At 41.9% G+C, this 139,955-nt stretch overlaps 8 protein-coding genes across 24 annotated transcripts in view; 2 read left to right on the top strand and 6 right to left on the bottom strand.

Moving 5' to 3' along the window:
* The window catches only part of nrbp2a (nuclear receptor binding protein 2a), a 108,640-nt gene extending 97,453 nt beyond the window's left edge, over positions 1-11,187 (bottom strand). The window contains exon 1 of one of the 3 annotated variants that reach the window (XM_051066838.1): positions 10,401-11,187. In XM_051066838.1, the coding sequence (XP_050922795.1) occupies positions 10,401-10,520 (120 nt within the window). In that variant the 5' untranslated portion in view covers positions 10,521-11,187. The remainder of the gene's footprint in view (positions 1-10,400) is intronic. The other 2 variants (XM_051066833.1, XM_051066840.1) reach the window with 2 other exon arrangements.
* A 5,466-nt stretch (positions 11,188-16,653) lies between these two features.
* On the bottom strand, positions 16,654-21,512 carry LOC108899979 (uncharacterized). Of its 3 annotated transcripts, none has more exons than XM_051066849.1 (3): positions 21,349-21,487; positions 17,196-17,289; positions 16,654-17,054 (listed from the first exon to the last, which is right to left on the bottom strand). In XM_051066849.1, exons 2-3 carry the CDS (start codon positions 17,283-17,285, stop codon positions 16,794-16,796), a joined length of 351 nt encoding a protein of 116 aa, XP_050922806.1. In that variant the 5' UTR covers positions 17,286-17,289; positions 21,349-21,487; the 3' UTR covers positions 16,654-16,793. The 3 variants fall into 3 exon arrangements, with proteins under 3 accessions (XP_050922806.1, XP_018556250.1, XP_018556253.1); XM_018700734.2 differs by lacking the exon at positions 21,349-21,487 and adding an exon at positions 17,443-17,581; XM_018700737.2 differs by lacking the exons at positions 16,654-17,054; positions 17,196-17,289 and adding exons at positions 20,560-20,960; positions 21,102-21,195 and having other exon boundaries at positions 21,349-21,512.
* A 4,793-nt stretch (positions 21,513-26,305) lies between these two features.
* slc4a2b (solute carrier family 4 member 2b) lies at positions 26,306-64,015 on the bottom strand. 4 transcript variants are annotated; one of them, XM_051066828.1, is made up of 24 exons: positions 63,977-64,015; positions 56,748-56,826; positions 51,837-52,009; positions 40,907-41,075; positions 40,582-40,808; positions 39,318-39,442; positions 38,153-38,373; positions 36,127-36,263; positions 34,375-34,555; positions 34,136-34,271; positions 33,415-33,616; positions 33,208-33,316; positions 32,895-33,079; positions 32,513-32,729; positions 32,228-32,434; positions 31,924-32,072; positions 31,541-31,735; positions 30,904-31,125; positions 30,670-30,759; positions 30,387-30,553; positions 29,659-29,912; positions 29,387-29,556; positions 28,696-28,869; positions 26,306-28,600 (listed from the first exon to the last, which is right to left on the bottom strand). In XM_051066828.1, the coding sequence occupies exons 3-24, from the start codon at positions 51,894-51,896 to the stop codon at positions 28,520-28,522; spliced, it is 3,678 nt and encodes a 1,225-aa protein (XP_050922785.1). In that variant the 5' UTR covers positions 51,897-52,009; positions 56,748-56,826; positions 63,977-64,015; the 3' UTR covers positions 26,306-28,519. The 4 variants fall into 4 exon arrangements, with proteins under 4 accessions (XP_050922785.1, XP_050922786.1, XP_018556248.1 ...); XM_051066829.1 differs by lacking the exon at positions 63,977-64,015 and adding an exon at positions 63,717-63,858; XM_018700732.2 differs by lacking the exon at positions 63,977-64,015 and having other exon boundaries at positions 56,748-57,004.
* Positions 64,016-66,305: 2,290 nt separating this feature from the next.
* Positions 66,306-74,572, top strand: si:ch73-173p19.1 (uncharacterized). The gene is made up of 17 exons (XM_018693681.2): positions 66,306-66,473; positions 67,357-67,463; positions 67,580-67,716; positions 67,930-68,090; positions 68,249-68,404; positions 68,493-68,943; positions 69,312-69,413; positions 70,112-70,202; positions 70,680-70,912; positions 71,014-71,256; positions 71,373-71,471; positions 71,700-71,893; positions 71,984-72,158; positions 72,240-72,396; positions 72,507-72,660; positions 72,803-72,914; positions 73,013-74,572. The coding sequence occupies exons 1-17, from the start codon at positions 66,453-66,455 to the stop codon at positions 73,174-73,176; spliced, it is 2,757 nt and encodes a 918-aa protein (XP_018549197.1). The 5' UTR covers positions 66,306-66,452; the 3' UTR covers positions 73,177-74,572.
* Positions 74,573-74,574: 2 nt separating this feature from the next.
* Positions 74,575-79,918, bottom strand: abcf2b (ATP-binding cassette, sub-family F (GCN20), member 2b). 2 transcript variants are annotated; one of them, XM_018693683.2, is made up of 15 exons: positions 79,793-79,918; positions 78,766-78,922; positions 78,373-78,585; positions 78,048-78,230; positions 77,759-77,930; positions 77,402-77,497; positions 77,214-77,316; positions 76,883-76,978; positions 76,411-76,530; positions 76,207-76,296; positions 76,003-76,113; positions 75,857-75,919; positions 75,610-75,738; positions 75,288-75,491; positions 74,575-75,188 (listed from the first exon to the last, which is right to left on the bottom strand). In XM_018693683.2, the coding sequence occupies exons 2-15, from the start codon at positions 78,908-78,910 to the stop codon at positions 75,069-75,071; spliced, it is 1,845 nt and encodes a 614-aa protein (XP_018549199.1). In that variant the 5' UTR covers positions 78,911-78,922; positions 79,793-79,918; the 3' UTR covers positions 74,575-75,068. The 2 variants fall into 2 exon arrangements, with proteins under 2 accessions (XP_018549199.1, XP_018549200.1); XM_018693684.2 differs by having other exon boundaries at positions 79,749-79,848.
* A 1,060-nt stretch (positions 79,919-80,978) lies between these two features.
* Positions 80,979-85,860, top strand: chpf2 (chondroitin polymerizing factor 2). Its single transcript, XM_018693682.2, has 4 exons — positions 80,979-82,291; positions 82,667-83,231; positions 83,373-83,555; positions 83,979-85,860. The coding sequence occupies exons 1-4, from the start codon at positions 82,026-82,028 to the stop codon at positions 85,251-85,253; spliced, it is 2,289 nt and encodes a 762-aa protein (XP_018549198.1). The 5' UTR covers positions 80,979-82,025; the 3' UTR covers positions 85,254-85,860.
* A 2,055-nt stretch (positions 85,861-87,915) lies between these two features.
* smarcd3b (SWI/SNF related, matrix associated, actin dependent regulator of chromatin, subfamily d, member 3b) lies at positions 87,916-125,332 on the bottom strand. 9 transcript variants are annotated; one of them, XM_018693694.2, is made up of 14 exons: positions 124,782-125,332; positions 106,636-106,856; positions 102,642-102,731; positions 100,466-100,508; positions 98,538-98,660; positions 98,111-98,236; positions 97,253-97,348; positions 93,777-93,878; positions 93,324-93,485; positions 92,955-93,052; positions 92,120-92,255; positions 91,135-91,257; positions 90,802-90,903; positions 87,916-90,692 (listed from the first exon to the last, which is right to left on the bottom strand). In XM_018693694.2, exons 1-14 carry the CDS (start codon positions 124,791-124,793, stop codon positions 90,639-90,641), a joined length of 1,488 nt encoding a protein of 495 aa, XP_018549210.1. In that variant the 5' UTR covers positions 124,794-125,332; the 3' UTR covers positions 87,916-90,638. The 9 variants fall into 9 exon arrangements, with proteins under 9 accessions (XP_018549210.1, XP_018549211.1, XP_018549207.1 ...); XM_018693695.2 differs by lacking the exon at positions 124,782-125,332 and adding an exon at positions 123,471-123,907; XM_018693691.2 differs by lacking the exon at positions 124,782-125,332 and adding an exon at positions 113,787-114,111.
* Positions 125,333-126,976: 1,644 nt separating this feature from the next.
* Positions 126,977-138,128, bottom strand: nfx1 (nuclear transcription factor, X-box binding 1). Its single transcript, XM_018693698.2, has 23 exons — positions 137,846-138,128; positions 135,986-136,888; positions 135,542-135,703; positions 135,192-135,269; positions 134,888-134,993; positions 134,629-134,700; positions 134,405-134,544; positions 134,156-134,255; positions 133,826-134,043; positions 133,459-133,556; positions 132,994-133,024; positions 132,814-132,896; positions 132,020-132,128; positions 131,681-131,800; positions 131,521-131,600; positions 131,201-131,431; positions 130,589-130,662; positions 130,406-130,507; positions 130,031-130,168; positions 129,819-129,885; positions 127,658-127,803; positions 127,443-127,547; positions 126,977-127,211 (listed from the first exon to the last, which is right to left on the bottom strand). The coding sequence occupies exons 1-23, from the start codon at positions 137,862-137,864 to the stop codon at positions 127,136-127,138; spliced, it is 3,258 nt and encodes a 1,085-aa protein (XP_018549214.1). The 5' UTR covers positions 137,865-138,128; the 3' UTR covers positions 126,977-127,135.
* Between the last annotated feature and the right edge of the window lie 1,827 nt (positions 138,129-139,955).

Here is a 139,955-nt window from a genome sequence, read left to right as displayed (position 1 = left end):
GCTGGCCCTTCAGCACGTGTTCAAACAAAAGCCCGCTGGCAGACATGCATGGAGACAGCAAGCAGCCTTTTTTGTGCCTGTTACTGTTATGTAAGACTACAGACAAAGCTCAATAGGAGCGTCTGTGAAAGCAGCTACGTGGGGGTTAACGTCTGTTTACCAGCACTGACCTACCTGTCCAGTTTCTGCACAAGACATAAAGGGCTACAATACGTGTTGTCATTACCAGGGCTGTAGGCTGTATAAGTTGCCTTCAGGTATTGGTGAGACTACAAAATAGGATCCAGGAAGTCCAGTTTGAGTAAACAGATGAAGGAGTTTAAAGGTTTATTAGAAGCCAAAACACTGCACAGCTGCTTATGATATCAAGGAGAAAGGATTTTACAACCCTGGAATGGCATCATGGCGGCAATCATTTTATCTTTCATCATAACAATCATGAGGTAAACTGTAGAAATAGGGCATTCATGTTACAAAGTAATCTACCAGGAACACATGCTTGCAGATATTTGGTTGCCTGATGACACTGCCTTGTGTTTCTACAAAAGTTGAACCAGGTTCAATCAGACCGTGTTTACTTTATGCAGCCACTGTCTGTCTCAACATGGCCTAAGTCCAGGATCAGTAAGATTTCTAAACTTTGCATGTTCCGTCATATCTAACTTATTCAACTGTCACATATGATAAAAGCTGAATTCTGATAGCTTCCTTGCAGCGAATAAGTCAAGTAAGTCAAAATAAGTCAAGACAAACCAAACCAGTCAGAGTTGAAGCTTGGAGAAAGACTTTTGTACCAGAGCTGCAAAAAAACAAAACTGATGACAAGCATTGGATAAGATTGTTTGAAGTCAACTCACAGAAATAAACTCTTAAAAACAGCATATTTCTTCAAACAACATGATAAAATATCAACTGCTCCTACCAAGACAAAAGAAAGACACTTTATTCCTGGAAAGAAACACAGAGGACACATCCTTTGTGCAAGGTACAGCCCTGATCATCACTGTGTAGCACAGGGTGGGGCTATTATTCACTGGCTCCATATTTAATTCATCAGCCATCTCCCTGATTGACGGCTGCTGAGACGCAATTCTAATTTATCTGTGGCTCCTGCATCAGAGTAACCTGCTTTGCTTTCAGCCGTCTGCGCTGCACAAACAACTCAGACACATTCAAATTCCAAATGCAAATGAGGTCGCCTGCATCTGCCAAACAGGAAACGGCAGATTTATGAGAGGGGATGGAAGTCTTATTTCAGGTTGAGAGGCACAAGTTAGATGTTATTTCAGCTCAAGAGAGAAGGGCTGCAGGTAAATGATGAAACCTTAAGCAACAAAGCTGCAAGACTGCGAGTGCATGCAGCATTTTCATTTTCACAACCTCACAGAGAAATGGTTTTGCATCAATTGACAGATTACACCCTGAGCTGTGAGCACCAGATTCTGTTACCAAGTGTTGAAACAAGTGTAGAAACTTCCAGTTTTCCTATTCTCCTCATCCCATTACTGAGACAGAGGCAGCAACATTATTTGTCTTAAGTGCACATCCAAACAAACTTTTATGGTTAAATAAATGTCAAGTTCTTGCCAGTGCTTCCCTTCATATCACAGCCTTCAATGTGTGTGCACTGTTTCTCCTTTGTCCTTCTTTTCAATGCATATTTGACATACACACAAAATATCCATAATTGGTTTCAAAGGTTGCGGTACAGCCTTTTGATGTTAAAGTGCAAAGGCATGAATCAACACTGAAACCAGCACTCATATCAGCCCTGGTCAACAGAGTGAAGAAAGCCTCCTTTGAAGCTGTAAAAACATGTGTTTGTGAAACGTCATGTAGTATCCCTCCTTTATTGATAGTTAAAACACAGGAGTTCTTTACAGGGATGGTCGTGTTTACAGAGGCTTTGCCACAACCCTATTCTCACCTGGAGCAGGGTTTGTGTAACGTTTTTAGGGCTGATATTCACACACGTTCTGCGATCAAAGTAACATACAATATAACAGCAGGGCACCTGAGAGGAGGTAGAGGACCTTGGCCTTTGCCTTAAAGCAGGTGGGAGGTGCGAAAACACTGACATTCAGTAGCAATAACAACCTGACCATAGCTGCACCTTCAATGATTTTATAGTCTGCACTCCGACAACAGCCCTTTTAAATCAGCAGGCCTCAGACGTTGTGGGAATCATCAGGACTTAGTGCAGACAGTGAGAGGCTAAAACATTTATCAAAGGCTTCATATTACAACACATGACAGGAAGTAAACTTTGTCTGAGACTATTGTTATAACCCAGTATGTGTGTGCATAGTCACAAGACTATATTTGTCAAACTCTGAATGCGTACAGGGAAAATCCTCATTTGGAAATTTTTCTACTGTTATATTGGCCTGTGTGTATGTAAATGTAGCCTATGGGTTGAAACATGCATAGAAATGTACATAACTTTATACAGTGCTGGTCACATCACAGTCACTGTCTGTCACTGTCTGTCCACAATGGAACTGTTAAGACGTCTGTTTCAGTGCGATAAAGGCCAGGAGCCTCCCTGCTCATGAATTCAGCGATGTAAAAAATATGAAAAATGAAGTTTGTTCTACAAATATGTCTACATTTAAACACCCGTTTTCACACAACAGCACCACAAGATGACTCTAGGAAACTTAAGTCTTTAAAAGATCTTGCCGACTGTGTGTAAAGGACGCTTGAGTAGGCACAGGGCATTCTTCAGAGGCATGGATGTCATATGATGTGAACTGCTGTGACAGCTCCGTGAAAGCCTGCAGACATGTCTGCCATTCCTAGAGGATTCCTTTTCATGCCAGCTTTCCCATCCAACTGGCGGAGGATCCGGGTAGCTCTATTTCACACAGCTGGAGTGGAAAACGGCTGACAGCCACACCTCGCTATACATCCCAACAGATCTGATGACCCCTCAGAGCCATGACGTGGGAGGCAAGCTCATATTTCACAACCATGTGATATGATACCTCCAGATCACATGACACAGCAACTTCATGATGTTCTGAGGCCAAAGAAATACAGGTATAGTGTCAGAAGCACATGTGAGGCCTTTTAATGATTGGGCCTGATAGGCTGAACACCGTCTGTTCTGTTTTCCACTGTAGCGCAGCTCACAGCTCAAAGGGATGTGAGTTCATAATGTGTCACAATGGACCTGACACATTAGTGACCTGACACATAGCGGACTTATTCTTAGCCAGTGGAGGGTTTTTTATAGAGCCATAGAAACAGCAGCTAGTGAAAACAAACTCACTCTGGATCAGACTAATTGTTTGTTATTGGTAATTTTCAACTGTCTAAACATGACATTTTTACAATTATGCATTCATTGTTTATGTCCACGTTTACTTTCTAGCAGTCGTCTTCATTCCTTGCCCTTCGTTGCTGCATCGCTGTGACTATTGCTCGACGGCGGCTACAAGTGGCCACAAACTTAACATGCTACCTTTAATTAGCTATTTTGAATTTCATCAAATATTTGCAGCAGTACATTAACAAGATAAGCCAAACACAGTGTGGGTTTACATCTCCATTTGTTATGGGTGTGGGTGTAAGGGAACAAGGGAAGTATTTCAAGGACACAAATAACTAAATTAAAGGGAATGCAGAAAGTACATGATGCACATAAATTAGTCATTCAAGCCATAAACTAATAATCTGTGGGGACGATTGATCTACTTTGGCTGTGTACAGTGCCAACAGAGGACATGGTGAATGGTTTAATGACACTGTGAGCCATTAAACCATTGGAAAAAAGAGGAACATGGCAGGTCTTCTCACCTGAATAACCATACCTGTGGAAGATTCTCCTGGGAAAACCTCACTCCTTCCTCCTCCTCCTCTGTCCACCTGTAATAATATCTGGAGCTACAGCTACCACACCTACTCTCGAATGACCTGCTGGAATACCACAAGCTGATGATAACATATATCTGAGAGTGGACGTTTCCCTAAAGCTATTAGTGAGCTGCAGTTTAGTAACACCTTCCTTGTCTGTATGCTGACCGATGAGTAAACCGACCCTCAAGCCGTCATGCAGGTGCTAATTAAGTGCTGCTAACTGCTGTTTTAGATAGACAGGTCTCCATACACTGCCTGTGAAACAGCAGCATGTAAACACCAGGAAGTATTCAGCTCTTCCCGTCTCTACCGGCCGATATCTCCGCTCTTTGTGTGTTCAAAAGCACAGAATACAATAATTAGCTCATGTGAACAACACTGTGACACCATTAATTTAGCAATTTCATTTTAAACACCCCCCACAGCTGTAAAATGCACAGATGAAAAGCACATGTCATCTCTAATGTAATCTGGTAGGGGTGGGTCAAAGACACCCAAGCTGTAAAATGCAGTATGTCATTACACAATAAGTTATATCACACCATTCATAAATCTGTTGTGTCCAGAGGTGGTGCTGCGGGTCTCTGTTATTCCCACAAAGAGACAGGTTCAACTGGAATTACCTTTATTCAACAGTCGCAGAGATTATATAATACCTCCCTCTCAGAGACACACCTATACTGCTACAACTGTGCATTTGTGTCCAGTTCTGCAGCATGGACAATTCACGTTTTGATAATCAAATTCAATAGGATTCACCCTCTGGGAATCACTGTTATCTGTATTCAATTTCATGAAAATCTGTCCACTAACTGTTGAGATGGAAAGACAGGGGGTCTCCAAAGTCATTAGGAATCACCTCTGGTGACGATCAATGTCTGTACAATGTCAACCCATCAAACAGTTGCTAAGACATTTCAGTCTGAACCAAAGTGGTGGACCAACCACCTGACAGACAGACTGGAAGTTCCCACATTCAAACTGCTAACGTGGCTAAAAACAGCTGCGAGTCAACGAAGTCATCTATACAAGTCATTACTTTTGCATTCTAGGAATTAAAGGGTGTGAGTGGGTTTCTTAGTAAACCCATAAGCCCTAAGTGACGGGCTGTTGGCAGAGCGACCATCAAAGCTGACTGTCCCCATTCCTTGTTTCCCCTCCAGAGAAATCTGAGTGGATGTCATTCCTCATAGGCCAGCTGTCAAACCAGCAAGCATGCCTACGCTGCTGGATTATCATGGAGTGTAAGTCATTAGGAGGATCCCCTCAGGACAGGCAGCGTTTACTGCAAGCCACAGCTCAACACAGGCTTATGAGGGACAATGCTCTTCGCTCCGGGTTCATTTGTGTAGTTTAATGGCTTATCTTTACAGCCGCAGACATGGAAAACATCCTAAAGCTTCTGGAGGTTTACAGCGCTACACACATCGTGGCAACTGTAGGGTGATGACATTTAGTTGGCTTTCATTTGACTGTCATAAAATTATCCCACCATATGTCACTGGCCTCTGATACTCAACTCACAGCATTATACAGGACTCTCAGGACTCCTGAGGCTAGTTAAAAGGCCATCACCTGTATGATATCAGGGTATGAATAGGATATGCGGTAAATGAATTGTGTTTGAATTAGTGCAAACAAATTACGTCAGTTTGAATTTGTTTAAACTTGACTTTTACTTACTTACACCTGTGTTTTTCCTACTGCGGCATGTCAAAAAAGCTTTTGCAATATCATTTTTTCCCATATTGCTCACCTCCACTTGGTAAATCTGTGTCATCGCCTTCAGTTTCTCAAGCCTGACAATTGCATGCGAGCACTGACACATGCATGGGATTTTTGGTTAACACACAAATGCAGAAACAGCATCTGCCCGTCACATTCAACCTCACGTATTCATCTGTGAATTAACGCCACAGCGAATGAATGCAGTCTTGCCCGAGCCAGGCTGCCTCATTTTCATCTCTCTGTGAGCAGATGGAGACAGATCCTGGAAATAGAAGATGGAGCAATTACTGGAATAGCAGCTCTGGTGCACCACAGAGCGAGTCTGGGTGTGGATTCACTTCAGGAGGTTTACCCTGCTGCAAGATCACAAGGGGGGCAGTGATAATCTTCTGTCCAAGCTGGACTGTAATAAAACAGGCTCAGTGTGACAGGTCAGGGTGGACCGTGTCTCTGGTGGACCAGACTCCCACTGCTCTGTTATTACTGTCAGACAATCACTCTTTAGAGAAGTCTAATACTGTGAGCACCTGTGTTTTAGCCTATATTTGTGTACACTTTGGCAAACTGGCAGCACGAAAATATGCCGAATTAGCTAACAGCACTTCCTTTTTACAATTAAATCATGAGTGTGCAGACAGTTATCACTGGATTACTCTGATATTGAAGAAAACTTAAAAATGTGATTATTCAGTCAGTGTGTTCAGATTTGACTGAGGTATAACACGGAGAACGAGGTAAGTTTTTATGTAAATTGCAGAAATCGTAGTTTTTAAAGTACCTTAATTGCCTCCATGAGCTGGTGTGTCACAGCCACTACTGCTGCAGCTGTCCCTTTCACCTCACATCGGCTCTTTGCAACACACCTTCCCTCAATGTCTGGAAACTTCTTCTTTTGAGCATCCACTGTCCGTCCCTAGACGTTTTGTGCAATATTTCTTTTCAGAAAGATTACAAAAATCTAACACAGACTGAAAAGAAAAGGGCAGTTTTGACATATTCAAGCCTCAACAGCAATATTCTGTGAGTCACTACCTTACCTTTGCAAAATGTCCTGTGTTAAAATGACTGTCCCCATTTTAGGAAGTGAATCATGACTGGAATCATGTTGCTGCTGACGTGCAGATTTCCTCGTGAAGTCGCATTAATAAAAAGAGCAGCGAGGTTATTGTGCAACAAATGTCCACCCATTTTAATTCATTTGTTCCTGGGAAGGAAATGTGTTGACCCACCAACTTCTGTTTGATTCATTTCTTGTGTCTTCTTGTGGCATTACAGCAAGGAACATTTTCTCACAAGCATCAAGACTTTCACCAACAGTTGTTATGCTACAGCTCACATAGTTTTGCTTTCCAATCACAACAGCAGTGCTCAGTCCCTAAGAAAAATCAATGCCCGGCGTGTTGAGTCAAGGGGGATAAACTGACTTTAAAAGGCAAAACATTCATCCAGTTTAAAAATCTAAAACCCATCCTGCCTGTGCATCTGCTGAGAAAACAGCCATGCAAGGCAACAATACCATGTGCTAACCATGTGACACTGGCCTGTGTTTATTTTAATGGCTGAGCTGAATAACAGATATGGCAGCGTGTATTCTGAACTTTCACCCACTGACTTATTTACTGAGTATTCATGTGCATTTCAAGCCTGCCGCTCAGACACACCCACGCCTGCTGGACGAGGAGAGAGAGAGCAGAAAAGCAGGAGACATCCACACTTGTGCATCATAGTAGACGAGCCTGCATTTACAGTAGCCACGCTCTTTGACTGGTTACTTTACAAGATTCAGTATGAGTGCACAGATCCATCAACACACACAGGGCGAGTTCAGAGGTTAACACCGCTACAGTTCTAACCTGCTGGAGCAGCTTTATAAATGGCTGGCAGCAGTTACTGGCTCACTTTCAAAGGTATTACCACATGGGTTCATTTTGTTTATGATCAAGCATGTATTAACAGTGAAGCTTGGAAAATGCTTCATCGTTAAAAAAAAAAAAAAAAACACCTTTTCATGGATATATTTGAGTTATGTCAAAGTGAGCATGAGGCATTACGCTGGCAAATTACCCCTCTCTAATTTGGTTTTTAACTGATGAGCGCAGTTCCAGCAACAGTGACAGATACAAAAGCTGACTGCAGGCTGTGAGATAATTCAATATTTCTATTCAGAAACTTTCAAATGGCATCATTCCAGGATGATAAGACCATACTGCTGTGATTAACCAATCAAATTATTTGTCAATCAACATAAAATTCATCTACAAGAATGTTGACAGTGATTTCATCAAGCAAAAACTCCACAAATTTGCTGTTTCCAGGTTCTCAAATGTGAGAATTTGCTGCTTTAGAGATGAAATGATTGATTGATTGACTGATTAGTTGGAACAACAGAAAAATAATCAACAATTTTTGATAACTGGTGAAATAACTACGTTTAACTTATTTTTCAAGTAAAAATGCCAAACATTTCCTAATTTTTTTTAGCATCTTTGCTTTCTTTCTTTGTTTTATGTGTTTAGTAAACTTTGTATTTGTGGGTTGTGGAAGCAATTTGATGACTTCACCTTGGACTTCAGGAAACGGTGACGGACATTTTTCTCTGTTATTTTCTGTACTTTTTGTTCAGTTAAACAAGAAGACAGTCAACAATCAACAGACCTTAGTTGCAGCTTTAGTGGACCTTAGAAAGAGCCATATAATGCAATAGTGCTGGAATGATTAGTCAAATAATCTATATGTTAGTCAACAGATAATGTAACTATAAAACAATATGTCACCTTGGGGTGTAAAGTCTCATGATGGTTATCATTGTCTATAGACAAACAATTACCCTGACTGACAGAAAATCTGCAGATTGATAATAATTTAAAAAAACCTTTGTTATTTGGAGCATTAATACCAAGCAAACTGTAATTAAAATAAACCAAATGAGTTTTCAAAGTCATGGCTGTGAACAGATATTGATTTATTTTGTGTTTTTAGCACACCGTTTTATTTTACAAGACGTGCTATTATTCTGGTATGGATTTGTACTATAGCAACCAGCTCTGACTGACTGACGCTCTCAGTTGGGGGGCCAGGGTTAATGAAAACGTGACAGTGGCAGTGGCAGCCGAGAAAACACACAGATGGGTAATCAATGGGTGGAAAAACACCAGGGTGGGGGAGTGACCGTCTGTGTGTGTGCAACAAATACTCAGTGGTACAGAAAGTGCATCGAGGTCAGGTGGTTGCAGCATGGCGACGCCACTGTGTGTGCAGTGGAGATAACCTTCAACTTAAATTCTCTGCCTTATCTGGAGCCGTTAGAGGAGGCCACACCCGCTGCTTCACAATACTGAGACATTTAGACGTGTGGTTCTTCTGTCTGATAATAACCAAACTCTTTGGAGGTGCTTCTGCAAACAACTTGAATCAAATGAGGTGTGTGGACAGGTTTCAGTCGTGCTGAGGCCGCTGATGGCTGTGAACACACCAGCTGGGAGTGTGACAGATACTGTGCTGCATTTTCTGTCTTTGATGTTGACATGAAACAAACACAGAATTATTTATGGGAGAGGAAGCTTCCAACAAGGCCACTGGGTTATTTTCCTCAGATGGAAAGATGAAGTTGTTAGAGTCATGCTGCAGCTCATTCAGTAACTCCATCCTAAGTCTGAGATAGACAGGAATGTGTACTAGGGCTGCAACTAACACTTCCCACTGTCTTTTCATAGATTTTTTGGATTAATAGATTAATTGATCAGTATGTAAAGTGAAAAATGTCCATCACAATCTCTATATGCCCCAAAGCAGCCTCTTCAAATAACTGTTTTGTCCAACCAACAGCTCAAAGCCCAAAAACATTTGACTTAGAATCATATAAAGCTGAGCTCATATTTAAGAGTGGAACCAGCTAATTAGATTCAGAATAGAAACACACAGTGCCCTACAGTAACATGTTTTTCTGCTCAAGTTGTTTGAATCTGCTCTGAACGCCTTTAAAGTTATGCAACAAGAAATCTGCAGAAACAGGAGAGCGAGTCGCATGTTGTTCAGATTATTAAGACCTCTGACACACACGTCTGTGCTGCATAAAACTAAAGCTGAACGGGAAAGTACAGCTAACTATTTTGATAATCAATTAATCATTGAAGTCAAAAAACAACAAACAATCTCTAGTTTCAGCTTCTGAATTGATATATTTCTTCGTCTTGTTTGATAGTAAACTCAACATTTTTTTGTTTGGACGTCTGGTAACACACAATTAATGGATTACCAACCAAAACAAATGTCAATTCAATTTCTGCTGACTGACTAATCAATTAATTGACCAATCATTTCAGCTGTTCCCGAAATAAATCTGACTCCACTTGACATTTCTATTTTACATTGCCAAATAAATCAGACTCTCTCTCAAACATTTAAGTGTTTTACACGCCCACAGTATGTTGGTGTGATCTACCCTGAGTTTAGAGTCAGGGTGTATAAACTACAGGTCCCAGGTTCAGGTTCATCCAGACACAGCAGTGCTAGGGCGAAAACTGGACTGTTTCTCTGTGCCTTAACATGAAATAACCAAACTATTCCTGTCACCTACTGAATTAGACTTGATGTGGGCTAAGCAGATCAGCGGGAATGTCCGTGACACTGGGTGAGGTTTACTGTGGGATGGTGCAAAACACAATTAGACATTAATACGTCGGCCTGGCTCGAGCATTGCATAACGGGGGGGGGGGGGGGGGTCCTGTGATCGATTTATTCGCTGATCAGAGAGCAGCAGATTGATGCACACACACACACAAACACACGCGCATGCAGACACGCCGACCAACCTGCTCTTTCCGTTTCTGCCAGCGGCCGCACGGGCTCTCCTCCAAGATCTCACTCTCATCCTCGCTCTCCTCCTCCTTCCCCTCCGATCCTGATTTCCTCTCCGGGACGGACATCGTCATTTTAGCGACGTATATTTCCAGATTTCCAAACCTCACTCACCCCCCCAAAAAAATTCCCTGTCAAGACCCTCTCCACCTCCCTCCCCCTCCTCCCCCTCCTCCTGTCCTGTCCGTGTGTGTTGTTGTTGTGGAAGAGACGAGACGAGCGGTAGCGCAGAGACGCTCCGCCGCTTGTCTGCGCAGTGAAGAAGAAGAAGGAGCCCCCCCCACCTCCGACAACACCAGCCGCTCTCAGCCCCCTTGGCGCTCAAAACATCTTGCAGAGAAAAAAAAGAATATTTCTCAAAACGGCCCCCTCAGACAGCGAGAACACCCCACCACCTCTTCACATGAAAAACTAGAGGTGTACGCGCTGCAAGGTCGCTGGAGGAACTGGACAGGGTGGAAATTTATATCCCAGACTTCAAGCGCCCTGTAGGCTGCATGCAAAATAGATTGCGAAATGCTTTTCTGCTTATCTTCCCATTCACACTGAAGCGACGAGGGGGTAGCAGCTCGCTCGGCGGAGTAAAACGATCCCCAGTGAGTCCGGCGCTGCTCATTTGCTCGCCTGTTTTACGCGGAGGAGAGTTGAGGTTTTTTCGACCATCTTCCACACGCGTCGTTGTCGGCGTCGCTGCTGGATCTGAAGCCGTGGGCTCCTGCCAGGCACGGTGCGCAGAGAGATGGAGCAAAAATACCGTAAAGCCTCCGCTACGCGCGCACGATATATTTCAGTGCCGTATGTAGGCGTTGAAACCGACTCTTGTCTGGGAGCTGGAGCACAAAGCTTGCGAGGAAGACTGCCATCTCAGTCTGAGGCGAGTCAAATTCACGGCTAGAGGCAGGTTGAGGAACTTTTGAATGGAGGAGATGAGACTGGGGGCAGAGTGTTAATTAGGGGAGTCGCATTTAAGAGTAAAATGCGGTAAGACTCAGATTTAAAACCCAGGTTCCTGTACAGCAATAATAGTTGAGTGGTTTACTCAGTTTAGCAAGTGAACGCCAAGTATCCATACTCTAATATAAAATAATATTAATTTATAGTTGCTGTTTGTACCTTCAAATAACTCACAGATCCCAAATCTCCGGTAGAGATGTCAGAGGCCCCTCCACCACTCCTACATAAGAGCAAAACACCCAAACTTAAAGAGACGCAAAAAGACTACAAACTGTCATTTGCTGTCTCCCTGTGGTCATTTTGCATCTCTGTGTGCTGTTTTGTGTGCCCCTGTGATCATTTTATACTTCTTTGTGGTTGCTATGTGTCTTCTTGTGGTAATTATTGAGGTCAGTTTTCATCTCTGTGGTTGTTCTGCATCTCGCTGTAGTGATTTTCCATCTCTTTGTTGTCATTTTCTTTCTCCCTCAGGTGATTTTCCATCATTGTGGTTGCATTAGGTGTCTTGGCAGTGACTTGGGGCCTCTTTGTGGTCATTTTCCATCTATTTGTGGTAGTTTTGTGTCTTTTTGTAGCCGTGATTGACTTTCCAACAAGAAAAGTTAACAGTGCTTTATACTGAGGCTCTGGTCTCAGGTCCCTTGGCCTGTGCCTGATAGGCCTGTTCAGTACTGTTAACAAATCAACCATCTACGACCTTATGACCTTGTTTTTTGTCTTGGCATATCCAGGTCCCTTGTTGATTTGAAATTCTATCTTTTGCTCTGTTTTTTGTTTTTTGTATTTCAACAGGCGTGTTAAGCACAGATTAGTTTTTACAGCATAAACCCAAGCCAGACCAACGAGATCTGGATTCAGACCCAGAACACTGCAACAGTCACTACCCTAAGACCAGAACCTAAACCAGAGCAGGGCACCAGAGGGGCCTGGCTGTTTTATATGTTAATAAAAAAGAGAGAAAAGGGCCTTTTGTACATTAATAAGGAGGGCCTGTGGTCTAATGTGGTTCTGTTTGGAGGATCATTGAGAGTTTCAGTGGTGGAAACATCCTTTAATAAAGAAGTAGAAGCATCAGAAAGTGACCAGTGATTACTGTGTTGGCAAAGTCTTGTCCACTGAAGTTCCACTAGCTTCTATATGATTTGTAATGAAACAAGCTCTGAATGCCTCAGGTTTTGTCCCAACAGATCAGCAGAAGGCAGTAGAGGAAGGCTACACTTACAACTTCCAGATTCATCAGCCACCATGATAACTGTACAGTTTGGCAGCGAGCCACAGGGAATAAAAACCAACACCTGGTTGATGCACAAGTTAACAGAGAAAAGTAAGGGAGTAAAAGTATATTCTGTGTTACTGCTGTGCAGAGCTTTGATGAAAAAAATCAACCCTAGATTATCAAAAATAAAATCCACATTTACTTGTCTCATATTCCCAAGTAAAGTTATGTTTAATCAAATTAAACAAAGTAATTCAAACACTGAAAAGTTAGGGCTTAGGTAGTAATAATCCAGGAACTTGGACACTGCCTGGCCAGACAGAAAATATGAATCAAACTATAATTTCTACACATTATTGCTACCATTTTAAAAGAAAAAGAATGAAAAAATAAACCACATGTGGCAATAAAAAGTGAAAAACAGAGAAGGTAAAATCTCCCATAATGTCCGTCCTCCTCTCTGAATACCTGAAAAAGTTGCTGGTGTTCTCTCCATTTCATGTAGTGAACACTAAATCCAGTGTGGCCCTGCTCTCTTGATTGTGCATGTGTCTCTGTTTTAAGTTCTGACTAGATTTATAGTCATTTCTAATCAAAACCATGCCAACTTTAAACCATTTCCTGAAGTCTTAAGAGTTATAGTCACTGACAGTTAGACTGCTGCTGACAGACTGACAAACCCTTTACCCAGTGGGACAAATTAAAGCTGACAATACTGATTTACAGATGCATCTCTAAAACAAAAATCACTACTCAGCCCTCAAAGCAAAAACCTGCAACAGCACTGTAGCTCTACAGCTTGTATCTGTTTGAGCCCAGTCAACAGAGAATACGGTACTCCTTCTGTACTTCTAAATATCAAGTAGAGGTTTTCATTGCTTCATAAGAACTGTGTTTTTAGTGCAAACCTAGTTTGCCATCTAGTGGTTCTTTTTTAAAACACATCTGGAGGAAAAGCTGTGTTACTAACCACTAGGAATATAATTTGCAGCATGAAGTGTGTTTACTTCATAGTTTTGGCATCTAATGGCTCATTCAATATGAGGAAATAATCTGTTCTATACACAGGAATCCATGGGTCTTCTCTATGACCAGTGCACATTAACTTATCTTTTATGCTGCATCAGATTTGCACTGATTCAGCTCAGTTCAGTTGTAATCACAGATCTATACAGTGATCACAATCTTTCTCTATTTTTAGCGCACAGTGCTCACACAGCGCCTGTGAGTGAGTCCGTGTTCTGCCAATCCCTCTCACTGTTAATGAGATTTACTCTTGGCACAAGGAGCAGAGCAGAGCAGACAATGGCGCTGTCTAGACGTCTAGGGCACAAAATGGTTGTTTCAGAAACGGCAGCAATAACAAGGGGAGGGACAGTGCCTCCATCATAATGACTAGTTAATATCAAAACAACCAGGCTCCCTCTACGACCACATCTTTGGCACAAAATGTGAAAATCTGCTCCAAACATATTGCCTCTAAGAAACGATACTGTGTTTTGTTTTCTCTGAGCTTTAAGATTTTGAAATTCTTTGTTTTATTAATCAGACTATAACTATTTTTGTCTCTGTGCACTGGAAAGGACAAATTACTGTGTTTCATTCACAGAGAAAGATGCTGAGACTATGGCAGTGAAAATGGTAAGAAGGAACAAGCACAAGCAGGGAGTCATACACTTAATGCAGCTGAATAACCAGTAAAACTACCACAATGTTTACTATCTGAAGGTTTTCATCTGAGCAAGTACCTGCAGATCATAATCATTTTAACTCACCACCAGACATGATTTCACAGATTCAAATGCACGTTTCAAACCCAGTGAGTTACCACCCATTGTTCACCATCATCCCTCAAGATGACTAGAGATTAATTACCAAGTAAAAATGTATAAGAGTGAAGATTCAAAGTCAACATTGACTTCTGGGTAAATCTATTTCAAGTTTACATGATGGCAGCCATGTTAAGGGATGATTTTTGATCCAACACAACAGAATTTAGATTTTGTTCTGCAAGATGTGGAACAAAAACACTGATGTTAGTGTTTAAAATCAAAAACTCCAACTTGAGATTCACAGTTGAAAGCATTTACTATGTTTTTGTATGCACCTGATAAACATAAGTTGATACGTGCGATGGCCAAGACACATGGTGATGCACAGGGTACAGAAGGATTAGTGTGACATCTTGTGGTCCATAGTTGCATTTGCAATAATTTAATCTTCATTCTAACTGACTGACATCCTCCTGCAGGCTGACACAGAGACATTTGATTGTTATCAGAACGTGCATTTCCAAACAAAAGGTGTGGATTTCAATGAACTTTTAGAATGCAAGACATCTTATTTACTCACCTGAAAGACAGCATTTCACTCCCCGTTGTTGGAGATCAGGTTATCTCCCCTGCACAGCTCCCATTCTCTGCTAATGATTCTGAAAAAAACAACAACAAATGTTGACTTAACGACCCTGGTTGTTTTATAATGTAGCACAGACAAAAACTTGAGTGCCATCACTTCATGCCCTTGGAGTCAGCCGAGCTCCAGATTGCTTCATGTTCCCCGTTCCATTTATTTCTTTAACTTTTATTTATTATTTAACTTTTGCTGCTCACAGGTTAAATAGCCGAACATTTTGGGAGCTGTTTAAAGTTAAAATGAAGTTTCTAGCTGAAAGTATGCCACAGTAGTCAAAGCTCATGTGAAAGTCTTTTTTGTTGTTGTTGTTTGTTTGTTTGTTTTGCATAAAAAGTTGAATATTTTAAATATCTAGATAATTATATAAATAATAAATAATAGTAATAGAAAAAAATTCAATAGAAGCACACATATCCTATCTCAACCAAACAAAAGTGGCTCCGTATCTAACCGGAGATCATCAAGTGTGGTTTCTTTAAGCCACACACAGCGGGTATTGACAGACTCGAACAGTACAGTGGAGCAAACTGGCGGCCGCTAGGGACCGATCACAGTCTAAAGTCACCAAGATAGACCGCTCACTTCAAATCACAACCGCCATGACTGACGGCTTCACCCGGGTTTTATAGTGCTGACGTCATTACGCCGGCCGTCTGGAATGGTGCGTACGAGGAGACGCCTGGCCAATCCGGAGCAGGGGCGGTCCAGCGGAGGCGGGCCAATAAAGGCTCCCACCAATCCTAGGCAAGAGTTCACACAGCAAAATTTGCATAAAGAAAAAATAGAGGTTAGCCACAAAGAGAGGGGAACCAGGACTAGTTAGTGAGTCCTGATACAGTATTCACACTAAGAAGGGATAACAAATGGGTGTTTTAGAGGAAAAGACAAACAAGTGATAGTTTTCTGATCATTTTGTAAATACTGGGTACCTGCGGGGTGCACAACTGTGAAATAAACTAACATTTGGAGAAAAAAGTATTTACAGACTTAACCCTTTATCGGGCATTCATTGAAATACTTGGAAATTCAAAATTTCAACCCTAGAGTGTCATAGCAGGGCACAACAAGACTTTTTTACTTTTGTGACATTTTTGAAAATATTCAATTTTCATGTAGAAAATCAAGATCATTGAAGTTACCATATGTGGTTCCTTGCCCGTCTAGGTTAAAAAATTCTAAAAGGTGTATATATAAAGAAAATAGAAAAACACATATAAAGTTAAAAGAACATTATTTTTAACATGTTCCATTGAACATAAATAACACACATATATCTATAAATAACATAAATAACAAATTATATATAAATATAACTAGAACTAGCAGCTGTGGCTCAGGCATATATATAATATTGATTCTCACTGGGCCACGTAGCGACGCCATTTGGATGTCTGCGAAGTTACCATATATAGTCACTTGCCCGGTAAAGGGTTAAGTCAAATTGTGTATCTTCACAGGAAGTGAGATTGAGGTGTAACGTATTTAAACTTAATGTCTTTTTTTTTTTTTTTTAATCACTTTTCAAATACTTTTTTAACTGTTGTTTTATAATGTAGCACAAACCAATACTTGAATGACAAAGTATCGATGAGACAGTTCACTGCAAAGAGAGGGAAAACACATTTATGGAGTGTGAAAAATAGCTTTTATTTGAGGCCACATTGCATTACAGGCAGGTTTACTCATAACTTGTAACATTCAAAGATGACTTTCACTTGCAGCGTACTTGAATTCAAAAGCTTTCTGATGTCATGTTAAGCCATCACTTCATGCCCTCGGAGTCAGCCGAGCTCCAGACTGCTTCCTGCTCTCTGCTCAACACCAGTTTGCCGTCATCTGTCAGCTGAAGACGACACATGTTGCAGCTGGGTTTGGAGGAGTTTGTGTGCCACCTGGGTTCATCCTTATTGTTGTACATGACCAGGTTGCAGTCAGCCTGCATGCACAGGCGGGAAGCATCTGATCCTGAAGTGTTTGAAGCCCACAGAGGCTGCCAGCCATAGATGACAAAGTTACCGTCATCCTGCAGACAGGAAAAGACATTTGATTGTGGTCAGAATGTGCATTTACAAACACTTGTTCAATTATTTTTGTATTTAATTTTGCACATGTATCATATGTCCTGATAAGTGTCTTAAATCCACAAATATTCTGAGTTCCTCACCTGGAAGATAGCCTTGAACTCCCTGTTGTTAGAGATCAGGTAGTCTCCCCTGCGGAGCTCATCATTCTTGGACAGGAAGTTCCTGCTCATGATTCTGCAACAAAGAGAAAGTTCATTTTATTTGTGCACCAGCAGTGAAAACTTAGAAAATACTAGTTCTTTTTCTGCTGATAATAGTCAACATGATTATAAACCTCAGTTCAACATCACAGATTTGACAGGCTGTATAAAAATGTAAAGTACTTACAGGCTTGAATGTTCCACTGGAGTCAGACTGCACGAAGAGGTAAAGTGAAAGTGAAGTGAAACAATTCACTCAGTACTTATATAGCTGAGGTTGGAGTGGAGAGAGGAGGAGGGACAGAGGGGAGGACCACGTCCCTCCTTCTTATGTTAACTGAACATTGTTTGTAGCAGGCAGACTGGTTGGGTTTATATGAATCCCTCAAAACATGAAAACACCAATTACAGGCTGCATTAGGCAGGATGTAGAGGGACAAATATGAAAACTGTCACTCATTTTACCAAACCTCCTGAAAACTGAGCAGTTCATGCGTGGCCTGTATTTGTGCTGCTGCTTGTTCAGATGCTCACATCATGTTGCGTAAGGAAACTCACGCTGCCTGCAGCAGGTTTTGTAGAGGAAAGTAACAACGAGATCAGATTTCAAACTCTGCACTAAATGATGCTTTAAATCAAAAATAGATTACAGTTGTAGGAGTGGAGCTTAGAGTCACAATATTATTACAATAATGACGACAATCATAACCAACTAAAGTAACATCTGTGTGCGATTTTGTGATTTCATGATGCTCATTGCATCGGCTGCCACCACGCCCACTTATCCTGTGGAGAACTCAAACATAGTGTGAGATCCTTAAAAGAAGGTGTGTCTCTATAACAAGTCTACACACAACACATATAAATATCACTGCTTTTCTTGCCAATGAATGTACTGCACGCAATTGTGATGTTGCAGATAAGGCTGAATTACAGTAAATGAAATCAGTGTTTTCTTATTTTTTTTATTACAGTGTTACAGCTGGAACACGGTGACTTTACAAGCAAAGAAGACACTGGTTTATCACAGCAGAAAGGAGCCTTAGGGGAGATTGAATAACCCTCATTTGATGCAAACATTTTTGTGGGAAAATATAACAAAATACAGCAAACAGACACTTTGAGTTTGGAGATTTCAGCATGTCAGATTTGTTACACTGTAAAATAAGCATGCAGCAGCTTAACTAGGCTATAGATTCTTGAGTGCTTTGTCAAATATACTATGTTACGAAGCAAGTTTTTATTTTATGCATGCTACTTTTTGTCTTGTTTTAGCCAGTAGACACAGCCAAAAGTGTAGGAGCTCCACTGTTGTAACTCATTTTTTTGCAGTGATCCATCCTGGTTGTCCTCATTTCCTGAAAGGAGAGAGTAAAGACATTAAGGTGTATCATCAGAATAGTTTGAGATATTTTATAACCACATAAAGACCTACATATCTGGGCTTTGAAACAATATAAGAAAAGGCTAAAAGCTGAAAAGGTCCAGGCTTTTATGGAGAAACCACAGCAAACAGATGGGACATATAGTCAAGAGTAATACCTCTGTGAGTCTCGGCCTCTGGATACAGTGGACGTACGGCTTGGGGTCGGCTTCTATCTGGTCTGCTGCTGTTTTGTAGCAAACTGCACAGTCCATCAGTGGCTGTGGAGGTATTGAAAACATATAAAGAGCATAAAGATGCTGCTGATGTTTTAATATGTGTAAAATGAAGGCTTCTCTCTGACATTCGCTCACCCTGTCATTCCTGAAGGGGCATCTCTGAGGGTTGGACTCTGTTGTCCCTTTGGGACACCTGGTGGGTTTCAGGTAAAAGTGGTGGTAAAGGTATTTCACACCAAATCCACTCTGCAAGAGAGAAGAGGTTCGTTTTAAGGAAACTTTCTTTCAAGTCAGTATGAATTCATTTCATCTCAAAACAAAAAAGTATGAAAGTATGCCACAGTAGTCAAAGCTCATGTAAAAGTCTTTTTTTTGTTGTTGTTGTTGTTTGTTTGTTTGTTTTGCATAAAAAGTTGAATATTTTAAATATCTAGATAATTATATAAATAATAAATAATAGTAATAGAAAAAAATTCAATAGAAGCACACATATCCTATCTCAACCAAACAAAAGTGGCTCCGTATCTAACCGGAGATCATCAAGTGTGGTTTCTTTAAGCCACACACAGCGGGTATTGACAGACTCGAACAGTACAGTGGAGCAAACTGGCGGCCGCTAGGGACCGATCACAGTCTAAAGTCACCAAGATAGACCGCTCACTTCAAATCACAACCGCCATGACTGACGGCTTCACCCGGGTTTTATAGTGCTGACGTCATTACGCCGGCCGTCTGGAATGGTGCGTACGAGGAGACGCCTGGCCAATCCGGAGTAGGGGCGGTCCAGCGGAGGCGGGCCAATAAAGGCTCCCACCAATCCTAGGCAAGAGTTCACACAGCAAAATTTGCATAAAGAAAAAATAGAGGTTAGCCACAAAGAGAGGGGAACCAGGACTAGTTAGTGAGTCCTGATACAGTATTCACACTAAGAAGGGAGTAACAAATGGGTGTTTTAGAGGAAAAGACAAACAAGTGATAGTTTTCTGATCATTTTGTAAATACTGGGTACCTGCAGGGTGCACAACTGTGAAATAAACTAACAATTGGAGAAAAAAGTATTTACAGACTTAACCCTTTATCGGGCATTCATTGAAATACTTGGAAATTCAAAATTTCAACCCTAGAGTGTCATAGCAGGGCACAACAAGACTTTTTTTACTTTTGTGACATTTTTGAAAATATTCAATTTTCATGTAGAAAATCAAGATCATTGAAGTTACCATATGTGGTTCCTTGCCCGTCTAGGTTAAAAAAATTCTAAAAGGTGTATATATAAAGAAAATAGAAAAACACATATAAAGTTAAAGGAACATTATTTTTAACATGTTCCATTGAACATAAATAACACACATATATCTAGAAATAACATAAATAACAAATTATATATAAATATAACTAGAACTAGCAGCTGTGGCTCAGGTATATATATAATATTGATTCTCACTGGGCCACGTAGCGACGCCATTTGGATGTCTACGAAGTTACCATATATAGTCACTTGCCCGGTAAAGGGTTAAGTCAAATTGTGTATCTTCACAGGAAGTGAGATTGAGGTGTAACGTATTTAAACTTAATGTCTTTTTTTTTTTTTTAATCACTTTTCAAATACTTTTTTAACTGTTGTTTTATAATGTAGCACAAACCAATACTTGAATGACAAAGTATCGATGAGACAGTTCACTGCAAAGAGAGGGAAAACACATTTATGGAGTGTGAAAAATAGCTTTTATTTGAGGCCACATTGCATTACAGGCAGGTTTACTCATAACTTGTAACATTCAAAGATGACTTTCACTTGCAGCGTACTTGAATTCAAAAGCTTTCTGATGTCATGTTAAGCCATCACTTCATGCCCTCGGAGTCAGCCGAGCTCCAGACTGCTTCCTGCTCTCTGCTCAACACCAGTTTGCCGTCATCTGTCAGCTGAAGACGACACATGTTGCAGCTGGGTTTGGAGGAGTTTGTGTGCCACCTGGGTTCATCTTTATTGTTGTACATGACCAGGTTGCAGTCAGCCTGCATGCACAGGCGGGAAGCATCTGATCCTGAAGTGTTTGAAGCCCACAGAGGCTGCCAGCCATAGATGACAAAGTTACCGTCATCCTGCAGACAGGAAAAGACATTTGATTGTGGTCAGAATGTGCATTTACAAACACTTGTTCAATTATTTTTGTATTTAATTTTGCACATGTATCATATGTCCTGATAAGTGTCTTAAATCCACAAATATTCTGAGTTCCTCACCTGGAAGATAGCCTTGAACTCCCTGTTGTTAGAGATCAGGTAGTCTCCCCTGCGGAGCTCATCATTCTTGGACAGGAAGTTCCTGCTCATGATTCTGCAACAAAGAGAAAGTTCATTTTATTTGTGCACCAGCAGTGAAAACTTAGAAAATACTAGTTCTTTTTCTGCTGATAATAGTCAACATGATTATAAACCTCAGTTCAACATCACAGATTTGACAGGCTGTATAAAAATGTAAAGTACTTACAGGCTTGAATGTTCCACTGGAGTCAGACTGCACGAAGAGGTAAAGTGAAAGTGAAGTGAAACAATTCACTCAGTACTTATATAGCTGAGGTTGGAGTGGAGAGAGGAGGAGGGACAGAGGGGAGGACCACGTCCCTCCTTCTTATGTTAACTGAACATTGTTTGTAGCAGGCAGACTGGTTGGGTTTATATGAATCCCTCAAAACATGAAAACACCAATTACAGGCTGCATTAGGCAGGATGTAGAGGGACAAATATGAAAACTGTCACTCATTTTACCAAACCTCCTGAAAACTGAGCAGTCCATGCGTGGCCTGTATTTGTGCTGCTGCTTGTTCAGATGCTCACATCATGTTGCGTAAGGAAACTCACGCTGCCTGCAGCAGGTTTTGTAGAGGAAAGTAACAACGAGATCAGATTTCAAACTCTGCACTAAATGATGCTTTAAATCAAAAATAGATTACAGTTGTAGGAGTGGAGCTTAGAGTCACAATATTATTACAATAATGACGACAATCATAACCAACTAAAGTAACATCTGTGTGCGATTTTGTGATTTCATGATGCTCATTGCATCGGCTGCCACCACGCCCACTTATCCTGTGGAGAACTCAAACATAGTGTGAGATCCTTAAAAGAAGGTGTGTCTCTATAACAAGTCTACACACAACACATATAAATATCACTGCTTTTCTTGCCAATGAATGTACTGCACGCAATTGTGATGTTGCAGATAAGGCTGAATTACAGTAAATGAAATCAGTGTTTTCTTATTTTTTTATTACAGTGTTACAGCTGGAACACGGTGACTTTACAAGCAAAGAAGACACTGGTTTATCACAGCAGAAAGGAGCCTTAGGGGAGATTGAATAACCCTCATTTGATGCAAACATTTTTGTGGGAAAATATAACAAAATACAGCAAACAGACACTTTGAGTTTGGAGATTTCAGCATGTCAGATTTGTTACACTGTAAAATAAGCATGCAGCAGCTTAACTAGGCTATAGATTCTTGAGTGCTTTGTCAAATATACTATGTTACGAAGCAAGTTTTTATTTTATGCATGCTACTTTTTGTCTTGTTTTAGCCAGTAGACACAGCCAAAAGTGTAGGAGCTCCACTGTTGTAACTCATTTTTTTGCAGTGATCCATCCTGGTTGTCCTCATTTCCTGAAAGGAGAGAGTAAAGACATTAAGGTGTATCATCAGAATAGTTTGAGATATTTTATAACCACATAAAGACCTACATATCTGGGCTTTGAAACAATATAAGAAAAGGCTAAAAGCTGAAAAGGTCCAGGCTTTTATGGAGAAACCACAGCAAACAGATGGGACATATAGTCAAGAGTAATACCTCTGTGAGTCTCGGCCTCTGGATACAGTGGACGTACGGCTTGGGGTCGGCTTCTATCTGGTCTGCTGCTGTTTTGTAGCAAACTGCACAGTCCATCAGTGGCTGTGGAGGTATTGAAAACATATAAAGAGCATAAAGATGCTGCTGATGTTTTAATATGTGTAAAATGAAGGCTTCTCTCTGACATTCGCTCACCCTGTCATTCCTGAAGGGGCATCTCTGAGGGTTGGATTCTGTTGTCCCTTTGGGACACCTGGTGGGTTTCAGGTAAAAGTGGTGGTAAAGGTATTTCACACCAAATCCACTCTGCAAGAGAGAAGAGGTTCGTTTTAAGGAAACTTTCTTTCAAGTCAGTATGAATTCATTTCATCTCAAAACAAACTGATTAAAACTGCACCAAGAAAAAAATTATGTAAATATGCTTTACTCATATCAGGCTATATGTAAAGAAGGAACAAGGTAAAGAGGAGCATTAATTCCCTAACTATTTTGTTAGTATTCACCAACTACAACTCCCATGACTCAGCTTCTGTGCAGTGCAGCTCCCTCTCAGCTGCATAAAGCAGCTGAATAAAGCAAACAATTTCATATCAACACCAGAGTATCAGAGGAGTGGTGGGAATGTGGTCTCTTCTTTTAATATGAACATATTTTCACAGACACACCTTATCAGTTTTTTTTTTTATTTTTTACACAGCTAAACCCCTGTTGAAAACACATTGACATTTGATGATTCAAAGTTCACTTAATATGAAGCAGATGTGAAAACAAGTATGAACCAATATTCCCCCGAGGGGAGAGTGAGAGTGCCAAACCCGTCACGCAGATCCAGAGAGCGAAGGAAACTGACACCAAGATGAGTCTGAACCAGAAGTTCAGTCATTTTTCTCACTTCTCAGGATTACAATTAAATATTTGGCTGTTTAGTTTTAACAAAATGCTTACACTGATTCTTAAAGACTTACAGGACTTTTGCTATTTCATCCCACAGTGTCCAGTGAACTGCTACAAATGTTTTTTTTTAATACTGTCATTATGAAACAAATAATCCTAATACTGATGTTTTAACACAAAGTTAAACATATAACATGATATAAACACTTTAATTCTTAATGTTAGGAACTGATATACTGATTATATTATCATGAACACAGACTTTACCTCGATTTCTGACTTCTCCACACTTTTCAAGAAGCGAAAATGGTGTTGGACCCCAGTATGGGAGTTGAGCTGCTCAAATGCCAGATCCACTCCCATCTTAAAGTTATCAGGGAGCTCATTATAAGGCTCCTGGGCCTCGGCAGAGTACAACGCAGCTCCGGCGCAAACCAGCAACAGCAACCCAGCAGCCATCTTCCTCTGAGTGTGTGAAGGCAGCAGCTTGGCTCAGCGAGTGAACTCCCTCCTCTCTGTGAGAGATCAATAGCCAGATTCAAAACATGCCCTATTATAGCCGTAGAAACAACAAGTGAAACTACACAGTGACCATCAGGAGGCTGGCTGGTCTGGCTGTTTACTTTACATCCCCCACTTCCCGTAATACCCCAGGACACACAGATTAAAGCTTGTCTTGACAAAACACACTCTCAGAGGGGAGTTCCTGCAGAAAAGGCTGCTTGCCAGAAGCGGCATTACATTCGTATCCCTAAATATTATTACAATGAATACTTGGATTAGTAATCTAAGTCCTGGAAACAAGCCCAACATGCAGTGAAAAGTCTTTAGCCCCAGGAGGAACATAAAGGTCAGAGATAGTAAGTAGATGAATGAACTCTTGGTTTTGCTTCATCAGCTCTCTTGTTTTTGCATTCTCAGGAAAGTGGGTCACTTAAGGGAAATGTCGTTTTTCTTTGAATTTAGCTGACACACACACACACACACACACACACACACACACAGTCTTGGCCCAATGACTTCAGGGGACATAACATTGACTTACATTCATTACCTGGAGACTGACTTTAACCATAACTACTTATTGCCGTTAACCTTAATCTAAACCTAACCTTAAAACATGTCTTCATTTACATTTTTTAATGATTTAAATTAATATAAATTAAGTCCCCATAATGCCCTGTAAAAAGACTTGGGTCCCTGCAACATGAGTGATACTGACACAAACAAATTCAGGAGTTAAACTTTATTATTATTTTGTGTAACCAAGTCAAACAGATTAACAACGAAGTAAACAACAAGTTGTTGAAGATGTGACACACAATTCTCAGTCAAATGTAAAAAGAGACCATATTACAGACAGAATAGTGAGGATGACATTAACAAGAATGCAGTTAACAGTTTTTAGGTAAAACAAATGTTGAAAAAGAAAGAAGACCTGAAAGGAAACACAATAGATAATAACTGATTCACAGACATGTTCAGACACAGTGTTACTCAGTTCCTAATGATGCCAGTAGAGTTGGAGCTCCACTGCTGTAAGCCATTCTGTTACAGTGCTCGACTCTGTCGGCCTTCATCTCCTGTTGATCAGAAATAAGAGACATAGTCAGAAACATGTTTATTCTTGCAGTGAGGTTTTGTTATTTATAATAGAAGAGAGTTAAATCATGTAAGAGAGTGGAAATAGGGCAAAAGTAGATGAGACTAACCTCTGTTAGAGCTGGTTTGTGGATACAGTGAACGTATGGTTTGGGGTCAGCTTCAATCTCTCCTTGAAATGTTTTGTAACAGACTGCACAATCGATCAGCGGCTGCACGAGTGGACACAAACAAAGAAGCAGGGACAAGTTAGAACAGGCAGTCTCCCTCACAGTCAGACATTTTTTAGTTCAGTAACGCCGCTCGAAATCAGGCAAAACTTACTCTGTCGTTTCTGAACTGACACGATGTGGAGTCGACTGTTCCTTTCTGGCACTTGGTGGCTTTAAGGTAGAAGTGGTGGTAGATGTAGCTCACATCAAACCCAGGCTGAGAGAGAGAAAGAGGGTTAAATCTGAGCTACTAACAAAAATCCCCATGAGGAGCTTTCTCTGATAAAATCACCTCATTCTTTGATGATTAAAGCTTTTTCCTGAGGATATTACTCACAGTTAATCACAGGAACCCCCCCACCCCCCACCCCTCCTCAAGTGATGAGCCAAAACAGCACAGCAAATGGTAAACAATGACTCTGAAAAGGAACACATGCTGTACAATACCTCAATGTCGGACTTTGTGATACTTCTGAAGTAGAGAAAATGGTGCTGGATTCCTGTGTGAGAGTTGAGCCTCTCCAGAGCCAGATCCACTCCTTTCCTGAAGGTTTCAGGAAGGCTGTTGTAACTTTCCTGTGAATTAGAGGAGATAAACAAAGCTCCAACGCTCAACAGCAGCAGCAACAGAGCAGCCATCTTTTCCCCTGTGTCTGTTACAATGGGAGGGGGGTGGTGTGATGGTGCAAGGAACCACCCACTCTGTGCTGTTTTCCAGGACAGAACATCCAGCCCTGTTTTTACTGGAACCTATATGTCAGCTAGCATATTAACATTTAGCCTGTGCAGCCTCAGAGCCACTAGCGTGTTCACATGTTCTCATGTTTAGTCTTTTAAAGTTTGTTTAAAGCCTATCATGAGTATGAATTTATCAAACATAACAGAACAGCCAGGATAAATAGAAAATAACTTTTATTTGTCATCAATATTTGAACCATTAATGTACAAGGGAACATCAGCAACAGCCTCTCAGACTTTGTATTGCTTCTGAAATGGATCAGCATATCATATCAGCATTTCACGACAAATACTTTGACGCACACAGACGACCTTCACTCCATCCACAGGCACAAAAAGCAGACATAAAACTGACATTGTACTTCACTGCCTACGTCGCATAAATATCCCCTTCATTGTCATGGCCATGATGCAGCCAAATGTGTGTGTACATTAGAAAAAAAAAAGGTTCCGTGACATACTCCAAATAAATCTTCAAAAACAGCAGTAATGCCTCATATTGCAACAGATAAATAATGGAGAGATGATTGATTTATGAGCGTCTCCAAAGTGCAAACTATTGTAACGTGTGTTGCCCTTACAGATGCAACAGACACTTGTAGCTGATCACTTCCTGGTCCCACAGGCACTTGAGATTTTGTGCAACTTTGTGACACCAAACAGGCACAAGACCACAGAGTCAAGCTGAGATGGGACAGTTCAGAGGGAAAAGTAGTGTCTGAAATACAAACTAGAGAGTAACAGAGGCCCGAAAATTTAAGTTACTTTTAACCAATCCATGTCACACTGATACAACATGACATAAAAGAATAAAAAACTATATATATATATATATATATATATATATATATATATATATATATATATATATATATATTTTTTTTTTTTTTTTTTTTTTTTTTTAAAGCCTTCCCTCTCAGTAATGCATGAATATTGAGATTGTCTACACAGCTTGTGTGGAAATTTGGTCAACCAAGTTCACGAGTGTGAACAAAGTATTTAAACAATTAGCCGATGCCCAAAAGAAAAACAGAAAAACTGTGATGAGCCAAGGAATGTTATACTACAAAAAACTGAGATGACTGAACTGCAGCTTATTGTTCTGACCACAAAACTATTTACACGAGACACAATTTGGCACTTGGAAAAAGAAACCAATAAGTTACAGCGATTCCCATTAACCAACCACACCAAGTGAGACCTCAAAACAAACTCTACATCAGTACATTAGTGCCCTAAACATGTGTGGAGACATTTAGAGTGTATTTATTATGCCACTGTGTTACCCTACTACTGCAAAAATGTGTCACGATGAGAAACATGATGTCATGGCATTAGTGTAATAAGAAATTTCATATATTGGGGTTTTTTTTTTTTTTGGTACATCGTCATCACAGTTCTGAAAGATCTCCCTCTGCTGGTGATCCTAATCGACTACAGGTACAGAAGTTGACATTAAAGCCCAGCTGTTGTATAAACTGCTGCATTTGAGTACAAATAAAAAATACATAGTTAAGGAAAGACAGGCTAAAAATCAGTCAAATGTAGTCATTTAAGAAGCAAACTAAAGCAACACTGATATTTAGGGGATTTAAGAGGACGCTAAGGAGATAAAATGATTACATAAAATACAGTCATTGTTCAGATTTGGTGTTTTTAAAAAGTGCTACGAGCTTCAGGCGGCGGGTAAAGTGATCGGCTGTCTAAAATAAGACAGAATGAGGAAAAAAATACCTCTCAGTATACCTTCTTGTTTCCTTCATAAGGCGCTTAGTGAGCTTAAAACATGAAAAAAGCAACAAACTAGAGAAGCAATAACTATACGCATGACAATATAAAGGAATGTATCCCATATATCCTCCACATATTCAATGTGAATCAGAGCAACCTTTCAGGGCTAAAAATGAATCAGTCTTGCAAATCTATCTACGGTTATCGCATTTAATTTTGAGCTTGAGATCACATCATTTGATTTGGAATCTCTTGTCCCCTGAAATATATGTTTTAAAAAGTATATTATGAGTGAACGCACGCTAACGACAGTTTGACCTCCTCAGTAGGATTTCATTGTTTGTGCCACAAAGTGCTGTTAACCACCAGAAAAGCCTCCAACAATCTAATAAAAAGCTACATAAATAGTGAAAAGTTTGACCCAAGTAACAACCAACCCCACCTCTGACGTACTGTGCGTTCATGTTCTGATGGTGAAGAGGGGCAGTGGTGCACAGTGATGTGGCATTAAAATTTTTTTGTGAGTGTTTCAAGTTGGAGGGACTCCATCGCTGCATCCCAGATGTCAGTGGTTGTGATTGACTAGATTTTTGGTGTCCACTAAGAGGAGTTAAGTGGTAATACAAAGGCTTGTTGTGGGTTACACAGGCATGTGCATCTCAGAGTACTCATCGTGACACTCGCGCTCGTCAAACTTTGGCTCCGCATCGTCCGCATCCAACTGGAAAAAGCACACAGATATGTTATAATGCTGTTCTCTTGTCTAACCACAGTAACCCAGCTGTATAAGGTAGTATATTTTTGTGGTTAACTTACACATGCCATCTCTCTGGCAGTGAAGATGCGGCGCAGCACACACATCTTGACAGGAATTGTGAGTATGAGGACGAAGGGGAAGGCCAGAGACGCCTGTGTCGACATGACAGCCCAGAGAACCGCCAAACACACCAGCTGGATGCAGGTGAACAGATGCATGCGCAGTGTACGGACCTGCAGGAAACAAGAGATCACTTTAAAAAAAACTAACATAAGCATTAAAGTGAGACCATTTCACCCTGTTGAATCTTCTCTGAACATTTGTGTCCTTTTAAGACTCTTTCTAGAGTCTGAAACGATTCATCTTTGGTTTATCATTTAAATCATTTATCAAGCAAAAACATTCACTGGTTCAAGGATTCTCATATCTGAGGACCCGCTATTTCTCTATCTCACAATTTGAAGACATTACTTTGGGCTCTAGGAAGTTGTGGTGGGCATTTAATAAACTTTTTCACAACATTTTATCAACTAAACCATTAAACACTTTATTGATAGAGCAAAAAATAATTTAAAAAATCGTACAAATGGTTGTTGTTGCCAGAAAAGAGCAATTGTAATCCTGTAATATCTCATAATTTATCTAGGGAAAAGGAACAAATACACAATGAATTGTGTGTGATTTTATCAACATTCAGTTATTTGACTATTTTATTATTTCACACATCTAAAAATCTTTGTTACGTCTCACCTTGCGTACGTAGGTGTGGTCAGGGTGATACTTTGGTGGCATGAGCAGCAGCATCATCCGCTCTGTGAGCTGGATGCCGTTGAGAGACATCACACCCATGTAGAGGAAGATGCCAAACAGCACAGCCAGGGGGATCTGACGCAGCAGGTCGCCGATTACAATGGACAGGCCTGCAGAGAGGAGAGCAGAGGGGGAAACAAAGTTAATCTAAAATGCAGGACACAGGTGATAAAGGAAAGAGCAGTGATGTGATTTCAGCGTCTGTCACTCACCAACCATGATGGCGACCAGGAGCCCAGTGACCCTCTGCTCCTTCACTTCCTGGATGCGAGGCTTGTCTCCGGGGGCAACAGCCTTGCTCATGACAGTGAGGGCGTTGACATGGGTCACTGAGCGGACGGTTGCGGCGGCCATCCACGGCAGGCCAAACAGAGCCGAGGTGCCGCCCAGCACCACGATCAGCAGCAGGTCCAGATGGAAACCAGAACCCTTCACCAGCATCCGCTCCTTCTTACTCACTATCAGGCTGCAGGAAGTCAAGGGTGGGGGGGGCACAGACGTAAACAACAGTCAGCCACAAGTGTGTTTTCTTTGATAAGTAGATCATCACACACAATCCTTTGACCAGTTAGGTTGAATTTGCTGAGGTGTTCAGAGACATCTGTGTAGCCAATTCTGGTTTATTTTATTTTCTAAAATTATTAAATGTTTACTGATTTCTATTGATTAAATTTCTAGTAATGCCTTCTTTAAAACCCCTGTTTTCCATGATATAGACAAATGTTGAGAAATTGTGTGACTTTGCTCTAAATCCAGACATTATCATGTGGAAGAAAACTAAAAGTCCAACTTTAAAGTCCCGTTACATTCAGTTTATGGTTGTAAAGTCAGGTTTGGTTCAGCATGAATCAACACAACCCACATTAATTTTTGTGGCATGTGATTTTTAAGTTTATGACTTAATGTGTTGTTCTGATGAGATCCCTACAGGGCCACTCACGTGGTGATCTGCGTCTCCATGAAGATGAGGATGAAAACCAGCAGAGCGGGCAAACAGCAGGCGAACATCATCCAGATGGGGAATTCACCGTACGTACCCAGAGGGTTGATGATCCAGCCGCGTTTGTCGGGACTCGTCACGGAGAAACCTCTGGGAACACTCAGTTTCTGGACAGAGGATGACGACACAACTAATAAACGTCTGTATTCTGAATCATTGCCTCTACAGCAAACTCAAAATCAAAGGTATGTATAAAGACTCAGTGGTGGTATTTGAGTCTTACTTGGGTGTACGTGTCCTCTATGCTGTAATCCACCAGGACCATGATGAGGATGGCAATTGGCACCCCAAAATCTCCAATAATCCTGCGAAACTAACCACAAGATGGCACAGTTTGAGCAGAAGTAGTTTATATCAAACAACGTCAGAATGATTAAAAAATCTGAACCACACATGACGGCACTGATTGTAAAAACATACATGTATCTTTATCTTTAAGGTGATTTTAGCTTCTTACCCTTCCAGGGAAGAAGGCACTGTTCTTGAACTTGCGCAGGTAGAAGGCGATGAAAAACGTTCCGGCCATGAGGACCAGAGAGAGCAGCGCTGTGTTGGGCTCGCCTTGGACCGTCACAGGCAGGGAGCTGTTGCTCAGCACGAGGGTGACATTTTCTGTTGAGATGCTGCCCTCTGTGCTGTTGTCAAGGGAGCAGCGTTTCAGTGGGTGCTCCTTGAAAATCTGCCCGATGACACAGAGAGTTCAAATTAATGCACAATATTTTAAAATATGTTACCTATGTGTGTGAAGGAAAATTAACACTTTTAAGTACCACACCCACACTTTCTGGAAAATAAAATCAGCCTGTAGCCAATCAGCTTTCAAATCTGTGCCATAATATTTTAAAAATAGCTCCGCCTTCCAAAGCCATGAGCGTGGATAATAGTTCAACTCTCAATCCATTTAACTTTCAAGGCCAATCAATCACAGAAGATTTCAGGTGCACTTGTTAGAAAAACACACTCATTTCGACCCCGAGTTTTGAATATCGTCCAAAGATCAGTATGTTCGGTTCAGTGTCAGCGACGTAAGCCCCCAGCGTGCCAACAAAAAGTTTTGGTAATCAGAAGTTGTTATTTCAAGTCTCAAGGTGTACCCTGCCAAGCTTGATGAAGGTCTCGCAGATGAAGATGAGGGAGATGAGAAAGGAGAAGATCTCTTGGGTGAAGCGGGAGACGAAGCGGACCAGGAAGCTGCCTTCGAACGCCACTGTGACGATCACGATGATGATGAGCCAGAACCCGATCCAGACGCGACCTGTTAGGTACTCGATATCATTCGCTTTGCAGAACTGGAAAAACACAATCATTGAACATTACTTATGCATTATTTGAGTTTTCTCCCAGTCTTAATGCTAAGCTAAGCTAACCGTATTTAGCATATAGTGATGAGAATATTTTTCCTGTTTAAGAAAAATAACCATCAGTTGTAACCAAGTTTTCAGAGGCTTTAAAAGAACATTACTATTTATCAACTTACACTGTAAAAGGCTTCTTCAAAAACTAGCAGAGGTCCGGAGAAGCCCACAACCAGCAGCGGCTGAGCTCCGAGCAAGCAGAAGATCACACCCTGCACCGCCGTCGACACAATCAGCTCAGAAACACCAATCAGCCCGTCCGTCTTCTCGCCTAACAGCGGACACACACAGCTCATTACTAGGGCTTAAAGGTTCATCAAAAGACTGTAATCTGAACCATCATTACAAAAACATGAAAGGGATTTGACACATGAGACAATATACTTAAGGTTTACACAGTGGTTTAACTTCCCGTGTGCGACTCACCCAGCAGGCCTCCGAATGTTATGGCAGGAGAGAGGGCAGCAAAGTAGATGAAGATGACAGCAGCCATGCACTGACTGTTCAGGGCGTCCTTGAAGTCGCTGATGTACTTTGGGTAACGTCGCCGCACGTCTCGTATCAGCCCGCCGAAGGGGCGTCCTGTGCGCTCTAAAGGGTCGTCTGACTTTTTCAAAGGTGTGAGGAGGGCCTCTGGGTGACGGGAAAGAGGAGATTATTAATTAAACAACATAAAGTCATGTAACAAAAATTAAATGAGGAGATGCTTACCCTTGTCTTCAAGGCTTTTAGGCTCTTTGGCCAACAGTTTGACCTCCTGCTCCTCCCTCTTACGCAGCATCTCCCTCTGGAAGCGAGCCACAGAGCGCAGCAGCTCGTCGCCTCCCATCTCCGACGGCGGCAGCACGATGCTGCAGTCCAGGAAGCTGTTGATGGCGTTCAGCAGGTCCTGCCTGTCGTCCGCCAGGTAGGCTGCCTCGTGGAATTGCTGGATGGAAATTCAGCCACAAATATAAGCAACACACAGGAGGAAATGTTCTCTTCTATTCTCTTGTCTCTTACATTCAGGCCTGCTGCCTGGCAACCATCCATTTTACTGGGATTGTTTTTAAATAATAAATTAAAACAGATTCGATGTGCATTCCTTCTTCACCTTGTCAGACATTAGCGTGGAGATGGAGCGTCCGATCTGGTGGTAGTCCATGCTGGTGGTGGGGGGTCCCAGCAGAACAAAAAGGAACCTCACAGGCACAGGGACCTCCAGGACGGACTCCAGCTCCACCGCCTCCTGCAGCCGCACAAACGCCATGGTGGGCTGCTCCAGGAAGTCCACACTGCCTGGAAGACAGTTGTTGCAATCACAGTCGGTGAAAGATGAAGGAATACAAGGGATTTGAAGGCGTTCAGGTGCGATTTAAATCATAGTTTGTCTTTTAAGTAGGTGTCTTGAGGCATTAGCAACTCACCCACAAGAACAACTGTGGCCTCTGCATTCTCAGGAATCTTCTCCAGCAGCTTCAGCTCATGTTTGGACTTGGACCGATGCATACCGGGCACCAAGGTCGGCTCCTTTTGCTAAAAATGATCAACATAGGAAGTGAAGTCAGGATAAAAAGTACTTGTAAATGTGCGTTTTTGTTTTTTTTTTAGAAACTCTTGAGCACAAGACTTACCTGCACCTCGTTCTTCTCCATGTCAATGCGTGTGTCCGTTTCCCCCGGGGCGTGGACGGTGCCCATGAGCGGGTCGGTGACAGACGGCTCTGGCTGATGGGTGTGGTTGGCATTGTGGTGGTGTGTTATCAGACTGCCGAGGCTGGCCGCGGAGATGTTCCTGGGGAAAGGGCTGCTGTGCTCTTTCTCATCGCTCGGGTGACTAGGGGAGGCAGGGAGAGGCAGAGTGAGGTTGAGCAGGAGGAAGAGAGGCAGTGACAAAGCATGAAGCCACCTAGTAGCAGGAAGTGTGCAGCGGGAGGAGAAAAGACAGTTTAACAGCTGTTTAACATTTAACCTGCAATAATCAATCATATGAACTAGTACTAGCTTTGCTCCACCACGCTCCACCACGCTCGGAGAGGCAAGAATGTCAGATTTTTCCAGGGACTTTCCAGGGACTGGAAAAATCTGACATTCAAGTGCTTTTTCCTTCTCAGATTATTTCATCTAAAGGAATTTCAGAGGCCTGGAGAAGTGAAAATGTCCAATGATTCACAAGAAAAAAGCAAAATAAACATTATTTTATAAATAGGAGTATCTGTTTAGAGGTTTTGATCAGTAACAATGACCCTAGACTTCTTTTCCAGGTGTTGAGACATCTGGCTCACGTTCCGATTATCTTTCTGTTGACGGACTAATCGACGGCTCGTTTCAGCTCCACACTGATGGTGCAAGTCACCTGTGTTTAAGCAGCAGGGCCCTCAGGACATTGGCTCGGTCCTCAGCTTTGATCTGGTCAGAGATGATCATCTGCTCCACCACCTGGTGGGCGATGCCAGGCAGGGTCTTCTGGTCCAGGTCCAGCAGCACCGCACCTGCAGTCCGGCACACACACACATGCTGAGCTCAAACTGGATCACTGACTTTTCTGGCTTTAAAAATGATGTGTGCACAGTTGACCTGGTTTCTCTCTCTTACCGTGTGAGATGGTCTTTCTGAGCTCCAGCAAACTGCGGAAAGACAGAGAAGCCACGTGAGGTTTCCCCCAGCGGTCCGTCTCCTCCTCCACATCCTCTTCAAACTTGATCCAGCGAGCTGTTTCCTTCCACTGCATCTCTTGGTTCTTGTCCATGGTCAGCTCGTTCAGCTCCACAAACACCTGGAAACATACAGGAACACGGGCAGGTGTAGGTGAGTTACGGCTGAGAACATCCATACTGTTCACACCACACGACATGCATGTTCAGCATGTGCCAAATATTCAACTTCACAGCCAAAGCACTTTGTATTTCACCAGTTGATACCCTCATAACTTGGTTTAGCAGCGATGACTTCAGTGGAGGATCATGCTTACCGGGATACCAAGTGATTTTTTTCAATTCACTCAACATAAAAGCAAAAAATGTTTGTTATTACCCGTAAAAAAGTTGAGAGTACAGTTAAGAATACAGAAAAACAGCCAATGATGTCTTAAAACTTTGATTCTTAAAAATTATAACCTGCTGTGCATCTCTCAGCTCTCAGCATCAAAAACCCTCTAACAGGTTATTAACTGAACACCATGCAGGTCAGTCAAAGTCTTGTGTGAAGTTAGAGTCCAAAAAACCAGGCTGGAAAATCCCCTAATTTGCATTCATTCAGTCATGTGCCGCTCTACACCTGCTGCATGCCTGTGAAATCACGCTCACACGAGTCAAACCTGCCTCTGGCCGGTCACCCAGCCTCACCTTCTGGTACCGAGCCATTTGACCGGAGTCCATGTCCAGCAGGACGCCTTCTAGCCGCGAGGCCGAGCGGTACACAACCACCGGTAACGACTGGAGGAGCGAGGAGGTGCAGGAGAGGGCTCAGACACTGACACGATCGACAGCAGCACGGGACGGGACCCTCACTCTTACACACATACTCGTAGGTAATTCTTCCACATCAAACACACGCACACCTGACAGGGACCTGTTGTTTCCCCCGGCTGCTGGGGGCTCAGAGCGCTGTATGTGAATGTGTGTGTGTGTGTTAATAAAACATAGCTCTCCCTCTCTCAGGAGCTCCCAGTGTCTAGTTACCTATGCTCCTCTGTCCCCTCGTTTTTCCTTTCCGTGTGTGAAAGGAAAGAACTCATTCATTCATTTTTAATTGTCTCCTTCCCTCCCTGTCCCATCCACAAAAGAGAGAGGGCTGCACTAAATTTGACACACTAAAACACTTCCCAGGATTTGTTATGATGGTCATATTTGAGGCATTTAAACAAAAATCTGCTTTGACACACCGTAACTATATTTAAAGGCAGTCATTTTTCTGACCATATGAATGACAGTGTTAACGTTTGTCTTCCTGATTAAATAAAAAATGATTTTATCTTGCATTTTCCACACATAATTCTGAAATCATTAGCAGTATCAGGATACATGGGTCACAAAGAACATTTTAATGAGCCAACCTTTGGCTCTAGAAAACTGTGAAACTTTAAAAAATAAATATTTTCTGATATTTATTAGACTAAACAATTAATCTTGGCGTAGAATTGGTGGCATTTTACAATGGAGTCACAGATTGCTCCTTTAATGTTACCACAATTAATATTTTTAATCCCTGTCCTGTATGTCCATTAAGGCTGAGATGATGAGGCTTAAAAAAGGCTATATCTGGAACAAAAACCAACCGAGGTCTGCATTAGCTGACGTTAAGTACTGCATGTCTCTTCTCAATGCTAGAGAGTGCGTAATGTTTCACCTCATGTGGGGTTCGGTCCTGCTTGCGGGTGCGAGTGGTCGGCTCTTTGTGGTCTTTCCCAGTGTGCACCACTTGTCCCTTGGTGCTCTTTCTGACCAGGTGTCTGCGCACGCCAGGGACATCTTCAAAACGATGACCTGGTCGAGCAGAGAGGAGAAGAGCAGAGGAGTGAGATGTGTTGAAGAATATACTTTACAGTTTGCTTCTGCAGAACTCAGCCTGCAACACTTTGACCTTTCACCAGAAGTTAAAATCTCAGCCCACCAAGTCACAGTAGGGAGTAGGGTTACTCATGTTGGCAGCATACCAGACATTGAAAAGGATATGGCGAGAGACACTGGATGGCACAGATACAACACTGTGAGTAGAAATTGTGCTGTCAGGTGTTGTAAGTTCAAAGATTGATCCACCTGCTGGCACTCTGATCCTTAAAACTGAAAGAATGTTTGCTGCAAATACACATATTTATCAGAAGGATGCAAAAGCCTAGTAGCAAAGAGTAGGAGAAAATCCCTTCATCAATACCGTCTTACCTTCAACATCACTTGTAAATCCTATGTAACAAACAGTGAAGCTTTTAAGGGTCCTCATCAATGTTTTAACTCTCTCTGTGTTCTAGCTTTACTTGCACAGTCTCTTCAACTCCTACTGAGAAGGTCCATTATCAAGCTGCTCCATGATGTGTTCACTGGTGTGTGAGTGAAGTTTGGGGCAGACTCTGGAGTAACATGGGGCCTGACTGGCATGTAGCTCCTGACGGAAAGAGGAGGGTATGTGGTGGGCGTTGGGTTAGTGCTGGCACGGCATCCTGACTACGTGACCCCCTCGAGTGTGTGACTTGCGCTTAAATTTTGGCAAATCTGAAAAAAAGTTGCAATTTCTTGACCGGTGTCTGAACCCATCAGAATGCATCAGTGAGCAGAGGTGTAAATTTGCTCAGGTCGAACGAAAGGGGAGGAGCAGCGATCTAATAATTCCTGTTGTTGAGCAGCAGCCAGAGACAGAGACTTTCCCAGGATGATTTACGGTGGCGGGAAGGAGATAAAAGAAGACAGAGAATAACTGGTGATGAACCTGCAGGGAGGCTCGACTCTTTGTCACTAAGCCCCATAATGACCAAATATCTGGACAATATCAAGCCAATACCTCAATCCACAGCTTCTTTATTTTGCCTCTGAGTCTACTTAACTCTTCCCCTTGTTTCACTCCACTAATAATTAAAGGTTTTGAACTAGATCCAGGTTTTGCAATCAACTACCATGATGGCTTGGGCCTGAGTCCAGGGGCCTCAGCTGACAGCGGGAACGGCTAATTTAATAACGCGGGCAATGTCTGCCACACTCTCTGATAAGCTGCTGCTCTCTGCTGAGGGGTCAGCTCCCTGACGTAAATCTCCCCGTCCCCGAACGTAACCCCACGCTGGGCTGGGGGCCCGGGAAAGTCACAGGGCAGCGGGGAGCAGACGGCAATGTAGAAGGGGTCTTGAGGTGGCCCCTGTCCCTCACACTGATGTTTCTGGAGGAATCCAGGCATCAAAAAAGCCAAGACACGACAACAACACATAGGTAGTGAAGAGATAAAAAACGAGGGACTGAAAATTATAAGATACGCAAAACGCCATCACAAAGTGACAAACTACAACCACATTTTGGCTGCTAGTAGCTAGCATGCTATGTGTTTTTAGCAGCAGTACATTAAAGTTGTGGGCGATAAAACCATGAGCTGAAAGACACTAAAATGTCATGTAGAGCTGAGGGGAACTGCAGAGTTGGTGATGATTCGCTGTGGGTTTGTTACTAAAAGTAACCTCTTTAACATTCAAGTAGTCATGTGATCTATTATTAATAAAGGTATTTATAAAAATATTGATTATAGAAGGTTTAAATAAACACAAAGGGTTAGAAAATGAACATTACTTCCTTCTGGAATAAAGGTGACAACAAATAAAAACTTAAACTCACAATAAATTTCACATAAAAATATTTCTTCACAAAAGTCTGCAAAGTGACATTTTGTCTATACTCACTCTTGATGCCGTCCAGGTCAGCGGAGGCCAGCGTCTGAGCCTCGCTCTCATCAGTGGGGATACGCTGGTACTTGGCCTGCTCTGCACCCGTCATGTTGCCTGTACGTCGACGCTCCTGCAGGTCGTAGCTGCGGCTGGCAGATGACACCCGGGCCAGCGGTATGTGTTCAGGTGGCGCTGTCTGGGGAGAGGGGCTCGAAGTCTCGGATGAGATCGGCTTACTGGATAAAAACAGAGAAACATGACAAAGCTGTAGCGCAGAATTTGTTTTTGTTATTTTTCTTTCGATGATTAACTATTTTCACCAAACATAACTTATAAAAAACATAAAGTTATAGATGACTTTTCACAAAGTAAAACATGCCTTAAAAACTCACCTTTTACTGCTCTTTTTTGTAGTGACTTTCTTTCTCTCTCTAACACATTACCATTTGAATATCACAGGAATAGTTCCTCTGCACTTTAGTTGCACTGATTGCTCGATTACCATCTTCTGATTCAGGCATTAGACCGTTCCACTGCTGCTCCTTCTATAATATACTTGCATCTCACAGCTTAAAACACATTGCTTTTGAGATTTAGATACTCAAAAAATGTAAAAAAGTACTCAGACAAATCCTCCAAAACTCTTTAAAACAAACATAATGAACTCACCTTCCTTTCAGTATCAATTCTCTTCCAAAAAAATACTTTTTCCCCTCAACTTTCCTCCTTTCCTAGATACAAATCCCCTGTGACTGCACCGCTCTCTGATAGACTGAAAATGAGAAAAGCGTGTAAATGCAGCTTTATCCTAGCTCAGATTAAACCCTCATCAAGAGGAAAAGTAAATGTCACAGGTGGAGCCTGGGGCAGCTGAGGTGTGTTGTGTCCTCTAGAGCGACAGGTGATATATGGGTCTCTGTGGAGAGGATTACTCTGGTCCATCAGATCGAGCCCAGCAGGGCCACTGGATGCCAGAGACATGGTAACGTACAGTGTGTACCTCGCTGGCCAATTAGACATGTGCTCGAGTGAAGCGACCCAATCAGAGCAGCAACATTTCAGCAACATTGCAAAAACATGCATTACGCAATCATTGCAGCAGGTGAGGCATGAATAGAAACCTAGAGTGTCTCAGGCCTCATTTGTTTCTTATTTATTCCAAGAACTATACTGGACTCACTCTGTGGAAGATGCATTTTCACTATCTGTTCCGAGGCCAGACTGTGGTACAATGTCGAGCGCTCGGGCCGGGTGAGGACTCTCTTTGCCGCGCTTGGCCACTTGGTCTTCATCCGAAAGAAAGAACTGTGTGAGAGAACAAGTTAAATGAAGAACTTCTGATATCAGATCCAAACAGTGGACAAACAAATGCCTAACAGCCATGTGAACATCAATCTAAAGAAGAGAATTTAGGAGTATCTATCGATCTAGAGTCTCTTAATAGACCCATAGAGTCCAGTTCTGTATACATCAGTAAAATGGGAATTAGAACAAAATTTACTAAGTAACACAACACACATCCACAAATTCCACAGAAATGGAGGGAATTTGATTGTAAAAAAGTTAATTTAATTTCACATTAAAAATAATAAATAGTGGACACCATGTCAACCCTGTGGCCACTGACAGACTGAACACTTATCTTTCTATTACCTAACTATACTTTATTTTTAGGGCTGGTCTTAATCTTCCACTTTTATATAATGTATTACATATTCCTTCAGGATAAAAATAACAAAGTTGAAGGGGTGAAGTTGTGTTGGCTCATAATGCTACTCACTTCCTTATCAAGTTGTCTTGTCATGTGATTTACATATTTTTAACACAAAGAGACATTTTAGGTTATGAGATTTGTAACAGAAGTATAACAGTAGAACAGTTAAATGAAAAGTTGCTTATCTCAAACATGCTCTACAAATTCTGTAGAGTGCATACTATTTATTTACACACTGATCAGGTTAAATCTGGTCCTGTTCTGTGAAGAATAATAATAACAGCCAAACATGAAACCCACTGATGAATGATTAAGACTATACTGAAATATTCATAGAGGAAAATATGGTAATCCTACAACAGTGAGTGAGTGGGTTGGGTATCAGAACATGGACTGTAGCCATTTGTGCTGCCGCACATTCCTGAATGCTCATTCACCCACATCTTAATGCAAATCGCCGCAGACATAAACAGCAGCTTTGAACCTCTCAACACCCACATTAATAGGCATTCTCATTTTCTCTGGACATAAAACCAAGATATAAAAGCAGGCAAGACTAGAGCCTGACCACTAATGCATATCAGAGGGTAAATTAATCAAAACAATTGCTAGTTGCAGCCCTAGTTTTTATATAAACAAGTGAAAATCCACAATATAAGCTGAAAAAGAATACCGTGCAATACATCTGTACTGTCAAAATAACAAGACTAACATGAAGTCAAACGATTACCTCCACATCTTTGGTTTTCTCTGAGTCAGATGGAGCTGAGGTCGTCTCTGTCCCCTCCTCTTCTTCTTCGTCTTCATCCTCTCCTTCCTCTATGGGGCCACTGCTGGGAACATGGCTGCTTTTATGATCTTTGTCCTTCTTCCTTTTCTTGCTGCTCTTCTTCCTGCGCCCCTCGGGGGGCAGTTTGGACAGAGGTCGGTGAATATGATGAGAGGAGTGACGGTGGTCTGTGTAGCAGACAGAGCAGAAATATTGCCACAGATGCTATCATGGCTGACTGTGGGAAATTGAAACGCAAACAACTATGATGCGTTTGTGTGCTTACATTCGATGTCCTCCTCATGGTAGTTGTGGTGCTGCTCATCAGGTACGACAGCAGCAGGGCTGAGGATCTGCTGGAAGCGCTGGACGCCCAAGGCTTTGTTCAGGTCCCCGTCATCCTCTTCTTCTGAGCGTGGGGTCCCATGTAGTGATGAGGCAGCAGGGGCCTCTGGCTGCAACATAAAACAACACAACAAATAAATAAAAAGAAACAAACATCAAACTTCTGAGGTGTTTCTGGGACTGTTTCATCATGAAGGACTAATTTTTTGACACATCTCGAGTATGAACATAGAACTCAGTCAAAACCTGCTTTGAATTAGTATGCAGGATTTATAGTGTGTGTTTGCCTTTCGCTTAAATCAACACTAGAGGGAGTTGTGGTGCTGTGAATACAACACACTCAGGGCATCATATGACGAGCACCCTCATGCATGCATTCTTGAAAATAAGCTTTAAATTGGAAACAATAGCCATGTGCTTTGATCAGTTACTCTTTTTCCGTGCTGTGGTGTGACAGGGATCATGTGGGTGATAAGAGATCTGTTTTCTTGCAGCAGGACGCGGTGCCCTGCTGCGCCTTGCCCTGCCGGTGGGATGTTGTGATAAGGATCGTCTGGAGCGATACTCCAGCTAACAGGGCTGTGTTGCAGACACCTCACGGCAGAGTAAATGTTGCTATGGCTACTGCGAAGGTGTCTCCCACCCTGCGGTGAACCCTTCCTGTGGCAAAACTCAGGGCCCACAAGTCATCTGATGCTCCCTCAAGTGGTTCTCAGGACACCCAACATATCAGTCATTTATTAGGTTTTCATGCAGGGAGCCACAGAAATACGTGAGGTACGTGATGGGATATAATTACTCTCCTCCCACCTGCAGCTCCTGCTTTTGTGTCAAACTCAATTGCAATTGCAGCAGTAGATTGTAATTAAATACAGTACATATATTCAAGAACTGAACCTAGATAAAATACTCCATTTTACAATATGCAACTGTATAGCTCTATTACATCTCTATTATAGCTCTAAATTTTCACTTACCCCTCTTCATTTATTTGACTGCTGTAGTTACTAGTTTATTTTTATGTTAATGTTAATTTTAAACAAAAAAATATAAGCTGATAAAATCCAACACATTTTTCAAAATTAAACCATTGGTTAAAAAAAAAAAACTGGCTTGTGACCCTGAATGCAGTGAATACAAATTTGTGTGGCAGGACTTTGTTATTTCCTTCTTTCCTCCTCCATTAATCATCTCATAACCTTTTAGATTTATCTGGTGACCCTCTGGAGGGCTGGGAGGAACTGGGCTAAACTAACTGACTGTACATAATGTAGTTAAAAGTAGATCCATCGTGACCATCTACAAATGTAAAATGCTGCTTTCCTACTGATGCGTCAGTATTAACAATCTAATAATGTGATATATGATGATACATCAGTCACAGGAACTATGTTCTGCAGAACCTCTACTTTCACTTCTAATACTTTTAAGTACATTTTGCTGATAATAATATGTTTAATAATATTTCTGTGTTTCCTTCCGCCAACTTAAATCAACACAAGAACAAAAACTATATACACACACGATGCAAACCCGCTTTGTATTGTCCACACCACATTCTCTATAGCTTCATGTACAAGAAGTCCTCTATGCTCCACTTTTAACACATTAAGCTCATCAAATCCATCAAGATGAGAAAACGTGATCTGGAAACTCATGATACTTGACGCCCAACAGATGTTCATGAATTAAGGCATGTCAGCAGAAAGTGTGAAAAACTGATTCCCATGACCAACAGGACCATGCTGTTTCTTACTATGAGCTGTTTTTACATGCCACACACAGGTGACAGATGCAGAAAAACCCTGTCCTGGGCTGTAGACCAGCAGAGAGTTATGAGTAAAAAGAAGAGACAGGTCAGATCGTTGGGCACAAATTCAATATTGACCCAAGGTCCAATTCATCATGTAGCTTTTTTCCCCCCTGACAGATCAACAAGAGACTCAAAAAGAAGAGTGAACACACTCACCCCAAAGACAATGCAGCAACACTGACACTTAAAGCAGAAGAGCAGATTTCTTAAAAACAGCCTAAATGGAAAATGTGGCTTTTTAAATCTCCAGATTTTGAGTTAAATCAAAAAAATTAAATAGAGAACCTTTTGATTTGTGTAATCAGGTATCACTCTGCATCTGCATCACTGTCTCAATACTTGAAAATTTAATTAGATGACTAATCCAAAAAACCTGGAACGCACGTATCCTCACCAGATGAGCGAAACCCGCGGAGTGCTGTTACACAATCCGGCAGTTTATTTTTACAGAGCTCTCATTCATATCTCGGTTTCACAGTGAATCCCTAGAGGTGGGAGAGATGTGTGAGGGATTCTCAAGGAGGTGAGAGAATTTTCCACAACCGGAGCCATGTGCAAAAACAAGCCCAAGGAGAGCTGAGTAAAAACAAAACTGACCAGACAATGAAGAAACCCGTGACAAAGAGTAATATTTTCTGACTTCAGCAAGGAATTTAAGAGACTTACCTCACTCATGGCAACGTGAGCTTTAATCACAGTCAGTGGTTTTTTTGGTGGCAACAAGCGTCAGAGCCCTCCACCATGACAACACTGGAGCTGTGACCCTCAACACCTCTATTAAGAACTGCAGGCAGGAGCTATCCCTCTCCCCCTGCTTATCAAAGCCTCGTGATATCCTAATCAGGGCCCTATCGGCCAACCTGCCACCTTCACCAGTCTGCTCATTGTGCCAGGGCAGAATAAACAAGACTGTCAATCTCGCTTTGAGGACAAACGCAGCCTGAAAGGACAAGCCGTGTTTGAACAGCGAGGAACAAAACCTCCAGTTGACATTCATCTCCAGGTTTTAACTTTGCTGCATGAAGCCTAAATATTGACCAAGGTGCTTTTAGTCAATGCGCCTTCAAGGGCAATGTAAATGCATAGGAACTAAACATCCCATACTTTTCAAAGGATGTAGTTTTGATGGCTAATATTGACCAAAGACATATTAAGTAACAGGCTGGAGTGAAATGTTATTAAAATGTTGTGTGGCCCATTCAGGTAAAACCACAGTTGACTAACCCTGACATGACAAATGACAAAAACAAAATATTTGAGGTTGAGCAGTGAACAAAAACACTAAATTGATAAAACTACAATAAGTGATTAACCAAATAAAACAGCTGTGTGTGGAAGATTTTAGAAAAGATTCCCAAATCTTCAGTCAGACTAATTCTGTCTATGAGCTGTGGAGTATTACTGCAGGCATGTTGGTAGATTTCCAGCAGAGCATTCTTGTAATTTCTGAGAACAGTGGCACTAATCTTGTAAAGGCAATCAGTACACTCCCAATAATGCATTAGAATTTGAATTTATGCTCACTTTTGGGAATTAGCTGGCCAGGAAGCCAATTCATTGTACGTGCATTGGAGATTTTAACCCTTACGGAGAAATATCACTGAACAGAAAAGACTGTGCTGTAAATGAATAAATAAATAAATTTAAGAGGCAAAAGTAATTTAATGTTCTTTCCCTTTTGCTTAAACCAACACTGTGTAACTTTTACTGAGCAACAGCAGCCTCTGCAGCCACAAGTGGTTGTTAGGATGGTCAAAAGGTATATATCCCTCATGATTCCTTGCTTCCCAAAACCAGAAGTGCTGTCGCTGTGACAAAGACATTTTCAAAGTTTCCTCACTGGATATCAGAGCTGAACACTGGTTTTTAATGACTTTACTCTTGAACTTGCTGGGCCTGATTTCCGGTAGTTTGAGTCACTGACTATCACTCGCTTACGCACTTCTCGTGGGAGATCCGGCCCAATCAACCAAAGTTACATGGAGCAAGAAGAGGCGTTCAGGGCATGGGAATGACAGAGGCACTATCAAAATGATTTTAAAGCTGTTATTTTAAGATAAAATAGCTGCATAATGTTGCTTTTAGATTAAGAGATTAAGAGTATACAGTTAGTTCTCTGGAGACCATGAATGCCAAGGCAATCTATCCTGTAGTCGAAATATTTCAGTCTGGACCGAAGTGGTGGACTGACAGACCAACACTGGCATCCTGAGAGCTCTATGGCTAGCATGGCTAAGATTAGTTCACCACCATGCATTTGAAATTTTAACCCAAATGCCTGACACAGCCAGCCACCAAAGACTGCAGAGAAATAAAGGTAATGTGATGTTATTGGTTTTTAGCTTAAATTAGAATATTTAGTAACTAAAAGAGTTCATAAAGTTTTAAGAAGTAGTGTGCATGTGCATGTGTATGTGTATGTGTATGTGTATGTGCATGTGCATGTGCATGTGCAGTGGCTGTATCGTTGCACAGGGCGGACACTTGAGGATGTGCGGAGGCTGCTGCAGAGGAGATTATCTGTGTCGTGAGGTAGGCTCAAATCCCACACAGTCAGCATTGGAGGGGAAAGGGCGAGATAGGCTGTGAATGTTGTAGTGATCATGTCGTACTGTGTGGCTGATGAGTCACTGCATTCCTGCAATACACAGGTCTGCAAGGAGAACCGAGTGCACAACATGCTCAGGATTTCTGATTATGATTAGAAACGAAGGAGTTGTAACCCACTTCTGTCCTCAGCCAACTGTGCATTTCATATTATGCAAGCACTGATTTTCACAACCCTCCTATTGCATCATAATTTGAAAAGGCATGTTTTCCACTGTTTGCACTGCTAAAAATAAGATCAGATATAAATTCACAGGTTTACCTTCCTCTCTAGAGATACCCTGTGATTATATTTGTATTGAAAATTGAGCTTGTAGCTTTATCATTTCTTGTTATGCAGACAGGATTTTCAGTAGCCAAACATAGATAATTTGCCTGAGGTAGTGTTTTCACCTTTTAGTTTTATCTAAATTGGAAATGTCCAGCTGATAAACTCTGCATCTGTTGTGTAAGACGGGTTCTGCAGAGGTGGCGAGATGCACGTCACAGGAAGTATATGAGTCTAGAAGAGTAATCACATGTAATAGGGATGAGGTTTTGTAAACCGCACTGTGCTGATCCTCCTATCTGAGGTCTGACAGCTCACTTCCAGAAAACCTGTCTCACCAAGAGTCACTGATATAGTTGCTATATATGGATGGAGACATGGTGACAATGTATTTTGGTGTGCACAAGTTAAGCCAAGAGTTAGATAAAAAGATTGGCATCACATAAACCTAGCCTGGTTAGCTTAGCTTAGCATAGAGACTGGAAAGAGAGGGACCCAGCTTGTCTGGCTCTGTAAAGGTAAAATCTGCTTACATATGAACACAAATTTTCATGAAAAATCATATTTAAAGAACAGTTTTATCTGTAATGTTTCTTAAGATGAAAAAATGGCTACCACAAGTTAAAGTTTTCAGTGTTACCCTGTTAAGAAATCTTTCGTAATCCACCTGATGAAATCAGAGGGGTGACTATCTGTAACTAGTGACACATTAGGTAGTAATTATTACCTTGGGTTTCTAATACCTTGGAAAAGCCATTGAGCTGTTGAAGAAGTAAAAGTGCATCTCAAAAGTTCAAGAACTGGACTGAACATTAACCAGCTACAGAGTTCGTGTTGAGGTTAAATTTACCTAAAGAAGCAAAGTCAGGCTACATATATGCTTAGAAACCTCTATTTGCACTATTTAGGATCATGTGTAATGACTGACTGGGGATGATAAGAGCAGGACTAAATGTCATGCACACAAACAGACAGCAAACCATGCTTTGGACTCACATGTTACGTTGAGGCCTCTAATCTCAAACTGAACAAACTCACCTTAGATGCATACAGAAAGTCCATCAAATTACACACATGAGTGTTGCTGCAGCCTGAAATACAGCAAGATAGCGATACTGTATTTGTTTTTCCAGAGACAAAACGAAAAACTAGAAGCGCTGACCACTTCTATGGAAGCCGTTTCCCCATTTCAGTCAACCCTCGTCACATGACCAGGGCAGGTCTTCAGGGTAGGAAGAAGACGTTACTGGGTTTCACAATGTTAGCCCTTAAAAATCCAAACAGGATTATCTGAACTCGCCCCGGCCACGCACGCACAAAAACACACATTGTTAAGGAGATAATAATTAACTTGGTCGAGTTGGAGGCAAGAGAGCAGCCAATAACTGCTAAGGCACTGTCACACAGCAAACAGTTTTATCTTTACTGAGCTTCTTAATCGCCAGGTTACCTGTTGGCAAGTCTTATTATGACTAAGCTGTATTCTAGTCCACGATATCTCAGTAAGTTTTATGACAGCTACCTGTCTTTCTGACTTTAATTAGCAATAACAACATGCAGATTGTGAACAGATTCTTGACAGAGGATGTCAATCTTCACCAAGAAAATTAGAGCTCAAGGTGGACAAAGTTAAAAAGGGCCATGCAGTAGCTCATATTTTACACAAGGATGGGCATGAATCTCAGTTTTATGGGTGTTAATGCAAGAAAGATATGTAAACCTTTTCTGCTGTTTTGATTTCTTGTGGCTATAAAGAGAATTATTTCACAATCTTGACACAACAAGGTTGTTTTATTGTGAATCCCAAAATAATTATAAACTGTGAGACGTAAATCATTAGACATTCACAAGCCATTTTTAAAAAAAATATATCTTAACCTGCATTTTTTTAAATACTTTCTTTAATTTTAATGTTTTAACTCTCATTTTCCTTTCCAGACTAGGTGTGTCAGTTGGTGAGAGAGTGAAGTGTGGTGGAGTTTTGCGATTATTGTTGAGTTGTTCCCTCTTATTTCGTTGTATGTCTTCTTATTGTCTTAGATTTTCATCTTAAAGGGCAATAAAAAGCCACGCACATAAATAATTTTGAGGAAATCTAATTAACAAGAGGCTGCTGTATTAAAAAAGGGTAAAACAAAACATTAGAAAGAGTTTAAGTTCTGTCTTTCTGCACATCTTTCATAGACCAGTAGTTAAATGTCATGGATCCACTTTCACTGCCTAAACTCTGCATTCTCAGACTTAACTGCTGGGATTTGATTTAAAGCTTGGACAGCTCTTGTGTTGTTTATGTCCAGCGAGGAAGCGCCCTTCCAGATTCCATGCAGGTACTGTATATGCAGGCGTTGCTAGTGTGGTCACGCAGTTGTGAAACACTGGAGACGGAAGCAGCTGACAGTACACAGACAAAAAACCCAAAGCTAAGGGAAAGCAGGCATTTCCTAGATGGGTGTTGTGTTGAGGAACAAAACAACACTGGTCTATCTGAATAAGAATACGCACTCTCACTTTATCTCTCAAGAGTGCAATAAAAGTCAAACCTCATGAGAATTCTCTCAAAGTAACCTCTATCACTTTTTTTGCTCCCACTGTGCAACAAACATCACGATTTCCACTCGCCTACATGTTCAGCCCACAGCACAGTGAACTATCATCAACATAGATTGTTGAAAGCCACTCTGGGAATCGTAGGACATGCTTAAGAGCACGAAGAGGGTTGAGAAAGGTGGGGATATCAGCAAAAAAAAGAGGCAATCCTTATAATTCGTGGAATAAAATCAAACATAATTAAAGCTGCGAGCAGCGTTGAACGGGCCCTCGCACCCGGCGCCCGTCGGGGGAGCGGCGACCGCGGGACCCCGGCAACCGCAGGGTCAACGCAGGTCGCAGGGCACACGCTGGCGTAACAGTTCACACTTCCCAGATGTTAAAATTTTAAATAAAAGCTTTTACGCTAATTATTTTCTGTGATAATATTTTTCAGAGCTCATCTTCTGTGACAGCTCTTGGCTCTCTTGACTGTAACCTCTCTGTGGCAGCTTCTCACAGACTCAATCAACTCCTCTTCCCCTCCCCCTCAAACACAAACACAAACACACCCACACACACACACACAAACACACAGAGAAATACCCCCTCCCAAAAGGAGATAAAACTCAGTTTTAACTTGAGTTTACAAGCTTTGAGCTTTGAGCAAAAGCATTTTTTTAAGTTCTGTTATTGGGTGCATATATAAATCATTTATGCTTAAACAAGGCTTATAATGAAGTTATTTGAACAGTGAATATCTCATCTGCCTAAAGTCAGGGCGACGCCACTAACCAGCTGTAGGGATGGGTATCATTAGGATTTTATCTTTATCCATACAGACCCCTATCATTCCAGCTCAGACTGTTACTGGTTTAAGAGAGTGAAGTTTATAGCAATTTGCAAAATTTGGAGATGAGTGACAAACTAACCAGTTAGACTACATACAGACAAGCTTTCATTTTAGCTGTTAGTAACAGTTTGCCATGAGCTTAACCAGCGTGCTGTGCTTCCTGTTAAACATGTCATGAGACTGTGGACAACGCTGAAAATATTACTTTACTAACTACTGGCCAAACAGGCGCTTTGACAAAGAAAAGGTAAAGGCCAACAGCTTTTACTTTTCAATGCACTTGTCGTCAACTTGAGTGGCTTATATTCAGCTGGTTCACCTCGACGCTGGAGGACCTAGTGAACTTTTCCTGTCGCCGTACACTGAGTAAGACGAAAAAATCAGCTGACCCCGTGTGAAATTTCCTAACTGATCAAAACCAAACTGTAAAGACAGCATCAATCCACGCTCAGCTTTGGTCAAGGGGAGACATATGGTAAGATTACATGAATTCATGTAATCTTCTTTGAGACTACAATTTCAGACTTAACTAAGTCATTCACTAGTGTCTTGGCAGCGTTTATGGGTTCTTTAGACAGGTCTCTAACTGGTTTTCTTTCCAGGGTCATTGAAATCTTTGGCTTCCTACCTCTGCCAGGCTTGTTCTGCACAGTGTGGCTCTCCTTGAATTTCTCGGTGGCGCTTCTCATTTGAGTTCTTGACGCTTGGAAATGCTGTTATAACTTTGTATATCCTTCTCCTGCTTCCTAAGCATCGACAATTCTTCAAGTCTACAGTGATTTCCTTAGTTTTTGGCATGATGCTTTCTCAAGTGACAGCTCAAATCTTAACTGAAGTTTTTATACCGCGTGTAAAGCAGCTCTTGGCTCTCCTGACTGTAACCTCTCTGTGGCAGCTTCTCACAGACTCAATCAACTCTTCTTCCCCTCCCCCCTCAAACACAAACACAAACACAAACACACACACACACACACACACACACACAGACACACACACACAGAGACCCCCTTCCAAAAACCCATCAAAGAGTAATACAATGGCTCCATCTGTAGGATAAAGTAGAGAGTCGCAACAGGAAGTTACCCCAAAATCTGAGGTTTCAAACAGGAAGTTGGGTTTCCGAACTTTGACGGGCCAGAACCGGCACACGCTTCGACCAAAACTCACAATTTTCGGAGCCAGTCTTCCAAAAAATCCTCAAGGAGGGGCTGACAACATTTGAAGTGAATCTGGTCACCCGTCTAGAAACTGGACATCACACTATAAAATATGTCATTTCCTGCTATAAATAGGTGGCGCTACAACAATTGTATGAATATTGACATATGGATGTGTGCAGATAGGTACCATTAACAATCCTGTAAAGTTTGATGCAGTTTGGACAAAGTATGGCCGAAATATAGCAAAAATAAAGCAACTTCCTGTTTCGTGGCGAGTAATCGAACTTTGAGGGGCCATAACTTCCACGCCCTTCAACAAAAACTCAAAATCTGCCGCAATTTAACATCGTCTATGTCTTAAGAACATACTATTAAGTTTTGAAGTCAATCGGATAATGCGTCTAGGACTAGTTCGCGTTCAAGCGACCCCTGGAAATGGCCAAAAACACACAATTTTTTCACCTTCCGGTCAAAATAAAAATACTTTCTGTTGGGTTTAGAATATGGCTCCAAGAGACTTTTTGGTGCGTCATGGGATGTTACATATGTGTGCAGATTTTCAGATTTTTAGGCGCAACGGGCTTGAGGGGCTGTTCCGTTTAAAAATGTAGGTGGCGCTACCGAGGCCATTTTACCACACCCATGCTCAAGACCCCTAAATTATTAAATTTTTCGCCGTGCCTGACGCGTCTGCAAATTTTGGTAAGTTTTCACGCATGTTAAGGCCCTCAAAAAGCCGATCTAAGAGGCGGAAAAAGAAGAAAAAAAATAATAATAATAATAATAATAATAAACAGACCGAAAACAAGAGGGTCCTTGCAACTCGTTGCATGGCCCCGTTGGGCCCACGCAACTCGTTGCTCGGGCCCTAATAATTCCTGGAATTCATTAACCCTTGCAAACTGATTCTATCTAGCAACATGAAAATATTCATGTGTGGATTTTTCCTTTAAGCTTGTGATATTTTCTGATTTCTGAGGTGAACTTGTTCAGAGTCTCTTGAGTTGAGGAATGCTGCTTTCTTTGGCCGCTGACCAGCTGCAGCTCCCAGCTTTGCCAGTCATGTTTATCACATCAGTCCCACCAGCAGCCGTGCAATTATGTTTTTCATTATCATGTGCCAGTATTATTTTAGTGTTTCCGACACTGGAAACCCATCAACTTAAAGAAAAGAGGAAGGAAACTGTTTTAGTGGTGGAACCGTTGACCGTTCTCCAGTACTGTAATGAAAAGGGGATTTCAACGGGAGCAGTTCTCTGTGCAGTTCTGAAGTGTTTTTGAGCTATTCTGAACATTTTTATTTTTGCAGTCAAGTACATAGGCAGGGAACTGGCTCTAAGATGAGACTAGATTTGTACACACATAGCTCTGGAGGGAACAGCATGTCCAAAATACACACTCCAATGCCAGAGAGGACGGAGAGAGCTGATGCAGCATAAATGTGAACTACACTAAAGGCAAGTAGGGAGCTGAATAGCTACGGTCTCATGCATGGAAAGAGGATAATCTGTTAATTGCGAGTGTCATCTCCTCCTGAAAAGCATTTAACCTAGTTTGTCACCATCACTCCCTCATGTGTTTTATCATGTGGCTGATGACGCTGGAGCCTGACTTGACCGGACAGACAGAATCGTGTGGACTTACACTGTGAATAACCGCTGCCACGGCATCTGTGATCTGGTTGGGAGCGCTGGGGTTGCTCATGGCTCCGCAGTGGAGTTGCTGCTGGAGAGGATCTGGAAAGCTGGTTTGGATCAGTGGCGGCTTTAGCCCTTCTCTTTCTCGCTGGGACTCAGACAGCTTTTGGGCAGCATAACCTGGACACAAGATATAGATCCAGGAGTTAGTTCACATGAAGCTGGAGATTCATCTCTCGAGGCAAACAAGAGGGAAATAGCTGTGGGCAAGTAATCTCTGAATATGAAGTACTGCCAGGAAGTAATAGGATGGTGATATATTCCAGCACAGTGGGTTTTAAATCAAATAATGTCTATGAGGTTTACTGATTTTGGGCTTAAAGGATGTTCATATCCCACAATTCAGCTGATCACGTGATCAGCTGAACCCTCCTCAAACAACAAGAAGTGAAGACAACTGCAGAGCAGGTCTGGCAGAGCATCACCTGGAAATAAACCAAGTGTGCTGATGTCTATGAGTCACAGACATTAGGCTGTCATTGTCTGCAGAGGATTTGAAACCAAATATTAAATGTGAAGACTTTATTTCAGATTATGTTGCATTGCCCAGTTACTTTGTGTTCTGCATTTATAATAAGACTATCAGTTTTCAGCGAGGCTATACGCAGACACTCTAAGTACAGCTGAGGTGGATGTAGATATATATGTAGATCTTAATATTAAAGCCACAAGTCAACACTTTAACCTCATAGCCAGCTGTGCTGGAGTGCAAAGCCAGCAAAATACAAAACACAAAGCAACATGTCTCACTGTCCTAACACTGTCTGTATTGTGACACGTAGGCTAACTGAGTAATCGACAGTTTCAGGATTTCCTGGAAATCCCTCATGTACCTTTGAGTCCCCCAGACCAGACTTCAAAACCACTAATGACTTTAACTGAATGTCATTTTTGTGATGTAGAGGAAAACTGGAGACAATTACATTATACCTGCAACATAATGGCAACAATGGCAGGAGTGGTACAATACATACCAACAGGATTTTATAAACAATGACACTCATCTTTTTTCATTTGTATGATTCATGATCTGAAGCCATGCAGCACTTCCTCCCCACCATTCAAGGTCATTAACCATTAGAGTCAGATAAGAGCCAGATAACGGCATGCTACTGTGGAGAGGACCCTTTGATAAGCGGCGGCACGTGCCTCAGCTAACCTACACGTCTGTCATTCCTGCATCGCCATTATATGACATATAACCACAGGAATCCAGAGGTGAGCATCACAACCACAGTGAGACAGTTGGAAATGTTAATGAAGATACTACAAGAGGACAGTAACTTAGAGAAGTCATAAGTAGCCAATAATAAATTCATTGTTTTGTTTTTTTTTTATTAAAAAAGTGCCAAAAATGTAGTGATTCTGACTTCTCAGATGCTGGTTTTTGACATTTTTAAAATCTTAAATAACTGTCTCATTAATTAAAAATAACAACACTGGATTGGAAGTATTGCCAAACATGATACCGTTAAACTAACTGAAGCAAAACCCATTGTTTTACAGCTGTGGACCTGAAAAACTGTCCTGTAGTCTTACTCAAGGTGTCGGACTAGCAACATTATTAACAGAGCAACGGTTTTCCCTCAGTCTAAAAGCCGAGGAAGGCCCTCTTTTGGTTCACTTTTCAGAGCCACAGTTAGAAATCACATCCTGCCAAAGGCTCCCTGGCTCTCTGACAGCAGCTATCAAAGAAACGATAAGCCTCCCTGATGCCTGAGCACAATCATATCAATGACCTTGTTGACAGCAAGGGATTTCTAAGAGTTATGCTTCACTGAAGTACAATCAATGACAAGGGATGCAGGAGTATGTAGGAGCTGGACAGACTGACAGACATGGATTAAACAAACACATTAGCTTACTCTTCATTTGCTCTGCCAAGCCACTTATGTTAATTACATACATCTGCAATCTGTGCAGCCGATAAAGGAGTCTACTACTAGTGTGGCTTGGTGAGATTGAAGATTACTTTCTCAGTAAACCTAGACCCCACCACTGTGGAAGAGGCAGGGCTGGCTACACAGGGATAAAGTTACAGAACCCTGGGATCCTTGGCGAAAACCATGGGAACCAGCTTATCTACCTCAGGGCATGTCTGTAATAATACCGTTAGGATAACAATAATGATCAGAAGAAGAAAACAACAATACTGACTGCAATTGCCTGAGTAGGCAACTAGATATAAAATCATGCCCTCCCTAAATGATCTGAATATTTTGTCTGCTGTCAGGTACAATCAGTCTGTCAGAGGTCTGAATAAAAAGGAACTGGTTGTCCCTTGTGTAATAACTGAAATGCCAAAAAGGGGCATGGATGAGTGCTGACAGTGCAAGAGGAAGCGAGGACAAGATGCTCTGTATTTCTCCTGGAAGAAGCTCATCACGTCTTCCCAGAGTCGCCTAGAGAAGTCAAGTACCTTGCAAACTGTTCCTAAAAGAAGACGAGGAGTGTGGAATTTATTTTCCCAGACTCCACAACTTTTCCATACTAGATTTAGTCACAGCCTCAAATGTGAGCACACAAGGCTTTGGGAAAACTATCCTTCTGGGAGGAAGTAAGTATGAAAACAGGAAGAAGGTAACTGCTACAGACTGCCGCCTGTCAGGAGGAGCCATAAACTTATTAAAAAAAAATGGAAACATGGGATTCTTTCTAGTATCTATAATGTCAGACCAATGTCGGGAGTTGACCGAAAAACGTGTGTACGCATGGACCTGGACCTATATTCCAGAGTTAATCTGGGTTAATACGAAATGTATTATCAACCTTTAAGTCTACACTCTTACATTATAGGTTAACTCAACTTGTCACAGCATAACAGGCTGCCATCCTCATCTGTCCCTCCCACAAACAGAGAAGACGCTAAGAGCACAGAAACAATCATGTCAAGTGTGTGAGGATGCCAAAGCAACGGTCATCTACAGAGAGTAAATAACAACTACAGCACTATTTCAGTTCAAATTACACATGTATCTAACATTACCTGCAAATGTACCAGTCACAAATAAGGAGACTGAGGAAAAGCTCCTCTGTTTATAGGTCAAAATTCATTTCATTTCCTATTTGACTGACTTGACAGCTGACAGTGTGCAACCTGCTGTTTATAGCCTCTGAAGTAACATTGCAGTGATTCTGAGGAACTAACATCTCCTTTCCTATCTACAGGCTGATCATATTAACCCCAGATGATTTATCTTGAAATTAATCTGAATATCACCAAAATGTTGACATTTCCTGTCATATCTTTGGAGGTAGGGGATAGATCAGAGCCGGGTTTTGTCATTTTTTGTCATTATTGAGATGTATGATACACACTTGGTGGTGACTCATCTGTCCCACACAGATTTATGTACCTGACACAGTCTCTTTGGTATGTTGTAAATGTTAAGTATTGATCAAAATGCCCTGGTTACTTCCTGAGAAGTATTTATTTAGAATGTAAGGCACATTTTAGACACTTAAAGGGAAAAGAAGGACAGAGCTAGAGAAAAAACATCAAACATCAACCTGGCACTTTCATTATAGTGACTTTTTGAGTGAAGTGAAGTGAAGTTTGAGGAGAGTTCTGCATTAGGAGGTTTGAGAAGTGATGAGTTAGCACAAACTCCCCACTGAACATTTTAGAAATGGCAAAGTCAGTTTTTCAATCGAGGCGAAGACCTGTTTGTCAGAAAGGTTAATTTGCTTCTTAGCCGTCTTTTACTGTAATCCCAAGTGACCTTTTATGGTAATTTAGGCAAAAGGTTAAAAATTCCTCCTCATAATGATATTAAGGGAAAGGAGCGAGACAGCCCGACGACTGGACAGAGGTTACGAGCCAGACTCAAAGTCACGACACAAGCCCACATGCGTCTAAAACCGGCCTTGTGCCAGGACGCCCCGGCCGGGCCCGGCTTCAATCGGCAGCTTGGCACGCGAGTGTGGACCACAGACTGCACGCTCATCTACAAATTCTATCAAAAAGGCGTAATTAAAGAGCAGTTCAATAAAATATACAAACTGACAATAAAAATGCCTGTCCAGAAATAGAAGCTTGATCACAATGTCCAAACCTCAACCAACAGACAGGCCTGTACTTTTAAAAGCAGGACAATAACAGAGAGCAAAGGAGCAGTTTAAGGTTTCATTAGAGAACTGGCTCAAAAATAAGAGCATGATCCATTTGCTTCTGTTTAGCAGACAATGCATTTCTAGAAAGAGACAAAACTGATTGTGTAGTTGTGATAGTCCCAAGTGACATGGAGATAATTTCTGGCCTTTTTTATCTAACACAATAACACACTGTGGTGTTCTGCTGTAAATTCACAGAATTGACACTATTATCACTGATTGAAGACTCATGCAAGAGCTGAAAATCAAGGAAATAAGGTCTGTGCTTTAATGCTGCTCTAAATGGTCAATTCTGAATCAACTGCAGCATTTAGAGAGCGATCACTTCCAAAAAACATGGCCTTTTAAAAGGCTGTAATTTAGGATTTCTAACACTGGAGAAGCATGTTTGTTCTACTTAAATTTAAGTGTGTGTTTGAGGGGTTTTTCTGCTGTGTAACCTGTGGAACTGAGCAGGGTTTGTTTAAAACTCTCCATGCTACAGCTGACTCAGCTCTACTCCTTATCCCAACTAGATATGAAGAAAGTGTGACAATAACAGGAAGAATCTTGTTAAGTTTGATTAGACATGACTTAAACAACGGCTCTGGTCACCTAATTAAGGACTAACCCACATAAACAATGAATTAAATGGATGATAAATTAAATGGAAAAACAACAAACAGTACAAAGTGACTAATAAGACGATGTTAAAACATGACAAATGGTCAAGAAACACAAAAAGAGGTCCGTGATTGTACCATACCTTTGTGTGCTTATTGCAGAGAAGCCACCGCAGACATTGTAGTGCAATTCTGAACTCTGCTGTGAAGAGCGACCCGGGGCTGGTCAGAGTGCAGGACAAAAACAAACAGAGGGAGAAAGGAGAGAGAGAGAAGGGGACAAAAGAGAACAAGAGTTAGAGATGTGGAGCGTGCGAGTCGGGCGATCATCTGCTGTGCTGCCTCTCGTCGAGCCAACTGCTCTCTCAGACCAACATGCAACGACTGATAACAGCAGCCTTCCTCCTCAGGATTATGTTTCCTCCTCCAGCCTGCTGACAAGTAGCCATGTGACTCCAGGACCCATTCAACACTGAGTCAGAGGCTGCTGCTCAGACACACAACTCTATGTGTCTGTATCGCACATGCACACACACATGCACACACACAAATTACCTCAAGCTTAAGGAGGAAATTCAACCCCAATGATCAATATCTGTCTCTAACAGACTATAACAGTGGCTTTGTTTTTAGACCAGTGCTTCCCAACCCCTTTTTGGTTTTTGACCCCTTGCAAGAAATCACTGTCTACCAGCCACTCCTCATCACTGGTTACAGATTTCTACCAACTGTGATGAGTGATTATCCTGACTTTATTATGCACAAAAACAGGACCAGCAGTCTTACATGCTGGTGTAATGATGGCGCTAGAGGGAAAATATTCATCCTGCAGGGAAGATGATTGCCTGGACAAAATTAAATAGTTGTTGAGACATTTCATTTAAAACTGCAAAACTGGACAAATTGATGGCTGGATGACTGGCTGCCCAAGGATACACCTTTGGCAGCCGGTTTGACTCCCAGCCGACTGGACCATTTGCTGCATGTCATTCCCCTACTCTCTTTCCCTCATTTCCTGTCTGTCTTGACTGCTACCTATTGAATAAAGGCAAAAATGCCCCCAAAAAAACAACAACTATATTTTTAAAAAATCATCATCATGATCATTAGGATTCATCACCTGAGAACCATGAATGTCTGTACCACATTTTGTGCCAATCTATCTGAGATCCGAGATATTGCAGTCTTGACCGAAGTGGTGGACAACAAACACACAGGCATTACCGTCCATAGAGCCATGCTGCTGGCATGGCTTTTTAAAGGTGCTGTGGAAACATACCATGCAAAAATGTTGTGTGGTCCTTTAATCACATGAGGATTGCACACAGTGTTTCCCATGTGGAAATACTGTTTCTATTCTAAAAAGGTCTATTACGATCTACAGCAGTGACATAAATTCCTGTTGCGACACAGACAATAGGTGACCGCCTGGTAAAGAAAAGGAATTTAACATTAAAAAGAAGAAGGCAACATGAAAGAGGGTGCCACAAAAGGCTGGTTTACCACCACATACAAGCAAATGAATGACATCTCTTATTTCAAATAATACAGACTGCAGGACAGGGAGTGAGTCATTATGTACTTGCTTTCTTTAGAACATTGAGCAACTTTACTTCTCATGAAGGGCAGTGCAATTTTGCCAGGAAGCTCCTGAGCATCTTAAAATGGTGAATGGGTGATCTATATCCTGAGATAAGCAATGCCAGTGGTTGTTGGGGTTACAAATATCTCAAAACATCAACTTTGGATTCTGCATGTTTTTGGACATGTTTATAAAGCTGCACAGGATGTTTATTCATTTGTGAATATGTTTGCTGTTCATGAAATGAGAGGGAAAGCAATAACATGTTACCTAATATGTCTTCAATTATTAACTGGTAATGACTTTTGGTGTAACTGTGGATGCTGAAATGCCCTCAGTATTTCTGGTTGAAACATTTTAGTTGGCAGCTCACCTGGATTATCTGCTGGTTCTTGGTAAAATATCAGTTTTGGGGTAAATTCAGGATAAAATACACACTGGCATGCCACAGGTTCTTTAGTGTATTTGGCAATGGAAAACAAAACTTGTCATGTCATGGAGGAATCAACACTATTACACAATTAATTCCCACCTTAAAGTCATAAAAGCCGCCAGCTTAATTGTGTTTTCCAGTGAACAAAGAACAGTCCTGTGATCTAACAAGTTGCTTACCCCGTTCGCCAAATAATCGAGCGCTACATTCCACATCAGGCTTACATGAGACTTAGGGCTAAAGAAATACCCAGCCCCGGAGGAGCCCGAGTGCGTGTGCATGTGTGTGAGATATAATTGTTTGTCCCCGGGGATGTGGGCTCGCCGTGGAGTCACATGCATGTCTTGCGGGGGAAAAGAAACACAGACAAAGCCACAAGCAGCTAAAAATGAAGTCCACTTCAAAGTCTGGGGCTTTCCTCAATCCCAACGGTGTGCTGATAATAGCATTATCCACTGTGGTCAACTATATAAAGAGGTGTGACTTCATGCATGCAAGGACGATTGGCAACTTTTTCTTAACCATGACCAACAGGCGACATGCTTATTCACAACACTTAACCTGCAGAGAATAGAGACACTGTCTTCATTCTTGCTGCTTTGTGACGTTTTGAATTAAGTTGTTTTGCCTGAATGTGGTAAATAAAGCAGTCAGCACTTCATCCAAACCATCTCGTGCACATTTTAAACATGTATCTCTGCTAAAAGAAATAAAAAGATAAAAATAAACTCTTAACAAGACTTTGTTTTTTACTCAATTACATCCTGCCTTCAGTTTTTCTAGTTTTTATGTAAAGTGTTAACACAACTCGGAAATTCTCCCTCCAGCTTCCTGTTATTCTTCTCTCCCTTCAAGTCTAAAACCAGGCCATATTCTGAATCCTAGACAAAAAGAAAAACACACTCAAGTGCTGCAACCCTGAATAAACTCTTTACTTAAAGGAGAGAAAAATATCACATGAACAGGTGACCTTAAAAGGGATAAAAACTGTGCAGCCTAACTTACATGAGCCTCCCAACTCCCAAAACCTGGAAACTCACCAGAGCCATGCTCAGTGCTCTGTCACCCAGTCAGGTCTCCTGTGTAGCCTGCTAATGCAAAGCCTGACCTCGATGCAGCTGTATACCTCTGACCGCTGCCCTGTTTGTGAATCTCTATGGTGACTTGGCGGTGGTGTATGTTGATAGCCGTGCCTCTGTTGCCTCTAAGTGTTTTAGCCTGAAATAGCTCAGCAGTTTAGAAGTCACCCAGCCACGTCCTGAGCCTTTCAAACATGCAGACATCTCTGCCTCCCTGCTCTGCTCTTCACAGCCCAGTGGCCCAGCACTTCAGCATGACTGTGCTAAGTTATGTGCACACAGTCGCTGGAACCGGTCCAAACTCACACAGCTCAAACAGCTGTGCCCGGGGTCAATGTATGCCCATCTTCATCTCGCTCTTTGTTCCGTCACAGCGGCGGCTGCGCTCAGGGGCTGAGACAGCACCTGTCTATGGGGTGAAGAGGGATTGAAGAGGCAGCTAAATCCTGCCAGCTTACATAATGCCTGCCCATTGTCCTCCAGAAAAGAAAAAGCACTCACTGGTCAAGCATTTTATACCTTGAAGAAGGTTATGGTGTATGGAGCAGCCAATACACATTCTGAAATCTTTTTCCATTGGAAACATTCTTACAGTAGATCTCTGAATCTGTAAAACATCCAACTTCATTACGTCCCTCTGTCTGTCTGGCAAAATGTTAATGACAATTACTGTTTGTGGGAAAAAAAGAAATATCAATCAGTGCATGATTACAGATTTCTTTCTTTTTTTTTTTTTTTTAAATATTCCATTAATGTCAATCAGTTTGGCTGGAATAAAACCCCTAACACTGAGACTATGTTCTTGTAAACTTCTAGTCGTGTAAACTCAAAATAATAGTGATGTCTGCAGAGGAATTACAACATGATACATCATCCAAAGGAATTATACATCTATCCAAAAGGCCGAGAAGCAGTTATAATAAATGCAGACAGCTAAAAAGTTGGCCAAGGCCTTCTGTATATGATTAACAGTACAAAGTGGACAGAGAAGGAGATTTAGCAACTTGTTTTCAACATCCACCGGTCGAGGCAGATGGCCGCCCACCTTGAGTCTGGTTCTGCTCAAGGTTTCTGCCTCTTAAAAGGAGGTTTCTCTTTGCCACCGTCACATGGTGCTTGCTCATGGTGGGAATTGCTAGGTATCACTTTGTAAATATTATAATATAAAGAGAACGGTCTAGACCTGCTCTATGAAAAGTGCCTTGGGATAACTTCTGTTGTGATTTGGTGCTATGACTTGACACTGACTGGACAATGAGCCCCCCCCCCTTTTTTTTTGTAATCACCAGATTGATTCAGTCCAGCCCCAGCCCTTCTGCTCGCGACTACACCCGGGGCTGCTCAGGTTGCACCAGCTGCACAAAAGGTAAAACCAGCTTTCTCACAGAAACACGGTAATTGTGAAGCTCAGACCCGGTGCTCCTGTAATAACTGTATTTACTCTCATGAGACTCAAGACTGGGACAGGAATAAAATATCCCCCAGGCTCCCACAACCCAAACAAAAGGCCTAAAATCTCATACTGCGGTCAAATACAAATCAGCCATTTATTCATTTCCTGGGAAACAGCGTAATGTGATTATGTTTGTGTGGTGGAAGACACAAACTCTACTGGTAAAGACAGAGAAAAAGGCATGAGAATTTAACCTTGTACCCCCATGGGAGGATGACAACAGTGAAGGTGGATGAAGGGGGGAGTAGAAAAGATCCCTGACTACATCTTATGTGGCTGAGTGTATAATTAGATGCTCCAAGGAGACTGTAGACAGCTCAGTGGGGTTTAATGTGAGAGGACTGTAGCCCAAACTATGCACGTTCCAAGGTGTGCTGCCAAAGCGCTTAATGGTAATTAAATGCAACTTAGCAGGCTACAGCAGAGCAACAGCCAAGCAAGAGAACTGAATTGTGGACAATGATGTGACTCCACAATCTCTAACTAATAGTAAAACAGGCTTAAAATAAGTTGGAGATAGATTTTTGAGGCTCAGTGTGTTTACAGAGAAAATAATGGGTCTGTTTATCTGCAGAGGGGAACGTAAAATAAACATGAAAACCGAGGGGCTATGATAAAAAAAGCTCATTATCTACCTCTTTTCCTTCCTTCTCTTCTGCATGACCAAGCAATTCACAACAGGAATGTGGAGACGCTCTGCTCAACTGTTTGCGCTTTGACATTTTTTTTCCCCCTCTCCAGCAAAACACACCACTGTTGCCACAAATCAGTTAACAATAAGTCTGTTTGACAAATTCCACTGAGGCGAAGGAAAACAAATAAAAGCTGAGACTGTGATCACAGAGATAAGATGATCTATCTGATGTGTTCAAGCACCGCACCGGATCGTGCAACAAAAGAAAGCCAAACAGGTCTGGAATTTCAAAAGCATTTTTCTTTCATAGATCGAACAAGGTCAGATTCACCCAGACAAACGTTACAAATTCCAATATCTTATGAGTCCTTGAAGTGCTCAGGGTCTATAAGGTAAAAATGTCACAGGGGTTCGTTTCACTTATATTTAATCATCTCTAGGAAAAGATAATCACTTTATCCTGCGCCTCGGCTTTACATCAAAGTAAAATTTCTCCTCAAATAAACCTGCAGTGCACATGGAGATGATATTGGTGAGTCAGCAGAGGAGACACATCCTTCCTCTATCCTCGCCAGAGGGCATGTCCTGACATCTATTAGCCATGTGACAGACGAACAATTCTGGGACCACAGCTCTCAAACGTATGTGGGGGTTGTTCACAGACTTCTTAAATGAATTGAATTGTTTTTCTTTCTGTGAAAAGGGTCAGTCTTGCACTTTACATATCTGTTGATTTGAGGTTTGAATAAATGTTGCTAACTTGAATCTTGACAGCCTCACTAGCATCAGAGCACCCATGATTTCAATTTTTTTTTTAAACAGCGGCTCATTGAGGGAAAAAGCTCAGGTGGAACTAATGACATTAACAATATCTCCGGTCCAGTAATTACTCCACTGCAGTAATCAATAGTGTAATTAGTTACACCTGTGTCACAATGACTCCTGGTGAAAAAGCTCCATGGAACTCCATGGAAATGCTGCGTTAGGCCAAACATTAAGACATTTAAAGAGTGAAAATGGCAAACACATGCTTGCCACAACCTTGCAAATGACATGCGATGCTTGCATTTCTGTTTTATGTCATTATAAAGTGGATTCTCATCAGTTCAACAATACAACAGATGTACACAACACACACCCAGGGGCTGTAACTAAGGATTAGTTTCATAACTGAGTCATCTGTTGATGAGTTGTTTGACTATAAAATGTCAAAAGAAATGGAAAAATTCAAATCCAAAAACATTCTGTTTATAGCAATAGAAGACCAAGAAAACCAGAAAACATTCACATTTCAGAAGATGAAGCCAGATTTTTGCCACTCTTTCTTTTAAAAGGGGAAAAAACGACTAATTGATTAACAAATAGCTGCCAATTAATGCCAATCTGAGCCACATAAAAACGTTCAAATCCATGAGTTTTAAGATAGCTTTCACCTACTGCCTGAACAATTTATTAATAAAATATTAGCCTATTGTCAACAAATCGATCCATAATGAACAGTAAAGTTGCAGTCCATACACTTAGCACAGACATAAATAACTTTCCCCTTCATATTCATACTGAGTGACAAATCTTTACTCTCATGTCACCCTATGACCTGAGAAACAAAAGACACGCAGTGCTACCCATTCATTTGCAGTGAGGCGATGAATGAATGATGAATGACTGAATAAAGCTGACCACACCCCCAGTCTCCTCGTTGCCTTGTTGAATGCCTCGTTTAAGTAACTGAAGATTTTAAAACAGCCTCGACACGCTGAGCTTTTTTAGACCATCACATTATCACACTGTAGCTGCTGTCAGGAGGAGGAACTGCTAGCTTGCTAGGATGTGAAACTCTAATATTAAGTCAGAATAGCCTGAGGAGAGTCTTTAACCACAAGTCCGAACATATTTCAACTACTTTTACAACTAACTATTTGTCTATTTACCTGGTTAATAAGCTGAGAAACAAAGCGAGGTCGTCCACCAGCAGCAGCGGACACATTCATGCATGTGTGGCAGTTAAAGCGGCTGTCACTGTCGCCTCTCTCTCACAGGGAAAATATAAGTCAACAGCCAAGACCAGTTTACGACCTTCAGAAAAACGCCGGTTCAAAGTAAAAATGCGTTTTCATAAGGCGAAATCCTTATGAAGCTTACAGCAACACACAGATTATGGCTTATTTACTCACCGGTGCCTGGTACTCACCTCAAACTCTCTCTGAATGACTTGCTTGACCGGTGTCAACGTGCTATGATAAAAACATTTTCACATCCGGTCAAGAGTTTCAAAGTAAAAGTCACAATTCACTGGTGGAAGAAGTATTTTTACTTTTTGATGTAACTGCTCGGGGTGGACACACACTTTTCTAATCTTTGCTTTTCTAGTGAAATAATGGATAATTAGAGACTGTAATGACAAGAATATCATATTTAAGGGTGATCATATAAAAAATATAATATACCAGATCAGCAAATATCATAAAACAGCTTATTGTGCCTTTATTTTGAAGGTCACATCAATCGGATTCCGTGTTGCTCACCGTCATTTCTGCTACTTTGTCGTCGTTTTCTCCAGAAGCGAGTTGCTGCGCCTGCGCACATGATGATTCATATTTGTGATGGAGGCCTGAGGGAGGGCGTCATTCCGTTATGATGCTCATGACCGCTGATATAATCTGAAAATCATATTAAGTTCCACTTAAACATTTCGTTTGTCATAACGTCACTGCGTGATGACAGAAGAGGGTGGTGGTGAAAACAAAAAAAAAAAAAAAAAAAAAAGAAAAAGTAAATGCAGAATGAGGAAGGGTGACTTAATAATCAGAAATGTAGCTGATTATCACAGGCATCATCATCATCAGTACTGAAACTACTAGTCGATTAAATTATTAGTCACTGGTAGAAAATTAACCACCAACTATTTTTTGATAAACATCAATTTTTTAAAAAGTCATTTATCCAGTAAAAATGCAAAGATTCCCAAGTGTCAGCCTCTGTAGTATGAGAATTTGCTGTCATTTTCAATTTAATGTGATTATAAATTGAATATCTTTTGAGAAACTGGGCATTTTTACAATTTTTGCTGATTGATAGAAACAAAAACTGACAAGAAAGGTTGTTAGTTGCAGTCCTTATCATCATCAAGCTTTCGAAATGTGAGCTAAACCACAAAAAGATCTTTAAAAACATAATAAGTGATAAGTTTGACTCAAACAGCTTTACAATTTGTGCAGTATATGACAATCTAGACCATTAAACCAGGCTTAAAACGCAGGCCTAAACTTTCTTTGTTCAACAATATTCACTGGTGCTAAAGCTTGTCTGCTGTGAAAATCACCTGTCACATCACCACATCATATTGTGTTTATCAGTATTATTTAACTTTAGTTAGATATGAATAAAAGAAGAAGAGATGAAAATAATAAATTCCATAATAATACTAGTCCTATTATGTTGTTAGACAAATATATGATTTATTTATTTGTTAAGAAAGTTCTCCTCTTTGTCCGGCTTGCCTATCATACTCCGTTCAGTAGTGGGATTATAAAACTCTTATCTCCCTTAATGACATTTTTTAAAAATCTCTAATGGTATCACTTACTAAGATAGAAATGACTATTTTTGTAGCAGCATTGCAAAGGGATTTACCAGGTGATATCAGTAGCAGTTAAAAGCATACCCTAGTCAGATTCACACACTCCTACTTCTTTTTTCCATTTTGAAAAAGAGTCAGATCTTTTTATCATTTCCTTTATAAGAAATGACTTGTATTTTTCATCAGTTGCTTATATAAACTATCCACCTGTATATTCAGTACTTTAGACACTTTAGATATTTAGTTTGTGAAAATGTGTAAGTGTACCTAGGAGAATTGGTGCTGTCTTAAAGACAAAGGGTAGTCACACCAAATATTGACTTTTTCATTTATTGCACCGTGTGGGAAGTTAATTAAAGAATTAAAACTATTTATAGCCCTATTTTTTTAAAGAACCCTAATCTTGGTGTTAGTGCCTAAAACTTTTGCACAGTACTGCGGCCTGCCAGAGTTAGCAGGTCCAATAAAGTTTCATAGTTTGCAGCATCCATTACGCAAAAGGTCACATCCATATGCAGCAGGTATGCACAGAGTAAGAGTGTCACCTACTGGTGGTTTACTGCTACTGAAGCCAGAAGTTATATACAGTATATTATATGTGATAATAATCGCAGTCTGTCTTTCTTTGTTTTATCCCTCTTTCTTTACTTTTCTATGTGGTTTAATTTTGAAATAATCCGCCTGATGTTTGGGAAGATATTCCGTTATTTCCCCTCCGTTCAGCCTGTCAGGTAGTATTTACTGCTTAACTGTGTCAAAACAAAAGCGGTCTCCACAGATTACATGGATATGTTTGGTCACAGATGATTAAGGTTATTGTTAGGGCGGTGGTTGGGGTTTGGAGCTGTCAGTCACTGAGAGGCAGATTGGATTTGTACGCCGCTGCCTCGGTGCAGAAAGCCTGGGCTCTCCGCAGTGATGATAGGCTGGTTTGTTGTTGATAATCTGTCAATCTTCAACTCACAGGGGGAGAGGTCAGTGTGGCTAGCATAGCAGGCTGCACAGCAGAGCCATCCAGGAAGTCAACAAAGTTGCTAATTAACATCAGTTTCAGTTTGTTTTTTCTACAGTAGAGTTATACAACGGTATGAGTTCTGCTGCCCCTCCGGTAAGCTGCAAACTACTTACCTGTCTTTGACATGACACTGCACTGCATAAGAATATTAGCCTGCTAGCTGCGTTAGCTTTAGCCTCGCCATCGCTCTCCACCAGCTAACCGTTAGCCGCCGTGCTAACGTTGTTTGTTGACAGCCCTCACTGTGCCAAAGACAGAACAACATACCCGGCGTTAACTGTGGGCTATATTTTCTTTACTTTAAAATCGCTGACTTTGTCGTGAAGTAATGCACTTACCCTGACACAGGCTAACCAACCGCTGAAAACTTCACGAACCAACATTAACTTAGAATCGGAGAGTTTTAAGGCGAAACTGCAGGTCAGCCCCAGTCTTATTTACTGAAGGACGAACAAAGAGAAATAAATATGTCAGGTTAATGGTGTTATTCACACGAGTTACGGTTAAAGGCAACAACTAGATGTCCTCACCAACACCAGATTAAAGCGCTTCTATATATTAAGGAGATAACACTGTTATTAATAATATTAATATTTCATAAAATATTAGTAACAAACTGAGCAACAATAATAGCAAATTAAAAATGTTATATAGATGCAACAAAAAAACTCCCAAACAATATAAAGTACAAATAGAATAAAATAAAAGATCATTAGTAAACAGTCAACAGTGTAAGATAAATAATTTTAAAAAAAGCTTGATTATATCTGGTCTTGAGGCTGTACTGCAAAACTCCTTTAAATGTTATTTAAGTTATGAAGATGGTAGGAGCTATACAAACTGTACCACAGTAGCCTTTGTTTTTCCCTTATCAGCCTCACTGATAAGGGAAAAACAATCACAAACCCTTGTTTACGTGCCTTTTTTGATTTGTTGCTCAGCTGCTCAGTGGTCTGTGTTTGATTTTGTTTTGCAGACTATTGGGGAGTTGTTCCTCATCCTCAGTGAGATGGGTTTCACAGAGGAACAGATCCAGGCAGCTGTGCAGGCGGGGCATTTTTCTGTGCCAGAGGCAGCAGAGTGGTGAGTTGACCCAGCACTTTCTCTCAATTCCACATGGTTATTACCATTCAGTAATTACTTTTTCATTACTAAAAAAAAAAGAGTAAATGCTGTGTCCCTCTCTCATGTGTTAATAGGCTCTTACAGGGTCAGTATCCACGGCACAGGTTGGTCAAACAGTCATCACAGCCTGGAACTGCATTTTCTGCTTTCAACCCACCCAAAGAGGCAGCAAGCACCTCAGAGTCACCTACGTCTCCCACTGATAGTAGAGGTATGTTACTAAGTAGTTCTGTCTATACAATATAGTTATATAGCCTTGTAAAGACTGTCTACTTTTATGTGTAGTGTCAAATGTGAATGTATTAAACAACTGTAATATCCAATAAAAATGATTTTGTTATCGTATTAATGCACGGTTGAAAATAACCTAAAGGAATGCATGGTTTGATGATGATCTCATTAGACCGTCTCTGACTTTTAACAGCGTGTCCTTCATTGGTGCTGAGACCGTCACAATCATGCAACCTCTCCCCAGAACCACTACCGGTTGAGTCGCGCATCAAACACGACAAAAGCGACTTTGAAGAACAAGAAAGACAACGTGTCGCTCAAGAAGCCAGAGCAGAGAGAAGACAAAAGAAACAGGTCAGCAGCAGTAAAAAGAAGGACCTCTGGTACCAAACAGTGCTAACTCAGCAGCACTGGCAGTTTGTTATCACATAGAGAACAAAATATTTAAAGCCAAATGTCTGATTCTTAATCTGAGAAGAGAACATCTTGTCTGATTTGTTTTGTGTTGCCAGGAGCGCGAGTTGGTTTTAAAGCGGATAGCTGAGGATCGGAGGAGCTTGCAGGAGAAGAGCCAGACCAGCACCTCCACAGAGACGTCTCCTCCTGGTGGAGGGCAGAAGCTTGGAGGAAAGATTCAGACAAATGTTGATAACAACTGCATCCTCATGGTGAGGCTATAAAGAACCTGTCTTTTTCTGATTACGGGTGTGAGAGTGATGAGTTTTTAACCCCTCATGTTTTTGTGTTCGGCTGCAGATCCGGCTGCCATCCGGCGAGTCAATGCGCGAACGCTTCCCAGCTGACGCCCCCCTGCGCACCGTCGTGGAGCACATCACCGGACGTCACCCCTCCTTGGCCTCCTTCTCCCTCCTCCAGGGTTTCCCTCGGAAACGTTTCGGGGAAGCGGAGCTTGCCTGCTCACTGCACTCCCTCGGCCTCACGCCCAATGCTGCACTGTGCATTCAGACCACTCCTCCAGAAACGCCTCAGGATCCACGGAGTCCTGTGGAGCAGCCATCGGCAGGACAGAATGAGCCATCTGCGTGTATTGTGCCTCCTCAGTCTCATATCCCTGTCCCGGAGGGGGCGGGAGAGCAGGAACCTTTTCTCCCCCCTCCACTACCCAACCAGCTGTGGGAAGAGGCAGTTAATTATGCAGGGATCCCCGGAGTTGGTCCTTCATTCTCTGGCCCGTCTCACTTCTGGGGTAAGTATGTATGTTTAAGTTTGGCTCCTGCTCGCCATTAGCAGCACACTTAACTAAAGTTTAAGTGTCGTGATTGGATTTTTCTTGCTGAAATACACATCAGGAGTTGTTGTCAAGTTCTCACCTAAGTTTTTATGCACGTGATGATGATGATATGATGATTCAACTGGGAAGTTCATTACCCTCAAAGCCACAGAAGTGCTCCAACTATGAATCACCTAACACTGTTTATGGACCCAATGACTGGGATTTTTTTATTTCTGGAACATTATAGCTCTTCCCAGTTTGCAACTCAATTAGCTCAATATTATTTACACATTACTTAAAAAGCTGTTAAGTTACTGAAAGACGTATCTGGTGCTCTACAGGGCGAGGCCAGAGGCTGGTCCCTGGTAATGCAGAGGAAGCTGTTGGCATAGAGATTGATGAGGAACAAGAAGGAGAGGAAGAACCACCTCACATGCTCAACGGTACTGCTCCCTTTTTCTGGGGTTGTAACAGATACTTTATCCCTCCCTTGACCTACATTTTGCTTTATCCCCCCACCCCCCTTTCTCCTCCCCTCTTCCTGTTTCCACGTGTCTCCACTTCTTCATGCACATAGAACTTTTTGTTCCCTCACGTCAGAAACAGATGACCCCAGCCCCTTCACTTTTAGCTGTTGGAGTCACGTTCATCCAGTTTTGTGCTGTATATTGCATAAGTTTCTCGGTTGCCCCAGTGATGTGTGTCACACGTAAGAAAGATTAGGATTAGGAAATATGTAGGTGAATGCCCCTTTTTGTCAAACATACAGTACACAGGGTCAGAGCTGCTGAGCCCCACCAGTTAGAACTGAGTTCCCTAAGCGCTTGCAGCTGGTCCACCAATCATATTCAGTTCTGCAGAGCATGTGATTGTGATATAGTATTCTGAATGTGTGCCGGGCCAAAGAGCAAGAGTATCTTATTCACAGTTGAAGCTAGTCGTAGAAGAATCAAAGATCCAGAGCAAAAGATGCTTATTAGAGGTGTGGGATTCACAATTGGAAAATTAGTTTTTTCACTGCAAGGCTTGATGGATTTTATATTAACAGGCTTGTAACTTGTATACACTATATGGGCTGGTTTTAATGTCATCTTGGTGAAACTAGATTGGATTACGGTTGTCACTTGTGTAATTTTCACAGGAATGCCAAGGCTGCCTTTCTTTCCAGAGAACAGGATTCGAGGAGGATTTGAGCCCAGGCACCACTGGCCAGAGCAAGGAAATCGACTCAGGTGGGTGTCTAGACAGAGTGGCACGCATATAATGTAAGAGCTGTAATGTACTTAAAGGTGATACTACATCCCTGGGACAGATTTTAAAGTGTGTGGCAGCTGCTGTAGTTGTAATGAGTCATTCGAAAAGTACTACAGCAGGGGCGTGGCTCTGACAAAATTCAAACTAGGTGGACAATAAAGTAATAAAGTGTTGTAATGTTATCCAAATGAATCCTACAACAAGACTAAACCATGCTACGGGCTCTGTGAGGCTGTATATAGGTTCAGTGATGCTTTAAGCTAAATGGTAATATTAGCATGCTAATGTGCTCACAGTGACAGTGCTCAAATGGGAGTGTTTAGTCATAAACTGAGGTACTGGACAAAAAAGGTTTAGAAATCAGTGTATGTAGCTGTGCTCACATAATACGACCATGAAATATGTTATATACGTGTGCAATATGTGTGTGAGAGATAGTTATGTGCATGTTTCAGGGAGGCTCCAGCAGAGGACCCAGCAGAGCCTGAGGATGCAGGAGGCCGGGTGGCGCCTGCAGCTGCAGGTCAGGCTGCAGTGGAGCGTCTTCTCGCCGTGCAGAGAGCTGCACAGCAAGAAGACCTCCCTGCCTCCCAGGGACAGCCATCACCGCCTAAAAGACCCTTCAGGACACCCAGTGTGCCATCCCTATGTGCCTTGGCCATCCGTGCAACTGTGCACCTCATGACTGGTGAGTGTCCAGTCATAAGACTTGCAGATTTTCCGGAAAATGTGTCTCATTGTTTTGTTTACTCACTGCGGTCAGTCTCGGCTCTGTCTCTACCCTCTCAGCTCCCAGCATGCAATACAGCAGCAGTCTGGCATGCCTGACCCCGGAGCTAGCAGAGCTTCTGCTCAACTACATGTCCCGGGAAAGGCTCCTTCGTCCGCGCACCCTGGAGCTCTTCTTTGGCTGCCCATTGCAGAAATTTGTTCTTAACTGCTACCCTTACTCCACCAATGAGCTCCTGCGGCAGTTAAGGGCCTTTACAGCGCTGAAGCATCTGAGTCTTGTCAACTCACCTCTCATCACTGGTATAAAGTTTTATCGAAGGATGTAGTTTCTAAGCTGTTTGCTTTTGTTTTACTTCTACAACAAGTCTGGTCAATGTCTGGACTCCATGTTAATCTCCTGAACTTGTTCCGTCTAGACTCTGGTCTGTCGATCCTGTCCAGCCTGGTCAAACTCCAGTACCTCAACCTCGCTTCCTGCAGCAAACTGACTGACTCCTGTCTCCAGCATATCAGAGGTTGGGCTTCCCACAAACAGTCTTGTGAACAAGGCTCAGACTGTTATTATATGTGGATAACACATTATGTAACACCACTTTACCGGCAATTACAGTTACGTGCAGGAATGCCAAGTTCTGAATGTTAAGCTGCTCTGTGTTAAGTACTGGTATTTAGTGTTAAATGAGGTTTTGCCTTTCTGATTTTCTCATGTACTGAAGTACTTTTCCTCTTCCCCTGTTTTCAAGGTTTGAAGAGTCTGTGTTTCCTGTCACTGGACCAGACCAAAGTGACCGATGCTGGGATGGTGCTGTACCTCCAGTCGGCTCCGTCCTGCCTCTCTCAGCTCAGCCTGAACCAGACGGCAGTGACAGAGGCTACATTGGTAGTCCTTCCCACCTGTGTGCCACAGCTGCGACTTCTCAGCATCAAGCAGACTAAGGTACGTTAGCTCTACTGGCACAGTCCATACCACCACTTTTGTTGCAGTGTGAGCTTGAGTAACAGCTATTAACACTGTGTCTTTTCCCAGGTTGAGGATGTCTCGGCTTTAGCAGAGCTGTCCAGCCTGCAGACTCTCAACCTGGATGGGACAGGTGTGACAGAGGTGTCACTGAAGCACCTTGCCACCCTCCCTGCCCTGTCTTCCCTCAGTTTGGCGGGAATTCCTGTCGCTGATGGCAATCATGCCCTGCAGATCATCTCAGGTGAGTAAAGGGGGGTGAATCAAAATGATCCAAGTCTGTGTCGGATTAAACTCTTAGTAAAGGTTTCTATTTTCCTCCCAGGTCTAAAGTTGACTCACCTCACCCTCCCTGGACGCCACTCTGTGAACGACACTGGGCTGTCACACCTCTCTACCCTGTCTCTGCTTTTGGAGCTGGACTTGACAGACTACACACAAGTCACAGACCTGGGAGTCAAACAGCTCTCCACCATGACCAGGTCATTCTCATACTCTTATTCTCTACCGTACAATACTGTACCTTACATATAACAGCCAAACGATTCTTTGAGTACTTCTACAACAGGGATATTGTGTATATACTGTGTAGGCTGAAGAAGCTGTCACTCAGCAACACTCAGGTGACAGATGCAGGACTTCCCTCTCTGCGTGGCCTGCAGGAGCTGCAGGAGCTGTGTTTGGACCGGACAGCGGTCACAAGCCGAGGAGTGGCTGAACTCATCGTCTGTCTGCCGCATCTCCAGGTGACTCCACTGGTGGAATCTGTCTATTTGACTGACTGTGGGATATCTTTGGGTTAACTCATTGTATATCACCTTTAACACTGGTTCTGTTCTAACCCTGGGTTATCCTGGTCATTAAAATTCAAGGATTTTCTGTTTTTAGGTGTTGGGGTTAGCCAGCACTCAGGTGGGGGACACGGTAGTGAGGAGAGGTCTGATCCGTTGCAATCAGCTTGTTAAGCTTAATCTCAGCCGCACACGGATCACAGACCACGGTAAGGTCACACACTGCACCCACTGGCCTTTTCTTTATCTGACTCGACCTTTCGCTCGCTTGGATGAATAACAGTGTATGTTTATTTATCTTCCTCAGGTCTGAAGTTTCTGAAACACATGCGCCTGGCTCAGGTGAACCTGGATGGCACCGGCGTGAGTCTGATGGGTATCGCGAACCTCCTCTCTTTCACCAACATCAGCAGCATTCGGGCCAGCAACACCCGTGCCATACCCCCCGATGAGGTGTCAGACGAGGAGTGAGAGGCCCAGTGAGCGTGCATACCTCCGGCCAGTCCACGCGTTACCGTACCTGAGCACGCCTCCGACTCCTGCTGTCCTGTTATAGCCCCTGAAACATGCTGCCACCAGGACACGCACCTGGAAACAGTGTAACCGAAACACTCCTTCAACTTGCACTGTTTCAACTGCAGCTAGTGCCACTAATCTGTCAATCACGCACGCTAAGTTGAAATCTTGAACGGGAGCCTTGTGTTTAACAGTTAGGCCATTTATAACGTTTACATATATAGAATCAACCAGTATTTACTCACATACACTGCAGCCCTTTGTCCTTCTGACAAACTTTATAGCTTTAAAGCTTTATGTGCAGCCTTATAGGTTGGAGATAACTGCATTTCTCCTGGTTGGCACTTGTTGAGCCGACTGGCAGAAATATACTTTATGTTGGAAATGTAACGTATAACACAGCATGTATTTTCAGACTGTAATGACTAACATAATGACTTGACTAGAAAGTAAATGACAGCCTAATTGTCAATTTAACCAAATGTGGTTGAAGATGTTTTGGAAGAATGTGAAGGCAGATAATGTCTTCCAATCATCATTTTGTCACTTTTAGTAGTGGAACTAACATTGATTTTTGAGCTGTATTCATTTCATATTGGATTTATCTGAAATTAATTGCCTGCTGGGAAAACAAACACACACTATTGAAGGCCTGCTGATGAGCTGATAGCATCAGCTCAGTAGTGATAATCTTAATTTTCAGTTTAACACCATAACACAATAAGCTCTGGTGAAGAAAGGTAAAAGATGTTGGCTGCTGTTAGTTTACAAGTGGCTTCAGATTCACCAAGAAGTTTGGGATGTGTTTGCCATTAAACGGATGAATGCCCAACACATTTCCATTCCAGTTTTACCTGAACACAGCTGTTGTAAGTGGCTTTAGAAAAGGCGTCAGACTTCAGAATTCATTATGATTCTATAACTTTTGGAATCACACTTGTATGAATGGTGAAAACTAAGAATTAATTTTCTTTTAACTGCATCCTGGAGATGCTCTGGCCTCAGTTGATATGTTTTATAAGTGGCTTTCAGGTGACCTTCTTTTATTAATTTTGGTTTGCCAAGAAATGCTGTTTTTCTTTTGGGACAGCTTAGCCATTTTTAGTTACCTGGAAAACTGGGTGAGCAGCATACACACAGTGTAGTTTAGTGGCTTTAATAGGAGACAGGATCTATGCAGCCATGGGGCTCACCAAGTCAGAATCCAAAGCAACTTCTTATCACTTCAAGTTTTGTCCTCTTGTTTACAGAGATGTAAAATAGTTTATTTTCCCTAAAAGCTTTTGATTTGTGGATACAAGCACTGTATTCATGAAGTTTAAAATGAATAATAAAGTCTTCTCAATTTAAATATGCTGTTTTTATGTTCTGTTTATTCAGACAAACCTTTATTGCATTACATTGTTAAATAAGGCAGAACTGCTTTTACACGGGAAAAAAAAGTCAACTTTTAAATATCATAAAATATGACCTAAAAGCTGCTGCATACATGTTGGGATAAAACAGAACATTTGGAAAAATAAAACTTTTCTATGAAGACAGCACAATGGAATGCATTCCAAAATGCACTGAGATGCTTCAGGTGAATCAGCCAATCAGAGTGCAGCCTGAGGTGAGGGGAGAGGAGGGATTGGGTCGGGTTCAGCACGGTGCAGCACTGTCAAACCGCGATGGAAATACAGTACGACATGTAGAAGAGACGTGTCCAATAAGATGCATAAGAGATTGTTTCAGTTCTTCTTGTTAGGACATTTCCTGCAACGCAAACCCTGCTCGTCTCCTTAAGGAGCTCGCAGGTCAAATGCATGATGCAGGAGAAAAGGAGTGGCTCAGAGTGTGATGTTGCCTTAGATGTCATGCGCTTGCTGCTTTTCGATCTTAGATTTCAAATGCTCCTTATATGCCAGGATGTCTCTATTCCACTTTGTGATGGTTTGATTCTCACACACCCAGATCTCCTGAGCCACCTGGAAGAAAAGATGAAGATTATAGGTGCTAGCTACAACTGGCTAACTTAAAACCTTGTGTTTCTAACAAAATATTAAATGAATCCACATGAAACATACCTGCTGAATTAGCCTGAAGTCGTGGCTAACTAGCATCATGCCACCCTCAAACTCGTTGACTGCCTCTGCTAATGCATCAATAGTCTCGATATCCAGGTGATTGGTGGGCTCATCAAGGAACAACATGTGAGGGTTCTGCCAGGCCAGCCAGGCAAAACACACCCGGCACTTCTGACCATCTGACAGGTTCCTGATTGGACTGACCTGGAAGACATTTCAGGTGGCAATTTAGAGACAACTACATGCCGAGAGAGAGAGCGAAAAAAAGATGGACTAAAGTTTGCCATGTAGCATCCTCTGGAAAAACCTCTCTCATTCCCACCTGCTGTTTTCCTGTCAGGCCATAGCGACCAATGATCTTCCTCATCTCCTCCTTTTCTTTGATCTCAGGGAAACACTTCATCATGTACTCCAGAGGAGACAGGTCCAGCTCCAGCTGCTCTGTCAGATGCTGTAACACAAACAGAACCATAGGAGAATTTAATTTTACTGTACAAGCTACTTCATAATAAAGGCCATACCATGAAATTTGAATCTTGATTCAGACTGAACTTTAACAGGTGTTTTACCTGGTGATATCTGCCAATTTTGACGTGAGAATGTTTGCGGATCATGCCATCAGTGGGTAGGAGCTAAAAAGAAAAATATCAAACTTTAAAACTCTGAAAACAACTGCAAGTTGCTGCAGGACACTGGGGAACTATACTGTACCAACCTCTCCCATCAGCAGCTTAAGCAATGTGGACTTCCCTGCTCCATTGGGCCCCACCAGAGCCACTCGTGTATCCAAGTCAATACCAAACTCCAGGTTTTTATATATGTGTGGCTGCAGGAAACAAGGACACGAGTGAGACTGAGAAATAAATCCATAATTCAGTGAACAAAGCTCTGTCTATGTTGCCGTATTAACTATACTCACTGTGTTGTCACTGTACTTGAAGCTCACGTTCTGAACCATGATAACCGGAGGAGGAATCTTCCCACAGGGAGGAAAATAAAATGACAGAGTCTGTGGAGGACAGAGGAGGTATTAGCATCATGACAGTAAACGTACATGTGCCCCACCCAATGTATATCACGGGGTCAAAACCGCTGCTGGCCTGTAACGCTGTACTATCAGTACCTTGTCATTCACAACTCGTTCAGTCAAGCCTGACGCCACCATCTTCTGCAGTGTCTTCTCTTTGCTCTGTGCCTGTCGTGCCAGTTTTGCAGAGCCGTGACCAAACCTGGCTATGTAATTCTGGATGAGAGAAGGGATGTAGACAGTACAATGAGTACAAGTCATGATTCTGTATTATACTATAATAACAGCATAATGATTGTTTGTAGAAATGACTGTGCAACTCAACACAAAAGGAAACACTTATAGGGTTTGTGGTAGCCCAGACCCTGTCACATGATCATCTTAGTTACTACATAGTTGCCTAACCATGAGCCACACTTAAATATAGTGGCATTCATTGTATAAAATAGCACCCTGCCTTTTTTCCTCCAAAGAAAATGTTACTTTTCATTAAAAACGTATTAATTCTGTTACAACTTCCCAATTACTTGCAGTGGAAACCTTCCACCACATGGTGTCCCCCATTTACCTTCATGTGTGCTATCTGGTCCTGTTCCCAGTTGAAGCGCTTCATCTGGTTCTCTTCCAGCTCCTCTCTGGTCTTCACATACTGGTCATAGTTACCCTTAAAATAAAAATAGATTTGCATGGTCATCCAACAGGCCGTCATGCAGACACATAATTAGTAACAGCCTACCCCCAAGTTTCCTTATTTAGCATGATGAACTCACAGATGGCACAGCCCATTCAAGACACTTTAAAGACCTTCCAAGGGATGCTAAGGCTGATTTCCTTTCTGGCACTGTGCTTCTTAATTTTGCTTTAAGGCACCAGCAGTGGGCTCAGCCAAGTGTTCTTACCGTGTAGTATTTCAGTTTTCTCTGATGTAGGTGGATGATGTTGGTGCACACACCGTTCAGGAAGTCTTGAGAGTGTGAGATGAGCACAAGGATTCGCTTGAACCTGACAAGAACCAGGATGATTAATACCCATTTCTAAGCACAAGAAATTTGGAATATTTAAGTAGTAAAGTGGGGTGTGAACTTACGACTTGAGCTCCTCTTCCAACCACACACAAGCATCCAGGTCCAAGTGGTTAGTGGGCTCATCCAGCAACAGCATGAAGGGCTTGATAAACAGGGCTCTGTAAAAATAATGGATAAAGCTGACTTAAATATGTCCAAATATGGCCTACTTGTCTTCCATGGGTGTAACCTTTTATATGTTAGATTCCACAGTTTCACCCAAAAAATGTCTTGATTTGACAGCAACACCAGAACATTCTGAGCTAGATTCAGCTGGTGTAAGAAGCATTTTTGCCGTAAGCACATTTAGCTGCACTTGGCACAAAGTAGCTTATACACAATGTCGCTGAATGGTGCAATACTAAGCCCTTTGTCTTTACCTGGCCAGAGCGACACGCATCCTCCATCCACCACTGAAGTCCTTCAGTTTTTTCTGCTGCATAGCAGTGCTGAAACCCAAACCGTGGAGGATCCGCGAGGCTCTCATCTCTGCCTTGTCTGCATCCAGCTCCTCCAGACGCTCATACAGCTCCATCAGCTTCTCACATTCGGCTATGAAAGGAAAAGGAGATGCATTTACCATTTAATTTAATACAGCCCATAGGTATATGTAAGTGTGTTTGTGTTTTGTGCAGTTTATTATTGCAGGATATATCAAATGCAACTCACAGTCCTCATGGGCGAGTCTCTCTGCCTCCTTCTCCAGCATGATCCTCTGTTCATCAACCTCCATGACACACTGCAGAGCCGTCTTGTCGCTGGGGGCCATCTCCCGGGTCAAGTGGTAAATATCTATGTGCTCTGGAATGGGAATCTCACGATGCCCAATGGCTGACAACAGCATGGATTTTCCTGAAAGATTAATTAAGACAATATTATTCTTCTTGTATGTTCCAGCATGTCAGGGGAGACTGTGTAGCCTTCTCTGTACCTAAAATACATCTGTGAATGGAAATAGCACTGACTAAAAGCATTGTGTGCCAGGGGGACTTACCTGTGCCGTTAAGTCCGATGAGGCCATAGCGTCTGCCTGAGTTGAGCTCCAGGCTGGTGTCCGCTAGCAGCTCTTGCCCGTGGAAGGTGAGCGACAGGCTGCTAATGTGGACATCAGTGCTGTTGGGGTGCGAGGCCAGGACACCCGTCACTGCCCGTGCCTCTGTCTTCCGCAGCTCGAACTCATCTAGCTCTTTAGTCAAACTGGCAATACCTGTCAAAACAAAACCTCATTAACTACTTGTCAAGCAGAATGACAGGTTCAAATGTCGTTTACTGTCCAATTCTGAGACATGTACATTATGTCAGTCCCAGAGTGTGTCTCAGGAATGATGGTTAACCACAACCAAGCCTATAATGGTAAGATTAATTCAGAGATCAGTCCTCCTCTCACCATTGCTCTCGGCTCCGTTACGCTGGGTCTCTTGTTCTGGTTGTTCGCTCTCCCCATTTACCTCATCGGGTTTCTTGGTACGCTGGCGGGCTTTGGCAGCCTCCTTCTTCTTTGCTGCCTTCTTCTTGGCTAAGTCGGATGGCATGGTTGTGCAAAGCTGTTCAAGAATTAAAAATGAAAGGGGGAATAAAGCACACATACAGATCAACCATCTTACTCCATATTGATGTCAAGAAAAACATCAGTGTATCCAAATTCTCAGTTGCTCAGTTTCAGAATTTCTTTCATTTTATCAGTCAGATATGATCAGAGTATGAATCAGGATAAATATGACTAATCGCTCACAAGAGGTGTCGTAAGAGGAACACTTGCCGGTCAGGCAGCGTCAAAATGTGCCGGGGTAACTTAGACGGACTTTATTGATCCTTTGGATGACTCCTCGGGAATTACATACATCCACTTATAGCTGATTGTAATTAAGGTCTGCCGTTAATAGAAAAGGCCTAACGTGGTTAACGGCACAGCCTGAAGAGCTGTGATGATGATGGTGGTATTGCTAACCAAGACCGCATTTTAGTTCCTTTCAGTCCCACCTGCTCGCACGTTGGGCTCTTCACATTATGAAGCCTGGTAGCTCAGCTGTTAGCAGCTAACGGTAGCTGATGCCGCTAACATTAACGGTACATTTTGTCACTTAGGAGAGATTACTCTATAATAATACTCAGACAACAGGGTCAGCGGTTTGGGCCCAAGTGTCACACATGAGAGACAAATTATATCAATTTTGACTAAATGCCCGCTGACTGTTAACCTCCTAGCTAAGCTAACAACGGCAGCTAACTACAATTAACAGGCCTGAGCCGCTGATGCTAACTTGACGCAAGGCCCAACTAGCTACGACAAGCTCCGAAGGCGGCTAATTCGGCGGATAATTAACGGTTTTCAAGCCCACATTTCTTTCCACTGTGACCTGTGTACGTTACCCGTTTGAGTCGTAGTTGTCAGACGCCGTTAATGCCTCTCTTACCTGGATAATGTGTTACTGGTCTCCGGAGCACACCGACGTCTCGTGTCCACTTTTCGCCGGGTGGATGTAGCCGCTCGCCAAACCGCCAGACGGACCATATATGGCCAAGAAGGGCGGTGAAAATACACGAACCCTCCCCTTCTCGTGGGACTGCAGTAAAACGTCCATTAATCCCAAATTAGTACAAGACTTATTTCATAAATGGGTTAAATAATATGACAATTTGCATGGACTAAATATAATGCCAGTTAATAAGTCTGTCAATGAAATAAAAAGGCGGCGGTGTGGTGGACGGACGGCCATCTTACTCAGGTTTAACTGTAATTTAACTGTGATAAGGTTTTTTTCACATTGCCATAAAACTGGGGTTTACTCTATATAAATTGGGTGTACAAACCAGATTAACCTCAAATTTGTTCAAGTCATGAGACAATGGGCCTCTGGGCAGAGACATAAGAGAGACTATACAAAATAATACAATATAGGTACATGATTGCACCTGTACAGTAGTACCAAACATACTTGTGTATGGTATAACACATGGTTATCGACCCAGAGTATTCCTAAATTACATGAGAACAATGATCAGTAAAGTGGGAGACCATATTAAACCATAGAAAGTAAAGGTTTTTTTTTTTTTTTAAATCAAACTTCAAGCATAGAGTGTTAAGCCTGCAACTAACAATTATTTTAATTATAAATAAGTCTGGCCATCATTTTCTGTAATAGTTGATGGATTGTTTAGGGTGCAAAATGCCAGAAAATAATGAAACTTGCTCACTGAGATTCACCAAGGCCCCAGTTAACTCATTCAAATGGCTTTTTTTGTCTGACCAACAGTAAACGATGTTGAATTTACTGTCAAATAAAGCTGAGAAAAGCACTAAAAACTAAACCTGTTAATCAACTAATTGAGTACTGTACTGGTTAGTTTCTGGGTTCTGGAGAAATAATGAAACTACCATGTGTAGTGGTGGTCAGTGAGACCCAAAAATAAATCTCTGCCCCGTGGCCCCTTAAGAGGTTAATCCATCCATGATATTAAAAATCCATATGTTGACAGACGCCTACTCATACATAATCATCATACACGTTTGCAGAAATATGATATTTTCCAGTTATGGCCCTGAGTGTTTGTAATGGATTATTATCGCACAGGCTCAAGTCCCATGAGTCAGTCAGAGGTGATGCTGCAGCAGCACAGGCTCAGTCAGTAATGATGAGGGGGAAACCGACGTGAGAGCGACGTTATTTCTACTCTGTGCATGTGGCACTAAACATTTTGAGGAAGTAAAAGAAACTGAAGAAAATGGAGGACGTATGTACGGCTCCGCTTGACGGCTTTTACCTGCATCGACGACGAAAAGTGGGATCTATGCCTTGAAGTCGGTGTTCGTGGAGATGGATCGAGAAGCGACATATCTGCACTAAAACAACGGAACGCGATGCTAGCATGCTAGCTTGTTCTTTGATGTTTTGTTTCTCCGACACACAACGTTGCTGTTGCACTGTTGGGGTTACAATTTCAGATGAGGCGATCAGAAAAACTTCTGGGTCTGTCTCACTTTCGATTTTTTTTTTTTAATTATCGATTAATTAGATAAACGTAAACTCAAACGGTCAGCCCTTACCTGGTGACACATCGCCGTCTGTAGCTACATTAGTTAGCTTACTTTAGAAGTAGCTATTAGCGTTAACGGTTGTCAAAAATTTGTGTAGCTAATTAAGATAACGTTACCTCAAAAGGCAATGTACGCCCAGAGTAAGGTTACACAGTTTAAATGACGGTCACTAACTTAACCAGCTTGATTTGTTAGATAAAGCCGCATTAAACATTAATGGTGTCCAGCTATTTGCAATTAATTATTCTTTCAACTAGTTTGTAGTAACGTAGCGTCGCGTTTACAATTTAGCATCTTCAAATATGAGGCTAAAAATGAAACTGGTTTTTACTTGAGTGCTGTAGGGAGTAACATTCAAATACACTCTTTACTGGATAGAAACTTTATTACGAATGTCTCACCGGATGAGACTGAGGAAAAAGACAGTATGTTACATTCAAGATTTTTTTTGTCAGCGATAATATGTCAGTTTCTCCTAACACAGGCTCATTTTTGACCAAACCGTGTTAAGATAGGGCAGGAAACCTGGCACAACTTCAAATGCCCTGTACACTGTAGCTAGTAATTTTTTCCAGACCAGCCTCATTAAGTGTAGCTCATAACTGCCAGATATGCGTCTCTCCTCGTTTTTGGCCCTGTTCAGGCCTGCTTTGCCCCTTATCCTCGGGCTGTCTCTGGGATGCAGTCTGAGTCTTTTGATGGTGTCCTGGACGCAGGGGGACACCGATGACTCCTGTAGGGACGAACTGGGCAATGGGAGACTTTTCCTGGGTAGGGGAGATAACCAGAGAGTCTCTAGGGATGGAGATGAAGACTTCACTCCGCATATAGTTCCCTATCACAAAGACCCAAACAAGCCACACAAGAAGGTCCTCAGGTGAGTGTAGAAGTAATAAATGATTTTATTACAGGAGATTTTTATTTGTTTATTCTTCCTTTAATGGGCTTATATTAACTCTCTTCTGCAATAATCTAAATGCCCAGACTGGGATACACAGTATAGCCTCCCTGTGTGTTGGAGGTTACATCAGTTAAATCTGTTTAATGTACAGCAGCTCAGATGTGAAAGTGGGGATTTATTCATCCATAAAAGCAAAAGATTTTATCATCTTTCTTCTGCCTACATTAAAATTCTTCAGCTGGTTATTGACTGGAAATAGCCCAGAAGGTTTAGCTTTTAATGATGACAATGTAAAACCTCATGTAAATGAGTTTGAGTGTGTTTTTGATTTTCTCATCTCCACCTCTCCAGAACTCGATACATCCACACTGAGCTGGGCATCAGGGAGCGACTGCTGGTGGGGGTGCTGACCTCTCGGGCCACCCTGAACACTCTGGCCGTGGCGGTGAACCGCACCATCGCCCACCACTTCCACCGCACCTTTTTCTTCACGGGCCTGCGCAGCCCCAAGGTGCCCCACGGCATGACTGTGGTAGCCCACGGCGACGATCGCCCTGTGTGGCTGATGTACGAGACCGTGCGCCACCTCCACCAGCACTACGGCTCGGACTACGACTGGTTCCTCTTAGCCCAAGACGACACCTACATGCAGGCAGATCGTCTGTCTGAGCTGGTGGGCCACCTCAGCGCGGGGCAGGACCTGTACATGGGCAGGGCGGAGGAGTTCATCGGCGGGGAGGAGAAGGCACGCTACTGCCACGGGGGTTACGGCTATTTGCTGTCTCGCAGTCTGCTGGCCCGTCTGCAGCCACATCTTGACACTTGTCGTAATGATATCCTCAGTGTGAGACCTGATGAGTGGCTGGGCCGCTGCATTATTGATTACCTGGGTCTCAGCTGTGTGGAAGTGCACCAGGTACAAAAAAACATACAGAAATGTGCATAGAAATGATCAAAAAGAAGTGGAGTTTTATTTTATGTGCTTCTGACACTGTTTTATAGGCAGAATACCCATTCTGATGCTTCTTTTCTTTCTCAATGACGGTGCTGCTGACAGGAGATGACCTATCGCTACTTTGAACTCGGGAAAAACGCGGATCCGGAGCGTGAAGACAGCACCCAGTTTAAAAACGCCTTCACAGTCCATCCTGTATCAGAGCCTAATCTCATGTACCGCCTCCACAAACGCTTCAGCCAGATCGAGCTGGAATGGACTTACCTCCAGATCCAACAGCTCCAGGTTTGTAACAGTGCTTTTTCACATCTATAAACAACTTTTATCTGATGGGAGTGTATCCAGTGAGCTGCTAAACTGATGAGGTCTGTGTCAAAGAGTGTTGTTTGCTCTGCTCTGCACCACACCCACATTTTGAAGATCTATATATGTTACAAAGCCAAGAAAAGGGTTAGGGTGTTTTGCTGGGACATGAAATGTTACATTCCAGTGTCTTCTTATTATGAATCATAATCTCCCTGAGAAACCTTGTTGTGTAATTAAAGAAGCTGCTAACGGTCATTAATTAAGGCTGTTTTGACTTGACTTTAATTAATCTCTTACACCACAGAGCAGTCAAATATGTCATGAAGGCAAATGTTTACAAAGTATTGACGTGTTTCATTTAAATGGATCTAGCTTTGACAGATTTTTATGTGTGCTCCTCAGATGCAGATCAGCAACCTGAGTGACCTGACACCAGAAGGAAAAGCTGGAGTCACATGGCCAATAGGCATCAACCCCCCCTTCAAACCAAGAACCCGTTTTGAGGTTATAAACTGGGAGTACTTCACAGAAGAGCATATTTACTCGTGTGTTGACAGCTCCCCGAAGTGTGAGATGAGAGGGGCGGACCGAGCTGACGTAAACGCAGTCCTGGAGATTGCGGTGGAGCGCCTGAACGAGCGTTACCAGCCCCAGCTGCGCTTCCGTAAACGCCGTCTGCTCAACGGCTACCGGCGCTTTGATCCCACGCGTGGTATGGAGTACATGCTGGACCTCGCACTGGAGGCCTACACCCAGAAAGGCCACAGTCAAGTCATTGTAAAACGGGTCAACCTGTTGCGACCTCTCAGCGCCGTCGAGATTATCCCCATGCCTTATGTGACAGAGGCGACACGGGTGCAGGTCATCCTACCTGTCACTGCCCAGGATCAGGACTATGTCAGCAACTTCCTCGACATGTATGTGATGAACACTCTTGACACCCATGATAATGTTTTACTCACTTTCTTGTTCATATATGATCCATTTGACGCACAGCGGGTCAGCCAGACTGACGTGTTCGCTGGCATCAAGGCCATGATCGGGGAGGTGGAGAAACGCTACGGAGACGTGAAGATTCCCTGGATCAGCGTGAAGACGGAGGTGCCCTCACAGGTCAAGCTGATGGACATCATCTCTAAGAAGCATCCGGTGGACACGCTGTTTTTCCTGTCCAGCGTGTGGACAGAAGTCAACGCCGACTTCCTGAACCGCTGCCGAATGAACGCTATCAGCAACTGGCAAGTCTTCTTCCCCATCCACTTCCAAGAGTACAGCCCCGCCGTTGTCTACCGCGACCAGCAGCCCTCTGCCGCCTCCTCCTCTTTCTCCTCCGAGTCCCTGCGAGACGGCCACTTTGACCGCCACGTCTTCGACGAGGCCTGCTTTTACAACGCAGACTACATGACCGCTCGGACCAAGATGGCTGCTGACATCTTGGACAACGAGGAGCTGCTGGAGAGCATGGACGTGTACGACATATTTGTCCGCTACTCAGGCTTGCACGTGTTCAGAGCTGTGGAGCCGGCGCTTATCCAGAAATATGTGCGGCGAGCGTGCAACCCGAGGTTCAGCGAGGATATCTACCACCGCTGCGTGCTCAGCAACCTGGAGGGTCTTGGGTCCCGCTCGCATCTAGCCATGGCTCTCTTTGAGCAAGAGCAAGCCAACAGCACCTAGAGCCAATCTGGATCTTTGGCACTCTGAGAGCATTGAAACCTCACACACACATACTGCCTGGACTAAAGGATTCTCATGCAGAATAATGTGAATTGTTACATGGTACTTCTGTCATCATACACTGACACCCTTGTATCTGGCAGAAAGAGGTGAGGATCTGCTTAAAAAAACAGCAACGTCTTGTATCCTCCAGCTGAAAATCTGCTCAGTACCTACAACTACTTCTGACTTTTGAGTCTTTATCTTTGAATCTGTCACGTCTAGACGAATTATGAGTCACAAGTCTTCTTAACCCCCTGAACGTGGACTACAGACATTCACAGAATACAAAGGAGCTGTTACTTGTATTCCTGCTGTTGACGTATTCTCATAGGGGCTGAGGAAGAATATTTATACTCCATTAAATATATGAATATCTGTCTCGAAATAATAAAAGAACAACAGCCTTTATTATTAATAATTAATTGAGAAAAAACTTGAGCCATAAGTCTTCCTATGTGGAGATATTTAAAATAATACTGGAGCAAGCTGAAGCTGTTGGCTGCCTTTTCTTTTAAGATATGTCCTTTTTTTAAAGAGGTATTAAAGAGTGATATTTCTGCTGTGAGTTGTTTCTTCATTCGTGAAGCTGAGAGCGTGTGAAAAGAATGTCTCATTAGACAAAAAGAAAACTGTTAATAGGTTCTGTTTGCAGCATGCTTGAGTGGTTACTCCTGGAGGTGTATGTTATCTGCTTGGCAGAGCTGAAAAAAAAAGGCAATATGGCATAAAAATCCTGCAGTCTCTAGTGATGGAGCACTCATATTCAGAGTGATACATGTCGTAGTCTTTCCAGTTTGCCTGAAAGCTTCGCTGCAGAGCCCGAAGGCAGTGAACAGTTTGTTCTGAAAAGCAGCCCGCCCCGCCTCGACTCTTCACATTAAGTCAGTAATCCTCCACCCCTGCCTGGGCCTCCCTGGGCTTTTTGGCGAGTATTCTGTACACATATGTCTTTGGGGAGAGAAATGAACCCAGTGCCCAGAGGGAGGGTCATGTCTACCTAGCCAAGGCCTGCCGTGGTGTGGGTGGTTAACCTTCACAGCGAGATGGTTGAACAGGCTGAATGGGCTCGCTTCACACTGCCCTCTCCTCCCTCCCTCCCTCCTCCTCCACCTCTCTGAAGGGGTGAGACCCCCACCGCCGCCCCCCTAACTTCTCCATGTGAGGCTTGTCGGCCGTGGAGAACAGCGGAGGAGCAGCAGCAGCAGTGAAAGAGGCTCTTTCTGCAGTCAGCATTTACAGCACTGCTGCAAACTCACAGTGGAAAGGCCTCCACCTGTTTCCTCACAGTGAGGTCAGTGAACAATAAAACGCCTGTCTGCTACCTCCGACTAACGCCTCGCTCATGCAGAAAATCTAACCCACCCGATGAGCTGAGTGCAAAACCCAACACTCAGAGTGTGAGAGTGCTCTTTTAAAGAAGCGTAATGTAGCTAGAGTGTGCAGTTATCTGCATAATTGGATAGTGCAACTTTAAAGCTGGAAATGAGTAAAACCTTCATTTTGAATGCCTGCTGTGGTTGGGATGGTGAAGATGTGTTTATCAGGAGGGGCATTTGAGTACAAGGCACATTACCTGTTTTTTAAAATCAGGTTTATCCTTGTAATTATGGAGGTGGGTTGGACTCCCTGTCATCGCGGACAGGTCGAAGATATGTTGTTTTAATGACAGGGTAAACATGAACTCAGTCTTAACCAAAATCTTTAACAGTACTATGACTAAATAAAAGTCAAATTTAGCTGTTTAACATCAACCTCCAGATACACTGTAGAGGTCCAAGCAAAGCCAAAATGATAAGATTGAGACAAGAACTGAATAGGGAAAGACTTCTCCATTAGCTTTATGATTTTTATGTTTTTCCTTTACTACAAACTGTATACACTAAAGGGAAAGAATAAGAAAAGCTGTTCTGAAGTGGTACGCTTAACCTTAAAACATGCTTCATTTGTGCAGCTACACTTGATAAATAGGAGAACATCTCAGGGGACAAAGGTTAAACTTTGAAAACATGAGAGAAAAAGCTTAAAAGCTAAACTCTTAAAAGATTTTCCCTGGAAAATGACTCATCAAATATAAATTTGTGTTAACTGCAGCAAAACACACAGCATTATTTATGAACTCATACTAGGTATGCAGTAAAAACACTTCTCCTATGAGAATATGGCTCCTTTTTTAGTTATGTGTCAGGTCACTTTGAGATGGCCTTTTCAAAACGCAGCTTATATACTGTAACCTATACTGTGCATAAACTCTAGATTGTACGTATATTATCACTGATTCCTTGAAAATATTTCCACAGTATGCAGAATCATCACTTCAAAATAAAAGTGGCAGTGACCTTAAAGGACTATTTCTTACTATTCTAACATCTTAACACTTGGCTGAGTTGACTAAATAAGAAGCACTTTTCTGTTACTGTATGTGGCTTTGAGAAGGTCAGTTCACTACAGGACATTAATATGCAAATTTTTGCAGCAAAGCACAAGAAATTAATCACATTATGTTCCTTTAGAGGACACCTGAGGTCTGAGTGAAGTTTCTGTAATCTGTTGTTGTGCACAGGAAGGTGTCTGCACATAAAAATCACTCATAAAAAGTGACAAAAAGACACTTCAGATATCATGGCATTTACAAACTTTGGCAAGCGCTTCTTTATTTACATCCAGGCTGTCTTGCAATGTCACAGCTGTTTTCCCTTTTTTTCTGTTTTTGTAGAATGTAATCACCAAACAAGTTTTGCTCTTTACAGATATACAGTATTATGTATACTATAATCTTCCTGTCGGTGACCCTCTGACGACAGTGTAAACAGAGAGAAAGAGCAGTTCCCGCTCTTCAGAAACACATGCAGGGAGTGAGACAGACATGTCAACAGTATGCCAGGGTTTAGTAACAGGAGACGCAGTAGTCTGTTAACATTTTGTCAGATACTCTGGTACTGTGCTGCTCACAGCTGAGGAGGAGCTGCGGCTTCGTGTTTCCTCCACAAGAGGGTGCTAGTGATTCAGTGACGACAAAGTGAATGCCCTGGCCATACAAAGAAAAATCACTCTGGGTCAGACACAGGACTAAGATACTACCAATGACTACTGTTTCTCCTCTAATGAGTGCAGTTAATATAACTTAGTCCTAGTAACAAAAACACAGATCAGAAAAACCACACCTACAGTTAGTTGCTGGTAGGGCATATAGTTTTTGGCAAAAAAGTTTCCAGAAGGCATTTCAACAAATGTGACGAGTCTGTTGCTCTTCACAGACTGCTATGCCAGCTTTTTCTATTTACACATACCGTCTCATCAGATGTATTAATTAACGTCCTTGGAGCATGCATAGGTCATCGTGAAATCATCCGATCACTTTTTGTGTAAGCTGGGATAATAAAAGAGGGTCTCACCCATGACGAAGAGAGTCCCGACAAAAAAGTTACAGCACAGTGCAAAGAAACCCAGAGAAGGTTCCAGCTAGAAACTGACTGCTGAGAAAAAAAAATCCTCCATCTGACAGTACAACATATACATACAAGTCAAGTGTCATTAAAAAAAAAGAGTAAAATGAGATCGGTGCAGATTATATCATGTGTTACAGCTACTGAGATTGAAAGTGAAGGAGGTCTCTCTTTGTTGCAGCTTCTAGCTCCCACGATAGATACGAGATGGACCTAAAATAAACCACCCCAACCCGAGATAGGACACAGAGGAACACTAACATTCCTGCTCTACTAATTCAAAACGCATGGAGCTCCCATACTGCACCATGTAACTCACCCACCCCCAACCTCCCCCACCCCCCCACCCCCAAAAACAAACACACACAAATAGTCTGTCGTATACTGTACAGTTGGCCCTCTTAAAGGGGAAAAACATATTTACATTCACATCTCTAGAAAAGAAAAAAACTTCATTTTTCTTCTTCATGTAACATAAAAAGTGTAGAAATGGACAAAGCTCTCCAAACCTGGGCTTAAGTGTTTATTGCAATAATAGTCTTAGAGTTTATTTAAGAGAACTTGAGGCCCAATTAGCTACAGAGGAAAGCATTTGGGATTAAATTCTCTCTGAAATGACCCAAATTGTTTGGATTTGTTAAACCCATCCCATCGAAAAGGATTTTTTTCTGCAATTTCTATTAAACCCAGATCAGGATTTTTGCTCATTTCTGTTTCAGTGATCATGTTCTCTTCTTCTTGTTGCAACCTTTGGTAACACCTTCAAAACATTTACTGGCTAAACACTACACAAGGAAGAGGCAGTGAGCGACTCTGACGAAAACAAATCAGTCAACAGGTCTCAACATGTATAGGCATATTTGTCATTTTGCTATGATTAGGGGAAGAAAAGCTATTATTATGATGATCAACACTTGTTTTCTCCTTCATTAAAACACTACTCTTGCTATGAACAGACATGGAGCTGTTAATGTGATAATACTTTACTTCTGTTAACTTAGCTAATACTGTTGTAGGAATTACTGTAAAAAGAAAACAAATCAGTTTACTGGCGAAGTGAGACACATTGGCAGTCGTCCAATTGATTCACTCAAACCTGGAAATGAGTGAAATCCACACCTCAGATTTATAGATAACATCGATTCCCTGCAACTGCCCAATGTGCCACACTGTAATCTCGACTTTGCTGGTGTAATTAATCAGTCTTTCAAAAACACTCTCCTAATGAGAACAAATGAAAACACACACACAGTCACACATACAGCCAACCCCCCTCCCCCCAAAAAAGAAAGACGGTTTTATAAAGAGTTGGAAAAGATAAACTATGAAGAGCGCTGTGAGGACTGACTGACATGGGGTTACGTCATGTACATTTCTGTCAGACACGGTGGCAGACTGTGAGATGACTTTCCGGAAGTGGCGTGAGCCAGCTTAGAGTTTGTCTCGAGGTGTGTGTGTGTGGGGGGGTTGCTAGTGACATTATTTACAAAGTGGAGAGTAATGATGAAGAGGTGAGGTTTTGTTTATCGGGCAGTGAGTCTGAGGATGTTTGTGGTCCAAGGGGGTCGACCTCTGAGGGACGGCCGTGTGTCCACACGGTCCTGCACAAAACGGAACAAATATGCAGTGGACGCGTTATGTGCATCGAGATCTGGCTTCCATACGTGGACATCGCTGCGGTCTTGTGAAAAAATCCTCTCTCTAATTTCAAACTTCAGAAATTTCACTGTGATCGCTAAGACAAAGGCTGTTTTTTAAAGTTACCGACACTTTTAGAGGTATTAGGTCTCAGCAGACGACAGCGATGGCCTCACACACACACCCAAACACACACATAGACACACACACACACACACACAGAGCTCTGAAATCAGTTGCAGAGACTCAGGAGGGCCTTGGTTTAGGTGTTGCGGACAGCTAAGGCCTGTTCCAGCTCCTGTCTCCTCTGCTGGATCTGTCAGAGACAGAAAAAGGGGAAAGAAAAACATGAACGTGTCACACGAGCATCCAGAGGCAGATGTTTTAGAAAGAGCACAAGAGACGGCGAGGTGCAGTTTCATCACCTTGCAGTAGAAATAGCGGCTGACGGCCTCCTGGGACCAAGGCTCGTGGTAAAACGCCGCCCTCCTCTCCTCCTCAGGGTTACCCACCACATCTGTCATTAACTACAACCAGAGAGAAGGTACAAGCATTAATATCATATCTAATATCATAGGTGATAAACATGGGGTATGTTGACTGAATATAAACCCTCCCATCATCAGTTTCATTGGTTTACATTCATTGGTATGAATCTATAATATATTTCAAATAATGGCAGCAATGTCTTGTTGAAGTGGGACTTTAACTTATGAGAGGAATGGCAGTGTGTGTAAGTGTAAACAGTGGTATCAAACCTTTAGGTCTCGGCTCTGGGATTTGAGCCAGTCCTGGATGTAGCCCTTGGGATCTCTGGAGAAACTGAGCATAAAGTCCCTCTGGATCTTCAGCTGGTTGATGGACTCGATGGTCTCATGGATCTGAAAGAGGAACAGTAACACACTGTACATCAACAAAAAACCCCCCACATATCTCAGTGCCTCCTTTATTCATATAGCTGTAACAAAAAACAAACGGTAGAATTGCAACTAATGTAATTTATGTATATATATATATATGTGTGTGTGTGTGTAATATTTGTGCCAAATGTAGTAGAACTGATTCTCAGAACTAAAACCTTTATACACTGCATATTTAGAAACAGCAAACATAGATACTAAAGCAAACAGCAATACAAAATGATACAAGTAATGATGGATTTATGAATGTAAACATTAGCAGGAGCAATAGAGAAAAAGGTGACAAACCTGGTAAATATAGAGTATCGTGACCTTTCAATGCAGGCAATTCTGAAACATGCATTTGCAACTGCACAAGCTTTTTTTTCATACAATACATCTGTGTGACTGAGGAGGAAAATATACTCCATATCTAGTCATAAAAAAAACAAAAACGCATCAATCATACATCATCAAGTATTTGTGAATATGTCACACTTAAACAGGTAAAATTGCATCTTGAGAGAATGTATTTCTGAACTACTTCTTTGTCTCACACTTCCTTCCTGCTCACCCAGAGCAAACTGCTGTTGACAAAAATGTCAGCTGAAGAGTTAAAATGTATCTTGGTCAAACGTTAATAGCTCCCACGTTTAAAATAACAGGGTGTGAAATCCATTGCAAGCGAACTGCTGCAATAAAACAACAACTCCTATTAAAAATATATGCAATAAAAATGGCTGCTCCCGCGAGGCAGCTTACTTATCACCTCAGTGTGATATACAGCATCAAAGTACAATAAAATCAATTCGGAGTGTGTATTTTGCGACGCTGGTGATCTCACCTTGTTGTCGAGTGAGGCGATTTCCTGCTGGTTGGCGGTGGAGAGGAGGAAGCTGCTCATCTGGCTCTTCAGGGGGTCTTCCACCTCCACGTCGATGTCATAGCAGGCCGTCTTCTTCTGGTCATTGGGGTCCACACTGGCGGGGGGGATGAAAAAGAATGTAAAGAAAATTAGATAAATAGATCAAAGCATAGGGATGAACCATAAAATATTCATTTATGCAGAAGTGGCAGATGAGATGTGTTAAAGAAAATCATGGCAGAACGTGAAAAGAAACCTTTCAATAAATCCTTGAAAGCACCTCCTGATGTCTGTGGATTACTGATTCATGAAGCCCTCAAACCTTTTGTTCCCTAATTACATGTTTTTTTTTTCTTTCCTTGCAGTGTAGAGTAATTCTGTAGTGAATAACAACCACCCTGAATATTAGTAAGTTTCTATTGCAAAAACATTAATTAGGTTTTGATGGTACAGACATTTGCTGCCACAGACTGTTTATGTGGCCTGATTTGTCGTGCAATATTTAATTTTATAATGGTTTATTTTGGTCTTAAAACATCTAATTTTATGTTTAGGAATTGAGTTAATTTAAAAAATATACATAAAAGAGAACACTTTTTTTTGGCAAAGGAGAGGGGAACGTCATATCCAATACACGTGCAAAGCATACAGCAAAAACTCTTCTTCATAAATATGTCTTCATACATGGGTCATCTGTCGTATGTAACTCATTGTCATTACTGACTTTGCACAGCCACTCTTGAAAAGGAGATTTGTAACCTTAATGAGTCTTTCCTGATTAGATGAGGTCTATAAGAGGAAAACAGGAATCTACCTGATAACATGGTTGATGACGATGGGGTCAGGGGGCAGGAGGAGGTTGGTGAGACGCTGAGGGATCTCAGAGAACTTCAGCCGTGGGCAATCAAAGATCTGTAGAAACATAAGAAAATAAAAACTGAGAAAATCAGTGAAATACTTTTTAAAAAAACTGGAAGCTAGAGCACATTAGTTTGCATGCAACCAGGACTGTAGAGAGCTGGTTTGTTTATAGAGCGTGTATCATATGTCATTTGTAAGCTGCTGTGGTCAGATATTTTTCATTTTGTTCATGTTTTCTAAGTAAAATCATATTCCAGCAACACTGATACTAATATTTATGCAAAGTTGCAGTGTGATTTGTAGCGCCCTGAGAGACCCATACCTGTTGGAAGTACTTGTCACAGTTGATGTACTCCTTGTCATGGGAGTCCTGCAGCTTGTTGGTCTTGACGTACTGCCAGAGGGCCTGGATGATGCAGGAGCGAGTCTGAGTGTGAATGCCAAGCAGGCGAGCCAGGCGAGGGTCCAGCTTAAACTGGGGAGGCTGTGGAGATGATATAATTGCATTACAACACTTTCTGCAACCACCCACCTCGGAGCCTTTACATCAGCTCCATCACATCTGACATCCTTATCGCATTTTCCCCTGGCGTGGAAATGGATGTCAGGTTTGAAATGGGAGTCTTAAATGCAGTGTAGTGTTTCTGTGGAGCGGTGGTTATCAGTGACATGAGGCCTGCAGGTTGTCACTACAACAGCATGGATTAGTCACACAGTTGTAACAGAGGAAAGTCTATTTCTGGACGGTTGTTGTGAGACTGCGTGGCGCCCTCACCTGGTAGTCCAGCATCAGCAGCAGGGTGCAGCGCACGCTCACGTCTCCCGGCCTCTTCACCTGGAAGCCGTCCGTCTCCTGGGTGGTGGGCGTGCGGTGCCACTGAAGAGGCAAAACAAAAAACACCACATGTTGACTTCACACCTCAAACGGAGCCGGATTGTTCAGACTGAATGGTCATTTCATTTGTTTCACACTTTATTATCTGTTTGTTTCACACTTTATTAATCAGAGTTGTTTAATTAATTCCTGCTTTAGAGGCCTTGGAAACATGTTTTCTCAATCGGCTTCTTACTGCGAGTGGTGGGGTCCAACAAGAACACACTGTTGTCTGCCAAAGTTAGAACAGTTCTGGTTATTTCATATTTCATTTTTGTGTTTGTGTTCTTGTCCTTGCTCTTCTCTCTGGTTTGAAGTGGGCAGGTCTTGGTTTTTAAAAGATGGTGTCACATATTCCCTGCACCAATCAGAGTTTAGCAACATTTAAATATGATGGCAGTTGTGTGGTTGTTTGCTCATGTTGCCAGCACAGCAAACCACACCCACATTGTCCTGACAAAGAAGATTACATTTTTAGTGATTCTAGCATGATGCCATTAGCTGAGTCAGTTGGTCCATCACTTTACCTGGTGTGTAAATATCTTCACTAAATTTTGTACAGACATTCATAGTCTCCCAGGGGATGAATCCTGCTGACTTCAGTGATGATCTTGACTTTTCCTCTAGCACCAACATGAGGTCAAAGTCCACAACTTTGGTTTATGCAAAATGAATGACACTACCAGGAGCCACAGCTGTACCTTTGTGTTATTATCTCTTGTTACCATGCCAACACACTACACTGAGATAGTGACTGTGGTAAACACTATACCCGCTAAACATCAGCAAGTTAGCAGTTTCATTGTTAGCATGCTGGCATGCTAATACTAGCATTAAGCTCAAGGCTCCACTGGGCTTAGGTACAGCCTCACAGAGCTGCTAACATGACTGTTACTCTTGTTGTAAGTGTTAAATAATAACATAGGAGGTTTTTCATTTTAATTTAGAATTATCTCTTCTATTAAGAAATACATTTTCAGGGGTTTTAAGGGAAGTTACTCTGACTGTACAGAGCTGGAGAATCTGCATAAGTCATTTGAATGCACCTGTGTCTAACTTGCCTTGATCTTGGCTAACAGCGCTAAGTCTGTGGTTTGGTGTGAGGCAGATTTCTGCAAACTAGCCATGCACAATGTGCTGAGAAACCAAGATAGCAAAAGGTTAACCATGTGGCTGTGCAGCTGTATGTTATCACGCTCAGGATCACACAATCAGAGGAGACTTGAAACAAACTAAACAGATAAACCAAATACGAGCCAGGCCGAATACAACTAATGCCATAAGAGTCTGTGTGGTTCAGTCTTTGTGTTTATGTAGACCTGGACCTCCTATGTAACTAACCTCAGTTATTTACATCTCCTTTTTTCTTAACTGCTCAGAAACTGAAAAGCACTTTAAACACCATGTTCAGCACAGTGGATTGCAGTAACTTGGCATGCAATACAGAGCAATGTTTTCCTTCAACTCTTCAGCTGAGTCAGAGCAGATTAAGTACTGATTGTACCTCAAGGCAAAAAAAAAATTCTTTTGATGGAAAATCATTCAAAGCGAAGCACCTGAGTGCCTTGCTCAAATATGCACTTAAAAGGAGGAACCTTGAGAAGTCATAATTTTCACTCAGAAACTCCTAAAGTGGGCTTCTTTAAGTCAATGCATTTTGTGAAGATACAAAGTGAAGGGCAGCTAATGGTTGTTTTTAATAAGGAAGCACTTGTTTTTTCCAGCTCTCACACCTGCATGTTAAAACATCCTTGCAATGCTGAAAATTAAAAAAGCTCTCATTTCTGTTGTTACAGAAAATCTATTTATTAAAAAAGAGAGAGGGCAATTCAGTCTATTTTCTTTCTTCTTTTTTTTAATCCAGCAGGGACAAAAAGGAGCAGGTTAGTTGGGGTGATTGCAGCTCAAGATTTAACCAGACATGACAAAATAACAATTTTAAGTGAAAGTTCCTCCTCTGCATTATGAAGAGGTCGTCACTGACCCTGACTGCATGGCTGAACAGTCTGATTCACTGATTTGTGCAGCATACAAAAGCTCTTTATTACTAATGGATGTGATTTCAAATGAAACACTGACCTACGATGTGACCAGTAGGTAAATTGTTCAGATGTAAATTTTGTTCAAAAGGGCTAAAGATAAAAAACTAATGCTGAAGCTATAGTGTCTTAATTTATCAACACATGGTGAAATAATACAAACAGCAGCAGTTAGGCTTTAAAGGTCCCAGATTGTAGAAAGTTAATTTTCTTTTTTGTTATAAAACAAGTCTAAAAGAGCCGTTAGGAACTCTGTAACTTGTTGTTGTTGTTTAACTTAATTACCAACACAACAGCAGACAGTCACTCTTGCAGATGTCAGAAAGCCAATATATTAATGCACAGACTTCACCAGGAGAGTGATATTAGCGTCCAGTGACTAAAATTTATTTTTCCTGAAGTACCAGAGCATTTTAGCTCAAATTTGACCGTCTGTTCTGCTCATTTCAGCGCTGACTGCTTAGCATTTTCCTCAGCGTTGGCTACTGCCATTTGCAGGCTACAATCCGTTACCAGAAGACAGGCTCAGAGACAGACATGAAACACCCTGTTCTTGCTAGAGCTCCAGAGAGGAGAGTGACAGAGGAGATTTAAACTATAGTCAGATGATTTTTTGGTACTTAAGACAACAAATACATCTTCTTATGGATATTTACATTTGAAAAATGTCAAATATGTCCGTTTTCAGCTATGTTATATCTCTGCTCCACATTTCAGAGGTAACGTTTCTCAACCTTTTCTGTTTGTGACACCTTTCAAAACAGTTTGAGGCTGAAAGGTCAAACAGAGAATGAGTATTTATGATACTTAATTACATTCTGTTGATTATACTTACAAACTTTTACCTAAGTAGGAATTTGAAGTTAATATTTTTTACCTGTGTCTGAGTATTTTTACACTGTTGTATTAGTACTTCCTTAAGCAAAGGATCTGAAAACTTCTTACACCACTAACTATAGCTGTGAAGATGCAAACCACAAACATAGTCATCAGTTAAAGTTTACAAGGTCAAGTATTTGATACTCAGAAGATATATTTTAGACTGTTACTTTAAAGGTGAATGTCAGCGTTATACCCCCATTGTTTCATGCCAAATCGACTGTGCTGGAGCAAAAATTTGCAGGTACAGTAAAAGTATAAAATTTGATTCAAAGAAACAAGAGCCACAGCATGTAAAGATGCCCCAAAAACACAGAATAATCATGACTCGAGCTAACATGTGTGCAGTCATGTGGTGAGACATTTTGGTGGTGGTGGTGATGGTGGTGGTGGGTGTGTGGCTCTTAAAATGAGCCTCTTCCTCTGTGTACAGGGTGCAGCAGCTATGCTGGAACTGACCTCGACCAGGTGGTTGTCAGGACCGTACAGGTCTTTGTCCAGCTCGATCACCAGGCTCTTAAAAAACGAAGAGAACTTCTTCTTCTGCTTCCCCGGCTGCAGAACAAAGAAACAGATAGACATGGTCAGTTAATCTCTAAAATGAGATACACACACACAGAAATATGTATATACATAGCAAATACATAAACGTACACTAATACAAATACTTGTTTCATGTTTTTGCTTATAGCAACATTACTAATCAAAACCCCCACAAGAGGCTGAGTGAGATCAGACAGAAAGTGAGACACTAGACATTCTCAGGGTCCACTTCCTCCGAGCTCAACCAGAAATATTTGTGGTTTGTGAAACCTAAATGCTTCCTACCGCTGTGAAATGACGGCCTTGCCCCTGACTGCTGAGAACATCCGAGCTTTTTGAAACAAAGCTTACGGCACAGAAACAAGTCTAAGATCATTCTGTTTTTCATGCCACATCCACACTCTATAAACACTTTTCACATCATCAGTCCCTCATTTTAAATTCTGAGTCAGTGGACACTTTTCTGTCCAAAGTTGTTTGAGCACATCATTACCGAGCATGACTGCAGGCCAAAAACGAGCCAGAGCAGCTCGAGGATCAAAGACCGACACACTTTCATGCTAAATGAGAAGATTAGGATTTCAGTTATTTAAATAAGCAGCTATTTGCCTCACACTGAATTCATCCGAAAGATGATGACATAATAATAAAGCCCTTCAGCACATCGCTATCACAGAATCTGTATTTTTAAAGAGTTATTTCATGTTCAAATAGCCTATGTAACACAGTGTGAATGTGCATAAAGGTGTGAAATAACAAATAAGATAAACTCACATCATCCAGCAGCTTCCCCTCTACTCGCAGCTCCCACGATGCAATGCTGCCGTCAGAGTCATCAGCATCAGGTCTGGCAGGGTTGAAGGTGTTGGATATGTAAAGCCTCAGTTTACGCTTTTGCTGCTGACACAAGGGCATATTGAAATTCCACAGGTTAAAGGGACATTTCACCAAATCTAACGCTGAAATGTACAGACACCACAACTGAACTGAAAGTATTTTTAACATAATGAGAGAGAGAGGAAGTCAACTGAGTCTCAAGTCAAGTGTTTTGAGACTAAAGACAGTGAAAAATGAAATCCTGCTCTGAAAGATACAATTTTATGACCCTTCGACAACTGTTAAGGAGAAAAAAATGCAGTAAATAATGTTTTTTCCATCCATCAGCAGTGACTCCTTGTGGCTCATGATTTCTTTTCCTTACCTTCATTGGTCTCTTCAGTGCTTCCTGGATGTCCACACGTTTGCGCATGATGGTCTGGTCCAGTTTACGCTCAAACGCCAGCAGATCCATGTAGGCCTGAGACTCAGGGACCAGCTCGCGAATCTGCTCAGAGAGGGAGAGAGGGCAATCTGACATTAAAATCTTAAGATGGACAACTGCAATGTTACACTCACTGATTAAAAAGTCAGATTTTCTTTACATCTACCATCTGAATATCACTAAAGGGCTTACGCAGATAAGCTGTCTGTTCTGTCTTGGTGCTGGTAGGGGGTCCACTGTCCTGTTTCAAGGACATTTCAGCCCCATGCATCCAGATTCCTGTAATTTCTGAGCAGCTTTAAGGTTGAAGTAAATGTCTTATTATTATTATTATTATTTATTTTTTTGGAAGGAGAGTTGGTTTAAAATTCATATTGTGAAAACTACTGTTTTAGCTAACATAGCTAACTGCTAAGCTAATAATAAAGGCAACGACTGAAGAATAGACTCTCATGGTGAAGCTAATGTAGTTAACATTATCTATCAATATAGATGACTTGTAGTCAAAGATACTGCTAACATTATTTAACATTAAGGATCCAGCTGGTTTAGAAAGCTTATGTAGCTAACAGCAAATTAGGTAAAGCTAATTTAGCACTAACATTAGTTAATACTAAAGCATGAAATATTCAAATCAGGCATTTTTATAGCTGCATTATCCTATTAAATGGAAAGATTCTAGATGTTTTATGTGTGATTTTATACACATTTTTCTTAAAACAGAGCCTGACATACAGTATCTGGTGTTTTTTTGAAAGTTTGGGATCATGTTGAGAATTTAAAATAAAGTTAAATAAAGTTTTAGCTGCACAACATCAACTTGTACTGACTCATGCAAAGATAAGCCTGTGGGGTTCATAACTTAAACTCAAGGCACCCTGAGGGCTTGCAGATTTAACCCATTAAAAAAACACTTAGACTAGGATTAACTGTACTTATATCTTATTATTCATTTACTTCTAGAAAGGTGACATATTAAGTGGAAATATTCCTTTGCTACTGCCCAGTCCATCATTAATACGGTGGTCCACACCATCCTGGAGACACTGGGGGATAAAAATGAGATACAGTGTGTGCAGCCAACCAGCCAGGACTCAGACATTACCATGCCGATGAAAGTCCTCAGAGCTTCAAGGGCTGCTGCTTACCAAACTGTGCACACACTCTCCTACAGTTCACTCCTTCTCCTCCCTCCCTCCTCTTTCCTTTTTCATGTTTCTTTCTAAATGGCTGCTTTCATTGTTGCCTCTCATTCCCCCTCTATCTGAATCTCACTGCCTTTCACCGGGCTGAGGTGCTGAGCAGACGGAAGAGTGTGGCAGACATTCCCTGTCCCTGACTCATTATTGTGGAGTGGCGCCCCAGCCATGGCTACTGCTATCTCCCTGTCTGGGCTGTGTTAGGGGATAAGACCTGAGCCCAGACACTCACAGTCTCCAGACCTCCATAGTTTCAGTGTGAAAGCCCCCTGTGTGCTGGCCAGGACGTGGTGAGGTTATGGCGTGGCAAAGGGCCGAAAACTGAGAGCACGGGATGAAAATCAAACCTCAGTCGGCACAGACTCACCTGTGGCAACGTGGTGATTCTGCCGCCTCTTTCGTTTCTACTTGTGGTTTCGCCTCTGCCATATCCCACTGACTATTCCAATTTAAATCAATGAGCCACCATCCAAATAACAGAATGAAACCCTAAAACCTCCTGATCGCTCCCCTCATTCTCTCCCTTCTCATTTGGAAATAGCCCTCTGCGCCTTCCAGGAACCCCTGACATCAAAAACCGACCAGGATTTTTCATGTTCTGCACACAAAAGATAATAACACACACACAGAAAAAAGAGAGCAACAAAGGTAAAAAATATGCAGCCTCACCCTTTGCGGAAGAATCTTGTCTGCCATTTTCCTTCTCTTAGCACTGGAGAGAGGGAGAGAAAGACAGAGAGAAAGAGGAAAAAGAGAGCATGTTACTATGGTGACTGATAGCGTAGCACCCAGGCCATCTGCTAAAATGCTGGGCCATATCCAGCACCCCAGCGTCCCAGCTGTGTGTGTGTGTGTGTATGTGCGCGCGCATACGTCGTGTGTGTGTGTGTGCTCATGTGTTCTCTGAAATGCAGCGGTCCACCTGGAGAGCGAGAGCCTCTAACAGCCAAAAAAGTGTCACATCATACATCTCTTGCCTGACATGTATTCACTGCACTCATGCACACACACAAAAACGCACACAATCTCACACACACACACACACACACACACACACACACACACACACACACTGCAGATTGACTGGGGCCGCTGCAGCAGGACTTGGATGGTGACAGGATGTGTGTTAAGGAGCTTTAAGGAATGCAGAGTCTTCAAGAGTTTCACAGAGAAGAATGTATGTGTGTGTGTAGATATTTTCATTCATGAATCTCAGGCATTTCCTGCTGTGTGTGAACAACATTTGTTTACTGATACCATGTTTTTTTGTCATATACTTACCAAGGAGGGACTAAGAACAATAACACAATCTGTGCCAAGTTGGTGCTTTTGTCAGAAGTTTCTTACTGGGTGACACTGATTACAAAAACAACACTACAGCTTCCTTCTCTATTCAAATTTCCTTAAATATTTCATCGACATCTGTGGACACCTGTGATATGTGGAGCACCCATGTAAATTCATGCAAATGCTCTGTTGTGGGTGCCTGCAGAGGGACGCTGTCTAAAAACACCTAAATGGCACTACACTGCAAAAAGAACAATTTTAAAAAGTACTTATTTTAGGATGATTTAATCGTATTTGTCTCATCAAAGACAAACACTCTTGTGAGTAATCTTGCCTTGTAAGTGTTGCATCCTGCTGGTGAAGCTTTGAGAGGTGTAAATAAGCAGAGGAATTTATATCTCAGGGTTTTCAGATCATTCACTGTTTTAAGATGTTAATGTCTAAATTGAGCTGAATTACACTGAGATGTCAAGAACATTTCTCAAGGTCCTTTTTTAAAACCGATTTAAAGAAACAGTTTGACATTTTGTTAAATATTCTGATTTACTTTCTTACTAAGAATTAGATTAGAAGATTAATACCAGTGTCAACTGCCAGAAGGTGGTGAGCTTAGCTTAGCATAAAGGATGAGCAAAAATGCTAGCACCAGCACCTGTTAAGCTCAATAATTAACGTGTTATATCTTGTTTGTTTAATACTCACACAAACGAGGGCTAAAAACTTTTGACAGGAGTTATGTGCTGGTATATTTCTTGGCATGGAGCAACAACTAACTGCAAATAAAACCATAACAAAACAAGATATAATGTGCTAATCAGTGAGCTTTAGAGGTGATGGTCAGCAGATTTGTTTCATTTTGACAGTCAGGCTAGCTGTTTCCCAAGCTAAGCTAAGCTAAGCTAACTGGCTAGTAGCTGTACCTCCATATTTAACATAAGGACATGAGAGTGACATCAGTCTTCTCATCTAAGTCTTGGTAAGCAAGCGAATCAACTAATTGCTCAAAATGTCAAACTATTGTCTCACTGCATATTTCGTCATATCACCCTACCCTACTTGACGGTAACAATATTCTCCTATATTACAGAATATATAGTCTAAAGTAATATTAAATATACTTGTTTGTAGAAGGGGATTTTTTTGCAGTGTAGAGAAATTTTCTGTCACAGAGCACTGCAATGATCTGTGAAGCAGTATGTTACATCAGCATGCCAAATACTGAAACAAGCCTGCTCCAAGGAGAATTGAAAGATCCGGGGGTGCATTGCAAAGGAAAACACAAACCTGCATCACAACAATCCGCCATTTTACATTAATTTAAAAGGGTTTCAGATTGGATTCTACTTTATCTCTATGTTCTAGCTGCAAAAAACGGTTCCCATCATGCCATGCTCCAGTCCAAAGCATGCACCACTACATTTTAGGAGTCAACTTCTAGGCCTGCACGTATGTTTGGCCAAAACAACTCATTCAGGGAGTGCTGGGCTCAGGTGAAAGGCTAAATAGGCCAGAGTCATCAAACGTAAGAAAATGGACATGCAGCAGAATAAACTCCTACTTTGATCCAAGCGTGGGATCTGATTGGGGCTCTCTCATGTCCATCTGCCTCGCCGGCATCTCATTGGCTCCGGGGAATCCGACTGGCTTCCTAAGAATTGGTGAGGATTCGAAGGTTGTCCGATTAGAGTTGTGGCGAGACACACACTCAGTGGCAGCAAGTAGAGGAGCAACACTTGGTGGTTCTGGCTGTTTGTATGTCTGTATGTGTTGGATGTGTGTTAAGTTCAAGGGTCTGTTAGTAGGTGCAAACTCTAAACTCAGACAAGGGCAGGCACTGGGATGGGTGTGTAACTTGTGTCCATGCACGCACAAAGTGCAGCAGAGGAGGACCTGAGAGAGCGTCCTGCTCGCCTGAGGGACACGCTCATTCAACAAAGTTTCTCAGTGAACCAAAACAATCATGCTTCACACACATCGACAGACAACACACTGATAATGGACACACTGTGTGGGAAGGGAAAAGACAAGCAGTGTGTGAGTTTAGCTCTTTGGTTGAGCTCAGGATGGCTCTGAATTGTGGATGTTGCATTGATGTAGTAATATGTAATGGGTTCTCAGGTGCAGATGAAGACAACATGCACACAACTCACAACTTTTTGTTATTTCCCAAACCAAGTCTCAAACCTTTTTGAGCATTTCTGCTTCCTAAAACCAACTCTTGACCAGAAGATTCAGCTCTGATTAGCTCTTTAAACCTGCCGGTCTAGCACCAAGAAACCAGTGTCATCAGCACATAAACCTCACAATGTTCCTAAGCAACCTAAAGTGTCCTGAATAACCATGTGTCGTGAGCAGTGAGGAAAGGTTTTAGGTTTGACTTGAAGGACTACAACCAAATTCAATAGCAAGAACCTAGGTCCAGGGGTTCATATAAAAGAGGGCTTTAGAAGTAATGTGGTTTTTAAGGGAAATAAAAGATAAAATTGAAACCGAATGGATGAAGCTGGGAGGAAAGTAGCAGATCAGAAGTTACTGTAAAGACATTGTGACAGGAGCTTAACTGGAGATGAAACATGTAGTATCAAGAACGGGTTAAATTTGGGCGAACACAGGAAATTACGTTAAGTCTGTTGTTTGACCACACACTGTCAGAACAACATCCTTATGTTACATTACAATATGCTGTGTGTTTGTCACAAGGAAAGTCCCAGATCCAGTAATGTGATCATTTGACTCTTGAAAATGTAACATTGCAGAACAGTTTGGAGACAACAAATTGTATACAACTAAAGAAGTGTTTCACCCTCAGTGTAGTGAAACACCAACATTAGAGTCTACACTTTGACTTCACTGTGTTATGGGTGATAAAAAAGTTTTCCAACCCTGTTGCCTAGAAATTCCATTTAATTACTACTAATTTGCAGCAGCTAAAATCATTTTCAAGGACATCAAGATTGTGAGAAAGCATTGTAAATTCATGTATTATCTAAGCTGTATAACCTCAGTCTCTGATGTTGAAGTCCTGTGCCCACTATGCACCCAGACCACCTGCCTATGAGTTATGTACAGTACATAAATTTAGAGGTTCCTACAGTACAGAGAGCAATATGTTTCTCCACAAAACGTATTTGGGAAAACAAATTAGTGGTATATAAAGAGGACACAAGGTTGAGTATTTATACCACTTTATGCAAAGCAAACCAGAGTTAAATCCTATTTTTAGCGGCAGCTTTGCATAGGACAGCGTTTGCTCTGCAGAGCGAGTGTAGCTGGGACCATAAGGTCTCAATGACACTGCAAACACAGGTGGTTTGCCCTCAGCTGGCAGCAGCGTGGGGTCTGAGCTGGACAGAGGGAGCTGGAGCATCAACATGTTTGCCAAAGGACGCACACGCTCCCACAAAGCAACAGAGAGCGAAAGAGACAGAGACACCTGGACGGGTCACCCTGGACCATTGATCAAACCCTGCACAGCCAGCCGGGCCGCTCTGGGGGTTGAGGCACTGACGCAGGACAACATTTCCCCTGACCTGTTCGACAAGCCAGCTTAATTGTAAGTGGATCAATTGTGCTGCAGATACTGAGAGAATGAAACAGAGAAAGACAGGTCCACCGAGTGTGCATATTGATCGCCTTTCTAATGACCACACCTGCCACACATTCATCCCCTTATAGACATCCATCCACTGCGTGTGTGTATTCGTGTGCCTGGTATACTGATGTTCAGGTCTTTTGTTCATGGTAGTTGAACAGCTGACAACAGATAGTGAAACAATATGCCCAAAGCATGTACTGGAGCCTGGACGTCTGCAGACAGCTGTGTGGATGCCACATAGAGATGACAGACTACCAGACTCTAAAGATACATAAAGATTGAACAGAGAGGAAACACACAGTCATGGCAGTGATGGGGATGATCAGAGTGAACAAAAAGTGGAGCAGTGGGAGACAGAGGCAATGTGCAAGCTTGAAATCTGCAAACAAAAACTGGAATGAAAGCTGAAAGGAGACACACAAAGGTCATGGTTTCACTTCTCATCACTGTCATTTTTGAGCTCAGATTTTAGGAAGGTATGGAATGGAGTATGGAAATGTGCATAGGTAAATCTGCTGCGCAAGCGATGAACATTTTTATTACTGATTCACTTATTCTTTTGATTATTTCATTGATACAATAGAGAATAGAGAAAACTGCCCATCACAACATCCAATAACTTTATGTGATGTCTTTAAATAACTTGTTTTGTTTGACAAATAGTCCAAAACTGAAAAAAAGTTGTATTTATAGTGACATAGATTAGAGAAAGCAGGAACTTCTCATATTTGAGTGGTTGAAAACAACAAACATTTGGCATTTTTGATTAGTCACGCTGGTGACAGCAATGTCAGTCTGTCAGTTAGCCCACCGCTTCTGTCTCTACACTGTTGGATGGATTGTCATGACATTTCATACAGGCATTCATGGTCTCCTCAGGATGAACTGTAATAAATTTTAACATTTTATCTAGTGCCATCATTGAAAAGGTGTTTGTACCTTTTTGTTGATCAAAATCCCAGCCTGCTAACATGCTATACTAAAATGGTGCACATGTTACGTTGCTAAACAGCATGTTAACATTGTTACTATTAGCATGGTAGCATGCTGATGTTAGCATGTAGCCCAAAGTGCAGCTGTGCTTAAGCACTGAGTCACAGAGCCACCAGCTGTAGACTCTCAGTCTTGTTAATTAATAACTCACTTTTATGACTGTTGATCCATTATTCAACAGAACTGTTGTCAATTAATTTAAGGTCCATTTGCTTACCAATGAGTCATTTCAGCAGTATTACAAAATAACCAACACGTCATTAGTGGGGCTGTATGTTGTTTGAAATTGAACTTTTTTTTTAAACATAATAAGCCAAAGTTCTCAAATACACTGTGTTAAAAGGGCTCTCTGTACGTTCTCTCTGCCGCTGAATAGGGTTTCTTGCCAGAAGCAGGTGGTGGTTGCTTGCCAAGAGCTTCAGCTATCGTCACAACAGAAAAGATTAAAATACCAGAACAGGGCTACTTCTTCAAGCCAATCTGAACGCTCTGTGAGTCCCTATTGGGAAGTGATGAGACAGGCCAACCAGGAATGGGCTAGCTGGTTAACATGCTAACATCAGTAGAAGAAAAAAAAAGTGATAGAACATTGCTGTTGCTTTCTGTTGGCTATATAGCAATGGCAAAACTTAAAAAAATATTTCACACTGCAAGCAGCCAAATAAGGACTTTTGCCTTTTAAATCAGAATTGTGGAATTAAAGACTATGTAAGAGTGACAAGTGACTAAAATAACAAACTTTTGACTAGTTTTGGTTGTTGCCTTTTTACAACCAATTCCATATTTCCATAAAATAAGAGCAAAGTCAGATTTGTTATTCATCCAGACTTGTTGAGATGAGAGTGTAACCACAGCTGTTGTTGTCTAAGTAATCTCCACACAAAAGCAGACACATAAGGAGTTGCTGTAAGCAAGCCATGCAGTATTTAGGTGGTGGTTGGAGGTCAGCTGGATTCAGACTCACTTTCTGGCCCGGTTCTGGACGGCCTGTTGTTGCTGCTGCTGCTGTTGCTGCTGCTGCTGCTGCTGGACCTGCTGGGAGGGGGCAGGCCTCTTGCGACTGGGTTCCATCACCGGGGAGGGCAGGCCGGGCCGCACCGCCGGGCTCCCTCCATACGGTGGGCCGGGGGGGCCCATGGGAGCTCCCTGGTGGGGCATCCTCGCTCCAGACGGCATGCCAGGACGCTGAAACGAGAGAGAGAGAGAGAAAGCGGGGGGTCACATGTATGTAGAAAACATTCTCTACTGAGTTTCTCTTATAATGACAAATTAGTGCTTCTAAAAATACAACAAAGGAAACATTAGATCAATTGTAACTTTCATGCATTTCACACTAGTGGATTCAAGGCAGACTCAGGAGAATCGTTTTGTAAACACACACATCTTGTCTGACAAAATCATGAAATAGAGCTGCAACAAAGACTGTCACATCAGCTCCTAATCCAGACCTTACAGATATTTCCTTTTTAAAATAAAATTCTGGTGTCTGTTCTAGTTACCACTGGTCAGATTGCCAAGCCTGAACCTGAAACTTCTTAAAATACAAACAGCAAACCGACCATATTACTTTTTTTTTTTTTGTCTTTTAGCAATAAAACAGCTGGATTGGTACCTTGTGAAACTTTAAATGGAGCATAATTTTACATGGGACAGACAATGACATTAGAGCACAACACAAAATATGCAGCATGTGATTTAGATTTAGATTTACTTGTAAGCCCTAAATCTGAGAGACAGTGTCAGATGCAGACATTTCAGCAGGACCCAAATCAGTTAACATTGGAATAATCAACTCTTACTAAACAGTGATCTGCTTTATTATGTCTTGTTTAAAGATATTTCCAGTACTTTCCATAAATTGCAGTACACAAGAACTGTACCAAGAACAAGCAGAGTTCTTGTGTTTCTGTCTTGTTTTCTCTCTTCTCCTTTATACAAAAATCGGGTCTGACAAATAAACTAAATGAAGATTTTCTTCTTTCACACATACACACACATTTCCCTCCAAAACAATGCAAACAGTGTCAGAAGCCACAGTCCCACACTCCCCTCTTGACGGCTGGGAACAACTGGGGAACTCTCACCTGTGCTTGTCACTCCCATGACAACAGCTGCCTCCCGCCTCAGTTCATTGTCTGAAACCAGGCGGGGGTTCATGTGATAGAAAGAAATCCTTTCACTTGATGCAGAGCACAGACATCCTACCAGAAAGCTACACACTGCTACATACAGTAACAAGTCCTCTAATTAAAATGTAATTACTTTAAAAACACAACCAGCAGAAATAACTGGATACTCTCCTCAAAGTAGAAATACTACACTGTAAAAAATACTCCATTAGAAGTCCTGCAAAGTCTTACTGAAATATTAGCAGTTAAATCATAGGTAAATTTAGACATTGTTTTTGTGTAAGATGTTTTCTTTTGCATTGTATTATTCACATATTTTTAATGTAAAATGTTAATTTGAAAAGCAACTATAACTGTGATAAATGTAGTGGAGTAAAGATGATAGTATTACCATCTGAAATGTGGAGTAAAAGTACAGTGCAAGCTCCTCAAAATTACACCAGTAAAACGTATTATAATGCATTATCCAGAGCTGTGAAAATTATTGATGGTTTCTCAAACTATAAATATTCTACAAAGAACAGACATTGTGTTATCTTGGACATTTTGAAACATAAAATATGCTGAGATTTTATTCTTCCCTCCACCTCTTTATTATTCAAAACAGCATCCATCATTATATTTGTGTCACATTCCTGAGTGTATGATGGGACATTTTGGGCAGGAAAACTGATAACAGCAAACAGGTAAAGACATTTATTGAGCACAGAATAAATGTGCTCATCTGCAGAGCCAGTGGGCACAAATTTTTAACCATCGCCATGTGAAAAATATGATGTCTCAGTCCAAACTGGCAGAAAAACTGCCAGCTACATTTGGTAACAGAATGGGTAAATGGTGGAAGAAGACAGCTGAAAGATACAAATCAGGAGTTTCAACTCCTCACGTACACTCACATTCTTTCAACATTTAACACCGTTTGTCACCTCTAAATGTGGATAACTGCACATACATGTATCTAATGTGATCTTTAGACAGTCAACAAACACATGAAAAAACCCAGAGAACAAACAAAGAAGGTGATAAACAACAGGGGGGCACAATAATAAAAAAAAAAGATATTAAACTGTGTTAAAATGTAAATGTGTGTATTCACGGGGAGATTTAGTAACACAGAAGAGATTACAACAGCATTCGACAGGCTAAGACTGACGTATTATGTGCCCTTTGAAATAGTTACCAAGCAGAGATCCTGTGATAAGAAGGCCGTGCAGGCGTCGCTGTCACTCTGGCTGGGAGTTTACTGGCGGGGGGGAGGGGACACTGGGGGTCAAAGCAACTGAGAAGGATCTCCAAATGGGAGAGGATAAAACAACATATGGTCGGGCCCCCCCTGCTTGAATGTTATCACCTTATGGAGTCTTAAAAGATCCCCTTCTTTTTCAGTCTACTTCCTACCTAAGCTGGACAACAACACCTAAACAGACATTGGACTAGACTTTCAGCAGCCAGACCCACCCAGACAGACACCGCTACTGTTACAACCAGCTGTCTGGAGAATGAGAGCTTTTCAGATAACAGATACAGAAAGCCATAGCTGGATAATGTGTAAGATGAATTTCCCCTAAATCCACACACACAATGAGTGGTACTCTATAATCTGACCTGCTGAACCGACTCCAACGCTCTGCCCGGAGCTCTGCCAGAGAGCCAGCCAGCCAGCAATCGAATCTGCCATGTGGATGGATATCTGAGAAGTGTGTTGGCATCTCTGGGAAGGCTGGAGGGATTTGAAGAGGCCAAACTTAACCCACACTGTACTAAACATATGAATCTGTGGGTTGTTATATGGATGGTCCCTCGAAGGCTTCGATTGGTGCCCTGAAATCTCTTAAAAACTGAGGATGAGGTTCCCTTGAATGGGACATGACTCATTCTTCCAGGGCTCAGACTAAAGATCATTTTCATCATTGATTTATTGCTCAATACCTCAAGTGTTAGAAAACACTGACAAATGTCAATCATTATCTCCAAAAACCCAAGTTAATTTTCATTTTTATACAATATTCAGACAAAATCAATCCCTATTTTTTCCATTACGATACTTAATGTTGTTTTGGATAAGACAATCAATGGTGTAAGTCATGTATACTGTAAATTTCATTAAAGATACAATTATTGAAGTCTCAGTTTTTATTATTTCTTCCATTATATGATACTATCTCTGATTTATGGCAACACTGGATTGTTATTTGATTTTTTTCGTCAATGTGATGAAGTACTTTAATTTGTCTGGTGTTTCATTCACTTAATTAGGGAAAAACAAACATTATTTTATCCATCAACACTTTCACAATCACTTATCATAATACATATATGTCAATTTCTGGATATAAAACTTCATCCATACTGCTTATCCCTACTAACAAATAAAAGGTGATGGATTTAAATAAACTTGATTCACTAAAATCACATTAAGAAATGCAGTATTTTCTCTAATGACACAGGCAGCATTGGTTTTATGTGTTGAATTATCAAATATCCATCTCTGAGATATCTACCTCCAACCCAGTATAACTTAAGTGAACAAGACCTTAATTGTGATACTCAAAACACTGAAAGATCACAGCTGAAAAATTCAACAGAAACGGCTCTACCAAAAAAAACAACATGTCCATCACTCTGCTCTAGTTAGTCCACAGACCCCAGTGTGGACCATTTGTGTTGGGACTGTTTCTTTGATGGAGAGTAATTTCAAATAACACTGATCATGGCAAGGTCTGTGGATTATCTAGAGTAACCAGGACATTGTGTTTTGGAAATACAAGTGGCTGTTGAATTTTTATTTTTCAATGCTGTGAGCACCACCAATGAAATTTCTCTAACCTCTGTTGTACTGGGGTGGAGGAAGAAAACTGAGATACCTCAAAATCTCAGCAAATAAAACTAAAGTCTGCACCAGAGATGACAGAGAATATATAATTTTGGTAATCTGGGTGAACTAACCCTTTAAGCAAGTGATCCAAACAACCCAGATGTGTGCAAAAGGTGAGGTTTATGTTCAAAGGTCTCTATCTCTCGCTTACACAAACACACGTAGAATTACAGATGACAAAGCTACAGTGTGTCGTATTATGTTTTGGCTTATCGGGGTTTCCAATGCAGAGCGCTGGAAGGCTTTTCTCATCACCACGGCCCTCACTGACCTCCAAACACACACACACGATGCAAAGAAGTAACACAGCAGGGGGAGTTAAGGCAGATAATGAGAGAGAAAGAGGAAGAGACCTCAGCCAGGCCTTCAGCCCACCCATTAGTCCTAGAACCAAAACCTCGGCCAAACACTCTCCCCCACAACACACACCGCTTTGAGGCTGGAACACTACAACCTCCGGTTAACCACAACAATGTGTGAGTTAACTGTATTTACATATATTTTTGCGTATGTAAATGCATCTACATGTGTGTTCCTGTGTGCCTAAGAGCTCACTCTGCTTCAGTCAGACATGAGGGGAAAGGAAACGTCATCTCTCGCCACAAGCTAACAAACTGCGCCAAATCATCCCCATATCCCATAGTATAAATATTTCTCCGTTCTGCAGTATACACGACGAGGAACCTGCCGCAACTATTATAACAAGACTTTTCCATCTTTAAAATGTGGGAGAGGGAGAGAGACTGAGGAAAGAGGGGAGGTATGCATGAGAGAAAATAAGCAGAGGGAAATATTTGGCTTGGAGCAGCCTGAGCCTCATCAAGGTTAATTGGTCTGTTGAGAGGACACGCTCATCTGGCTCATCAATCACCTGGTCCATTGTATCCTAAAGTCTGTCTCTGTGCGCAGGGCTCCAGCACCAAAGCCCCTGTAATGACCGCTCCTGTCAGAGAGACAATACCTCATCTTGTTTCAGTGTATAAATCTACCTGGTGTCACTACGCCCAACATCAGCACTGATTAAAGCAGAGTTATGTCTGAAAACCAGAGCTCAGCCAGGCGAGTTCTGGGATTTTAAGACACAGAAAGATTTGACAAACAAATACCATAAAGTCTTTTTGACCTTCTCAATGTACTTGAGGATTAGGAAGTGATGCCAAGTTTCAGGATCAGTGCAAAAGGTGGAATTCAGTTCAGCAGAAAGTAGAAACCAGAGCTGGAGACAGGCATTTATGACAAAAGAATAATCTGCAGTTTGTAATTATTTTAAATACTGATTGGATGTGTAGTGCAAATCATGGATTGCAACACTCATAGCTTGAATATTATTGTTTGTCATCTGTCTCAGTTTCAATTAAAAGGCATACAATTCCCGCAAATATACATTTATTCATATGAAACTATGTGAGAAGAGAAAATAATTCCTTCTTCAATTCCTTCAGAGTCAGGTGGATATGAAAGTCACTTTCTAACTTGGGCGTCGGGATCCCAAAAACATGAATGTAAGTGGTCACCCAAGGATTAACGGGGTAGTAGATGGTAAAAAAGATTCTGCTATATAAAAGTGTGATTTTTCAAAAAACAAACAACTCTGTAATTTTTGTATGTTTCATGTGTCTGGCTGTACAGTTTTACCCTTAAAGGTCATTACAAATTATCTTTTTGGCTGAGGGGTTTCAGGCCATGGACTGCAACGTTCCCCGGTCTGAGTCTGGCCTTCACTTCTGTTGCATGTTCCTCCCCATCTCTCTTTCCCCTTATTTCCTGTTATCACTCAACTGTTAATACTCTAATAAAAGGCACAAAATGCCACCAAAAATAAATAAGAAATAACACAGATGAGACCCTAAGACGTTTGACAGAACAATACTTAAAAAATATTTGATAAAAGATTGACTGTTTCAGTTGTTTTTCAAGCAAAAGCTGGAAGAAGATGGCATCACATTCTCCTTTTCCAGTCTCTCCAGTTTGGGGATTTGCTGCTTTTCGTTGTCATGAATCATTAAAACATAAACTGAATATCTTTGGATTTTATATTTTTGGTCAGACAAAACAAGGCATTTGAAAATGCCATCTTCAGCTTTGGAAAGTTGTGTTGGACATTCTTTCACAGGTTTTTGACACTGCACTTAACGATTAATCTCTAGGCAAAATAATTATTAGTTACAGGCCCAAAAAAAATATTCAAATAGAGGAGGGGAAAATCACTCTGGTTGAACGGGTGTCACAAGGAGACATGGCTTTTACGAGCAAAAAAGGTTTGGAAAGACTGGAACTTGAGCCAATGTCAAAGTCACATCTGCTAAAACTTTCACCAGCAAAGTGTCACTTGCAAAGACTTTTACATCAGCCTCAACACTCTGATTCATTCGACTCATTACCAAACAAACTGCTTTTGTACTCCATGTTCTGTTATAAATGTGCAGTATGGAGGCTTATGGTAATAGTTGCCTAACCTCTAACCATGAGCAACACTTGACTTGACATTTCATGCTAGCTTCACATGAATGGGCTGATTGTTCTGCATGATTTCCAGGATTGGCCGTCTGCCTCGGCTCCGTCTACGATACTACATCCGTTTGTCTCGTGACCTTACAGGTTCAAATCCTTCCACCAACCTACAACACGCCGCCTGGAAGGCTACTCTGACTGTGTTGTTATGAGTGGACTCGTCATTTCCCCCCTCTGTCTGTGACTCCCAGGAAAGCATGCTCAGTCTGCTCTTCTGTTAGCCAAAGGGGGAGCTGGCTGCTTTTTGCTGCCGCTGCCGCTGCTTAGCTTCTGTTTCTAACAATTATCCATTTTTCTTTTAGTGTGTATTAGAAATCCTCTGCTCCCCATCCTTCTACTGCTCATCTCCATCCATCCATGCTGCTCCACTTCTTGTTCTCTCAAGCCATCTCCTAACAGGCTGGGATCCAGGGGGCTGGAAATAACCTTCACATGGCCAGCTTTACCCAGCTATCTCTCACACACAGACCGCTGCTGCCGCTGCTGCGCCGACTCATGCACACACACAAACACACACACAGCCGAGCACACACGGACGCACACACAGATGCATGCCAGAGCTCAGCTCCTTTCACGGGAATGACGGACAGCGCCACTCACCACTCCATGGACCAGGAACTCAAACAGTTTGCTCTTGGTGGCTTTCCTGGCTCCCCCCGCCGTCTCCTCCGTAGCCATTTGCTCAGTCCCCTCCGTTCACCCTGCTATGTCTCCCCTCTCCTTCTTTTGTCTTTCCCTCTCCCTTCACCCAGCCTCCTGTTCCCCTCCCCTGCTCCACTTTCCTTCTCTTTGTGCTCTCCTTTTCAGCACTGCCTGTCCCTGACTCTCCTTCTCTCTCTCTCTCTCTCTCTCTCTCTTCCCTCCCTCTCCCTCTATTTTGAATGTGCAGCAGCCCTGCCGAGTCTCTCACTGTGTCTAGCTCACTTTTTAGTTGAGCTGCCTTTCAGGAGCCCGGCACGTCGCTTGGAGGTGGTGGTGGTGGTGGAGGGGGGGGAGCCGTGCGGGGGTCTGGCAGGGGGGTTTCAGCCAGCCCACCCTGCTGCTCCCCTGCACAGCTGTTGCATTCCATTGGTAGATAAGGGCATGCGGCGGGGAGTAGGCTGCTGTTTGGTCTAAACGGGGGCTGGGGAGGTTCGAATCAGTTAGCCATTCCTCCTCTGCAGCTTCCCCCTGGTGACCAACCCAGAGGCCATGGTCAGCACACACACAGCTCAGAGTTTGGACTCATTCTCAAAAAAGGACATTGGGCTCTTAAAGGGGCCATGCTGCATATCATTAACACATGTGTACACACACACACACTACCATATATGATGAGGTTATGACGTGAGGGATGATGACGAGGAGGAGGGTTGATGTTATTTTCTCAATTGAAAGCAAAGCCACTTGAGTCAGGGGGTGGGGGATTATATTTGACTGTTGAGTGCAAAGCATGTCTCACAATAGGAGAGCTAATGTGCTCTAAAGCCACTTCACAAAAGGAGAAGGCCACGTCAAGAGCACCTTCGTTTCCTCTGTTTCTGTGCTGGCCTTTGTCAGAGTGCATTCATAGGTTACGAGTATTTCCTCCACTCGCCTCATTAGCTTTACCTTTCACCCACTAGTCGGCCCAGAGGCTACATTCAGGCTGTGGCTACAGTGTAATAGCAAACAACCAGGCTGGTCTGCACAGCAAGGTGACTGTGTCACTTGACACGTGTAATTAGGCTCTGTTGTGATTTCTCGCAGGCTGCTTTCTTAAAGCTTTCTCCACAAAATGCAGAAAACTGAAAGCCAAAAAAAAAAGGTGAAAAAAAACACACCATCCCTTCAAGGACAGAAGAATGTGATGTGAGGAGAAAAAGAAAACACTTTTTGAAGCAAAGACACTGACTGTTTCTGTGTATGTGGTTTTTAGGTTGTGATGTGACATGCTGTCTCACACACCAATTACACACAAGCCCGAGCTTCGCCCGTCGCCACACAGGTCATTACTCCGACTAAAGCCACGCCACGTTGAAGATTATGACTCTTTCATGTCCCCGTCTTCTCCAGCCCTCCTTTTCTCTCCCTCCCCTCTTCCAGCCGTCAGATCAGGGGAGTGAAATATTCATGAGGTTATTTGAATGACAAAGGAGGTGAAGTGGGGCAGATTCAAAGGGGGGCTCGGCGTGGTGTGACACATGACGGCAAATATTCACTGTTACTGTTTCCTCTTCCTCTGCTCTCCTGGTGTGAAAACGGCAGAAAAGTGTCAAACCAGGTGTCAGAGTAGAGAGGAAATTACCCTCGACAGTTTTAATGGAAAAGAAGCACAAAATATGTCCTTCAGTTATCACTACATTCTCACAAACTTGTTCCCACAAAATGGCGCAGTTCTGATCAGCACTGAGAGGAAAACTCTGCAGTTATTGTGTGGACAGCTGTTTAGTTGGTCCGTGACCTCTAGGCCCGAGGTCATGACCTTCCAGATGATCTGCAGTCCCTCAGAGGCGTCTGAACAAGCCTGGGCTTTATTTATGCATGCATATTATCTAATACACAAAGACCCAATCACTGAAAGAAAATTAAAGAAGGGTGCAGCAATCTAAAAATCAAAACAAATGTCCTTCAAACTTCCTTCACATCCCTGATTAATGGAATTGACTTATTGATAGACAAATGTTGGCCCTCCCATGCGCTGCTGACAGCTTTTAGCATTAGTTTGCTTGGTGGTGACACCTGCTGTTGAGATAGGTGTACTGCTGCTGTCATTAATTCAGTCTGGGAGGCTTTGAGGAGCAGAAGGAACCCAAACCTTCACTGTAAATTTCTCCCTACTGCCTCGCTTCATCTGTGTCCGCTCTGCAGTCAAAAACTGCAGCATCAACATCAGTCCACATTGACATCATGTGTCAGATTAACCTTCTGTTACATAACATATGACACAGGCTTTAAGTGCAGTAATCACACAGGCACACACAAGGTGTGTGTGTGTCTCAATTTCCCACAAGGTCAAAAGCTCAACCCGCCGTGCTTGTCCATGCAGATTCAGAGATTGTGCCAATCCCCCATTTCTCCAGTGGCGGCACGTGGGCGTTCAAGGATAACAAAGAGATCCGGCAGCTCAGTCGATGCAAAAGAGAGCCTAGAGTGCAGCAGTACCCCCTGCCGGAGCCCCACCGTCTCCTCACCAAAGCCAGTCAGTCTCACCAAATGGTAATGTCCCAGTGTGTAGCAGACAGGGGGGTAGAGGGGGGATAACAGGGGGTAAGGGAGCAGCAGTAGTATTATTAATGACCAACAGAGGGAGCAAACAGCCAGGCAGGGACATGGTGACTATTTGAATGGAAGGGGGGTCCATGTTCAGGGACTAGCTGCATTGAAGACAAATATACATGAATGGCAACCAAGCCACACGAGGCAAATTAAAAAAATGTTTGAAGATTTAATGGCTGAGTAACTTTTCTTGGAGCCAAATTTTAATCACTGGTTTGATTTTCTAAGCATCTTTTTAGGTTTTTTATTTCAGAATTTCTTCACTTCCTTATTTGGCCACAAGAGGGATACACAGAGCTCACCGTCATGCTTTATGGAGACAATACAGTCTGGTTGGTTTTCTATGCTGCAATATCAGCTGCATCATCAGTTTACAGTTTCAAGGGGTGGGTCTGAACCAAGGACCCCTGTAAAATATCTCTGTGGAAAAAATGTGAATAATAATGTGACTAACCATCCACAACTTAATTAAGTTAAATTGTTTAATAAAACTTAAATGATTCATCAATAATAATAATAATAGTTAGCAATTATTCTGTTGATAAATCTGCTAATCATTGCAGCTCTACTATGAAGAACAAACGGTTGAAATGATGATGATTGATGTCTACACTGCAGTTATTTATAAGACTCACTCAGATAATCTGCTTTATCAGGTCTGTGTGGGTGTGGTTTGACCAGATTTGACTGTCTTTTTAAAAATGATACATTGTGAAGTTCATTATCGGTAAGAAAAGCTTGGTTTAGTGCTCTCCTCTACGGTGCTGTACAACAACAATAGGCCGAGCAGACTGAGAGACAGGAAAAGAAATCTCTGTCTGCTTTTCAGCTCAGGAGAAATAGAGAAGGAAAAGGTATACAGAGTGTAAAAATTTATACCAGCGCTGATGTATAGCCTACAGTTCCCAGTGGCAACGTTTACATACCAGAAACCACGAACATGCGCTCGTCAACATTATTGTCACAGACAGATGGGGTGCTCTAGGGGGAATATGGACTGTACTGACGGCAAGAAGAAAGTCTGATTCCCTCCCACTGCTGGGCCCCTCTCCTCTCTTTCTTCAGTTTGAGGGCTGCACACAAAACCCAGCTCAAGCTGCTTAAAGGCCAGAGCTCTCGGAAAGCTTCTCAATGGCCATCAGGCACCATCAAAGGGACTGTACAAAAGCACACAGACCTGCACCTTCTCCGAGGGGGATTAAGGAGAGGAGAAGTACATTTCTGGGCCGATTTTGAGCAGCTAGGCATATGTAATGAAGAGAAACCCACAGAGAAAGAGAGAAAAGTCTCCCATGACGGCAGAGAATAATAGGGCATCTGCTGATATTTTGTGATCAAAGTGATGTGGTACAATATATTGTGAGGAAATAGTGAGGCTGCACAAAGCAACAGTGCTCCTGTGGATTTTGTTTTTTGTCCTGAAGGTATGTTAAGAACCAAACCTAAGAAGCTGCAGATAAGGAGTTTAGGGTCGACCTCTGGATTTTCAGGGCTTGTTTGGGACAAAGCATCTTTATCCAGACAGCGTTTATGGTTCAGCTCCCTGGCCGCCCTAAAAAACAGGGAGGCACTATGGGAGCAGATGGAAAGACGGAGCAACAGTAATGAGCCAACTTTCCCCCTGCAAGCAACTAGCGACACACCGGAACAAGCCTGAAGCATTACCTGCTTCGGGGCATTTCCTGTTTGCTGTAGCCATGACAACGGGATAATCTGCCCTGCGTTCAAAGCGAACACCCAATCGGGTGAGAGCTACGCCGACTGCAGTGCCTTCAAAACTGGAGCAGCAGCTGGTGAACTGAGTGAGGAGCTATTCCAGGGCTTAAACTGTAGACCTAAGAAGAAATCCTTATTTTTGAGACAGAAACAGCTTCAGTTTGCTGTGAGTCAGCGCCGAGTTCACCGGGGTCAGCTTTGACACAAATATACAGTGAAAACAGAACAGTCACTTGCTATGAATAAACCCAAAATACCATGAAAAATAAAACTGGCAGGATCCACCGAATAATGCCTCCACTACAAACTCTCTCTCTCTGCCCTCCTTCCACTTTCCTACTCTGCATCCAAGCTAAGTATTAGCCCTGATCTTTCAGCACCACTCTGCCCGTGCAGGATGGGAGAGGGAATCGACAGAACGAGGGCAGGACTGGTATGTGCAGGGTTCATGTCGGGGAATGAATGAAATGAATACGCTTTCATGTCAAAAACTTGATCCATTCCTTCAGGGTCATAAGGCACCCATCATCCAAGTAGCAATTAGAGAAATTAATCTACAAGTGCACACATACTGCCTCTCATTTATTACTATTATATTCCAGTCACATCCCATTTTCCCTAAAAATACTCTACGAATTTTGTAAAACCCAGATGGTAATTTAACAATGCTTAAAATGATCTGAAGGTATTTCCGGAATCTGTAGACTATTCTAACCATCCTGACAAAAAATATCTCATCAAATAGTTTTTTTTAACCTGTTTTAACCTGTAATTACAACTGTCCTTGCTCTTTTTGTAAAACACAAGCAAAACTAAGATATACGCATATAATAGTGATACTACAATTTTTAATTTTAGTTAATGTTGTACAAGTTGAGTGGGAAGATATGTAATTTTCAGCTACTGTCATTGTTTGGACAAGGGAAAAAGGGCACAACTGAAGAACTGGACTAAAAGTCTTTTTTATTGTGCTGTAGACATAATATTTTTTTAATCCAGATGCTTAGAAGTGTCTTTGAGGATTCTGGAAATACCTTCATAACAACGGTAATTGACCACCGTATTTATTTTTATTTAGAAAAAGCTAAAGAAAAAGCTAAACTCTGTGACACAAGTGTAATGGTAATACCTGAGGCTAAATGCTTATGTACCCTACATTCATATGCACATAAACATATACATACTGAATTGTGTAGAACCTGATGTGAAACTAAACCAAAAACGTCAAATACATCTGCACAGTTACATTCAGGAAAATTAACTACAGAAACATGCACTGCAGGGTTAAATGGTTAAATAGAAAGGCTCTGTTTGTTCATTTTATGTTGCTGCTAATTATATGATTATTTAAAGGATACACTTTTTAGTAGTGTGTCCTTCATCTCTAATGACTCATTCTGGTTTGATTATTACATAAAGGCTTAGTAATGTTTTCTGTGGCTGATTTTATTTCTAAAGCTCAAGAGCAGAGACAAATTCTTTGCTTGTAATGCGATGTTATAATTATGACCAGTGTTTCACTGTTGCTGCTGTATCTGTGGTGTCTTAAGTTAAATCCACATGGACTGGATGCTTGTATGTACATGACACAATAAACAACAACAGCTACTGCCACCAGATACAATATGTGAACAAACTGTAACAATTTCCAGGTGCTGCACAAAAGGACTGCTTGTGGTAAAAAAAAGGACAATAAAAGAACAATTCCCTTTCAGTTTCATCAACAGACAACCCAAGGTTTATACACCTCAATCCCAAACCTGAATACATAAAGCTAGAATTTCTGATTGTGACTGTGGACATATTGAAAGTGGTAAGAAACACATACTACAGCAGATATGTTCAGTTGATTCACTGATTTGTAGATCAACAGAAAATTAAACCTGCAGCTATTCTGACTTCATTTTTCCAAATGACGAACATTTTCAACACAAAGCTTCTCAAATGTGAGGGTTTGGCTGCTTTTCTTTGTCTTGTGTGATAGTTAATGTGGAAATTTAATCTTGTAGGGCGTTTTCCATTATTTTCTGACATTGTATAAACCAAATGATTGGGGGAATGATTGAGAAACTAATCATCAGATTAACTAATAATGACAATAACTGTTAGTTGCAGCCATGGAAAGATACTCACGTGAGTATGTCTGCTTCAGGAAAGGCCAGTGATTCAGACTAGAAGAGACATCACTTTCATTAATCTCTTAAAAATAATTTTCCGCTGTTGTGCACCTTTAAATAATTAAAAGCTTTTGCAACTGAAAGATAGTTTGCAAATGTGTGCAGCACACTCACAGCACACATCAGAGGATGGTGCAGTATTGAGCGTTAACATCTAAATGGGTCAACCAGCCGCTCGGTGAACTGTAGCACCATTAGGACCCAGACAGTTTGTCTCTGAGTCGACTGCACAATCTCATTAGACAACTAACATTATAAATGGGAATAATATGCAACTGAAAACACACACACACACACACACACACAGCTAGTGCTTTAGGTAAGATAGCTGTGATTAAAAAACACTGGTATAATCTGTTGGTAGGCAGGGAGGGCGCCATGTGTAATTAGGTTACAAAGCGCTCTACTTAAAACCATAAAAATCTATAATCTCACTGAGGGAATGACACAGTGGAGGTTCTGAGGGCTGTGCGAAAATGTGTTTATGGCTTAGAAATTGGATAAAATTCATCCCTGGTACTGAGACTGGAATATATACCATATGTATGTGTACAATATAGCAGACTTGCACCTCCAGATGATGCACTGTATTGCTGTACTGCAGTATTACAGTTATAATCATGACAGAAATGGTTGGCACAATGGCAGAATTTTTCTTGGGCTGCAACTAAAGGTTATTTTCATTATCGACTGATTTGTAGATTATCTTTTCAATTGATAAAATCTTTGTTTGGCCTATAAAATGTCTGATAACAGTGACAAATGGCCATCTGCTAAGGAAGGAGCCAAGGAATATGTCTTAAGATTGTTTGATTATCTGAAAAACAGTCCTAACTAAAAGATATTAAATTCAACAGCATACAAGACAGATCCTCACATTTTAGAGGCTGAACCCAGCACATTTTTGGCATTTTTGCTTGATAACCAATTGAAACGATGATTTGAAATTGTTCTGTCAATTGACCACTCAGCAGACCAACTTATCGTGTCAGCTCTAATATTTTGTGAAACCAATGGTTTTCGTAACTTTTCCTGTGAGCTCATTTGTTTCCGGGGTAACAAACAGCCATTGAGCCAGTACATTCCTCACAAGCCAAAAAAGGAAGTGCTCCATTGTCCATTTATCCCTGCAAAATAACACAAAACACAAAGCCAGGGAACATTTAATTGGGTGACCTGCTATTTAGGAAACAAAGCCAAAATGTGTACAAGCTTCCAGTCTGTCCAATCAGTTCCACTGCTGGTAAAAAAAAATTACGTTTGACAAACTTATGAGAAACTCCACTGCTGAAACCGTACACTCAGTGAAACGCTGATTGACCTTGATGAGTCTCCCAAACTAAATTTCAGACATGACTGAGCAGAGTGACTGTGGCGTATATGTGTGTGTGAAGGGGAGGGGATCTTGTGTGGCTTTCCTTAAAAAGCCAGGTCAAGCATTCAGCAGACTGTAAAAGGAGCTGATCCTCTGATCCTCTATCAGACCTCAGGAGTTGTGACGGCACCTTGCATACTAATGAGACTGTTCTCCTTTTCTTTATACTGAGAGGAATATCTGTGCCAGCAGCTGGGTCAGGGAAGACTGGAGTTTGAAATTTAGCTATTTTAGTCTTATTTTTTCATAGAGAGTGAGCCTGTTTCACTGAAAACGGTCACTTCTATAGCAGAGATTAAACTGAAACAGCACCTCACTATTCATGCCTAAATTTAAAATAACTCATAAAATAAGTCAAGTTCAGAGCAGCTCAAAAGCTTCCTATACAGGCTATAATGCAAAGCAAAACTGAACAGAGAGGAAAAAGCAGAAGAGGTGGAACATTCCTGCACCATTGCGTGGAAATTTAATGTATATCCTATCTGGAAAAAATCTTTGCACACAGAAAAAAATGAATGGAAACACTCATGAGAGACTAAATCCATGGAAAACCAAGGCACAAGCAGTAATTTTCTGAAATACGGCGGGTTATGCAATATTCTTTGTTGACTAATTGCACCCAAATGCCTGTGTCTGTGTTTTTTTTTCATATAGAGCATCAAAGTGAAGTGCATGATGGCGCTCTTTGAAAATCAGCAAGCAGCTGAGTCACTAAGTCCTCCATAACTCAACAGTTCTGTACATGAAACCAGAGCTCGTAAGAGAGAGAAAGGATGAGATCTGAGAAGCCTGTAAAATGTGCAATGATTTCAGACATCGCACATTAACAGATATTATACGAAGATGAACGCCTTGTCAAAAAGAGTAAAATCACACACACACAGAGACACACACACTGACTGAAAGTATTTTCAAGCTCATCCAAGGTTTTAGGGTTACAGTCCTGCTGTGTTTACAATCTATAAGCGGGAATGTGCTTATTCAACAAGCAAAACAACAAAATGTTGTACTTTTCTTAATGTAATAAAGTAAATCAAGATCAACTCACAGTGTTGCAAGACCTTGGGAGGCAGAAATCACAAGCACAAATAAGCAGCACAGTAACAAAGCCTGCATATAACTCATGAGCATGAGTTTAAAAACAAAATATTTCAAGGAACAGTTTGACATTTTGAGATATATATTTTTTGCTTTCTTTCTGAGAGTTAAATGAGAGGATTATACACCTTGATGTGTGGATATGAAGCTACAGCCAGAAGCCAGTTATCTTAGATTAGCATAAAGACTGGAAACAAAGAGAAAAAGCTCATCTGGCTTCATCCAAAGGTAACAATATTTGCATACTAGCACCTCTAAAACTCAACACATTAAATTTTTCTTTTTTTTAATTTTTATTTTTATTTTTTTACTAAGTCTTAATCCTCATAGCAACTGCAACTCTATATCAAATAGTTTAACAATTTGGGAAGTATTGCTTTTATCTTTCTTGCTGACGGTTAGCTTATTAGCTGCAGCTAGTAGCTATTTAGCTTAGCTTAGCATAAAGACTGAAAACGGCGGAAAAGCTACCCTGTCTGCTAGCTGTAGCTACATATTTAACATACAGACAAGGTGATATCATGGCTGTTAGTTAATTTATTTTGAGCCAACAGCTAGTTAGCTTAACTGAAAGACTATAAACAGGTAGAAACACCTAGCCTAGCCGGGTGCCGTTATCACAAATAGTCCATTTACCCATGGCCACATATGCAACGTTAGCATTAACAGCTGTTTACTTACCAAAAACTTTAGTCATTGCTGCTTTTACAACTCGAGGTTAGAATACACCTTCTGGACAATGCTACTTCTTCATCCTGTCATGTTGGATTGAGTGCAGACTGGGTGCTTCAGTTATTCACTATCAAAGTGGCATTATGAGATGAGGCGGCCGGGGCTAGCTGGTTAGCACGCTAACTTCTTAACCGTTTTTAACTGATCGACATTTTTTCCCCCAAAATGTCAGACCCCAGAGTTTAGTGGGTTCTCTACATGGGCTTTAAATTTCTATTAACAATCAAACAGCAGACTTAGCTCCAGCTGTGGTGAATATGTTGCAGGCTACAGCTGGAATATAAAAATTTGATTTTCCTCTGGATCAGCAAAAGTAGATCTGGCTTCAACCGTACACCCCAAATTCCTCTCCTGCTGCTGTGTGCACCCACGGCCTTCCAGCAGTTTATTAGTGAAACTGAAACTTTTCCTGCAAGATCCAAAACACACTTCCAGACACACACACACGGGGCACTAACAGCCCAACAGGAAGCACCATTTATATTATTGTGTGTGTGTGTGTGTGTGTGTGTGTGTGTGTGTGTGCTCGCGCCCTGAATCAAAGCGAGGAAGGGGGAAGGAGGGAGGGAGAGGAGGGGAGGTAGGGGGGTGGCGAGGTATGAATTAAAGGCATGCGTAAAAGAAGCGAGGCGAAGAGGATGGTCCGCACTTCTCTCGGCGCGGCTTCACCGTGCATCCCCCCTTCTCCGCTCACTCCTCAAGTGTCTGTTTCCCACACCAGTCAAGGTTAACAAGCCGCGCTGGTGGTGTCTGCGTCGGCTGGAAAAAACGGGGAGGGAAGGGGTGGGGGTGGAGGGGAGGGAGGTGGAGGTGGCGGGGTGAGGTGCTGCAACTATACAGTGTGCTGTGTGATGATGCAGACAGGCTGAGAGAGAGGGGAGAGAGAGCTACTGTAGCCCTACAGTCCCCTTAAATATTCCCAACCACATCCCCACTCCCTGCTCAATATTCTCTAATACATTGTGCACCATGCCACTGTGCCCCTCGGAATAATCCTAAATAAAACACGAGGTGGAAATTAATCCCGTCAGCTTCTTCTTCTTCTTTTTTTAAAGATGCACAATAAATTACAGCTACATGAGGAAAAAACTCCGGCGCGCACTAATCCGGCTGGCAACGCGCCAACAGCATAAAGAAAATATATAAAGAATAGTTTCAATGGTGGATGCGGATACTGTGCAGCGCAGACTCAGCGAGGCAAAGTGCTGTGGAATAAAACAAATGTGCTAATGTATCACAAGGTAGCATAAGCATCCATACCTTTCTCTCCATCACTATGCGCTTTTTTAGGCTACTCAACAACAGCAACTGTAGGATGTGTCTCTCTGGAGCTGTCCGGTCCGGCGCGGCGCGGAGCTTTCCCGTCACTCCTCAACTTCCTCACGGCTTTTAAGACAGCGGCGTCTCCCTATCACTTCCCCATTACTGGACAGCTAGGGCGACTTATTAGCGCTTGGCCTGTGGGACGCCGAGCCGGGGATGGAGCCAGAGCCAGGATTGGTGAAGCCTTGTTCGGAAGGGAGCAGGAGCGCAGGCGCGGTCTCTGCTGGAGAGTCGATATAATGAAAAATTACCAGAGGCAGGGAGTGTCATCAAATTATCCTCATGAGCGGATTTTTTGGGGGTGGGGGGAGTAGTGTCCGATGGAAGATTTGAAGTGTTGACCACAGGCTATTCTGCTTTTAACAAAGGTTGTAAATATATGAACACTGCACGAACAGAGACTATTTATTGGGATACTGTGCCACAATGATGCACTGAACAAAACCTGTTTACCATCAGCTCCCTAACTAAAAAAAACGGTACCACTTTCTAAAGAGGCACCCTTCACCAGGGGCTTTTAAGCTGCAACTGTAAACCCTTTAAATAATAATTTACTGATGCTTTATAGAAAAGTTAAAAGGCATTAATAAGGCCAACTATTGTTTGCCAGATTGTAAAAAATCCATTGGCTGGTTGGACAATATGACCACTTACCTGCTGGACATGACCAAAATCATTTGATTACCAACATTTTTAAATAATATTTTGTGTTTACAGTTTTGTTTGACCATCAGTCCAAAATACAGAAATGTGTTTTTTTTTTGTTTTGTTTTTTGCTATTTGGCTTGAAAAAATATTTAAATAATTAACTGTCCAGTCTGCCAGTATTTTAAGAGCTACAAAGAACCTGAGCCAAATTTCTTTTATGTGTCAACATTCTTGACCAATAAAGTTGATTTACTGGTTTATTCTGGTATTTTTACCAAATTTGAGGCATAAACAACCAAAGGTATTTTAAAACCTTGCAGCCCCAAATGATTTCTCTCTTCACTCTTATTATGGGTCTGTAAAACATTAGAGCATGATCTATTAACCATTAATTAATCAGTGATGAACCCTTTATAAAGGCTGTCTAATGATATCAAAGGGGGAATACAAAATTGGGATATGGGCCAATTATTACAACTACACACATACGGTTTTTATCTTATGCGCAAAAGGATATATTTTAAACACAATAAAATAGGAATAAATGAGTTTAGAATGCAAAGTATGGCAGACTTTAGGAAAGTTAAAAGTCATCCAGTTCATATTCACGATTTGTTTTAATGATGCATTAAAACTGCATAAAAGTAACAGAGGAACAGGCTCTATTTGTTGCCTTTATATGAAGCCACTTGAAATATTTTAGTGTGTAGAGAACTGTTGCTAATGATTTAATAAAAAGAAAGTTAAAGGAAGGAAAAACCAAGTTTCCTGTGAATAAAATATGCTGTTTCTGCTTTGACTCAAGTCTGAGCCAGCACATAAACTCCTTTAACCCGACTGAAAAGGTCCATTAGCGATAGAAAAACCGTTGAGCTGACCAACATCCTCCCTGTTTAAGTGTCCTTGAGCAAGACATGAATACCTATCAGGTCTAGAAGTGCTGAGCCTGACCTCAAAATTCCTTAAGGTTTGACTAAGGAAGAGTTCTCAGAAAATGCAGCATCACATCTGGGTCATAGCTGCGTTTCAAACAATGCTCTCTTTCCGCAGTGCAGCCCACTCCTACCTACCCACAAACTCAATCAGCAGAGGTTTACTACTGAAGCCTTGGCTCAGGACCAGCAGGAAAAACAAAAGATACCCCATGGCTGAAAAATTACTTGGCATACGGTTGGAGAATCTCAAACAGGAGAGCTCAACCTGCAGAAGCATCTACTGTCGAGATGTAAGCTGTTTTTATAAGGAATGGATTTTGAAGCTGATGCATTAAACTGATATCAACAATTGTGTCTTTTAAATAAGGAAGAATTTGCTTTTTATTAAACTAGCTTCAATGGAGGGAGTGGCTGCAGCCGAGGGAGGCAAAGAAAACACTCGAGCTTTTCAGACTGATCCACCTTCAGGATCTGAGCTCGACTATAATATTTAAATTCACGAGAAAGACTTCACTCAGCACTTGTTCAATTTCCTCCTCGCAGAATTAATTATTCTCAAACATAATTTTATTTGGTCATGAAGCCAGAGGAATTCTCATTGATCTGTGATTAACAGAAAGGTTATTCAGACTTTTTGGCAGATGCAGAGGGATGTTTCTGAGCAAATCCTGAGGTTTCCTCTTTTCTGTTTTTTTCTCTGGCCTCATATTAGTCCTGGACGTCAAAATAATCTATCACAGGCTCTTCTTTAACCATCTTCGACCAGGTGGTTCCACTGGAAACCCTTCAGGAGAATTGAGAAGAAAAGGAGTTCAAAAAAGGCAGTAAAATTTAAGACATAAATGTATCAAGATGTGAGGACAGACAGCTGGATATTGCTTAAGATATGAATTCATCCTCATCCAGAGAAAGTTAAAATGATGGAGAAAGAAGGGAGTTCAGAGTGATTCTTAAGGACACACCTACGACCGGTCTGGTTACCGAATGGTGTGTTCAATGACAGAGGACGACTCACTTGCTGCTGTGTTGTTTGATATGAGCGATGGGAGGAGGGGCTCTGGCAGCCGTCTCTCTCTCTATCAGTGATGTCAGGGTAGAGTTTGGACAGGCTGACTTCCCCCTGGACATAATCAAGACACACAGGCATATCCTCAAATCCACAATCAAAACTTTTTTTTTCTCCATCTCTGCATTAGCTTTACTCTTCCTGTATTCGCTGAAAGCTCTTACTTTTGGGCCGTGATGACCACACCACGTTTGGGCTCGCTGTCGTAGCTCACGCTCTCCACTCCATAGACCTCAGCCAGCTCATGGACGGTCTTCCGGTGATCTCGGTTCATGGGCGGGAAACAGTGGGTCCTCTTTGGCTGTTTTCCCTGGAGACATCAGTAATGCAAGTCCATTAGGGATTTTTATACTGAGAAGCATTTCCAAGCCTCACTGACCTGCCTCCCTCTGCCCTCTGTAGACCTTTACTTCCAAGCTGGTGTTCAATTTGTCAGCATTTATGTAATTCTAATTCAGCTTTAATGCTGAGCTGAATTGCCAGAAGTTAACCAACCAAAGTAACAGATGTTATTTTAAAATATGCTGATATAAAATTTTTTGTTATTTTTCTATCTATGAACTACATCTAAAGTGTACGCAAAATGCAGCAAATCTGAGAGACTTCTCAATCTGTTTTCTTGTGAATTCAATGATCATTTTCCCTTTTCAACCTCTAAAGTGAATAAATGACAGAAAATGATTTGAAAAAAATACAACCATCATAAAAGTTTGCATCACTATAGACCATTTCATTGATTTTTTAAAAAAATTTGTTTCCTTTAAATCATGGTGCATTGTATCAATTACATGACCAAAAGATCCCTCTCCTTTTGTGAATTCAGTCTTGGTTTAGGCTAGACCTTAACTCTACTTAGGGGAAATCTTAATGCCACAACTTACAAGGACATTTTAGATTACTCTGTGGCAACAGCTTGAGACATGCCCCTTTTCTCAGTTCAAGATGAAAGGTCCCTGACCTCAACTTCAACCCTGTCCAACACCTTTGGGATGAAGTGGAATGCAGACTGCATTCTGGGCCTTATCACCCAGCATCAGTCCAACCTCACTAATGCTCTTAGGGCCGAATGGGAGCAAATCCCTGCAGCCATGTTCCCAAAAACTCTTGTGGAAAGCCTTTGCTTGTGGAGTGTTTGTCCACATACTTTAGGATATGTAGTGTATGTGTGGCCTATTTTCTGCAGGGAGGGTCACTGAGCATGTTTGACCCAACTTTTTATAGTGGTACACTAACAAAGGAAAGAGTTGGAAAACAACAGCTGGCATAAAACTGGTCCAACTTTTTTGCCAGGAGCCAGTTAGAAAGTATTTCAGCAATTGATTAAGAAGGTTTAATAACCCATACAAAAAGACCAAATTTAGAAAATGAAGTCAGTGAAGGCAGCACAGTATGCAGAAAATTTAAGATGCGAGAAAATAAGATAAAACCTTTCAATAGCAGAGTCCAGGGCAGTAAAGCTCTGCACTCATGACTCATTGTTCCAAACAGAGATTCAGGTGGTGATAAACAATCTTTTACATTTGGCAAATAAACCAAAGCAACAGTGACCTTGGCAGCCTCGCTCCTGATTGTCTCAATGCAATCGAACAAAGCTGGAAAAAGAACACGAAAGACTATTTTTCTAGCTGCCCCCATGAGGTACCTACTAATTTAGCCTGGCTTAGAAACAGTTACTAAAGAGGCTTCACCGGACTGTCAGAAATCTACAAGCAACCACAGATGGTTCCATGTCGGAGGTCCACTGGAGAATTGACCGAGCTCAAAAATAGCCGAATATACAACAACTGGGTCAGAAAATAATGTGAAGATGAGGTAAGCTGTGGGTTTAGATTCATGCAGCGATGTCACACCTAAAACTGGGCAGTCTAATCAAGAAGGCCTAGCTTCAGTTTCCAAACCAGCACTTGCTCTAATGAGTCCATGCAAGTGTTTAACTGAGGGGGCAATCACTGAACTTTTGTAACAGTAAAGATAGAAAATTATTTGATCATAAATTTACTTTGACCCAAATAAAGATGTCATGAATTGTAGCTGTATTTTATGCAGGAGCTGAGGCAATTCATTGTTTAACAAAAGATGTAATGGTTTTGTTTTATGTTTTATGCGAACTGAGCCTTTATTTAGACACGAAACATTAGACAATCAAATCAACCAAGCAACCAATAATCTAACAGGCAGTTAACAGTTTTTCCTCAGTGATTGTTGCCTGTGAGCAGCGGGCTCCCAACACATCCACCAGAGGGAGCATCACATCATGTCAGAGGTCATTCAACCTGTTAGGACCACCAGACCATGCTGGCACTGGGATTCAATGTGTCATCTCACCTTATTCACAAGCTCAACAAGATTCTTGATCTCCTCTTCTACCCCACTGACGAATTTAAGGTCTTTTCTGGAAACAGAAAAATGGAAAACAGAGAGCCAAGGAGAGTTTTCAGTCGGAGTCATCTGGGTCATCTGCATTTGTTGGCTGTGAGGACAAACTGCACAGAAAATACGACCAGTTTTCTAAGATCATGTAAGTGGCAAAGACAGACCTGGCGTCTTCTTTGAGGCTGTCGCTGTATATGGCGGTGGAGCGGACGTTGAAGGGGTCAGAAGACGGGTCTATCTGTAGCGCCTCGGCCAAGCGCCTGTTTCTCTCCAAAGTAGCACACTCTTCATCACATTCAAGCCTGAGACACATTTAAGCAAACATACACTCACGGTTTGCATCATATTATTAGGATGGGTGCTAAAATAATGCCTCGTACAAAACAGCCTGTCCTGAGTGGCTGGTTCTAGCTTGAAGCTGATGTAATCCATTAAATGGAAACCTCTGATCGATTGATTTAAATATTAATGCAGAAACAAGGAGGTCTTTGGTCATGTGAACAGGAAATCTATTTCTGTTTTTTCCTCCATTACTCTACCTGGTTTGTTTGAGCTCTTTCTTAGTCAGGAGCGGGCCAATGTCCATGGAGTCGCCGAGCTGCATGTCAGACAGTTTACTGGCCATGGCAATGGCTGCATACCTGCAGTACAGACAGTGAAGGACGTTTCAACATCTTCATATTCAAATTAAAACAGCTGAATACAGTCAGACTCTAACTGACCTCTGATAGGAACTGGCTGCTTCTGTGCAGACGACTGTCTCCTTTCTTCGACCACAATCACACTGCAGAGCAACCTGTGAAAAGAATCAAGAATTAGCCCAAATTAATAGTGTAAAAATTCTGAGGGATTTGACTTCAGCCTGGTGCAAAAGTTTTTTGAAAGCAGACAAATATGTTGCTTTGACACTGGTCATGTGAGGAATTCCTGCAGCTGTGAAAGGCTCTCATTGTTTGTTGAGCTCTTGAGTTTGGAGGTCTGCCACTGCGACATGTTTTTATTTCATCCAAGTTAACTATTTGTGACAGTTACACACTATTACGGCAGCTGTCATCGACTGCTAATAGTCTCCATGTTAGCTGAAAAGGAACAGAGAGAATACACAGCTGGGCTGTTGAACATAACCTTCCATCATTAAAGAGATGCGACACATAAAAAAACATTTTCATCAGGGTAATAAGTTATTACTGAGGAGAAACATTTGATGGTGGGAAAATATGCCTCAACTCCCTGTGAATCCAGGGCTCGATGTAACAAAGACCATCTGCACAAACTTTGCAAGACATATTTCAGCCACTGGAAGTCCAGCTGTTCCCAGTGGCAGTGTTTTGTACCTTGGCAGTGCAGGTGGTGCGTGGGCAGCTGCTGCCGTTATGACAGGGAGCGGAGCACGGGTGGCCGCAGTCTGGCCGAGGCAGCGTGCAGGGCTGCTGGCAGCCGCCTTCTGCCAGGCAGTCGCCCCGGTGGCAAATCCGTCTGCAGCGGTGCATTTCACATGGCAACGATTTGTTACATGTCAGGCCGCAAGAAATGTCTTGCAGATGACATGGGATGTTGCTGCGTTGCTGTGGGCCGAAGGAGAGAGAGTCACTTCACTTATGGGGATAAAAAACAGAAAGCAAGTTCTACAAACTGTCAGCTCAGGGGAAGTTACCTCGTGCTTTCCCATGCACCATTTCTGAGTGAGGTATGTGCAGGGTGGACACTTCTCGTCACTGTGGCAGTTGTGAAACACTAAATGAGAGGAAAATGTTAAGAAGACACATCCGTATTTACAGTTTATAAGAGTATAAGCAGTTATTGCTATATCTTACCCGGGTGGTCACACTCATGTCTTCTTGTACACAGGTTTTTGCACTCTGGTGGCTTGGTGCCACAGGGGATAGGCGGGTACAGCACAGTGAGCCCACAGTGACACGTCAGCTCATCAAAACCTACAAACACAGGGAATCATGACACACTGGATGTAAGCTGCGTGGCTACATCACGACACATTAATGCCAAACATAATACCACAAGGGGGAAAGAACGAAACAAAAGATGATGTAAAAACCTCAAATTAGTTCTTTTTGAACGACAGAATAAATATGTGGTGCTTCTGAGACTTGGCTCATCAACACTGTTGGACTGGAGAAAATGACTGCGGGACTCACTGGACTGCCAACAGGGTTCACAGTTTCCACGGTGACAGGGCTCCTGGCAGCGGTGGAGGCCACAGTTGAGCTTGTAGCCGCAGATCAAGGGGCACTTGTGCTCCACAGCCTGGATGGACACAGAGAGAAGCCAGTAACACCACCTCATATGGTCTGATGCATTTCCTAATAACCAGACGATTTGTACTGCAAGCTGAAACTTAATTTTGGTGTCACCTCCAGATGGTGCACAGAGGAATAATTACAAGAGGACGACATTTTGGAACAGGCTGCAAGTCCACAAATAGTACAAACAGCGACAAAATACTGTACGTGGCATGTAAGAAACCAGGTTACTGCAGAAAATTGAGAGTAACCAGGCTTTCTAAGGATAAATATGCGCACTATGGAAAGAGCCATTTCTTAAAACTGAGCCCTTTGTGTAGTTATTATTGAAATTCCTGCTCCATGAACAGAAAAAGCAACCAACCAACAACCAGAATGTATTCCATTAAACTTTCACATAAAAAATGGAGTGAACTAGTTAACTAGGCTACAGTGCTTTTGGTATAAATAAAGCACAGATGTTGTTTTGAGACACAGCTGAACTAGTTTCTGTTTGCCACATTTTCAGTCGTATAAAAACCAGAGATACACAACTTAGTCTAACAAGACACATTTTTCACTTTTAAAGCACTGGTAGGGTCTGAGCTTTCATCCCTTTCATTATCGGTTTATTCAGTACTGGTGATGTGTGTTTGATTTTTAACAGTGTAAACTACATAACAACTGACACAGATTCAGCAAATACTCACCACACAGCACAGCTCGCCACACTTGTGTCGGCCACAGGAGCGTTTCTTGTTGCAGCGCTTCTCGCAGGTGAAGACGAGCTCATCTGGAACAGAAAGAGTAAAAAATTAAATACCACAAATCGTGTCAGGTCGGCCGCGGTGACGCTGGTTTATTTTAATCTGAATGTGCTTAAATCTCACCCTCTGTCTGGATTGTCACACATGGGACCTCCTGAAAAACAAATGATTTTTTTTAAACATCTTTTATTGCTTTTCAAATTATTTTTACAGAGCAAACACAAAAACAACTTATTGCTACATCTTTTTCATTAAATGTTGATTGTTGACAGAACATGTGAGTCTTGTCCAGCTAGTGTTTCACAGTAGGGGAGTTCCTCATGATTGCCTTCTTGGTTGCCACTAATAGACTTTAATAAGACATCGGTACTCATGCCCGTAATTCATGGCCCAATATCACTGTTGACTCCATCCATACATGACTGTGATCTGCATTCTTTTCTTAGGAGTAATGAAAAATCTGACAATATTTTTCAAACAGAATTCCCTCCACAGTCTGCAGCTGGTGGGTGTTTGCTGTAAGAAGAAATCTTTCAAATCTTTGGTGTCACGCAGAACAACACATGCTCCGCTGATGTTCCTGCCCACCTTGGTCTTGGAGCCACATCTGCATCTGATAGTGGAGGTCAGCGAGCAGGGCCCACAGCTGCCCTCATGGCAGAGCTTCTCACACAGATGGATGGTGTCTGAAATAACACAAGTTCATTAACTCCTGATAAACTGTAAGAACACTGCCTGTACGCTCGAGATAATGTACATCCTGTTTGCACGCTCTGACCAGGAGTTAAAATTAGTTTCTTTGTTTCAGAGTGAAAAACACAGGCCAACGGAAAAATAAAGAGATGTTACATCAGCTCAATATGTGAGCTTGAGTCATGTGTCCATGAGACAGTGGCCATCTTTTGAACGACATAAAATCTTTTCTAGCTAAGACACACTTTGTCCCTTGACTTACCACTGGAGCCACAGGCCAGGGGTTTGTTGCACGTCTTTCCACAGGAGGGGATGGGATCAGAGCAGCTTTGTCGTTCTGAGTAGCCCAGTTCCAGGAGTTTGGCCAGCTGCGTCTGACCGCAGGGACAAGTCCTCACCAGGGTTGGAGAGCGTGGGCACGGCTGACAGGGACCGCGGTGGCACACCTGCTGGCACCGGTGGGCTTCACAGTCCAACATCCTGCACAGAGAGAGAGTTACAAAATACGGAGAAACAGGCTATGAAGAGAACAATGAAAGTGAAATAAGAGCTTTATTATAAATGGATGATGGACATCATTAGTGCTACTTACTTTCCACATGTTTTCTGACAGGAGAAATGTCCCAAACCATCAAATCCTTCTTTATCTGTTCCACACAGGACTTTACGAGTTGTAACTCCACAGTAGCAAACTACAGAAAATAAAACAAAAGTTGTTATCAGCTGGTTCCGAGCCAGAGTTTCAGGTATTTATTCTTACAATAACTGAAAAATGCCAAGACAGAATGTCCACCACGGGACTCATTTTATCAGTCACAATGTTACAGGAGGTGGTTCTCACCCTGTTGAACCTGCAGCTGGCAGGGCTGACACGCCCCGCTGTGGCAGACCTGTGTGCAGGTATGTTCGGCACAGTTGAGTAAAGCACCGCACATTTTGTCACACTGCAGGACAGTACCCTGGCCGCAGCGCATTGGTTGACTGGAGAGAGATGGTTCAATCATTCAACATGGTTCAAAAATATAAAAGGGTGTTGAAAAAAAGATGTACACAAAGGTTAAATACCTGGTCTTCCCACATATGCAGGATTTAGTTACAAAGGCAGGACACTGTGGACAAGGTCCTGGGTGACATAAACTGAAGAGCGACAAAGAAGAACTGATTAAGACAAATATTCCTTTCCTGTAAAGCCATGTTTCTGCATCTATCAGAATGACTGAAGTGAAAACGTCCTAAATTCCTAAATTTCCAGCATAACTTGAAAATAGGGAAATAAGATGTGACTTTGTCAAAACACCACATGCTTGTGGTTTTTCAGGCTCACATGTTACAGGGGTGGTTGCAGTCCACTCCACTTCTTTTCTTTCCACACATGTCACCACAGCTGTGGGGAATCTCGCTGCGCTGCCACTCTGGGTTCGTCACTTTACCTGCCAATCAAATGTGGAATAAAATGAATGACGGTGTTGTTTCACCGACTTTCTGGGACAGACTTGATTATAGGTTATAGGAGTCTTGTAGGAAAGAAGACTCATGAAACAAATAGTACATGATCAAAATATGATTAAATCATCCAGTCTTACTATTTTTAAGATGGATTTAACTGCATGAATGAAACTATTACCCACCACAGAAGCAGGTGTAGGAGGTTGGTTGTTTCAGCGCTACATTCTGGCAGGCTGGACAACGCCATCCTTCAGTTGAATCTGAAAAACAGTTTTATATAAACTTAACTGTAATGTAATGTTATACAACACAAGGCACTGCTGAAGCAGCAGGAATGCCACTGCAATGTTTTGTTAACAGGGTAACAATAACCACCTTTGTACAGCAGATGTAGCCAATATTGTCCACACAGCATTACGAGGCATGCTATGCTACAGGACCTTTTGTTTTGTAGACCAGAGTCTGGGTAAGTGCTGCATAAACTGGTCAGAGAGCAGAGAGTAAACATTCAGATGTTGTTTAAAGGTCATACCATCTGCCTGAGAGGCTGGAGATCGAGCCCATTTCTTGATGCAGTTCAGATGGAAGACGTGGAAGCAGCTCTGGCAGCTCCACACCGGGGCCATGAGCCGGATGATATCACAGCACACCATGCACTCGTATTTTTCTTCGGACAGCTGTTCAATTAGACACCCTGTGGAGGGACCAGGTCAGAGGCTCAGAGGGCAGCAGAGCTTAGACAAATACCCCACAATTAACTTCTTTAACCTAAAGGACCCTTTTTGGCAGCTCCATCAGAGGAAAATCATGTTCTAGTTTGTACCCACTGACCTTTATCCAAATGTTTCTAATGATACCAAATAGGGTGGAGTACATACACTGATGCAAACACCTGCTAAAAGATGACAAACTACAAATATGGCTTGTTTTGCACTGATACAGGTAATAAAAAGGTTTCAGGCAGTTTTAGTCTAACCTGTCTGTGTCTCCTTGCTCTCTGGCATCTTGTTCCAGTTCCTGGTGCCAGGTCTGTGGTTCTGATGGTGTGTTCGTCCTCTCCCCCCTCTGGGCGCGTGTCGTCCCGAGCCTCCCCCAGCTTTACTGGATGGATTCTGAGACGATCTGCCATAGTCTGGGTAATCTTGACCACTGGCCCCCCCCTCTGATCCCACCTCCTCTTGAGATGGTTGTCTGGGTGGTTTGATTGGCCCTTGTCGTCGCTTTGCCTCTGAGTGTTTCCTCTGATGATCATCATGTTGAGAGTCTGGAGCTGCCCTGCTCCTCTGACTTCTCTCTCTGGCCTCTGAAGGCTGATTTTCTCCTTTGGTGTCATCTGGTCTCTGATGCTCTTCTGAAGTGTTGTTCTCTTTTAAGTGGGTGCCTCTCTTGTTTTGCTCTCCTCTCCTGTGCTCCTGACTAAACTTCCTGGGTTTTTTCGCCCGAGCGTCCTGGTCTTCGTTGGTTTGTTCCAAATTTCTGCTCACGTCTTCTCTTCGCCAGTTCGGACTATCAGGTCCATCCATGGGATGTGCACCTGAGTGGTAGACACCCCTGTTTCTGCCACTGTGTGGACCATAGTCACCTCCAGGTTTTTGCCACCAGGAGCCGGAGCCGCCAAAACTCCCATTTACACCTCTGTTCCCTTCTCTCCTCCCTCTGCCTCTGCCTCTCCAGGGAGGATGCTGATGCTCTGCATAATTTGAATTATTATGGTTAAATGGGGGGTGAAAGCCCTGATGAAAGTTTCCGTACTGTTGAGAGGGATCATAACTATTACTACTCAGGTTTCTGTCATTGTTGTGTCTGGGTCGACCTCTTCTGGATTTGTGCTGCTGTGGCTTATCTTGTGGCGTCCCATCTGGATTGAGGTCAGGTGGGTCTGCAACCAGACAAAGTGACCGTGTTGTTCAAAAGTTGTACAATAAACTTGTCACTGATCTCTAGTAGACAAACTATACTAAACATTCTATATCTTTAGTATTTCTGTGTTTCAATTTCTTCTCATTTGTCAGCTAAAATACATGCCATGAGCCAATTTATCACTCTGGCCTGAACTGTTATTTTCATCAGTGAGTCATCTGTCAATTACTATGTCTTTTAATCAACCTATGATAGCTAGTGAGATGGATTTATCCCTAAAGAAATTTCTGTGTTGTACCTGCATCATCCAAAATAAATAAAAAACTAAAACTAATTAGATTAATTAAGATTATTAAAATAGATTAATCTGAAAGGCAACAAAAAATTGCATTTTACATGTAGGCTGATGTGGGTTAAAACTTAAACAGAGAATATTATTACTAACATTTGATTTTTAAAAATATTGATTTACTTCTGCTAAAGATTACTCATACTCAAGTTATCATGTAGCTAGAAAGTATATTACAACTATTACATAACTATTAGTCATTAAGTCATAATCGACATACATATTTCCCAAGTAAAACGATTAAATTGTCTTTCATAAACTACGTGCTGACAGGTGGATTAACATTTTTATGACCTCCTGGCTTTCAGAGTTCAGTCACATGTTGTCAAGTCAGCTACGAGAAGCCTGATCTCACTGAGATGCTGGGCTAACTTTAGCGAGCTAACTGCGCATCATAAATAAAGAATCGGCTGCTAGGTCATGTTAGCTGATGTTAACTGAAAGTTCATGTTAGCTAACGTTAGCTGTTTAACTTACCACATAAACTGAGTGTGTAAAACGCTAGCAGATGGGTTTAACTGAGCAGTCAAACCAGTTCAGTTAATGGTAAGAACTTGTTTAGCCATCTACGTTGTCAAAGTGTTCACTGTTTGTTAGAAAAGATTATTTAGAGAGCATGTTGGTTACCTGAGAAGCCCTCAGCCATTCAGTTTGAACTCTGGTTGTTGCGTCTCTCACGCCGCAAGTTTGAGGACAGCAGGCTGTTTTCCGAGAAATGACAAGTGTTCCCTGGTACTCAGTGATAATATCCACCTCTTCACCTGTAGCCTTGTTGTTACAAATGAGACGAACTCCCTTAGAAACAGCAAAAATCTCCCACAGTCCCTTCAGTTCAATTTATCAATACTAGCTAGCTAAAGGCTAGCACTGACGATGTCAAGCTATCGGGAATCGGAACCGGAATTCTCCATTTCAATTTTCAAAATAAAACACCTACCAGCGGGTACACTAACCCTTATCTATTAATAAAAAAGACGCCAAACCGTACACAACTAATAGATATGGCAGTGTGAAATTGAAAGCCTGTGAAATTAATCATTTTCAGAATATCATTAATTATAACCCCCTAAATATCACGGGGTAAAACAAAAAATAAATTAAATAAAAAACATTTAATTCCTTAGTATGGCCACAAGGTGGCGCTTCATGTTTGGCTATTGAGGCTTTTCTGGTGACTAGCTGTGACTTTTACCTAAACATTGAATAAGGCAGTTTTGAAAAGAAAGAAAGTGAAAATAAGTTGATTAAAAACTGGGGAAAGTGACAGGCTTCATCTCTGGTTCAAATGTAGAGTTTGCACATCTCTAATATATCAACATCCTGTACAGTTCTGTCCAGCATGAAGCTGGTTCAGAGAAGATCATGACCTCTGGGTTGATAACAAGGCTCACTGTCTCCATAGTTTTGTAGATATTATAACAGACAGCTGTGAAATTGGTATTTTTTAAAAAAGGAAGTAGCTCATTTTACTTTGTGCCAAAGTTCCTGTTTGTTTTTGCAATATGCACGATGATGGAAAAAATATTCAAATGCTATATATATGCTATACAATATAAAATGCTCCATTACAAGTGAAAGCCCTGCATTCAAAATCCTACTTTAAGTACACAAGTATTTTCAGAAAAATGTATGTAAAGTATCAAAAGTACAAGTACTTGTTTCTGCAGACAACTGGTCAGTGACATTATAAAAACATATTAGACTGTTAATATCTGTGTGTGAGCAGCATTTCACTAGTGCAGCTGCAGACACAGAAAATTCCAGCAAAGATGCACCTGGCCACAATCTGAATAACTACAAACAAAGGGTCTGAATACTTTTTTAAGTGAGAGGTTTAAGTTTTTAATTTATAACAAATTGTTTTCAATTTGTCATTTTTGAGTTATTGAGTGTAATTTAAATTAATACTAGGCAATTGTTAGCTAAATTATTAAAGTTGTGCTGAAGCTTGTTGTCAAAGTTTTGACTCCTTACGATTTTCGACCGTTAGGCTAACGTTTAACGGTAAGTTAAAATTATTAGCTTTTGAAGCTACTTCCAACTGACAACATCCAGGCGGGCACCTAGTCTTCAGATATTACTTAGGGCTGTAAATATCTCAAAAGCTGTAGCTTAAAGTGAAACTATTGAGACATTACTGTTTGTTTTCTGTCACAGGCCCACAGTCAAACAGCTCTCTCTGCAGTCACAGATTCTAGATCACGCATGCGCATTGCGCAGAGTGGCTCCTCGTCCCCGTCAACCAGGCGAAGTGGGTGGGAGAGGTTTGCGTCAAGCTATGCTAGATATGAAATACCGGAAAACTGCTAATTTAGTTTTCAAAATAAAAGAGTAAAAATTCTATCGCGATAAGACCCCTTTGCTTCTGTTGCTAAAAACATCTATACCACAACTATTTCTGTGACAATCTGATTCTACATCACCAGAAGTTCTATATAGCTACTAACGTTTCATTTTTAACCACAAATATCCTCTCATAAACGATGACTTGTTATTGTCTGTCGGTTAAGTTACAAAACATACATGAATAAGTTTGACACTGGCTACATTTAGGAACAAATATAGGTCCTTTCAGCTTCCAACATACACAGGCAGCATAAAACATCAGTGTGAATGGCAGGAGGGGCGTTGAACGTGGCTAAGACTACTCAACAATATAATAATCATTTGCATCAATCTAGAAGGCTGGATTTTCCCCTACTTAGTGTGATTTTAAAAATAACTATTTAACCACAAC

The sequence above is a fragment of the Lates calcarifer genome, linkage group LG24, assembly GCF_001640805.2.
Source record: "Lates calcarifer isolate ASB-BC8 linkage group LG24, TLL_Latcal_v3, whole genome shotgun sequence".
NCBI classification, from domain to species: domain Eukaryota; kingdom Metazoa; phylum Chordata; class Actinopteri; family Centropomidae; genus Lates; species Lates calcarifer.
The sequence above is the reverse complement of the archived record's forward strand: the minus strand, read 5'-3'. Positions and strand labels throughout refer to the sequence as shown.

Bases quoted from the DNA above. Each gene is read 5' to 3' on its own strand.
- LOC108899979 (XM_018700737.2), bottom strand. From the start codon at position 21,191: ATGAGCAGGAACTTCCTGTCCAAGAATGATGAGCTCCGCAGGGGAGAC. The intron at 20,961-21,101 runs GTGAGGAACTCA...TCCTGTCTGCAG, and splicing joins AGTTCAAGGCTATCTTCCAG to GATGACGGTAACTTTGTCAT.
- slc4a2b (XM_051066828.1), bottom strand. From the start codon at position 51,896: ATGAGCAACCCCAGCGCTCCCAACCAGATCACAGATGCCGTGGCAGCG. The intron at 34,272-34,374 runs GTAAGAGAGAGA...GCCGGACTGCAG, and splicing joins CAGAAAGACCATCTCACACG to GTGCGGTGCTGCTGGACCTG. The intron at 28,601-28,695 runs GTAAGTTAACCA...TGCTTTTTCCAG, and splicing joins CTGCCAGAGAGATGGCATGT to TTGGATGCGGACGATGCGGA.
- si:ch73-173p19.1 (XM_018693681.2), top strand. From the start codon at position 66,453: ATGAGTTCTGCTGCCCCTCCG. The intron at 67,717-67,929 runs GTATGTTACTAA...GACTTTTAACAG, and splicing joins GTCTCCCACTGATAGTAGAG to CGTGTCCTTCATTGGTGCTG. The intron at 71,257-71,372 runs GTATAAAGTTTT...TGTTCCGTCTAG, and splicing joins CAACTCACCTCTCATCACTG to ACTCTGGTCTGTCGATCCTG.
- abcf2b (XM_018693683.2), bottom strand. From the start codon at position 78,910: ATGCCATCCGACTTAGCCAAGAAGAAGGCAGCAAAGAAGAAGGAGGCT. The intron at 77,317-77,401 runs GTAAGTTCACAC...GGTTCTTGTCAG, and splicing joins TTGGAAGAGGAGCTCAAGTC to GTTCAAGCGAATCCTTGTGC. The intron at 76,979-77,213 runs GTAAGAACACTT...TTTTATTTTAAG, and splicing joins GAAAACTGAAATACTACACG to GGTAACTATGACCAGTATGT.
- chpf2 (XM_018693682.2), top strand. From the start codon at position 82,026: ATGCGTCTCTCCTCGTTTTTGGCCCTGTTCAGGCCTGCTTTGCCCCTT. The intron at 82,292-82,666 runs GTGAGTGTAGAA...CCACCTCTCCAG, and splicing joins CCACACAAGAAGGTCCTCAG to AACTCGATACATCCACACTG. The intron at 83,232-83,372 runs GTACAAAAAAAC...TGCTGCTGACAG, and splicing joins GCTGTGTGGAAGTGCACCAG to GAGATGACCTATCGCTACTT.
- smarcd3b (XM_051066857.1), bottom strand. From the start codon at position 109,675: ATGAGTCATGTCCCATTCAAGGGAACCTCATCCTCAGTTTTTAAGAGA. The intron at 97,349-98,110 runs GTGAGTTTATCT...TTTGTTCTGCAG, and splicing joins AGGGGAAGCTGCTGGATGAT to CCGGGGAAGCAGAAGAAGAA. The intron at 91,258-92,119 runs GTGAGATCACCA...TTCCTCTTTCAG, and splicing joins TCGCCTCACTCGACAACAAG to ATCCATGAGACCATCGAGTC.
- nfx1 (XM_018693698.2), bottom strand. The intron at 134,044-134,155 runs GTAAGTAGCACT...CTCTCTGTGCAG, and splicing joins TGTCAGAAAACATGTGGAAA to GATGTTGGACTGTGAAGCCC. The intron at 132,897-132,993 runs GTGAGATTTAAG...TTTCTGTTCCAG, and splicing joins TGTGACAATCCAGACAGAGG to ATGAGCTCGTCTTCACCTGC.